The 137,353-nt window shown below is 33.2% G+C and overlaps 5 protein-coding genes, 1 long non-coding RNA gene and 1 other non-coding gene across 13 annotated transcripts; 2 read left to right on the top strand and 5 right to left on the bottom strand.

The window, feature by feature from the left end:
- The first annotated feature begins 2,825 nt into the window (after nt 1-2,825).
- Nucleotides 2,826-36,652, top strand: LOC132696636 (uncharacterized). Of its 5 annotated transcripts, none has more exons than XM_060661581.1 (13): nt 2,826-3,072; nt 17,057-17,370; nt 20,318-20,682; nt 23,408-23,580; nt 26,301-26,427; nt 26,510-26,695; nt 29,302-29,500; nt 29,554-29,718; nt 29,778-29,983; nt 30,034-30,229; nt 30,286-30,539; nt 33,880-34,099; nt 36,032-36,176. In XM_060661581.1, the coding sequence occupies exons 1-13, from the start codon at nt 3,050-3,052 to the stop codon at nt 36,166-36,168; spliced, it is 2,565 nt and encodes an 854-aa protein (XP_060517564.1). In that variant the 5' UTR covers nt 2,826-3,049; the 3' UTR covers nt 36,169-36,176. The 5 variants fall into 5 exon arrangements, with proteins under 5 accessions (XP_060517564.1, XP_060517565.1, XP_060517567.1 ...); XM_060661582.1 differs by having other exon boundaries at nt 29,560-29,718; XM_060661584.1 differs by having other exon boundaries at nt 26,510-26,650.
- Nucleotides 26,545-35,136, bottom strand: LOC132696639 (uncharacterized). Of its 2 annotated transcripts, none has more exons than XR_009618056.1 (3): nt 34,837-35,136; nt 26,760-27,013; nt 26,545-26,682 (listed from the first exon to the last, which is right to left on the bottom strand). It is a non-coding gene; the product is annotated as an uncharacterized LOC132696639 (long non-coding RNA). The 2 variants fall into 2 exon arrangements; XR_009618055.1 differs by having other exon boundaries at nt 26,562-26,689.
- Nucleotides 33,724-33,797, bottom strand: Trnat-agu (transfer RNA threonine (anticodon AGU)). Its single transcript has one exon. It is a non-coding gene; the product is annotated as a tRNA-Thr (tRNA).
- A 134-nt stretch (nt 36,653-36,786) lies between the features above and the next one.
- On the bottom strand, nt 36,787-39,117 carry LOC132696638 (solute carrier family 35 member E2A-like). 2 transcript variants are annotated; one of them, XM_060661587.1, is made up of 6 exons: nt 38,979-39,117; nt 38,668-38,925; nt 38,367-38,618; nt 38,127-38,313; nt 37,724-37,921; nt 36,787-37,654 (listed from the first exon to the last, which is right to left on the bottom strand). In XM_060661587.1, exons 2-6 carry the CDS (start codon nt 38,885-38,887, stop codon nt 37,462-37,464), a joined length of 1,050 nt encoding a protein of 349 aa, XP_060517570.1. In that variant the 5' UTR covers nt 38,888-38,925; nt 38,979-39,117; the 3' UTR covers nt 36,787-37,461. The 2 variants fall into 2 exon arrangements, with proteins under 2 accessions (XP_060517570.1, XP_060517569.1); XM_060661586.1 differs by having other exon boundaries at nt 36,788-37,654; nt 38,668-39,037.
- A 584-nt stretch (nt 39,118-39,701) lies between these two features.
- LOC132696635 (sodium bicarbonate cotransporter 3) lies at nt 39,702-82,904 on the bottom strand. Its single transcript, XM_060661580.1, has 19 exons — nt 82,738-82,904; nt 70,778-70,879; nt 67,774-67,902; nt 57,817-57,987; nt 54,669-54,968; nt 52,449-52,514; nt 51,862-51,936; nt 51,215-51,517; nt 51,039-51,160; nt 50,547-50,985; nt 50,278-50,486; nt 50,068-50,226; nt 49,861-50,010; nt 49,465-49,800; nt 47,135-47,464; nt 45,209-45,439; nt 42,053-42,258; nt 41,883-42,000; nt 39,702-40,323 (listed from the first exon to the last, which is right to left on the bottom strand). Exons 2-19 carry the CDS (start codon nt 70,857-70,859, stop codon nt 40,246-40,248), a joined length of 3,504 nt encoding a protein of 1,167 aa, XP_060517563.1. The 5' UTR covers nt 70,860-70,879; nt 82,738-82,904; the 3' UTR covers nt 39,702-40,245.
- Nucleotides 82,905-83,578: 674 nt separating this feature from the next.
- On the top strand, nt 83,579-85,651 carry LOC132697165 (uncharacterized). Its single transcript, XM_060662459.1, has 3 exons — nt 83,579-83,958; nt 84,299-84,491; nt 85,430-85,651. The coding sequence occupies exons 1-3, from the start codon at nt 83,579-83,581 to the stop codon at nt 85,649-85,651; spliced, it is 795 nt and encodes a 264-aa protein (XP_060518442.1).
- An 8,748-nt stretch (nt 85,652-94,399) lies between these two features.
- LOC132697167 (protein Wnt-4) lies at nt 94,400-104,120 on the bottom strand. Its single transcript, XM_060662460.1, has 5 exons — nt 104,032-104,120; nt 103,517-103,741; nt 100,017-100,216; nt 99,784-99,954; nt 94,400-95,006 (listed from the first exon to the last, which is right to left on the bottom strand). Exons 1-5 carry the CDS (start codon nt 104,118-104,120, stop codon nt 94,639-94,641), a joined length of 1,053 nt encoding a protein of 350 aa, XP_060518443.1. The 3' UTR covers nt 94,400-94,638.
- Between the last annotated feature and the right edge of the window lie 33,233 nt (nt 104,121-137,353).

Consider the following 137,353-nt stretch of genomic DNA (forward strand, 5'->3'; position numbering starts at 1 on the left):
CAATATTTGACGCTGCAATTCCTACAATTAAATATTTATCGACTAAGTAACCGTTGTTTGCATAAAGCGATAACTAAAATGGCCGATATGGCGACGCGTAAGTCTTGCGTCATCTTGGTGGCGCTTAAGATTTATTCAAAAATTTCAGTTGGCTCTTGTCGTCGCGAAATTTAAATTAAAGTTGCATTGTTGTAGAGAAAGTGCATCGAAACGCCCGATACCGAGAAGCAGAATTAATTCGCTAAATGTGTAAATGTTATTTCGCCGACGGCATAGTGACAAATTGTAGTTTAAAATATCACATCGAAGACTAACCTTGAGCGTTATACCGCGTGCATAACAATATGCACATAATACCCGCGCGTAAAAAGATCACAGGCGTCGACGTACGTTTGGAGACTCCGATAGTCGATCAGCAAACGAACCTGCAAGCGACCGATGCTTGTGGTTTTGGCATCTACCAATTCGTTTAAATATTATTTTCATTAAGCTTCTCGTCTCCATACGGATTTACGTTGTATGAGTGAAGGAATGCGGTTGACACTCCCTTATCTTTAAGCATTTATCGTATATAACGCGTTACCAATTCAAATCGCTGCTCATTTCTGCGTCGTTATTGTTCGCAAAAAGACCTTCGACAAGCGCTGACTTTTGTTTCAGTTCCTGATTTGTCCAAGTTGATATCAGTTTTTTCAATTATGCTGTTATAAATGGGCGTGTTCGACCTTGTTCATCCGCCATCTACGGGCGAAAAAAGAATTGTCATGTCAAATCAAATGCGAATGCAAAAAACCTTCAGTCTCCTGAAATTAAAATTATACTTCAAAATTTTTGAAGAATTCCTTGCAATTTTTCCAGTTACGTCTCAAAACTAACAAAAAAGGTGCTGGCAAATTACATTTGACGTCTTGTCAAATTTAAAATGAACATAAATCTACAAGAGTTTGGGGAACCAACTGATATAGTTGGAACTTTCGAGTTACATACACCGAATGACACAGCTGTCCTTCAACAGTCTTGTAATTCATCAACTACTGAACCTGAATGGGAATCATCAGATGATGAAACCCTGAAATTCAAAAGAAGACGCATGCAAGGTCTGATTGATTACACTCACACACCTATATCCGATGAATTTAGATCATGTGAGGAACTAAAATATAGGTTTTCCGGAAAAACTCCGCTTGAAATATTTTTTACGTGTTTTGATAACGAAGTGATTGATTTGAGTGTAAGTCTTACATGCCTTTGCGACTTTTAAAAACGGATGAAACAAATACTCAAAGAAATATTGCACCTGCCATAGATGAAGTGCGTTATGATAATCAAGGTCACCTCATGATTGTTCATGATAATAAAGCCCGAAGGAGATGTAGAATCTGCCACAGTCACACAATATACGTTGAAAGCGGGTGTTACCAGTGGTGCGCTCACGCACCATAAAATATTATGCGTTTTTCAGGTTCTATTTGGAAAACAATCTATTTTTAGTTGTTTTCTGTCGAATTTGAACATTCTTTTGTATATTTATATATAAGTTATATGTTACGTCTTATGTCCCAAAGCATTATTTAATGTTTTTTCCCAGTGGTTCGTTTACGCTCCAGTATTTTTTTGTATGTTTCGAGTTTTTTTTTTTTGACAGATTTAATGTATTCTTAAGTGGAACAAAATAAATAATTTCAGAGCAAAAAAGCATTTTTCTTAATTTTTTTTTATAATTGGGATAATATGGTGTAATAGATTTCTCGTTGAAAAAATATATTATTCCTTTAAGCTCTATTTCTAAATTTTGAAGTATTGATATTGCACTAAATGTGTCTACCATATTTACTTAAATGTTACTTGTAGCTGATTTATTTAACCACATAGTTCACTGACAATGGTTACATAATTAAGCATTCTCCGCAGACCTTCTTAGGTGCTTGGTACCAGAATCGTATCATCTGTATACCTAATATTGCTTACAGGTCTCCTAATGACCATAATTCTTGCTGCATCATCTAACAGCGATTCTCGAAAAATGTGTTGTGAATAAATATTGAACAGTGGTGAGAGGACTCCAGTAAAGGCTGAAAATAATGCTTATATCGTCCAATACCCTGTTAGATTTCGAGTAACTTATCATGTTGTACATATAATAAAACAGCCAAGTATACACATGTACGTTGAATGCAAATAGATCTTCCCTGGTTCCTACGCCGTTACGACAACCACACCGAATGTCCGAAGTTTCATGTTTACATTTTTTTAAATTCGTATTTGAATTATTCATAGGGAGATTTTCAGTACTTTTTGACATTTGACAATAACCTGTAAAACTAGACATTGTAACTGAGTGTAACTGAGACCTTAGTAAATACCGGCCGGATAGTTAAATTTGGAAAATTGAAATCAAACTTCTCGATGGTCCTTCCTTTTTACTAGAATGCCCTTCCAGCGTTACTGTCGATAGACTCCTAGCAGTTGACTAGTCATGATATCAAAATTTTCGCAAAATCTTAGACCATCTCAATGATCATTCTTTTCTTCTCAGATGCCCTTGCAGCGTTACTGGCGGTAGTAACCTATAACCTTCAAAACTAGCCCTTGAACAAATCCTCAGTTTAACTGCCGCCTCAGCAAATATCCGAAGGTATAAAAACGGCCTTTAAATTTGAAAAAAAATGGAATGAAAATTTTCGCAAATCCTAGACCATCTCGATAGTCGTTCCTTTCTACTCGCATGCCCTTCCAGCGTTATTGTCGGTCGACTCGTACCGCGGCGAAAGTAAACCCCGTGTCGAGCCGACGTTCGCCGAATTCTCTTCTCTTCGGGCCGCTTCTGGCTTCGGTCTGTCGCTCGCAGTTTCTTCTGCTGAGCGCCCGACGACTCTGCACAAATCTCCTTTCTTTGTTCTCGCGTAGCGGCCGCGCGACGATAGTTGTGATCGAAAGCTCGTGTGCTTCGAAGCGCGAACAAGGGTTCTGTCGCGAGCCCCCCTTCAGAAAAGTTCCGGTGAAGTACCGACTGGAAGTACTCGTATCTTAGCGGAAAACTATAGGAAACATGGCCGGCACGGGGATTTTGTTGTAAGTTTTAAGGTTGATTTTTTTTGCGGATGGTTTCGACCTCTCTACGTCGACTCGAATTGCGAAAAGTGAATGTGTGTATCCGCGTAATTGAAAACGGGAGAGTGACAGGCGACCGAACGTTGCGAATAAAAATGTCGATCGGTGTTTTTGTTGGTATATCTACTGGGCGTCCCATAAATACGAAGCAGGTGACCCTAAAAGTCAAATTAGATTCAAAAATTAGAAATAACCACTATTGAAATTGAAAGTTATAATAATTTAAAAACGGGTAAAGAAATTAAATTCTAAATTAGTGATTTTAAAACATATGGTAACAAATGGTAATTTTTAAAAAGAACCAGGAAAATGAAAGTTATAGTAATTTAAAAACGGGTAAAGAAATTACATTTCAAAATTAGCGATTCTAAAAGATGAGAAATAATGACTGAGTATGAGAAACGTTTCTGAGATTGAGATTGCACCTTTTCGATTTGATTATTTATACCTGGATAGCCAATACTCATCCTTTATCACCTATTCATCACAAATGCGACTAGAAATCAAGAGAATGCATTATTGTGACAAATGGTAATTTTTAAGAAGAAGGAGGGTATTGAAATTGTAAGTTATAGTAATTTTATAGTAATCAGCACTGGGTATTAGATACGTCTGTACTAATACTCGAACTTTATCACCTATACGTCACAGGTGAGACTAGAAATGAAAAGAAAACATTACAATAATTAAAAAAAATTAATTAAAATTAGAGATGAAATAAAGACTGGGCATTAATTCGAATCTTAAACGAATCTAAGCAGAGTCTGTTTTGACTTCGTATTAGAAACTAGCAAATATTTGTTTAAATTGGTATATAATATATGTAACACTAAAATCACAAATATTTTAATTTAATGTGAAGTTTTTCAAAAGCTAGTTTAAATTCGAACACCCTATATAAATTTCACTACTAACATTCAGTGACCGATAAGTTATATTGACACTCTGTATATGCGAACAAAACTAATTAACAAATCGCATACGTTGGTCAATAACAAAAATGCGCGTCTATACAGATGATTGTAAATTTAGTGTAAATGTTTTGTACGATAAAATGGACGACAATTTTGAATTTTACTACACATGGATTGGGTATTGACTTTATTGTACAATATTGGTTCTGAGCTTAACGACTTAAAGAAAATCACAGTGCTGTATTGGAATTGCAAAAAATATTTGTGATGACTTTTTTATAGCCCTGTTTCATTGGTAACGTTCAAACTGAATCAATAATTGCAGAATTCGGTTTCACTGTAAAAGTTAAAGAAAAATGAATTATCGTAATTAGGCTTAAAAACAAAGCTTGTGTGATTTTAAAATATTGATTTTTATAGTGAAGTAATTCCTTCTTTGTTGCGAAAAATACTTGTTGGTGCGATTACTTGTCATGTGGGACCTGAGAATCAATTGTTCATCAATCAATTATCTATCAATTTTCGACTCTTTTCTATTTGATTGATTATAGTGATTTCGTCTTAAAAAGGGATATTCGGAATGTAAGGCCCTGTTTTACATATTTATTAGCCTGAGTCGAGCTATAGTGATACTAATATTTTGAACTTGACGAATGCAGCAAACGAAGCGTAACATAGACACACCATAATATTTTATTTGAGAGTAAATAATTATGATGTGGTGATAAATCGCTTTAAGTACGCAACTACTTGTGTTTTAAATATTTCTTAAATTTTCTTGTAAAACGGTGGTAATAGAACTTGATACTTTCGGCAACTGCAAAATACGTGCCTTATTCCGAAAAACAAAACGCGTACGGTTAGTTAATGACACATCTATACTATAAGCTCACCTTAAAAGAGGTTGAATTGTAGGAAAAATATCAAATAAATAGACCGAGCAAGTTCATACAAAACAAAACGGAGCTTATGGCTTCGCGAAAGTATACGATGGAGTGGAAAACGGATACGAGGAGATACACAGGCATCTAATTATTACATTAGCACTTAATAGAAATACTTCGGCTAGTAAATTTATCATTGGTTGCATTTTATTTATTGGCGTGTGCAAGTGTTTTGCAAGCACTCGCGGCTAGTCGGTTAATGTTTCAAGTAATATTTGCCGTTAAATCAATAAAAGTTTTTTTGACTTGATAACTGCAGAGTTGTCGACGAACGAAAGGATCTTACTATGGAATTATCATAATGGTAATGAATTAACAAATGGGAGGCAAATACGAGACCCAAAAGTGGTACACAAGCACTAACTGGTTGAGGTAACTTCCGATGGTACTAAAGTGATCCAACAAAATGTTGTATTTCAACAAATCAATATAAAAAAATAAAGAGGGTGGGTATAACTTAAAAGGGTATAGGGTATAGGATATAAAACAAAAAGAAAATGTCTACCGCTAAGGGAGTAAAACTGTACGATCTCATTACAGTCTACTTGACTGTTTAGGCATTGATATTCAAAACACAGGTCAAAATGTACACGTCTCTCTGATAACAGCTGCACAGTATAAAACTGTAACTTGGCTTGGTAAGCCCGGTAGAAACAAGTAACGTTTTCAGGCGAGGATTGATGAAATCTAAGACCAGCAGTAACTGACAAAAAATCTTTAGTCATATTGCACACCATACCAACCATCCCCATGGCATTCGCAACTATTTTAATGATGTATAAAAGAAACACATTTATCCCCAACCAAAAGATCGTTTCATGAAGACCATAGTTTATAAAATTGGTTATAGTTCAGCTTTCAAATCGTTTAATACTTACACAAAATAAATAAAAAAAAGCAAAATAAACAACAAGGTGATAAACACAAGACAAAGTTTGCGCAAAATCAGGTCCACTTTCAACTGGCACGCAAATGATCGTAACAGTTGCTGATATTTGCACATTCAATCTATAGAATCTCGATTAAAATGGCGAGGATCGTCACTATTCAGATGTTCGTTAGACGCGAAAGTAAAAGTCAAACAATCACGTTTCATTATTATTATTTGGCTTCTGTTTAAACTTTGCCATTATGCGCCTGTACGAAACCCTCTTGGCAAATAAATTGCTGGGTAGAACGCGCGCGCGTATTAGTGTCACGTGCTTAAAAATCTTAAGGTTATTATTAAATTGTCAATTGTTTTGTAATGCACCTACGTCTGTTTTGCTTAACGCCGCTCAACAACGAACGCACAATTGAAATTCGGAATGTCAAATGCGTTCGGTTGTTTCAGGACAGGCGTCAGACATTTTGCATATGAATTTTATAGCCATTATTATTAATTTTTTCCATAATAAAACCATAACGTAACAGACAATTACTTCAACTCAGAACAAAATAATCTATTTTGCTTGTTTTTCTTTCTCCCAGAGAACCATTTGATAATTCAAGGTGTAGGTTTTTTATTCTTCCTGCTTTCTATATTGCTATACTCGCTACCTTTACGTTTTAATTTTTACGATTGCTATCAGACCTTTTTGATTATTTCACATTGCATAATTTTTAATTGTTTTGGTGTTGCGACCGCACAATTATGAATTTTAATAACATTTAAGAATGAAACAAGAAAATAAAAAAAATAAAAGTCAAGCAATAAAAGAGCAGAGAAGAAAAGAAGAAGGACTTTGTTCTATTTGGTGTTCTTTATATCGCAAATGAAGCAAGATGCTACAAAAAATCGAAAAAAATATTTTTAGTTTTACCTAATCCGAATTTAAAAGTTGAAAATGTTTGATACCCTGTATATTTAGATAAACGGAGCATTTCCTTATGTATGTTTATCTATACTTAAAACAACTTACAAAATCACCCGATGTAGTCACGTACTTAAGAAATTATATGCAATACAAATTAAAAAAAAAAATAATGCAGAAATAATTACTACAAGGACTAAGCAGAAAGGAGTTGAAAATACTTTTGAAAAGGTATGAATTAACTTCTACCACTAAGTTCTTCCAGTTCATCACAAAGTCAATGGTAATTTTTTAAGTCTGTTTGAAAGAGCAAATGTTTAGACTTTTAAAACATGGCGAAATAATTTGTCATTTCTAAATTTAATTTCCTTGTAAGGTATAAGAATTCTAATTTTTAGAGGAATAGATAAAGTGGCGATAACGCTACAATATCTCAGCATCCTTGGTATAGATAGTAATACAGAGCTTTTCAAATTGGTGTCTCCATTATCTAGAATAACTAGGACAATAATTTTTACTCAGTTTTTCCCAATAACGCATACGGCACTTAAGTATAAATACGCGTGTTTTCCACGTGAAAGCAGTTTATAATTAAATGCTCTTTTGTATAGGAATTTGCAATCGACACGACGGTAAAAGTAAAAATCCTTGAGCGACGCTAAAGTTCACCGTCAGTTTTTCCACGAAGAGTCGGCAAAAAAATTTATTTCAAATAACCGATGGCAAGTTGGATAGTTAATTCTAACAGAAACACCTCCTAGTAAAAAAAAAAGAACATAAAACGTTTATCCCAAAATTGATAAGAATATAAAAGAACAGAGAAAACAGATTCCATTAAGGAGGATGCACATCATCAAACAGTATGGTTGAGTTTATTGAACAAACCTTTGTAAAATACTCCATTATAAATGTTAATAAGGTTCAATGTGTAGATATAATATTACATACTTACAAGAAGTGTGAAAAAAGCATAGCAATATTAATAATTTACATCCGGACCATATAATATGAAATAAACATCAATGCCTGTCGGCAGTTTATCAGCCTCTCCAAAACTACGAGACCAAGGACAAAAATTACCATAGTTTGTTCGATGGTTGGTTAGTTTTGGTTAGTTGATGGATCACTAATCACCAAATCACCAAATGACATTCACAGTCACTAATACTTTTTTATATCATCAGCATGAGCAAGTATCACAAAATCATCAACATCGTTTATTTAACTATTAAAGGATAAATGATAAATATAACCACACGCTATGGCACTCGGCAGTCCCAAACGCAGTTACATTGCTGGAAATAACATTTTTTACTTACATACATCTGTGTTCTTACTTTGTATTATCTACATATGTTTATGCAATATATTTTCTGCTTCTATTTTGTCATTTTTTATATACAACGATAACATTTCGAATTATTAATCAATTGAAAACATTATTCTTTCATCCATTCTGCCCTAATTAAACAAAATCCATGATCCAATGACCATTCTTTTTAAGAAAGCAATCAATTTAAAAAAATATTACTTCGATATACAGTAAACGTTGTGTAAAACGATCATTTGCCAATTTTAGCACAGCTTGTTTGTGAAAAAGGTTACCCTACAACTTCTCTAATAAACTTTTTTTACAAAAATAAATAATGAGAAAGTTAGATGATGTAACGTTTATGATGGGTCACTAAGGACGTAAATTTTGGATGTCGATTCCGTAGGTCGATTTTGTGTCGAGTAAAAAGGTTCTCGCTATCGATGCCACCGACGTATGGCGTGTCAGTAGAGTTTCTCCGATTAGAATCTCGTCTACTGACATTATCTTGATCGAATCTCGATTGCGTAACCGTAGAAAGTAATGATGCGTTTACGACTTTGAGGAATGTGTACGGGACGGGTCACAAATTACAATCGCCGCTTGGATATTGGTGTTGACTTTCGATCGAAACTCATTAAAATAAATATAAAAATGGTTTGTTATTTGGGCATGGGAAAAGTTCAAGGCGTCATGTCGAATTCAGTCGCATTGCCTAACAAATCGGTCCCATCCTATCCTTGGCAAAATATCGAAATTATGAATGTATATTTTTTGATTCGATATGTTGAAACGTCTGGACAATTTAATATTGAAATTACAATATTACATAAAATTTGAAAACGTCGCGATGTTTCACATTATTCAAATTTTTGGTAAACCGTCTGCAATAGCTTAGAACCAGTAAAAAATATTTTTAAAAAACAACTTTCTTATTTTAAATAGAACACTTCATATATTAAGGCATCTTAGAATTCCAATTAACATTCTAGAGATATTTCATATATAATGTTCTACACCAATTATTACATTTTGATTTTCTTTATTGTTAAGTCCCAATGATATATTTGGCGTTGATTTCCTAATAGAAGTGTTGAGATTTCAAATGGAAACACCTCATATTTAAAATTTTATGGAATTTAGTATTTACTTTAGTTATTTTGTACAATTAATATTTGATAAATAAGAATAAATAAATGAACACTACAGAAAAGTGACTTTTCCGGCTTGCTGTGAGTATTAAAATCAATGCTTCAGAGTTTTATGCCAATTAACTTAGTCATTTTTTATTGTTATTGGGCGCGAAGAAAATTTTTTTAGTAAACAAAACAATTTAAAAAGAGAATTTATTGTATGTATTTATAACTTTAAATTTTTCAAATTTTTGCCGGTATAAATATTTTTCAGCAAATATCAAAATGTTTTCGGTAAAATAGATGGCATTTTTGTGACTGAAACTTTTTTGAGGATCAATAAAATCCGTCAATCCATTTCAAACGGTATTTGACAGCGAGTTTGGTACGTCACGATAACTAAGCCTAATTTTCATTTACATTTTAATTATCCCGCTATTCTTTTGTATACGCTCAAGTTTAGCTCATATTTTTTTATACCAGATGTCTTAAAAAATAGGAAATTAAAACATTCCAGAAAAACCTATTAGTTGTGCTAATCAGTTAGATGAGGCAGTTGCATACTGTCAATGATATCGTCAAACTACTTAACTTTTTTTTATTTCACAGCCCAAAATTGACTCAAACATCCGGCTCTATCTAAATTAAGTGTTCATCAATGGTAACTTTTTAAATGAAACAACCTCTAACGTTCTAAATCACCAACAGAAGAAAAAAGGTCATATGCAATCATCAGCACAATTATCTTTTGGACTAGAAGGCCCGTAACTTACGTTCCGTTTCGTAAATTGTGTAGATAAATTAGAAAATTAGAATATAATTAGCGAACAGTAATTTTTAATTTTGACAACCCAAATGTCAAAGTGAGGAAAGTATAAGTTACCAAACAAGTGCACTTGACCAATATTCTTCGCGCAATTACTGTTGAACGTTACTGACATTTACTTATAATATTGTTACGAAATTGGAAGAATATTATGAGGAAAAGGGTAAGAATTTCGAAAAGCAAAATGGCGTTTAACAACGATCAATTCTTTAAAATATATAAGAACTTTGATTTGTAAGAATCTTTATTTAATTCGATCTTCTGGTGATCGATTATTCTATAGAATAATAAACAGTCTAGTGTGTAGAAGTGCGTAAACAATTCCATTTGTTATATGCCCCGATTCGCTAGATTTTTTGCGTATCAGAAAAAATAATTCACGTGATTTTTGCTTTCGGTCGATATAAATCAGAGCATGGCGTAGCATGGGAGCAAATTATCATCGGCAATGGTGTTGTAACACCGCTACTGGGTTACGGATCTGGACCAGTCTCCCGTCTAATGTTTCCGAAAGTGAAACTGCAGACCTCGTGCAGCATTGTCTTAATTTTACATTTGCGGTGTTTTAAGTCTATTCGCGTCATTTGTTCAAGTTAATGAGCGATTTGAGGCGCATTTTTAATAACATTTTGATAATTTAGAAAAAATGTGAACGTCTTTTTAAAATCCGCTTAGAAAATAAGTGAAAGGACAGTTTATTGTCGCCGAAATGGGAATATTTTAATTGTCTGCAAAAAATATACAGTGTGTCCCACTGAACAATTGTACCCCCTTGTAAAATCTATACCAATTTTTATAACGTTTTAATACAGGATGTTTGAAATATCGTTTGCACCCCGGTTAAGGCTGTAAATCGTTGTAAAATCTTTGATTAGGGTTTAATTTTGATTTTTTTTGTTGGATAGTTCTCTCAAAAACGCAGTAAAACCTTACGTTTCTTATTATGTCAACAAACATCATGGCTAACTGGTATTAATTTCTGATGTCAAATATTGAGAAAGACTAAGGGATTTCTTTAAGAATAAAGTGTGAACGAATTCTTATTCAGGACTAGACAAAACCCAACTATACTAATTTACATGAAGCCTCGCTATAGAACGTTTCTTTATGGCTTAATTTTGATAATCCTTTTTTGTTGGATAGATTTCACCGAAAGTCACTAACGATTTTCTTAAAATTAGATATGAAATAAACAGAGTTTACCATACCGTATTTTTTTAATAAAAAAAGATTTTCAATTCTCATCTAATAATTAAAATGACAGAAATATCAAATTGGTCAGCATACTGTATCGTCTGTAAAATCTAGTTTGCCATGGAGCAGCGAATCCTCGTCTGTCAAATTCACTCGCCAATTTATATTTTAATTTTGTTTACATTATACCTTTCGAACACTAAGATTTATTAATGCTGTTGTTTTAGGATGATACTAAAAAATAAATGTCCCTTAAAAAGTCCTTTTTATCATTATTTTTGAAATTTGTATAATTAAAATTTATAAGTGTAAATCACATACAAAATAATCCTTCTTTACAAGGTTTACAACCTTTATTTGTTTAAAACATTAGAAACTTTGGTCATTGGTCTAATTAGGTTTAATAGGAATCTATAAAAGTACTTCTCGATTTTCCGCTTCAAAAAACTTTGTCAGTTAGTCAATGCTATATAAAAAAAAACTAAAAGAACCGTTTCATTTCTCTTTAGTAAGGTCTATCCAGCAAAAAAGAATTATCAAAATTGAACCATAAACAAACAGCAGTAATGCTTAAGCGAACTTCATAGAAATTAGTATAGTTAGGTTTTGTATAGTCCTGAATATGATTTATTAAATAAATCCTTAATAGCAATTCTCGATATTTGACATCAAAAATTATTCCCAGTTGGCCATGACTAGGTAAAAGAAAACACAAGGTTTTAATTTTTGAGAGATCTGTCTAACAAAAAAAATATCAAAATCAAAACGTAATCAATGATTTGACAATGATCTACAGCCTGAAGCATAATGTAAATAATATTTCAAGTGTATTGAAAGATTAAAGAAATGGATATAGTTGGGTTCTAAGTACTCCTGATTAAAAATTCCCTAATAGTACTTCTCTCTTCTTTCTCTTATGTTAAACAATTCCAGCTGCCCGTGACTTTAAGGAGAAGCAATAAGCAAAGCAAGGTTTTAGTGCATTTTTCAGTGATCTATCCAACAAAAAAATTATCAAAATCGATCCATAAACAAAGATTTCACAAGGGTGTACAATTCTTAAGTGGGACACACTCTATATAATAATGCTTGAGTCGTTCTTGGGCTTAAGTCAATGTCAAAATTCAATAAATTTTCTTTAAATACCGTGACTATAATGAAAAAACAATATAAACATCAAAGTGGACGAGTAAATTGAAAATTACACTAAGATTCTTGATAAAGAACCACATTGTGATCAAAACGATGGATAAAGCATAAAAATGACAATAATTTTTATAATATAGAACCACTTAATTAGTACAAAAAGTAAATATGACGGCTCATAATTTGAAAATTTCAAAACTTCATATCGGTATATGGCATAAAAAAATATTTTTGAAGTCTTTTTGGTTACTATATGATACAATGACAATAGGCTACTTACAACAATATATTTTTTTATTTACTAGAAATATGTATTAGAATTTTACACCCGTTTAATGTTTGAATCGACCTGGAAAATCGGCTGTGACGTTGCGATGAGCAGGAAAAATATTAAACACATAATCCATAACTTATTTAATGTAACGTATTATATAGTGTAAACTCAACCCATGAATATTTATTAAAATACTAAATTACTAAAAATAAGAACAAAGCAAAGTTGATTTTTGAGCCCCCCCTCTGTTCTGCCCAATCAAGAAATTCTTGGGCCTTGGGCCTCTGAAAATCATTTTTTAGTTATAGTCGTTGTTATTAAAATTGCTTAAAAGAATCAAAAGATTGCTCGAAAATTATGGGCTACCGCAGCAATAATGACAACAATTTCATATAATCCATACATAAAGAAATGGAGGTTTACTTAATAATTTTCACCGTCTGACATTTAGTTCACTAGTTAGCCAATCACACGGAGTTTTCGTATTAAGCCCCTAATTTTAATAACAAATAATTAACGTTTTTCCAAGGAAAATAATAATTCAGAATAGTATATTATGCAACAAGTGCGGTAAACGGCATTTGACTCACCAGTTTATTTGACACGAGCGGAGCGCAGCGGAGCGACTTTTTTTAATAAACGAGCGAGTTAAAAAGTTTATCAAACGTGTTGCATACTATACTTTTTCTAAGACCTTCAGTTTTTGGGTACATTTTCGCGAAACAACATTCACCGACATGACCGTCAGGATTGACAAACGTCAAAATTCAAAGCGTGGGAAATATGTCCGAAAACATCCGATTGCTCCCAAATCCGTGCGGTAAAATCCCGGATATATATCCGAAGTGGCTCGGATTCATGGGAAACGAAACTGACGTGGTAAAATGACGCTTCCCGCACGCTAGATGGTAATTCGGTATTTTACAGGCGGGAGTAGAAAAGAGGATTTATGATGCTTTGCCTTAAATGTTAAATTCAATCAAAGGACATATTTTTCTAAAAAACACAAAGCTGTCAATAGTTAAGTCGACTACATTATTTTCGAAAGTCTCAATGTTCGAAGAAGGCGCATTATTTCATGATCAGTAGACGTCTATTTCATTGTTAATTACAACACCATGTGTATGCAGGATTTTGATTGTTACGAGAAACTTTTTGAAATTGTATTTTCCGGTCGGCTGCTTGCGGGATCACAAAAACCTCTTTTAAAGAACCACCTTGCTGCCGTGGCTTCGGAGACCAGATATTTTGATATTTTTTCGGCCGACTTAAGTATGGTTTAAATTTCAAAACATATTTACTGCGCAATATACATAACCAACGCATTCGCAGCGGTATTCCATATGCAATATTGAAATTTAGATGTTTATCGAGCAAAAGAATTCTTTATGCTCGGGTTTGAAAGGTTGAGGATACCGTTCTGAATAAGAATAAGTTTGCGTAGTTTCCCAAAGCCTTGTAGTTTATATGATATTGCCGACTTATTAACATTTTATTCCAAAGGCATTGCTAAAAATTGAGAAATATTTGTTTACCAGAGAATACGGAAAACATTATTAATGCAGTTAGGTCAGCACCTCAGTAATTAGTAATAAAATGTTTACTGTTATCATCTTGTATTATTTATTATTATATTATTATTATTCTTAAAATTATTAACAGCTTGACAAACTTTTTAGTATTTAGGATAGACAGTACTCCGAGAAAATACTTGTTTAAGTACCTCAAATAAATGACAAAACAATTTTTCGAAATATTATCTTATATGGCCAATAAGTAAAAAAATAAGAACGGTCGAATTGGATTATATAAGAATATAAAAGAAAATAGGAACTGTAGAAAAATGGCAACAAAGAGGAGTACTCAATAACAAGGAAACTAGAAAATAGAGCACTGCATTGGTACGGCTGGAATGCAAGAGAGCCGTGAAAAATAAGGGGAAAGACGAAGATATTCCAAATGGTTTCTAAAGTTTATCAGTTTTCAATTAAATTTCAATATAAAACATTTCGCTTTATCTGTCGATGGTTTTTCTTTTGGATCTCATTGGTATTGTGTATTGAGCACAATGACCCTTTGTTTAGATTTGGCATGGGGGCTGAACACGAATCTTTTTTAATTGTTTTTCAACCTCATTGTTTTGCTCAACTCTGCATTTATCAAATTATCTAAAATATTTCAGATATGATCATTTTAATTAGATTCAAACGTGAAAGCAGGAATTCTGTGTCTGTGACATCATAGACATATTTTTTGAATTAAGTTTTCTTCGGTCCTTAGCGAATAGAACAACAAACTAAGAAAAAGTGTAAATGAAACTATTTTTTATGAGATACAGCCAAATAGAAATTATATTCGGACCATGGTACGAAAAATATTAATATTCTCGTGAAGGATGTGTTATTGTTCGCTTATAATATGCATCTCGCCTAATATGGGCGAGGCATCTCGTCGCAGAGAGTGAAAGATGGAGAAATTTTCGCCCGACCAAGGTCAATTAATGACCTTCCCTACGAAAAAGAAAGTGATCTTCGTACGATTTTTTTTTGTTTTTGCATCCTGTTTGTATCAACGTTCGAATTATTTGTTATCTCATTCCGTTTATGACTTTCATAAATTTTCAGCATGGATTTGTTGTATATAACCGAAGCGTTTTTAACTAAAAATGTAGGCTTGAGAAACAACTTTTTTATTTTTAGATTAATTTTCATAAGTTTGTAAGAAAACTTTAGACAAAATGACCAATTTTAATGCACGTATTTGGTCGCTTATAGAGTACTCATTTTCTGGTCCCTAGAGGGTACTTTCTAACCAAAGTTCGCTCTATTCGATAAGAACCATTCATTTTGCACAGTTTAACTTCAACTTAACTAACCCAAAGAAACATTTTTTGGGCAGCAAGCTTAACCCAATATTTCGTATTGCCACCTCTGGCTCCCAATTTATTCTGACCATTACTGACCCTCCGTCCATCTGGAGACTGTAAGCAGAGTCTATTAAAAGTGGATATTTCTTAACTAATATTGACATTAAAAAAAATTGGTAATGTAATTATTGCACAGGATATTTTAAAAGTAAGTTTAGGAAGCAACCATTCAATTAACCCTGTATAATTTGTCATTTTTTCTAAAGTTTCCTAAAGATTTATGAAAATTAGATTAAAAATAAAATTAAAAATTAAAAATAACATATAAAATAAAATAAAAATTGCAGCTCAGTATGATGCTATGTATATTGAATGAAAAACAATTAAAAATAATTATTAATCTATATTGGAACCAGTTCTAAGAATTGATAAATCATCAGGTAAACATACAGACAGGAGTGAGACAGGGATGCATTCTGTCAGCGATGCTGGTTAATATGGACATAGTTTGAGAAGCTTAGTAGCTACATTTTGTATCGGTTTTGGATTGGAAATGAACTTAAAGAAAAATAAATTACTGAGAGTAAGTAGAGAGAATATTCGTGAGGCAACGAATGACACGAGTGAAGAACAATTATTTGGAAAAAAGGCGAGATAGGCGTTTGTCTAAATCCCAAAATTTATCTTTGGAAATAAAAATCAGAGAGAAACTACTAGAATATTGGAAGTATATACTTTCGCTATATAGAGGAATAGGGCAAGGCAAAGAAGTGCTACGAGGAATGAGTAAAGAGCCAGAATTGATATACCCCACAAAATGTCGAAAATTCCAGTCATATAGTAAGGAACTCAGAACGGTAGCGACTACTACAAGAAATCCTCCAGGCAAAATCAACAGCAAGAGAAGACCCGACCAAATGTTGGCAAATTTAAGAACGTTGCTCAGCTAGACATCAGCAGAACTCTTTCGAATCGTAACCAATAAAATAAGAATAGTCATGTTGATGATATCCAACATCCGAAAATTATTTAATGTTGATCATTAATTGCAATTGAACAAAGTTCAAAACCACCAGTATCTACGTGGATAATATTTATTGCTATGCTAGTCGTAACATTCGTGTCATTAAAAATAACGGTAATTTAAGTGTCTGTGTTATATAGGCAATTAAATAACTGTCTACTCACTGGATTATTCGGTCAATGATGATAGCCCATTCTGGATGTGGATTTGCCCAAGATTATTTAAGCAGACAGTGTAATAGAGAAAAACTTGAAACTGGTGGCAAATGTTTACTTAAGCGAATTTAATTAAATCTAGACATTTATAAAAAAAACAGATAAAAAAACGTCAAGGAAAGTTAATTCTTTTTAAATTCCCTATGCCTAAAACAATGAAAGATCAAAAATTGTGAAAACATTGGGTAATAATATTAAGGACTGTAATTATTGTCAAAGTGCCTTTTTAAAAATTTTATTCGTCGTAATAGTTGTGCCAGCAGACAAAAATCTCTTTCTATTCATAATTTTTTATTTGTTACAGACTTTTTTGTGTAACGGTCACAAACTCTATCGCTTTTCCGACCCAGGATTCCAAAATCGTTAGCCAATCCAAACTTGGACAAGAATTCGTCTACGTCCAATCGTCTGGTTCAGGCGCGAGGCCCATAGCTAGGAAAGACAAGGTGGAAACCGAGAGAAATTTCGAAACCGCACACAAGTTGCCGCCATCATTGACATTTAGCATAAGCCAAGACGATGAAGAGCCTATTGAGGAGAAAAAGCCGCTGAAAGGCGGCAAAAAGGTCCATAAAAGGGAAGCGCGCCCTCAACAGGGTCCCGCCCCTGCGCCCCCCGGTTGGTATTACCGCAACCGCACTACGTTTTCTCTTTTTCATATATTTTCCTTGGAACTTTTTCCTTACTTTGAATTTAGTCCTGTACCGTGCGTTCAATTTATCTTTACATTTTAATTGGCTGTAACTTTTTGTTTTTCGAAATATCATGGTAAGCAAAAAAACAAACTGTAGAGTTAGTAGCCAAGTGTGACGTATAAAACAAAACACTATCAATTTTCTGACATATAAGCCTACATCATATATTTTTTAATGGAACACACATTTGCAGAAAACGGCGTATTAACGTTCTAAAAAGGTATGTCTGTCTTAAATGAAGAAAATAAGGCAAACATATAATGCAATTAAATTAAATTCAAAAACTAAGTGTAGAACAATGTGAAAGGTGGATGCAGTTTCGTTTGCATTTTTTAAATAGACATAATGGGAATAACAATTTTTTAAAAAAAAAAATATGGACTGATGAAAGTTCGTTCGCTACAAGAAAGAGTTGCAGAAGACAAAATGCACGATATTTTTCTTTAAATAATCCTAGACAAATGCACGAACCAATCATTTAATGTATGATGTGGTGTTATAGATATTTTGAGTCTGATATTTATAGATCAAAAGTTAACTGGAGATCATTATACTCTTAGAGCACAGCATCTAACAATATATAGAAGATTTATCCCTAAATATCAGCGCTGATGATATGACAGCAAGACAGTGGCCGTCCTCAAAATCTTGTGCAAGTTAGAAATTTTTGGGGTCGGATAGGGAACGTGCACAAAACTCCTTATAATCGTGAAACTTCGGCAAAGCATTTCAAAGGCAATCAATCAGTTAAGAGACATGTTAATAAATGCAAAGACATCATACAATTAGAGTGTATGAGCAATGTGTTCAGGAAAATGGTGGTCACATGGTCAATGGTGGTATTTAGATTAGTTAAAGAATTTTTTAGTTTAGTGTGTCTTGTCATTTTTAGTCACAGTCAGTCACGAGTGGATACAATACAAAATGTGTTACATCATTGTAATCGGAATAAAACATTCTTTTAACTACATATAATATATAGGGTGTTCCATTTAAAAAAATCTGAGGTAGGATTATATGTGAGAAAATTGATAGTGTTTTGTTTTATACGCCACCTAGAAAAAAACTTGGCTACTAACCCTACATTTTGATTTTTGGTTTACCTTGATATCTCTAAAACCAAAAAAGTTATAGCCAATTAAAATGTTAATCAAGATAAATTGAACGCACGGTACATAACAGCTGGATTTTACGAACTTTATATGGAAGTTCTCGCAGATTGCTATTGAAATGTGTAGCTGGCTATTTGTGGTCCTTAATCACTAAAACTTACTTACGTTCTAGTAATGAAAATCATCATAGATTGAGTCGATGAACATAATTTTCATTAGTTAATGAACATAATTCTTAAAGAAGATTTTCATCAATTTAATGAAACTGATTTTCTGTTTCAACGATTTCAAATTCATCAATTCAGGGAATCGTTATTCTATCTATCTATAGTATTCCAACTATAAATACACTGACTTTCATTCAGACAATGAAGGCGGTTAATTCCCATCATCCACTTATTTCATTGTCTCGATGTAGAAAAATTCCCAAGTCTAATTTTTCTATTTAGTTCAATCGCCGAAGCTCTAAAGCTTTTGTTGGGTTATCGATAGTAGCGATTCGTTAGAAGTTTTTGGAAAAATTTCGAATTTGAAATTCTGGGACAAAGGGTTATTCAAGATTTCCTTCCATTTAAAAATATTTTTGATTTTGCATCAAAAGTCGCCATTGACATTCTTATTTCAAACGGAACACCCTTTATATTTTTTTTGTCTTACTGAGGAAGTGTTAATGATGAATTTTGTTAGATTTCCTACCTATTTTTAACTCTCCCAAAACAACAAAATCTGGAATAATAACATACTCGTTGAAAATAGATATACGGAAATCGACGTAGAACTGAATTCTGCACCCTAATTTACAAAAATAATTCTTTGACTTTGACAAAAATAACCTAATCGGTTATCAAAAGTAATATTATTCTTCCCCTGTTTTAGTTTATTGCAGAAACACTTATCGCCAGTCAATTATTACTTGTTTACATTCCTCTACGGAACACAGACACTGTTCCATGAAAAATGAATTTATTTTGTCTTTCATCAATTCTGCAATATAGTCTTTCTTAACTTAACTTGCTTTCTTAACTCCCCTACTGAAACATTTATATTCGTTGAAAACATTAACGAGTGAGTTTTATCCTCGTTTAAATTTAGACGATTTAGGCATTTTCTTTTGCCGACTGTGTTTCCCAAAAGGTGAAATTCAACACAAAATTTTCTCCGAAATCCAAAAATAAAATAATACACAGGGTGCAACAGGAAATGTGCGCGCCCTTCAAAATATTTTGAAATGAAAGGAAATCTTGAATAACCCTAAGACCCAGTTTTTCCTAACCCCAAAAAATTCCAACGAACAGGTAAGGTGTAGGAGGTGTACGGAGGTAAATAAACTCAAAATTAACCTTACTCATTACTATTTCTTCGGCTTAGAACCTTTTGAGGTCTTTTCAATCGCCTCTAAGACCTATATTTAATTATTTTTCTACATTAATAGAAAGAATATTAGTTCTCATTTGATTAAATTTCCTTGTATTGATTTTCTTAGACAACATCATCATTAAATTAAAGAATTTCTATGTGCGGTTTTTGCAACACGAACAACTTATTTTCAGTGTTTCTATACTTACTTCTCTTGTCGCACCCTAATCGTGTTGGGGAAGGTGGTGGAAATAACTGATCATTCCTTTCAGGTTATAGAAAGTGTGGATAGGAAGGCGTTTATGAAATCACACAGTCCCTAAGTGAAACGATAACACTCAGTTCAAACACCTACTAACTTTCCAGCGCGTCTATAATCTTGAAGGAACTACCATTTTTCAGGTGCGATTAAATTGAACGTTGCGAAACTTCTAGAGAAATACAAGGAGGATATCAAAACGTCCACCACCGAGAGGACGTCGTCGACGACTACCACCAAATCGAGTCGAAGGAGGGGCACGAACAAAAGGGCCAAGAAAGAAACGAAACCCGAGGATGGTGGTCCCGCAACTAGTCCCACGCCTGTGCTAACTACCCCAAAAATTGCCCCAAAGAAAATCGACGTGGACGATATCCCGCTAGTTGCTGCCGGCAGCGAGAAGCAAAGGTCGAGGATACAGATTAAGAAAGGTCCCAACGGTCAGGAGTACGAATACGAATACGTTTACTATTACTACGATGAAGACGAAGATCCAAAAGACAAAAAGGTAACAACTATATTAAAACTTTGTGGAGATTTACAAAGAAGGCACGTCTCATCCTCAATAGTTACCAAATCAATAGTATTATTCTAAAGCGACCTGGATTTGTTACATGTTTGGGTATTTTAATTAATGGAAAATTAAGCTTCAACCACCATGGAAATGGCCCCATAAAATCTTGGGTTAAAAGTGAGAAGAAAATTCCTCATATTTATAATTTTCCTTCAGGTGCATTCTGGCGACAATTTTAGCAAAGTCTTCTCTATTCCTTGCTCCAACGTGAGTCATCCTGACCACTTTCTTAAATTTTTAAACTTTAAATTGATATTTTCTCCCCAGCATGACTGAACATATTAGGAATTATGCATAATTATTGGAAACCATTTGCGATTTTGCATAGTCACCTAATCATTAATATTGATAACTAAAAATTTTACGGGAATTATACGCTCTTAGAGGTAGAAAACACAAGAATTTGCTTTTGTTCTACCAAATCGACTAAAATCATTAATCAGTAATCACCGACACATATCTTTAGCAGGTATATCCAAACCAAATGTAACTGAAACTAACCAAAGTTAACCAACACTGACTAAAAAAATTGTCAATATATAATCTCCCTACGAAGGCACCCTCCGTAAAAACTAGCGGGCCAGACGCTTCTAAACACCCATGCTAGAGAGAATTTGAAATTTTTGAAATGTTTCAGGTTGGAGGCTTAAGGTATTACGGTAATGCCTGTAAAATTTTTAGACGTATTATAATTTCTAATGTTCTCAGTTAATACGCAAATTCACTAACAGTTCTAGCAATTACTCGTAATTTTTAAAATACTTAGTTGTTATGCATACTAACGGTTTACAATGTGTACCAAATTCGCTTCTCTACGCAGGGATCGCTAATCCGATTATACTTACAGCAAAGTTTAAACGGGAAAAGTTTTGGAGGAAACTACCGTCTTTTGTTATCTCGTAACTGGCTTTAACTATTTCGATTTATGGGAAGAGCGTAAAATTTCCAGTTCCAGTGAAGTCTCAACGGTATTTGAGCCACAAGTTTATTTGGCACGAGCGGAGCGCGTGTATAATAAACGGGTGTCTAATTATTCACTGACATGACAGACGTCAAAATTCAAGCCGTGCGGTAAAATCTCCGAAAACATCCGAAAAAAATTTTTGTTAAGTTTGTTAAGTGCCACTTTACCACTTTAGTTTCGTTCCCCATGGATCCGAGCCACTTCGGACATTTCCGGGATTTTACCGCACGAGTTTGAGAGCAATCGGATGTTTTCGGAGATATTTCCCGCGCCATGAATTTTGACGTTTGTTAGTCAAAGACAAAGTTAGTCATGTTAGTGAATGTATTCGTGTTTTGGGAAAATATATCCAAAAACTAACGGTCGTAGAAAAAGTATAGTATGCAACGCGTTCGGTAAACTTTTTAACTCACTCGTTGCATAATATACTTTTATCAAACTTCGTAAAGTTGGGTCCTAATTATTTTATAAGAAGGCCACCATTTGTCTGTGTCTGAATAATGACACATTTTGACAGGTGTCAATTTAGCAGTTTCGGTTAGTTTGGTTTGGTTTAGTGTGAAGCCGGTGGTCAAATGCACTAAGTTTCCTCCACTTTCCCGTTTAACCTTTGCTTTAAGTATCTTACAAGCGGATATTCGTGTATAGATAAGAGAATGTGGGACACATTGCATGTCTTAGACAACTAGTTTTGCGCCGTTTCAAATGTAAAAAATCGCTTTTTTTTTCATTCATAACGCCCACGGTCGTCGTATTATTCTCTTTCATTTGATGTGCTCAAATTGTAACTATCTGCTCTGACATTTGAAATCATGGAAGCGTGCTGGTTTAAAATACGTCAAAGATGGACACATTTCACTTTTGTATTTTGTTACTATTAATGTTGAAAAGATCTCCACTAACAAAGAAAATACCTAAGGAGACTTTGCTTCAGTGTATACAGACAAATGAACATAAAAGTAAAACTCATTGAGAAAAGCTTAGTTCTAAAAAGTTAAACAAATAGTCAATACAACTCACGTATTTCACAAAGGATGTTCCGGAACAGGGCACTTTCTTCATACTTCAGACTGGCTTAATTTATTTGGTTTAATTAAATTCGAAAAGTCCATGTCCATCTCTCAATTTTGTAATATTAGCGTATCTTTTTTCTTGGTTTTATACGTTTGACATTGCAAAAAAAAATGGAAAAAAGAGATGTTCAGCTAATAATGACCGAAACAAACTCTAGTATTCTCCGCATGTAGCGCATTTCAGTCCCCTTCATCATTGAGTTGTTTTATTGCAACAACACCTGAACTACTGCTACAGTTGGCAAAGTTGATTGTAGTATAGAGATTTCTCGATATTTCAGATTTTTGATACTCGTAAGAACGCATCATTAAAAATTAAAAACACCTTTTTTAACTTTTAAAAGGACTCTAATATGTACTTATTAAGAGGACTGGAAAGGGAGCGGTGTGATAAGAAAAAATCCAATTAAAACTTAGGTGCGCAGTTGGTCGAGATTTCGCTTCGAACATGTTCCTAAATCCAGTTTAGCATCTTGTTAGCGAAATTACGTAACCTGTTTATAACAACGGTTATTCGCCCGTAATTAAATATACATCATACTCTCGTCAAGAGACAATCTAATAGTGAAGTGAAAATATGTATTTCGCAATCTTTAATTGGAATATTTGTAATTCATTTAAGGTTACAAACTCTCACGACGGTCCAGCGAGGAATACCATCGCGAGCAGAAACGACAAAAGCCGCGAAAAATCCGAACCGGAAGCTAACGAGATCGTACCGACCAGATCGAAATCGAGAAGCAGACAGCTAGGCGAAGATGAAGTTGATGAAGAAAGGTTGCCGGCAGCCACAAGGTTTGCGCCATTTATATATTTTTATAAAATTTGCCATGGATTAGGTTGGTGGTTAAGTTGATTTGTTTATCTATAGATGATTTGAAGAGGTCATCAACAGATGAACTGTCTAGATGTTACGTATAATGTCTTAGACATTATTTATATACTCCAATTAACAATTTATTTCGAATATAGGGTAACGAAGCAGGTACTTGAATAAAGCTACTCAAGCTTTTTCACCTCGATGGTGGTCGACAACAACAACAATAAATGAGTTACTCAGCGTCAAACTTTAGGGAATCTAAAATTAATTTCGTCGGAAAAACAACAAAGTCACTAATATTTTGCACGCCATACAAGCAACTAAAAGTATATGTAACGTTTCTGTTCAAATCCGCCAATTATTTATATTAGCGCTTTCCGGATTATTTTCTCGACTGACTCATTACCGAGCGCGTCCCAGAGAAGCGGCGTCTGTGATTTCTATGACTTGCGAAAATATTTTTACAACTTGTAATTAAAATTATAGCAAAACTAAATGGAACTAACCAAAACTAATCATAAATAACTAAAACTAAACAGAACTAACCAAAACTGACTAGAAATAACCAAATATATTACTATTGTAACGTGAATTCTCTCTAATTCGCTAATTCACATTGAATTTCAACATATTAAGCAATATATCACGGCATGGTGTATATTTTATACAACTGGTAATTATAATTATAGCAGAACTAACCAAAACTAATTATAAATACCTAAAACTAAACAGAACTAACCAAAACTAACCAGAACTAACCAATACAAACCAGATCTAACCAAAACTGACCAGAACTAACCAAATCAATTACTATCATAACGTGAATTCTCTCTAATTCGCTAATTGTCATTGTATTTCAACATATTAAGCAATATACTGCATCCTCGAATTAGAAAGTTTTCTGCGTTTGCAAATACGTATGGATTTTCCATTTTCTGAATTAAATTTACTGAAATTAAAAAAAAATGTTAAATAAAGTTAGCATCTATATAAAATACGCTATTTTAAAACCGCATTTCAGGAAAGAGTTGAGTCAATTTCAGTGTTAAAATAATTAATAAATAGATGAACTGATAAACAAATCCATAACTATTCAAAGCAGACATAAAAAATATAATTGTTGAATATTATTCCCATTTTTTTAATCTTTCTTTTCCGATTAAGTACAGTGATTTACTTTACAGTTAAGAAAAATGTAAATAGACAAAAATAATAGTTTATAAGTATAATGTGTATATTTCCTTATATTCACCACACTACAATTATTATCCTTGATATACGAGGTGTGTTCAAAAAGTAAGGTGACTTCTAATTGGGAGGGCTAGGCTATATCTTCAATATTTTTTTGTTACGTCGGTACACATGTCTCTAACATATGTTCGCAGTTTCAGACAGTTTGCACGTTCACTATTTTTGTGAGACAGAAACGTTAGACGTGTTTTGTGTGCTCGGCGGTTTTCTTCTGTCAAAAAGAATGGAACAAAGAATTTGCATAAAATTTTGTGTAAAAAATGGAACACAGTGCTGCAACACACTTGAAATGTTGAAAACCTGTAATGGTGAATCTACTTTGACTAAAATGACGAGCTTCGCTCTGGACGCCGCAGCACGTCAATAACGTTGAAGAGAAGTTGCTGCAAAGTATCGTCTAAGGTGTATCGCTCAAGAGCTGTCAATGCTGATATGCTCAAAAAGTCATAATTGGTGACGAATCATAGGTACATGGTTATGACGTCGAAACCAAAGCCCAGTCTTGCCAATGGAAGGACTCAGAATCATCAAGACTGGAAAAAGCATGTCAAGTTCTATCAAATGTTTTTGGTACTTATTTTCTTTAATTAGTTTTGGTTAGTTCTTATCACATCGATTTGTCGTACGATCAATAAAGTTTAAGTTATGCGCCATTTGCGAAAACCAATATGAAGAAAACTCAGAAATTGTGAGAAAACAATTCACGCATTTTGCATCACGATAATGCACCTGCTCACTCATCGTTGCTTGTGTCTAACATTTTGGTCAAAGAAAAACGACAATCATGCGTGATATGGCCCCTCGTGACTTTTTCCTAAATGGAAGGAGGTTCGGAACGATTGAGAAGATAAAGAAAAAATTGCTGGAGAACCCAAGGCTATGATAGAAAGTGCTTCCAGGATTGGAAAAAACGTTGCTACAAAAAATAAATACTTTTTGATAAAACTTAAAAGTCCCCTACTTTTTGAACACACCTCGTATATAAACTTAAAAAAACTATAACTATATAACTGTAAATTTGTAGATGATAATTTCCAGTTATACCAGCAGTATTTTCAGGGAATAATTTTGAATCATAAAAATTAAAGATGCCCCCAATAAAGTTCGCTATTTCTCAAAATTAGCTATGATTTAACCAAACCAATTTGTTTATTATTTAAAGAAGCTTTAATTAATGGAAAGTGCCTAAAACTAAGACAAAATTCTCAGGTAAATGCTCCATATTGTCCACCATTTATCGATTTATTAACGAACTATATTGGAAAAAAAAATTATGACATATGGTATGCGATTTTTCCACTCACTACTCAAATAATATTTGATGTTGAAATGCGAATTTGTGGTTGGTTCAAATCGATAGGAATCTAAAATTTAGTACTGTGTATACCGGGCTTACAAGCGATGTTCATGCACGTCAAAAAGGGCAAAATGTTAAATGTTACAGATTCCCTCCAAGAAGTCGCAACTTGAACAGCACACCAAATCCGGACGACGTTCCAGCGGCGAAAACCAGAACTCGGGGAAAGCCAGCGGACGCGGTAGTCGAGGACAGCGTATCCGACGAGACTCAGGTAAGCGTCACCTCCACACCACAACCATCACCAGCACCGGAGCTTTTTGGTGATCGTTTGCATTGACGTTACCCACTAATAGGGTTCCAGAGGCAGAACGCGGGCGAACGTGCGGCGGCCATCTTTGGAGTTGGTTGACAGCGAAACATTTAACACTCACGCAGGTTCATCACCCGCCACACAAAGTAGCCCATCATTCCCTACTGATTTGCCCGCTGGACCGGTACGTTTTTTGGGAGCCACACCCAACGAGTTCTACGACCTCCCAGTAAATAAACAATATCAGTCGCAGAGTTTAAAACGCACTAAAACGACATTAACTATATACGCACCGATGAATCGGCTTCTGCTTCGATAGTACGGCCTATTGTTTTGCTTTTGTACCAGGCACCAGGAGCCGATCCGCTCTATATGGGTCTTTCCTTAATGTCTTCTACACCTTCAGGGTGATCCACACTCGATGATCTATAGAAGTTTACTGAGAATAGATAAAGGTCTATAACCTTCAAACATTGGGTTGCTGCCATAGAAGACTTTGTAACATTTTCTGGATTTCTCCTGCGTCAACAACCAATGCAGGAGGAATCTAAAAGATTTGTATATAATAATAATAATAATAATACAATTAATAATAATAATAATAATAATAACATCAGTTTATTATGGATTTAGTGAAGTAGGTCAAAATTAGGTACACAATATATCACGTAAATGAGGCAGAAAATTACATTAAAAATTTATATAATAAAAATATATGACAGAGCACAATACAGTGATGACAAGCATTAAAAAAATTTAGTTTTGATTTAAAAATATAGCTCTATATGCTCTTTAGCTTTGGGGAGAGTTTCTTGTAGACCCTAATACCGGTGATCGTAAAATATTTTTTTTACAATTCTAGTCCTTTTTTTTATAGAGAAACAGTCTTCATTACATGTATTATAGTGGTGGGTGTTTTTGTAAGTGAAAGAAATTTGAATTGTTAAAATATATGGTTAAACTACTGAAAACGCATTCTAGCGTTTTGTTTTGAACATCAAAACGATTTCAAAATAGGTACGGTATGTATTAATACTAAATGAAGTCCTTTTTATTACCGTAATAAAGTTCAGAGTTTTACCTATGATTGATAAACTCAAAACGAAAACATATTTTGCTTAACCAATGATATTTCCTTTCAATTTAAATGTTATTTTAACAACGATCTCATGGAAGTTTCAAATTTTAAAAAGTTATCAATATGCCAATAAAAAACGTTACAAATCAAAGAGCAGTACAAAAATTTTTATTGTTTTCCATTAAGTACTGTCACCTAGTTGTTGATTGAAAAGGATACGTATGACCTTTAAAAGCTGCCAAATAATTTTATTTTGGACCTGCTTCACATCCAAAAAGCTTTATTACATAACATTTTTATTTTCATTTAGTTGTTTACTGGAGAGGACCTTTAAAAGCTATTAAATGACGTATTGTAGCTGTCAGCTATCATTTGTTAATATGGGATAGATAACCATTATCAAATGTCATTTCTTAAAGTCGTTTTTATTAAATTGTTTAGTTTAAACCGAAACTATTAAGTTTTTACTTGCATATTAATCAAATGTTTAACAAATTTAATAATAATACTTGGTTCGCGGAAATGACTGAATAACATTTAAAATTCATGTTAGTAAAAAACCATACATATATGGCGGATAGCTCTTACGGCCGGTACTGTTTTTAACTCACATGTTACTTACCGGTAATAATTAATTTAACCGTTGGGTGGTCAGTTGTGCGTAAAAACGCGGCTTGTGATATTGATTCCCTCTATTCGTACGGAATTACGGAATTAAACTGGCTGAAGGTGTACTAACACTTGATCTAATTGTTTACCGAGTTTTTTCGCCAAAACATCTTTATTTTCTTAACTACATTGTCAAAATTGTGCTTCGTTAATTTCAGATGTTATTTTTGCCCGCTTGTTTCTTCGATCATTTGTTATCGATATTATATTAAAATTTTATTTCATTTTTGAATCCTGCTAATTTCACATTATAAATAAACTTGCTGAAGTTTTAAATTATTAGCAAAAAGACGATACTTACTGGTATTTTTTTTTGTTTTTTACACGTATACCTATTTTTGGTAGTTGATGGTAATACTAATATTAATAAAAAGCGGTGATGTTTTATAGTCGGTACGATTTGGCATGCTGGACAGTATAAAACAGATTGACTGAATTTTAAATATGTGTAATAATTTTTTCCAATGAACTTCTGCCATACTTTTTCCGAATCTTCTGGATTACTCTTTGTTGATGAATCGATAATCGTCCTGTTGGCTTGTTTAGGCAGGTGAGACGAGATTTAATCCCCTCCTTTAGCGCCGCCCCCTCACACAGTATGTAAGCCGGTACAGAGTAGAATGCGGCCCAGTTTCAGTTTAGCTCTGAAGAAGCCAACAGGAAGATTGGTGAAACAAGTTCGGTTTATCAACAAGCGACACAGGAGGAATCCCGTCGATTTGTAATTGTAATAAGTGCAAAAAGAAATCCAGGACGAAAAAATTTAGCTATTCTACGGCATCTTTTTTTGACTGTCAATAGCAATTTTTCGGAAATTTACTCCTGTTTAACCAATATTGCAAAGTTTAAATTTTGAGTGACATGATCCGCTATATTCCAAGATATACTTTATACTGAAGTGAAGTAATATCACTAAAACATTTCGCTTACCACGCTTCTAATTCATTATTTTTTGAAATACACTTTGCCTTAATTGAGAGCGTTCGCGAAAAATGAAGAAAACCTAGCGGCTGCACACTGCAATCAAGGCCAAGTGTCAAGCGCGTATTTCAAACTCGCTAAACACGAATCTGTCCGTGAAATATTAGGAGGAGGCCAAAAAGAAAAGCAAAGAACCGGTTTTCGATGACACCATAAAATCATCGGCCGACGGTCCCGAAACTACACCCGCTACCGGCATGGAAAAAGTGGCCTTGGATCTGTACGCCATCTCCCAAGGCACTCAGAAGCTTTTCGGCGATACGAACGAGGAATTGAGCACCGAAGACGGGAAACTTGATACAGACGGTATAAGTCGAGGACACATGAAAGCGTCGCTGTTAATTTCCCAGCTTATATAGTTACAGCTACCACAGCGGAATCATCTTCGACGGACTTGTCCGAAGTAGAGTCTACCACTACCACAACTACAACTACCACAACCACCACGACAACAACGCCAGCCCCTACAACTACCACTAAAACCACCACTACCACCACAACGACCACCGAAGCGCCTACGAAAGGTACACTCTTGGGTGGTGGCCGATTTATTAAAAAAAAAAGATCGAATTTGTAATTGTAGCCAGCCGATTTGGAGGTCGGCAAAGAATTGGAGGCCGCAAAACCACTACTTCCACCACCGAAGCTGCACCGGCTTCTGATTCCAAGCCCAAGAAGTTCGGAGGACGTCCGAGCTTCGGCGGCAGATCTAGGAGCAAAACGACTGCCTCTCCGGCCGTCGAAGAAGACGTTCACAAGGAAGAATCTAAGGCCGTAAGCCAATCTAAGGTATGCCGACTTTAGCTTGCACTAGTTGGAAATTGACTGTTTTCGTTCAGCCATCTTCTGGAAGACGTTTCGGTGCTTCGAGACCCCGTGGTCGTACCACCACGGCCCCAGAGGAGCGCAAGGAGGAAACCAGCACCTCGGCCTCCACGAGCGGAAGCAGACCTTCACTGCCTAGAACAAGGCCGGCGTTTAATAGCCTGAGAGGCAGAGGACGTAGTACCACCGCAGCGCCATCTACCGCGGAAGGTAGCATTCCCTTATCGAATTCCGTATTCATTGATTTAGTCATTATAAATCCTTAGGTGAAGAAAGCAGCCCTCCGGAAGACTCATCGGCGTCATCGTCGGAAATTTCCAGCACCACAGCGAGGTCGAGAAGGGTCCTGCCTGGCAATAATAGCAACGTGAAACCGCTTAGACCGGGACCAAGGATTAATTTGGCCGGGAGAAGGGGTGGTAGTACAACCACAACTACCACAACCACCGAAACACCATCAGAAGATGACAACGTGGCCGGAGATGAAGAAGAAACTCACGCCGAAGCTGCAAGCGAAAAGGTTTTTTTATTATACAATCCTTTTTAAATAATTTTCTCGGGTCCGCAGGTCTTCTTAACAATTTTTCTGTTGAGTATAATTGTAACAGGCTTATTGGAATAAAAAAAACATCTAACTAAACATATCTCGACAAAGTAACAGAAACTTGAATTTTGGCATTGAATTGCAACTAAAATACCTCCTAAGTACAATTTCTTTTGTGTGCCTTTAGTATATATAACACTATAGCGGCTAATCTAAATTAAGTGTTCATCATTGGCAACGTTGTTATGAGTAGAGATACAAAGTCCGTTAATTTAACTGATTACGATGGTGACAAGAGAAAAATAATATATAGGGGTTTAGGACGAAACGAGGAAACTTTAGTATTCTTAAATGAAACACCCTGTATTTTTTTTACTCTAACGTTCGTAAATCACCAACAGAACAAAGAGCAGTATTTGCCTAAAATTGAAAATAACCGTACATTTCTCTTTTAGATTAGATGGCTATAAAAGTGTTCAAAACCAGCACCTCTATTGTGCGAATTGCCTTTAGCATTGTTCAATCATCTATCTGATTTACTTTTTCTCTTATTGCAGCCTTTAAAATATCAACGTGTTGGCTCGGTCCTTATAAATTTCGTCCTTTAAATAACCCCACAAGTAGAAATTAAGTAGAAATTATCTGGTGACCTAAGAGGCCAAAAAATAAGCCTATTTGTCGCAACCCGTTTATTGTTGAAAATGGTTCTCAAAAATTGATATGGGTATGGTGCACCATCTTGCTGGAAATGGAGATTCTGCCAACTTATGAGGTTAAGCTCATCTAAAAAAAAATCGAGATAATTGCAATGTACTGCTCACCGGTCAGCTTGTCGCCGTAAAAATATGAACCAACAATGCGAGAACCAATTATACCGCACCAAACGTTAAACCTTTCACTTGTTTATCTGTTTTAACCATCGTATTCAGTGAAAAAAATGCTACTAGTTTGCTAACTGGAAGCACTTTGTATCTACTCTATCTACTCATAACAAAGTAACCAATGATGAACACTTAGTTTTGGTTAGTTAGTGTTTATGGTTTCTTCTCTGATATTATTAGAAATATTTTTTTACATTTGTATGAAAAATCGTGCCTTTAATATATATAACACTATAAAACTATATATTTTTAATTGTTGAAATTGAAATATAAATAAATAAATTCAAAATTAACACAAAGTGAATAAAAAAAAACGGTTTAAAATTTTTCCAAAAACAATAGAATATTATTCGTAGGATTTAGCATATAGCAACAAATTTGTGCGTAATTTTCTTTTCAGTTTTCAAAATTTGGTTTGCCTTTCGGCTTTCCTCTCCTTCTTTCTCTTTCGCTGTTTTTCCGAAATATTGCAAGTTTTTTGCGTTGACTATATGCAATTGCACTATAAGTTTAAAATTTTAATGCATGGAAAATTCCGAAATGTGAGAACTGAAGACCCACCTAATGAGACATGCTTGTAGTCTTTTATATATTATTATGGTAAAAGTGTGGTTTTAAACTTATTTAAAAAAAGAATTATTATTTAATTTTCAATAAATAAAATTTTGTAAAATCGGTTTCATATAAAATATATAAAATTTCCCGCTAAATTTTAATGACCCACCACTCGATCGAGAATTAAAAAAATGAAAAAAAAAAACTATATTTGGCCACTACTTATTAATTAAATAAGAAAAATTGAATGACATGCAATAGTTAAATACAGCCAACAATTAGCCCACTTCTAAACGCAAAGGACGATCAAGATTAAAAGAAATTTTAACTAAATTTTGAAGCCTAATTTTGAAGATGTCGGGTTGTTGGTGAACTAGTTCATATGTAAACTTAAAATAAACTAAAATAATATAAGGTTGTTCGGAAAGTCATTTCGTTTTTTCCCGTCAGACGACTTAATTACGTTTTTTCGAAACCAACTTCACACTTAAGCCGCATAACCATTATATGTCTTGAGAGCTGATATTGCAAGGCTTGTGTGTGAAAAAGTTCTATTAATTCTACGCAGTAGTTTTTGGTTGGTGGCCTTTTAAATATGGAGAGCAATAAGCAGCATTTTCGTCATATTTTACTTTTTTACTTCAGAAAAAGTAAAAATGCTGTCCAAGCGAGAAAAAAATTGACGGTTGTGTATGGAGAAGGCGTGTTAACAGTACGCCAGTGCCAGAACTGGTTTGCAAAATTTCGATCCGGCAATTTTGATGTCGAAGATGCACCACGGTCTGGAAGGCCGGTCGAAGCTGACAAAGATGCGATAAAGGCATTAGTTGATGCAAATCGGCGAATAACCACACGAGAGATCGGTGAGAGATTAAATTTGTCGAATTCGACTGTTTATGAAAGGCATGGGCTTAACCTCGAAGCTCGATGTGTGGGTGCCCCATGTCCTTACGGAGCGAAATTTGTGTCGTCGCGTTGACGTGTGTGATTCGCTCCTCAAACGTCAAGAAAATGATCCATTTTTGAAGCGGATTATTACTGGGGACGAAAAATGGGTTGTATACAACAATGTTAAACGCAAGAGGTCATGGAGCCGAAAAGATGAACCGGCTCAAAGCGTGTCAAAAGCCAACATTCACCAAAAAAAGGTGATGCTCTCCGTTTGGTGGGATGTCAAAGGAATCGTTTTTTTTGAGTTTTTGCCGGACAATACAACGATTAATTCAGAAGTCTATTGTCATCAACTGGACAAATTGAATGATTCACTTAAAGAGAAGAGGCCCGAATTAATCAACAGGAAGGTTGTAGTGTTCCACCAGGATAATGCGAGACCTCACACAAGTTTGGTCACTCGCCAAAAACTTTTACAGCTTGAATGGGACGTACTGCAACATCCACCATATTCTCCAGATCTGACGCCTTCCGACTACAATTTGTTCCGGTCCCTGCAAAATTTTTTGGATGGCAAAACCTTTACCTCAAATGAAGATGTCAAAAACCACCCGAACCAGTTTTTTGCCAGCAAGGACCAAAACTTTTATGAGAGGGGAATTATGTTACTGCCAGAAAAATGGCAAAAGGTGTTGGACCAGAATGGCCAATATATAATTTAATAAAATATTTATTCATTATACGAAAACTGTCTTTCATGTTCCCCAAAAAAAACGAAATGACTTTCCGAACAACCCAATATATTTGGTTTCGTAAAAAAAAAAAAAATACAAAGGCCCCGGCGAGATTCGAACTCGCGATCTCCTGTTTACTAGACAGGCGCTTTAACCAACTAAGCCACGGCGCCTCAAGTTAATTTGATCGATTCTCTCCTCTGCCCAGTACGTACTTCTTATAAAGTGATAAATATGAAGGCTGACAAATTTTAGGACGAAGCCCCAGCCCCCCCGCCGGTTGATAATAGTCCTCTAGGACGTTTGCGCAATCGCAATAAGATAAACGTTCAAGCAAAACCTAAAGCAGCAGCTAGTACACCCGTTCAAGTGCAAGTACGTCGAGTGAATCCTCTGTTAGGTAGAAGGCGGCCTGGACAGTCTACGGAATCGCCTTCAAGCGAGGCGCCTATCGAAGTATCCTCAACGGAAGGTGGTATGTATGCACATCATATCTTAATTTTAGGTTTTGGTAGTTTGAAGGCCTATAAACCATCTTAATGACTTTCTTCAAGACATCCATGTGTTCTAATTTGGCATCTATAACTGTCTTGTCGTCAAGTATATATTCATGTTTTATTTTAGTTTCTTTCCTTAGCCTAGGTTGTTAATAGATTAATAAAGCGTAGTCAAATTTCATTTGTGTAGGTTGACTCTAGATAAAGGATTTACCTCGAAATTTGTGGACTTTTAAGTTGGTAAGGTTGGTTAAGGTATCCTTAAAGAATTCATAAAGTGTCAATAGACGTTGGGTTTTGTAATGCATATTATATAACCTTTTTAGGCTAATAACAATTAACCTCCTGCATTCTTAATTTACCTTATTTGCAATTTGAAATTGGCAATGGTGGAAAAAAAAGTTATATCTTATATCCTGAAATGTAGAGTATTTCATATTTCTAATACTACATTATGTGGCTTGTGACCGTTTCTCCCTACACTTACTATACACAATTGCCAAACATCTCTCTTCTTGTATGGTGTAATTTATTAATGATCCTTAATTATTTATCCGAATTATAATTATTTCTGTCTGTTGCGATTATTGACGTGAGCAAAAAAGGCGCAATGAAACCCTTTTTGATCGGCAATAGAGGGACTATCCAGAGTATTATTCTAGTGGCACATATAATCTAACAATTACTACTAATAACTGCACATTTTACAACTCACCCTTTAATTTTCTAATGCATCGATTCCAAATATCGCTCAGTTTTCCGTAATTTCTCACTCCACACTTATAACATATTGCACCATAAACATTCTAACAAATGAACAGCGATGGTTTATGAAATATCAAAAAAAGTATCACATAACAGAATGGTAGACAAAATACAAGAATAAGAAATAGTAAAATAGAATGCAGGTTTGTGACGCTTGGCCTAATTACATAGCTCTCGGAACAGTTAGTTCTGGTTAGTTTAAATCTGTCAAACGAATACGATGGTACTATCCTTGGTTGCTTTGAATTTTATAAAAATATACAATTTAATTATTCTCAGTTAATAACAACAGAGCATTAATACGTGTAATTAGGTTTAAAACTGCTGTTGATGTTAGTCAGGAAGTACATTTTATTATTTTATTTTTGGATAGCCAAATAAAATTTTTTGACAGAATCGGGTAGGGATATTCCAATACCATTAAAGTATCGATACCTACTCATTTCCATAGTACTCAAATCTTTTTTCGATACTACTCAAATAAATACTCCTAAAGTATCGATATGAGTTAGCACTTTATTATTTTTGTATTTATTTTAAGGAAACTAACAATGAACTTTGAAGGACAATAATTAAAACAAAATTAAGAAGGAAAAGAATAAAGGTTTGCGTCACGTTAACCACGTACTTTAAACAAAAAACTCCATGATAACATTGGAATAATAAGCCGATGATTACAATAAATACAATTATTCGTAAGCAATCTCTTGTATGTTTGACAGTTTATGTTGGTTGTCAATGGAAAAAAATGGAGGGCGGACGTCTTTCTCGCGTTTGGCTCGGGCTCGGTCGAGTGAAGTCGGACGAGTTCGGCTTGGCTGGCGCGAGACAACGCGTCACCATAGATCAGATAGAGATTATGTTTGTCTGTTGCGCTCGGTTTTTTTTTTATTGGTGAGGCTGATTCGATTTGATACCAAGTACTTTTGTTTCGATATCGCGTAAGTATCGCAAGATTGATTCGATGCTATAAATACTTGGTATCGAGTACCTACTGTTATTTACTAGTATCGGAATATCCCTAGAATCGGGAACCCTTATGAGTATTTTTGCCATTTGTCCGTCGACCATTATAATGTCATTTCTATAACACACTATATATATGTATTATTGATCACAACGCATTCAATCAAATTTTGTCGCAGCTGAAGAGCAGCCTCCGGCAGAGACAGAAGCTGCTTCTAGTTCAACAACAACCACTGAAGAGCCAAGAGGTTTAAGCAAACTTTTAGCTGGAAGGAGGAGGGCTCTGCCTAGGACCCCGGGCACTAAATCGCAGTAACAGGAAAAGGCTGAATTTCGATGTCAAACAAAAGCAGAAAACGGAGAACGCCGCCGCTGCATTTGACAGATGCGTACACCATTACAAAATTGTTACAGAATTTTTTTTTTGAATAAGGACAGAGCTTCCTTGTCCGTTTGGCCACGTACATTACCCTGACGAGTGCTGTGAGAAAATTGTTTGCATAAACTTTAGTGAGTTTCGTAACTTTTAGTTGACTATACCACTTCCTTGTTTCCAGAAAAATGTTTTTTGTTTCATGTAAATACCAATTATTGTTGTTTTCATTAAGATACGCAAGACAAGAGTTTTTCGCTTTCATTTAGTTTTAGAAAAAATAGTTATGGTTTAATTAGCGAAATGTAGCTGATAAGTCTACGCAGGCCTGACTTGTGCCAATATTTTTAATTAAGTACCCACTTGTACTGTAATTTATTTTTGTAATCTATCCCTAATTTCTGTACATATCTAAAGTTTAAAAATAAAGCTATAAATATATCATCAGCGTCTAATTGGGTATTGTATAGGGATGAGACAAAAGGCACATCATTTCTAGAACCTTATATTTATACAATTCTATGTACAACTTTTTTATCTGATATGTTAAAAATTTGACAATTAAGTAAGCGCCAGATAACTAACCAAAGAAATTGTACTGTGATTAAATAACTCAAATTGTATCATAATTATAATAGTATTACTAGAAAGTTTTGTTTGGCATAAGATACTACAAAAACAGGAAATTATAAATATGAGCAAGGGCAAAAACTGGCAATATTTCAACCATAATAGAATAACAGTTTCCCGATAACAAAAACTATCTGATACAATGTTGCAACTAAAATAATAATTTAACTACCAACAGGCTTACCACCCAAATGACTAGATTCGGAAGAAAATCAAATATTGGAGACTGTAATAGCCAACATCAATAAGTAATTGTGGTTTGTAAGTAAAACTCAAGACCCGAGAAAATTATTTTGTTTTTATACAGGAATTATTCTCAAAATCAATCTTGAAAAGGAGCTCCAAAAACTGACAAAATTAGACTTGAGTAATTCAAAAATATTCTACTCCAACCATTGATATTTGACATAAAAATATGTCAACATAATATAGGTACTATGTCATTGGTTTTCAAAATACAAGCAAATTATCATCCACTAACCTTTGCAAATAATACTGTTACAAAAAATTGCATGATTGCATCACCAAAGAAATATCACATTACATGTTTATTTTGAATTGGTTTATACAAAATAATACAAAAATTAATTATAAATAAACGCATGTTTAAATAGCCCTGACTTTCCGCTGAATTAAATTGGCAGATTCTAATCTGTCATCATATTCTTGGGCCTTAATATAGAGTAGAACTCCAGCTATCACAGTTATAGTCCCTAGTCCACTTAATGCCGTTATTGGATTTCCAAACATCAATATGGATAACCATATCAAGAATGCTCTCTTGGCAGTATTGACAACACTAAAACAAAATGTAAATAGATGTCATAAATTTGACCTTGTATACAGTACTAATGGCATATATGCTTACCTATGAGTCACGGGGCTAATGTAATCCATGAGAACATAGGCAGTAATACTTTGGAAATGGAAGAATATGCCATTGAAAATAAAACAAATGATTAGCTTAAAGCTTAAATGAGTTGAGCTTAGATCAGCTACAAGTAAGGTGGCAGGAATCTGTACAACTATGCTTGCTACACTTGTGTAAAACTGCAACTCTGCTGGGCTGTAAAAAGTAAATAAAATTAAATGTCGCTATATGTTAAAAATCATTAACATATAGCGAGTTGCCCAAAGCACAAAATTTAGTAATGGCATATTATGCAACAAGTTTGATGAAAGTTGGATTTTGTTTTGCAAAATGTGACTATCGCACTTAAAAATTGATACTTTTGAGTACAGAGCAAAAAAAGTATATATTTTAAACTTACGTATATTTGAATTTGTCGCCAGAGATTAACATTTTTGAATAAACATTTTGTATACACTCTGTAACATTTGTTGCCATTGCCGCAAGAAATCCAATCACATCAAAACTAATTTCATTGATTGAACAGAGCGCCAATCCGGACATTACAGGTAAAAGACTTAAATTGACATAGAGACCTGTTTGTTCACCTAAAAGAAGTAACCATGCAGTGTTTTATATTTTGGATTTTTATTCGATTTACCTAACAGGAACCTAGAGATAAGCACCGTGAATAAAGGGGCGGAACTCTTAATGGTTTCTGTAAAACTTACGGCTACATAATTTAACGCTACTAAACCCAAAACAACTGTTAAAAATCTAGTACAACCAACCAACAACATGTGCCTATAAAAACCAGGAGGTTTATTTAACCTTTGGGATGGTTTGTACATCCCACAAGGAAAAAACAATTGCACGAACCCGCATGTCGCAGTCATTAACATCTGACAGGCACCTTAAAACTTATTTCATCAATTTACTGCATTTCACCAACACCAACTTACCTAACACCGTAGGATTTCCATTTAAATACGTTAAAATATACTTGTTTAAAAACAATGTGCAACCGCTGAAAAAATACCACAGCAACAAAAAGGAGACCGCTCTCAAATTGGTTAAGCCCTTTTTAGGACCTTCCACAATCGTTATGTCTTTCTTGGTTCCGTTAATTTCTGTGTCTCGTCCATTGGAAATATGTTTTTCCATGACTGCTTCACCTAACATTCAGCAATTTTCGCGCCGCAAAACCATTTTGTGATATTCTAAAAGCAGTTATACTTTATAACACCATTTACGTGTATTTACTTTCACTGACATTGAGAAATTATAGGTTAGAGCAGTGCTGGTAACAGAAGAAAGAGTTAAGCAACCACCACAGAAAACTAAAGTAATTTTGTGGTAAACTATTTTTTGTGGAAAATTATTTTGATGACTTCCACCTACTTAAAAATTCTCAAATATAACTTTTGCTACAGATAGGCAATAAGTTTAATTTTGATTACCGCCTTAATTAGGATATTTGTTAATAAAAAATAGACTCTGTCTTAATAAAAAGAAGTTAACATTTCAGTATTCATAATATGTACATCAAAATATGTAAATATACAGTCAGTCAGTCAGTCAGTCTATGTAAAAGTGTCGGAGTCTCGACTACAGTAAGTAAATAATTAAATTGTTAAACTATGATTTTTATTGGCCTTGAAGGATTATTGGTAGGAAGCAAAATTACTATTTTGGTTGACTGTTTATTAATTCATGTTTAATACCTATACGTGAAAATAGGCCTATTATTGATGGTGTCCCAAAAGTCAATACATTAAAAATATACCAAAAATGCAATGATTTAAAAACGGCAGGGATTTACAGACATGCATTTTTTTATTGGACATAGCTTTTAAATTTGATCTATTAATTTTGGGACACCAGTATATAATTAATATAACAATATACCGACGGATGTGCTTAAAGCTATAGATACATAATATAGTGTAAAACCTAAGACATTTATTTTGGTGTTTACATTGTTTCATTTTAGCACTTCGAATTTCGATTTTGTATAAAAATATTGGTTAAGACAATTTAAATTTTATTTCAAAATTTAATTGTTAAGTTATTACGTTAAAAATATAGCTAAACAAATAGTTTCAGATATTATTTTCTTGACGTATTATTTTCTTAAACTGACAAACATTGTTGACATAAGAATCGATACCTAAATTGTGAACGCATTGTGCGCGAATTATATTTATTTAGTATAGGCAATAGGTTTGTTCCTACGAGGAAATCTCGAATCCAGTTTAGTTTTTCAATTAAAAGCGAAACATAAACTCTAAGAATATGAATCATTCTTATCGAATACTTTGTTTAACACTTGCTTAGTTACAAAGAAAAAAAAGCGGATATGACAAGTTAAAACCGCCAGCTTTACTGTAAAATTCTGACCACTGTTTTCGATTAAGAACAAACCTAATTAATTGATATTTCGGAGGGCGACAAGAAAAAATTGGCGTTTCAGTACACAACGCTTTTTTACAAAGTTTTTTTGACATTTAGGCTTGTAATTATTAATAAAATACAACGTTTTAAACGCGGGTTTCATCACCAAGGTGAGTGAGATGCTCGTTACCTTTCCAATATATCCTCTCCTTGATTCTTTCACACTGCAAAGAAATATATTGTTTAGATTTGTAGACTTTTCTCAATATAATTTAAAAGTAAATAGTACTCACATCGCTTTTTCATGCAATAAAGAAACTTCCGAACCCATAGTACAGGGTGACTCACATTGAGCGTGGGTTAATATCAAAGCAAACGTAATAGTTAGTTAGTTCTCCAGCTTTTTTAATAGGACACCCTGTATAAGGTTCACTTAAAGCGATTGAAACGGTAATTTTTGCGAATCTCTCGCGAGAGGCTTATTTTAAACATCGCTAGGCAATGGAAATGGATGTTGCACAAGCACTGACGTAACAATATGAAACATGCTAATATATTAAAATATGTACCCTTATCCTGTAGATTCGAATGCTGAAAAATTATTAAATAATTTTTTATTCTGATTCAAGCAAATATAGTAATGTCTAAATTAAAAGCAAATAACTGTAATCTGGCTAATCTAGTGCCAGTATTATATTTTTTCATTATTTGTCTATGGGTACAAAAAATTTACTCTCCTGAGATTCTCTCTTGAACTTTGAGATTCATGATCAATTATTAAATGAAATTTTTAGCATTTTTTATTACTGGACAATAATATGTAAAATGATGATCACAATATAAGTAATTAAGTGCAACCAGCTTCGATACTCTGAAGAACCACTGTACAAAATGAATTATGACTCATTTATGCTTAACGTTTTTCAACTGAAGGGGAAATTTGAACTTTTTAATTTCCAGAATCCTTTTAATACGGAATGCCACAGGGTTAGCCATTATCTCATTGGTCTCAAAATTATGATAAAATAGTAGATATAGCTTATAATGCACATTTCAAAATTATTTTAAAATATACAGCGTGACGAATAAAACCTACATTTTTTAAATGCAACACCATATTTGTAAATTGTAAATATTTCAAAAAGTCTTAATTTTTTATTTAAAAATACATACCTAAACCTAATAGTTTTTCCAATATTTTAATTTTACTTATACAAAAAATTAAAATTTCGTCTGTTGTTTTATTTACGGCTCCAGCAAAGTTCTTTATTATGTTCATTTTTTCATCTGGACAAAGCCCTGTTAGTTAATAGTTGTGTCATAGCCAACTAATATTATAGCAATAGTCTTAGACAAAAAGAAGGGTAAATATTGGAAAACGTAATCATATATATCACATACCATTTAAGGTTAATTAATATTTTTCTATTTTTCACTTTAAAAGGATCCAAATATATTCGTTTATTTTGAATGATTTACCTTGCAGCGTAAAAACTAGTATTTAAAAAAAAATATTGCGAAAATTATTGTGCTTTCGCCAGTATGTTCAACTGGATTACAAAAGAGCTTGGTTGTTGCATGCAACATTCTAGCGTATTTTCCTAGTTTTCAATTTTTATTTGGGGATAAACTATTTTTAAATCAAATTACGACTAAGGCAGGTGCATACTAAAATACTCACAGTTGCGTGCACTCTATAGTTATAAAAAAGTGATTGTGGTGGAGGTAGACCGTGTGTTTGTGTGGTGTGGTGTCCCTAGAGGTGTAAGGCAGCATCGTTCACCTTAATGAGAATGCCTTCCTCTTCCTCCTCTTCCCTCATCGTTGACAATCTCTTTTCCAATTTTTGTTTCTGTTCATTTTTGTCCTCTTTCTTATTGTTCGGTTTTTTCTTTTTGAATCTACCACCGAAAAATCATTGCTTTCGCGCCAACTGGACGATCTTCCTCTTACCTGCTTTTGGGGCTCTTCTTTTTCTCCTCCTTATTGCTCGTTTTTTTGGGGTTGTTATTTTCGTTCACTTGTTTCCATATACCGGTTTTGTCCACTTCTTCGGATATGTTGATGGCTGAGATCGGTATGTTCATGACGTTACCGTTTATCAGTGGGATTTTTAGGCTCTTTTCCAAATTGCCAAGTTCCATCTGCGGCTGGTCAACCTAAAATGACACACTACCAAATTTAACAATCAATTGAAGCATTAAATCTACAATGAAACCAACCTTCTGAAAGAAAGTATGAAGATAAAATTAATTATAAAAAGCGTTTTACTTAACTGAAAATGTAAGCAATGAAACACTACTGCGATGGCTGAAACTGAATATAAGGAAAGGAAAACGGAATAAGCTATCAACAATTACCAATAGGCAATTGTTTCTTTAGTAAATTTTTGCTTCACATTTGCTTACTTTGGTTTAGTAGTACTTGTTTTTATCAAAAATTTGTTGATAATTGATAATTGAGTAAAAGATTTTACTATTTTTGGCACTATGTCCTTCACACTATTTATATAAACAGGTTTAACAACCATTGCCAATTTCAAATGGAACATAATTTATAATCTGTTTCGTCACCGTCAGACATTGTCATTCTATAAAAAATCAAAAAGTATGTTTATCATTTTACTACTACAACAAAAAAAAAGATGTGCAAATTGAAAACGCAAAAATGCAGATGGGTGGAAAGAAAAGAAAATAAAACGGAAAACTTCTAAATGTTTTTATTAAAAATAACAATACTATGTCGTCGAATAAAATAACAAGCAAATGGCGACGAAATAACTTGATATCCATTCCTGCAAAATCATTTCGATACTTTCCATTTTAAATACGACTTATTTCTACTTATATTCTAGGTTAATTAATTAGAACATTTATTGCCAACTGCTCTCAAATCCTTGTAAAATTTAAGTTTTTCGCATCACAGGGTATCAAACCGCACGAATTGACATTACTTTGACTTGGCTTTAGGCTTTGTTACCGCACGCCAATGCACCATAGCTGCCCAAACTTATAAACTTGTCAAATAAACGTCGAACATGCCGTAACTTTTTTATTATGAAAAATTTAATGCAGAAATTAGTTGACACACAATAATTGTTTAAAGGCTTATAAAAATTACGAAAATATGTAATGATATTACAATTTGGAAAGTTACGTCCTTTTGCCCAAAATGTGATTTTATCTTTATCTTTATCTTTAAATATCTGATGCATAAGCCATAGCCAAAATTAGGAGCGACGTTAAATTTTTAATATGCGTGTCATGGTTTTGCAAAAATCGAACTCATTAACGTTCATTAACGCACACTCGTAACAGAAATTTTAACAACTTATCATTTACCGGAAATTTTCCTAAGTGCTACCGAACTGCGCAAATTATTTACAAGCTTGTTGCGCGCTTTAAGGTATATAAATGAGGTAATTCACAAGTTATATCACATGATCGGTTTCTAACGACACTTAGCAGATATCAAGTTTCGTGCTTTTAAATTTACCTATATTTTCGGAAGGGAAAAAAATTTGCATAATGTATTGTGCAAAGTACGTACCGTGCTTCCAGTTTGATAACATTTTGATTGACTGATATCAAGTTAAAAACTAAAAACAGTAAAAATTGAAGAAGGTCCAATTTTGTTTGGAATTTTGAATAATTAATTAATAATTATATATTTTAAAATAAAACGCCAAGGGTATTAGTCGGTTAATGTTGATGCGATGTACTGCAGATCCTTATTTGCGTCCTTTAGAAAACAATACAACGTAATATGTGGAAGATCTATAATAAATAATATGGCATTAACAGAAAAATATTTAAAAATGTGATGCTAGTGATGAATAGAATAGATACTAAAAACGTTTCATAAACAAACATGTCGAACGTAGTTTTTTTGATCAGAAATATAGTCGACAAATTAAATTAACTGATTTTCTTATTTGCACATGCGTAAAGTATGTTATTTATATATTATATATATCTTTTTAATGGAATTGGACAGTAGGTTTTTGAAAATATTATTTTGATATTGGTTACATTTTTAAAAAAAATATTAAAATTAATATTTTTCTTTTATGAAGTGGCGACAAAAACTCTTATGAGGTTTTATTATTAAATAAAGTTATGTGAATAGATGTATTGCGAATGTTAAAGAAGACTTTTAAAAATGAAACAGAATTCACCAGTAGTTATTTTGTCATACTTTACCCTTTGTTTTTTATGCCAGCTTCTTTTGTCAATCGGGAGAGGCAAGAGGCAAGGCACAAAAAATATCCAGGTTAAAGAACTGTTAAGTATTTGAAAGCTTCCATCTAAAAACGCTAGTGTGTTATCCCGCGGAATCCTTAGACTGCTAGAAGAAGCATATGTACAAGGGATTTTAAAAAGAAGCCTTGATATTTATATTATTATTATAATTCTTTTGAATATCCGTGAAGTTGGATAATCTAATAAAATTTAAACACATCTTTGGGGCATAGAAATCAGGTGCAAGTTTACAAAAAAATGTGTTGAAAGAAACGAAATGAAAAAATACAGCAATATTTGCAATAGTAAAGCAAATTAATTAATTTGTAATGTAATAACACCTATAATCGTTATTTCGTAAGGTTTAATAAATTAAGAATCACTAATTGTTGTCCTATTTTTGCCAACATCTTGATAACAAGCATAAAGAAAAGTGTTTCGCTGCTAACCCCACATTTTGTTTTTTTTTTATTTATCTTTATGTCTTCAAAAACAAAAAAGCTACAGCCGATCAAAATTTTATCTAGATAAATTTGAACGCAAGGTACTTATAATCTTAATGATGATCATAATTATGTAACATCGACTGCCTAATAATACTTGGATAGATATAAATCTACTTCATTGCCTAAAGGAGTATTCCAATTTTTTCCCGTTTCTATCGAAACCCCGCTAGCGACCAAATATAAATACCCTAAATACGAGACTAGGTTGGTGTCACTAAATTTGTTCGCTTTGCAAAGGTAAAATTACGGCCGATTCAAGCGAAAGTTTCTTTTTCGCTAACCGCGCAAGGCCGGTATGCTTTTTTGTCTCTAACCAACTTAGGACCTAGAAAGAATTTCGCTATTTTGGCACAACATCCCACCTCGGTCTCCTTCAGCATCTCGTGGCGATTCGACATTTCCGGCATGACGTCGTCTAATATTTTCATCTCCCGTCTCGTGAAAATGAGATCTAAGGCTTTCCTGATGCCGATCATCACCACCAACATCAGCGGAAACAGGATGGAGGTTTGACTGAACGATTTGATCGACCACAGGCAGATTAGGCAAGCGAGTTGGATGAGCGTGAAGATGTGAACCTTCTTTATGGGAACCTAAGGAGAAAATAATTCATTAAGTGTTTTGGGTAGTGATGACAATATAATTAAGTTTTTTGCGAGATTGAAATAAGACGGGGGACCATTATTTGATGAATAAACGCAGAAATTCTTGAATATGTATTGTTTTGGATAATAAAAAAATAAATTTGAACATTATTTAGTGAAATTGAAAGAGCACTATACCCATTAGGCTCAACAATGTTATGATATTTTATTTTCAGATGAAAAAAAAAACACTTGGCACTTAAAATATTTTCACGTTTATACAGCATTAAAATTTGTTTTGTAAAAATTAGAAAGGGAGAGGGAAAGAAAAAACAAAAAAAATATATATGTGTCTTTAGCTAAGTATGTACATTGTCACCACTGAAATTGCCGTTTTTATTAATGAGTTTTGACAAATTTTTGATTTTGAGAATAGTTTGTTTTAGAAAAATAATGAGTCAATTCTCGAAACTTGTTTTTATTTATTTTATTGTGATAATAAGACATCTAAAAATTTTACTGGAGAAAGTTGTTTTCTTTTGGGTTTTTTAAAAATACGTGAATTTCCAAAAAAAATCGGACACACTTGATTTTCTCACGTTTTATCAACCCAACACCATAATTTAAAAAAATGGTATATAGATTAACTAGACTGAATACTTAAATAAAGTGTTTTTCAAGGAAAATCTTCAAATGCACCTATAGAAATCATTTTAAAAGTAAATAAAGTTTAATTTTAATTAATTTTTTTTAATAAATTAATCAATTGTATTACAGTTAAGGGGGGTAACCAACTTAAAATATAGTTAATAAAAAAGAGGGAAAAAAAGGGAAAATAGTTATTCTTACTTACTTGAAAAATAAGTTTGGCAATGTCTGACGTTTGTGTTTTTTGTACAGGATACGAAAAAAATACCGAAATATAAACTTTAAAGTGTGTGTGTGTTTGTTAAGTGTTTTTTTACAGCTTAAACACAAAGCATTAAATACAAATGTTGTTTTAAAAATAAAAATACATTAAAGATTTTCGAAGCAAAAATTCGAAATTTCAAAATTTCCTTTTAAAACCAAAATATTGTTCCTACTTTCTTTGATTACAATCTTCATAATTATGAGGTATTTTTCAAAATAACTTTAGAACAGAAAATATTAAATATATGTGATAACGAAATTTTGGTTTTATTATCAAATTATTAAATTCATTTTCTCTCCATATTTTCTTGTACAGCTTCATTTATAAGCTGGAGTTATTAATTAAATTTTGTAATTTTGTACTTCATTATGATGAAACTGTTTGTTTCCGAATAATAACATTTCTATCTTACAATATTTTACTTTTTCCCTGAAGAGAACTATTTTTGTGTACTTTTAATAACAATGAAGAATGTGTGAATAAAAACTGAAATCTTTTTCGTTAAAACTTTGTTTAGTTTAGATATCGACGCTTTTTTAAAAACTGCATTTCACAAAAAAATGCTCAGAAAAGCTGTTTAAGAAAATTAAGTTCATTACAAAGTTCGAATATGTCATATTTTGTCTTTGATAAAGGCACAGTGTTGCCGAAACGGCTGAACATTTATTGTTCTAATTTCATTTGTGTTAAATGGATTTTCATCAAGTAAAAGCCACTTAAGTACGATAAAAATATAACTAATAAATTTATTAGCAAACATATTTCCATACTTCTTATTGATAGGTACTTGCCTGCCTCAAAAACATATAGTCCGGTTGATACTTGTTCGGCATGAACATGATGAGTATCCTGTCAAAAAACTGCAGTCCTTTCAGCGAAGCGACACCCATGTACAAAAACACGCCGAATAATACCGGCATTGGTATGTGGCCCAACATCGGTGTTAAGAACACCGACAAGCCGATGGTTAAGAATATCAAAATGTGGGTGACCCTTTGTTCACGCACCCCTAAGAATTGGGGCTTCTCCCCCGGAGCTGCGCATTCCGATTCTAATTTTAACGAATTGACGTGGTTGATTGATAGAACCGTAGCTGCTACGAACCACGGAAGGCCCATTACCTAAGCAAAAATGAGCCATAATTTATTTATTTTATTTTGTACATGCGTGGGTATCTAGAATCGCGTGAAATAATAAGTGTCTAAATGGGTTTGATTGCTATTGTGGCATTAAATTTATAGTGGTAAGGCGGCAATCTTAAACTTGGAGCCATTTCAGCAATTAATTCATCTGTAGCATATGGCAAATGATAATTTCCTTTTTTTTTGTCGATGCATTTGGTACAATTTTATTAAATCTAAAATGATATCGTGCATTATCCATGAGACCCTGTTTTGTAATGGAAACTACTGTAATTATCCGGTAACCAGGGGTACATCTTTAAGAGTGGCTCTTTGAAGTCGTAACGCGTTGCTTTTGTTTTGTTTATCTGCATCTCATTAAAATGTAGTCAATTGGAAATGGATGCCTATCTATGTATTTATGAAATACTTTACTTTATTTATTGAATTTGGGATGCGAACAGGTATAAAAATACAGTAGACTATGCTTTTGATATAAAACTAGAATCTGTGTATACAAAAAAATATGCTAAATATTCTAATGTGGTACTAAAAACACAATCACTTTATTCCAGTTGCACTAATTAGGATTAATTTACTAAAATTCGAAACAGGGCTATTTTAAATCCATTTCGTGAAATACGGAATATATCAATGCGCCATGAATAAATAACGGCGTTTCATTGGTCGTCCCAGATTTGAATCAATCAATACCATTGCTATTTTTTACTACTGTAAATTGGATATACATTTTTAACATAATAAAAAATTTCACCACTAAAATTTCTTTGGTCACAATAGGTAACCTGTAAGCTACAATCTGTAAGGTAAGGAATGCACTTTTCAAGTTAATTATGGTTAGGTATAGACTTAATATTAGGCATAGGTAGTAGTAGTAGGTGTGACTCTATCCACATTATCGTATGTACCGTGCGTTCAATTGATATTGATAACATTTTAATGGCTCGTACCTTTTTTGTTTCCAGAGATATCAAGGTAAACCAAAAAAAGCAAAATATAGGGTTAGTAGCCAAGTTTTTTCAAGTGACGTATAAAACAAATCACCATCAAGTTTCGGACATATAAGACAAATCATTTTTTTTTAAAGGGAACACCTTGTATATTATATATGTGCTTTTAGTCTACTCGTTTTTGACAAACCGGAAAAAATATATTAACAAAATTGTAACGGCAGCTCATCGTCAGTATATTTGACTTTATCTAGAGCGACAAGGCAATTAAGTTTGCAGAAAACAGTAACGTATTAAATGCTAAAAAGGATTTTATGAAGCACATCGAGTTTCCTCTATTACTGGAATATATGAGGAGACAGGTATTTCTCGGGGATCAATCTACTCAGTTTTGAAAGAGTATAAATATAGTGCATTTAAATTTCGTAAAACTCAAACACTAAGTGCAAAACCATGTCAAAGGAGGATCCAAATACGCGATATTTTCTTTAATAATTAATTATAAATTAATTAATTCTAGAGAAATACGCGAAATAAAAACCCAGGGGTGATCAATTAATGTGTATGGTGTGGAGTCATAGATCGCCATATTTTGTTAAATTAAAAGAAAAAAATTTTTTTAACATAGAATATCCCAGGGGTTCGATAGGGAACGGCGGAACTATGGATTGGCCAGGCCATAGCCCCGACTTAACTTTAAGGATTTCGGAGGCAATCAGTCAGTTAACAGACATCATACAATTAGAGTCTATGAGAAATGTGTTCAGGAAAATGGTGGTCACATACGTATTTAGAATAGTTATAGAATTTTTTACTTTAGTGTACCTTGTCATTTTTAGTGTTTTTGTTCTACTTTAATTTAATTTAATAGGGTATCCTATAGTAGTAAGCAAAATTATAAAATATCATCTCAAAATTTTAAGTAAGCTGCAAGAGATGGAAACTCATGTTTTTATATTCATTATTTTTGATACTTTTAGACGTAAAATCTGCCTCTAAGATTCACAATGTTGATACGTGGGTACTCACCGAACAAATCTGAATTAAAATCGACAGCACGAAGAGATCCAAATGATACCCGCATCCCTTCTTCAGCTTGTACTCTTTCCGATTGATTATAACGCTGGTGATTTGCTGATCCATGAAAATCAATATGGTGCCCAACAGAGCAGGAGGAAACGCAACCAACACCGAGTACAGCGGATTGTGCTTGAAGGGCGGGATCAGCCACCCCCTGTCCGGAAGTGTCGGCTTGAATTCGTGGGGCACTTCCAACTTGGGGGTGGGAATGTTCATATAAAAATCTAACATCGTCATCGACATGATCGCGATGATCACGGCGAAGTCGCTAACAAATTGACGAACCTTTAATTGCAAAACAAACGTAAGTTGCTTAGAGTAGAGATCTAAGATGGCGATATTTACCTTGGAGGGGAAGAACAACGCGTTCTTGAAGTCTTTTAGCTCGATAGATATCAGGAACGTGCCGAGAAATAGAACAATTGACATTAGAAAGACGTCAGGTGCGTAGGGAGGATTGTAACAACCGTAACCTTGAAGATCCCCTCCGAACTCCTGGCAATATCAAAAGTATTTTAGAGAATGTTTTATTGCAAGGGGTATGTTAATTACCAGGCAAGTGGTTTTGTTAAGCGAAGACCATCCAATAACTTCCGGGTGTTCTATTTGAATGGAATCGTTCACCAAACATGAACATTCGTACGTAACATTCAGCGAACCGGTGGTGTTGATCGGGTACTTCTTTCCTATTGCCATCACGTTTTCCACTGCCTAAAAATTAACACAATTTTCTGATTGGCTCAGGAAACAGCTGTGGTTTACCTTATAAATAAATATAAATGCTATAAGCGTAGCGAAATTCTCTTCGGTAAACCTAGTGATGTAGCAAACCAGAGCGCTTGCATCTATGGCAACCAGAATTAGCAATATCACAGCTATCCACGTTCCAATCCAGAAGCGGAATGACATATAGTCCCAACCCATATTGTTGCAGAAATCGTAGACTATCGTTTCAAACACCAACACCGGTCCTGTCAACAAACACATTTTTGTCCATCTTGTCCATATTGTCAACTGCTAAATGTGCTTACCAGTTGACCCAAGAATTGTTAGTGGCTGGCCCGAGAAAAATCCATAGCCCATTCCGCAAACAAACCCAGAAACCAGCGACTCCATTGCCGCCATATTTCTGCCCGTGGCTTCGGCTAATAAACCTCCGAAAGTAATGATAGGCGATAAGCAGGCGAAGTATAGAAAAATCCACGAAGCAATGCATTGCATGGCCAAAGCGTCCTTGAAGTCGCTCCAGTACCAAGGGGCTTTCCTTTTGAGGTCGTTCTTTAGTCCTCCGAAGAGAACGCCAGTTCTGGCCAAGCCAGATTCTTCCCTCAGTCTTTGCTCTTCCTCTTCTTCGTCTACTTCTTCGGGTACTTTCTCCGGTGGCCTCTTCCTAGTGTCTTGCGATGGTATGGCGGCAGGCGGTTCTATCCGAATCGCCGGGTCCCATTCGCCAGGTGGTAATACGGTCACCTTAAATGTGGTAGGGAAAATCGAAATGTGTCTTGATTACTAAAACCACTTACAGCATCTAAAAATTCATCCACTCCAGCCAACAAGTGACTTCTGTTCTTAGCCCTGTATGCGACTTCGTGGAATACTTCATCCGACATTAGGGTAGCCATTGCTCTTCCGATTTCGTGATACCCTATACCGATTATAAATATGTCAACAAATTTTCAGTTTACGTAACGAAGCTTACCCAGAGTTGATGAGGAGGGGCCTAGCAGTAAAAACAAAAACCGCGTGGGTACTGGGACCTCCGTTAAGTCACCGAGGACTACGGCCGTGTTCAATCTGATAAAGGCGGATAGCGTTTTCTCCAAGAAGTCGACTTCTCCCACCAGTATGTTGCTGGCTTCCGCTCCTGGCGGGATCTTCTTCATAAACGAGATGTTGTGCTGAGGAATTTCGTTTCCGAAACTTCCGAGGTCATTGTGGCTCTGGTTGCGATTTATCGATATATTGCTCGCGCTTTTAAGTAACCTCTGCGGTTTTTCCGTACCTACAGATCGCTTTGTTTTTCGTTTTGTTTTATGAATGTTGCAACGGCGAAAGCTGCGGTCTTTTCAGGTGAAACGCCGTTTAAGTACCCTTAACAGGATACTCAAAAGAGATTTCTCCTTGTAAAGCAAATCAGTAAAGCAGGCGGACGACACTAGCATGCCACGAAAAAGTTTATCTCGTGAGATAATTAGCCAAATCATACGGCAAAATCATAAACGGTGCACATCTCAACGGGGTAGTCTAATGCATTCATTCTAATATTAAAATAAAAGATAATTAAGTATAATTTATAAATTTAAGCGAAAAATTAACGGAATTACGTATGGGGGTTGAATATTTTACCCTGTCCGGGTACTGCGAGAAATTTTCCAAAATCAGATTTTGCAGTGGCGTGTTCACCGAATGAATGTTCGTCGACTGAAACGATAAAACATAACGGGGATCAGAACATTTGATAAGGCAGGACTAGAGAAAATCCATAAGAGACGAATTAATGATTTTTATTTAACTACTATTTTTGCGATATGTCAACTGTAATTATACTTAAATATATTAAGCAACCGAGAAAATAAATCGCGTGCGTCCGAGATAAACAATATTCTCTCAGCTACTTAGATTGAAGTCAGTAGATGCATAAACAGAGTTCAGACGAACATAAACTTCGGGGGAGGAGAGATTGTAAGGTTTGAGGTTATGTACGTCTGAACTCTCTTTATGCATCTACTGAAGTCGATGTATATACAGGGCATGCCTTCTACAATGTGATATTCATCGGAAGGTTGCGTAATAGCATGCGTGCAAATAAACCTCGTCCCCTAGAATAATAGGTCATTTCGTGAAATTCTGCAACGTTGGAAGGAAAGACGATTGAGTATGCTTAATAGAAAGAAAATAACATTGAGAGAATATCCCCAAGCTACCGTATCTACCTTCTTTAGAATGGTGTTGCAAAGTGACCCACGTGGTAAATCCTTGAACGTGCGCTGTATATTCCGCTGCGAACGATCATTCAGTGAGATTTTTTCCGACATTCATCCAAAGAGTTTTATACACTCCTTGGCACGAAAACCCGAAGCACTTGTCATTTTATACATGACATAAGAAATTTAATGTTTGGTAATAATATTGCAAAAACTTAAGCACAAACAAAACATGCTTTAGGTAATTTTCAACAACAACCAACAATAGATTTGAAAGGAAAAAGTCTTTGGTTACAACAATACGAAAAAACGAAAATTTAAATTGTCATTGTGGCCTTCAAATTAATGAAAATTGGAGCACATAGCTAAAAAACTGAAACTGCACATTTCTTATATCGACTTTTGTGGCCACGTCCTAGAACAATTGTCTACATTTTTCTTGGTATGCCTGAAATCAGTAGGAGGATATCTTCCTGAGGGATAAGCTCTCATTCCTCTAGTAGGACTTTAATTCAATAAAAGTTAAGTAAAGACTTAACGCTGACAACGTTTATTTTCCACACAGACAATTTTTTACAATTACAAAAAAATTACAATTATTTACCTCATAATCAAAATGTTATGTGGATCAACTATTTGCAATGTTCAGGAGATATTGCTTTAATTTTATTTAAAAGTTGTCAAAGAGTCATAGTTTTCTCATCAGGAAGGCGATTAAAAAACTACATACACATTTGAGCTCAATCGAGAAATCAGGAACTGGCAGTGATTTTTACAGCTCGTCGATCAAAATCCCTCAAAATTTGCATTAAGATAAAAGCATCATAAGGGACACCAGTCGAAGGGTGACTGAAGGTATATTCAGCAGAACGTTCATCTTTCAGTCTTCGCTATACCCTCTTACGACAATTTGGAGATGACAGGCTAAATCTCGACCCATCGGTAAACAAAAAACCCATCGTCTAAGTAACTTCTCTAAAGTCGATTTCTGATTCCTAAGTTTTCGTAGACTTTGTAAGATGGCAAAGCAATCATTATGAGCAACATTTGCTGCTGTTATTTCAGAACTTACAGCAGGCATTTTTGGCTGAGAAATCTTTAAACTACGTGTTAAGCAGCAAGACCTTAACAGTCAAATTTGTAATAACTAAATAAGGTTACGGACAATCGTGCAGTTTCAAGTAACAAATTTAAGCAATTTTTTACTTTAGTACATATTTATTGAAACCCAGCTTTCCCTTTCAAATAAGCTGTTGATTAATTTTTCAAAGAACCTTCACAGACTACTGTAATACTTTTTACAAAACTTTGATGTTGATTGTTGACAGAAATTACTTAAAACCTATTGTTTTTTTGTTGCTTAAGTTATTAGAATAATAAAATACCAGAAAGCCATAACTTTTTTTCAATTTATCAAATAGGCATGTGTTCCGTTTTTCGTGCCTGTGGAAATATCACAAAACTATATACGAATACATAAATAGGGTTCTTGAATGTTTATTCTTGTTGTTAAATTAAAGCATTAGCGGAGATTACTGCTTCCATTATGCTTCCATTTTGGGCTTGTCGTAGACCTTTGGTTAGTAATCCACAAGGCTCATTTCACCAAGCAATCCGTATACCAAGCATGCGTCCATCGAATTTCTTTTGCTGTTCATTTTAAATAAGAAGCTAGAAATTAAAATGGAGGTACCAACCAAAATTTTGCCTTCCGACTTGTGCCAGAACCCATTAACCCTGATTTTAGAGTCCGTTTGCTTTTAATGGGTTCTTATGCGAATTGAAATGAAAGAATGCAACTATATCGATTAAATTGAAGAAAAATTCAACTACTGACGTCGTTATTTGATGATAATCTTATCATCTTTATCAACATTTTTGTTCCGTCTTGATTGGGAACCCTCCCAACTGAATTCAGCAAAAGAAAAAAGGCGGGCGCATTTCCAGTTAGTTGCGTTAGACGGTATATCCCGAGTTCGTAGCTAACCTGAATCGGACCTAATCGAACCGTTTTTCCCGATCTCTGCACCCTTAACGATCACAGGTTTCTTTTTCTTCGGCGGTTTCGCTATACAAAACAAAGACGCGCATCTATCTGAAATTTTAGAAATCTTTTCCTGACTAAAGCTTATTCTATCCGTTGACGACGCTGTAAAATTACACCCGATCGACTGATAACGCAAAAAAATGATTTGAGAAGTATTTCTATCATCAAAAAAGGGAACTTACTTTTGGAAGTAGACTGGTTCTTTCCGATTTCCTGCAGCGACCTTATAAAAGGCAGTCCGTGGTTCTTTCTTTGGTACTGATGTCTGTGTCTCTTTAACAGGGCGTCTTTAACTTTGTCCCTTTTACTGAATGGCAGTCTATTGTTGTTGATCATGTTATCCAACACTAGGTCAGCTATTTGGTCGATTGTTGTCGCCTCCATGTCCAGTATGACCGATCCGTTTAGTAGTAGGCTTCTCAGTTCAAATAAAGAGTGCAGTGAAAGAGTTGCCACGTGAGGTTTCGACCATCGATTACCACCTAAACAATAGAGCCCGTATCTTAAAAGTGAATCTTTGAATAGTTCTATGTTGGAAACTGCAGAACACAATCTAATGAGTGTTCTAATTAAATATACACTTAACATATTGTCCACTGACTATATATGCAATATAATATTAAGCAAGCTTTCATTGGCACCCAAATAACACCGAAAATACTAGTCAAGAAGTACACTTTATTTCAAAGTCAGTCAAGGACAACAATTTTTACAGTCTTAGTTTTGATAAAATTTTGGTAATTAAATGGAGTAGAATTTAAAAAAATAGTATGTACACAACTATTCATCAGAAATAGAGGACCAATACTTTCTTTCAAAGAAGTTCGCAGAATAAAGTTGTTTAAAGTTTCCGTAAAATGCTCTCCACAGAAGGGCGACAAACTCCAAGTTTAAATAGATTTCAACGAGCAGTCAAGGGCCACAACAAAAGAGAATTTTTGCGGTTTTAGGTTTGATAAACTCATGATAATTAAATGTTGGAATATAGATTATTAAAAATATTTTTTCCAATGTAATTTTTAAATATCTTTCAAATATTTCAAACCGTTGACTTATTATATTATATCTTTCATTGTACTGAATGACTCATTTAATAAGTACCTTAATAATCATTATTAGGGCATATTTTTAAGGCAAATGCAGTGCTTACTTAGTTTTTTCTACAGTTCACGCATTGTTTTTTAATGAATACAACATTTTTATTTTATATGGCTATCATCTGGTCTTAAAAAAATGACCGTATCAAGCCTTTTTCCACCATATAGATTTGTTCGTATCTGTGACGAAAAAAGGGCAAAATATAGATCCTTTCTTGTTTAGTAAACCGTGCATATAGCTGTGAACGTCAGTTTGGATCATAACTTTTATTCTTTACTGAATTTTGTGTTCCGTCACGTATTTTGGTGGACAAAGTTAAGCTTTAAGTTCATTTAGCAATTTAAGATCAAAATTTTGTAAAGGGTTTTGTTAACCGAAATTACAAATTTTATTTCAATACATAACCAGACCAGCGCTAATCAGACAAGCGAATATTTCGGACGTTAAAAAATAATTAAACCAATTTCAGAAGTTGAAAAAGCCAAGACAAGCCACTTAACCACTTAAATGAAGAACCGGAAATCCGGAAATCGAATATAATTGGACTAATATTGAAAAATCCAAGAATATCCCCACGGACACTAGCTGACGTAATAAATGCTATAAAAACTAAAATTTTGACTACTTTTAAAAAACATAAATTCAAGCCATATCATACCAGAAAAGTCCACCAACTATATGAGGGAGGTGCCGTTAGAAGAATGGAATTTTGCAATTGGTTTATCGGAAAATGCGATGAGAACATGTTCAATTCTCTATTGTTTTGAGTAATGAAGCGAGAATTGGCTGTTCCTGAATATTTAACATATACAATTCTTATTGTTGGAGCACAGGAAATCCTCAAACTGTAGTGCATCGCAATCGGCAAGGTCTCTTCGGATTCAATATATGCGAGGTAAATTTGTGGGATCTTATTTTTTTAATGAATATCTGACATCTGATGGTTATATAAATATTCTGCGAACATGTGTTGTTCTATTCTTGACAGACTTATCAGCTCTTACTGCACTTATTGTAAGTGAACTTTTAAATAAAGAGTTTGCACAATGTTGGATTGGAACTAGAGGCCCCATTATGTGGGCTGCGAGATCGTGTAATCTAACTCCTCTAGATTTTATTATGGGGAAGATTAAAAGATCTTATATAAAAAACTAGAGCTTCTCAAACCACAGTAGAGTTAGAGGAAGCCAAATGAAATGCGTTTGCTTCGGTCAAACCTATATAATTCCAACAGTTACGTTAAAACATTTCATTAAAATTAATGGAAAAGGTTAAATTTTTATAGGTTGTACGATAATATGTATTGCATTTTGTTTATTAGGTTAAATATATAATCAAAAATATTAAAATTTAATATTAAAAATTATATATAAAATTAAAATTAAAATATTAAATGGTTACCACAAAAAATTGTTTTCTAAATGATTAAAAATAATTAAATTAAATAACAAAATTATATCTAAAATAAAAGTAAAATATTTAATGGTTTTTACATTTCGTGTTTTTCACATAAGTTAATTCAAATTGTAATTATCGTAGTGTTTATTAAACTATTTTAAAGGTTTCTGTGTGACGTCTCTTTGAACATATTTTACACAAGGCCTACTAATACATACACAAAAACGCCCTATATTTCAGCCTATTTTCATCAAATACACAAACAAATTTAAGTTGTATTCATTTATGAGAAAACGGAGAATTGCAGAAAAAATCTTTGTTCGCCGTTGCATTTGCCTTAAAAATATACCCTAATGAGCCCAAAATCTTCAAAAATAAAAAAGTTAAGGGCAATTTTCAAAAGGACCGAAAATTGAAAAACTCCCTATCTAATCCAGCCTTTGACATGTAAGTCGATTTTGCTCTATCTAGTTCAGAAATAGGTTCTTCTTGTTAAAACATTCCAATTACCACCCAATATTCATATTTATGGATGGACGGTGTCATTGAGAAAAAGTAAATAATAATCCCACTACGATATTGGCAAAGGTAAATTAATAACTTTGTGAATTGCGCCTCGAGACTCCTTTAAGCTGTTTTATGACCTTACAGGGGTAATTGATTAGTAGAAAATCCATTTAACCCTCGGACTCGTGTTTGCCGCGCCAGGTTTGATGCTAATTTTAACCCCGTCCGTTTTATTTAAACGACCCGACTGTTAGTCAGAAAACCTCTCTACAATGTCAACGCGTGAATTGGAAAACGATTAACGTGACACGCAAAAAAAAAACATACCCTCTTCAACATCTTCTTCGAATTTTATCCATCTGGCTGTTTCCTTCCATTCCATTTCGTCGCCATCGACGACGAGTTCTTCCATTTCCGAAAACAGAGGGTGCGATTCGTATTTTTCGTCTGTGACGTCCTCTCCCAAGATGAATTGCACTCTTTGAGATGGAGGGGTGCCTACAACGTAAGCGACGCTTCAAACTGGCTCTCACGTACATTAATGCGGAAGAAAGACAGATCAATGAATGAATGAATCGAGTAGCAGCCGAACAAGAGACCAGCAACGTCGTAAACGTCCAAAATTGTTCATGCAAATAGCACAACTTGCAAAATGAACGTGAATGATATTCTAGTTGTTCAGTAAATTACACACTACAAAATCTCTAGAAGAAATCGTCCATGTGGTTGTACGAACATTTCTGAGTAATCCATTGTTTTGTCATTATTAAGAAGATTAAAGTATTTTATTGCATTTCTAAAGAAGTGTCATAACTAAATTATTTGGCAGCTTATAGAAATTTTAATATCGATCTGAGACAGATAATAACCCATACTCAAGGGAATCACAGTCATTGAAGTGTATTGATTTTCTCTTATCAGTTTCCACAGTGGTTAACAAGCGTGGCTTATTTGTGATCTGTCCGAACTGTTTTAACTTGATTGTGGCCTTTAGAAAACTTTCTCATAAGAGGCAACATTTAGACTATCAACTTGCAAATCCTTATGTTAAGCAGCTACGGATCAATCCACCGTTGAAAACAAACAACAAATTGAATATTAAAATAAATAAATAAGGAGGGAGAAAGCAAAAAAATATTACATATTTATAACGTACAGAGTCGAAGTCCAGTACTGCACTATTCATAAATAACTAATTAAATTCGTTATTCCACCTACATTTTTCGCATAATCAACTATCACAGAAAGCTGTTTAATTATTTCATGGTCATCATTAGCATGCGGCCATACCTGATGCTACATATTTACTGGAAATTGATAGCATATTTGAAAATATATTCCGATATCCGATGTATAGATAATGAAAAACAGAGAACCCAAAATTGAACCCCGTCGTGTAACACAAAGACACTAGCCTGTATCATATCATCTACTATATCACTCAGAACGGTTGCCAATACCATCGCGGTATTATATCATTTTCTAAAGCCCCATATATTAGTCACATGGGTTTCCTATTGGTACTATAAGCTTCAATGACTCGTGAATCACTTGCGTAAATGAGATTATTTTTGCAATTTGACGTAGGAAATATATTTGGGTTAGTGTCATATTTATTTTTCGTTTGTTTGTTTGCATGAATTTGTATGTTTACCTTTGTTATTTCTTTTGTACTGACTTTGACTGAGCATAACAAAAACTGAGGTAAAGTCTTAATAGTCATGTGCTAATTAAAAAGGTCGAAGATGATTGTGAATTAAGCAAAAGCTTAAATGTGCTAAAACATTTTTAGCGCATTTAATTAAAAGTTATACAAACAGTTTAAAAAGTGGTGCACATTTCAACAAAATGTGCGAAATTATCTGAAGAATGGTGGCTATTCGATGGTATACCTAGATCAGAAATATAGTGCTTTTACAACCGACCAAGTGATTAACTTTGCCTACTCTTTATTACTGCAAAGCCGCGTCCCCTGGCAGGCAGACCCTTACCCGTAACCATTTCAGGATTGTCCTAGGAATTTATCTACCTACAGTAACAAGCGGGACATAAGTATGTTTTCAATCTTTTTCTCCTAGCAATTCTTGAAACATGAACATAAGACATTTAGTAACAATTTAATACATTCTATTTCATTTCATTACACATTGCCCAATTACGGCTATGGTACTATCACTAAATCGTGGAGCAGTGTTATTTCTTTCTATATACGCTTTCAACTTAGACCAAATCATCTCAATCGTGATAAATATACAATGATATAATCTCAAGATTTCGAATACCTCCGTGATATATACGAACATATTGCAATTTAGATTAAATTGTTAAGAACGATACACATCACCTGATGTTAAAATAAAAGCTTCTACATATTCGAAAATACCCCACAGAATCAATGCTTAATCAAATTTTCGTTTCAAATAAAAATTTCAAGTTTGTACAAATATTCGTTACGGTCCATCTCAGGCAAGACCTACTTAATGCAGAATAACCATCTGTTGGAGTGGGTTTTACTACGGTCCTGCGAAGGTCTGCGGTTAAGGTACTGTAAAATCCTTAAAACGTCGAAGCAATAAATGCACTATATTTTTGGTCGTATTATAACAAACATTTGCTTCCGATCGTTTCAATGCATTTTTGAAATGAGTGTATAACTAGTAGACAATCTGTAATGTCTGTTCACGGGTTTTAGATTAATAAAAACTGTTGAAATGCATTGCCCTAAAATCAAGATCATTCAGAAAAGGTCATGCAAAATCTCGATTAATGTATTCTTTCCATAAAAAACATTGCGCGTAGTTTTTGCCATACACCAATGCAACATCAAACTCCCCAGTATGTTTATTTGTCCTATCGAAAACTTCTGTAATTCTTCTATGATTATTAAAGAGAGAAATTGATATTAAGAAATCACACTCGTCCATAATTTGTGTCCACTTATTAGATATTTCGACTTAATCTATGATATTTATTGTGTGAATTAATATCTCAATGAAGGACGAAATATTTTAAAGTGGAACAATCTAAAATTGAGATAGGATGAAAATGATTAGCATGTTGATTCCAATTTGATTCGACTTTGGATATCTTACAAATTTTTACAAAAGTGGCAATAATTGTCAGCCCATAAATAACTAGCAAATAAGGAACCGCCATATTGACCTATTTACAGTGTGACTTATTCTCTTTTTTACATCAAAATTTATAACAACCCCCGCCCATTCTAACGAATAATTTTAACGAAACCAATACAAAAATATGTCCAATTCATTCAACCCACCAGGCTTACATATTTCACCGTCTTCAGAAATACTAAGTCCTCTTCTTCTGGACATTACGATTCCTGCAAATTCGCAAAGGTTTTGTCGCTATGTTAAACGTATATACGCAAATTACACATAAACGATACTAAATAGTAAAAGAAGCTGATAACAATTATACATGAACGAAAGAAAGTTAGATATTTTCTTATAATAAAATCTTATTGATTGATTGATTTTACTCAGTTTTTTTTTGTAAGTTATTTCCCTATCTTGCTAAAGTTATATATATATATATATATATATATATATATATATATATATATATATATATGATGACACTATACTCTCCGGGATATCATCCGTTCGTTTGGTGAACTCCGACTGGAATCCTGCAGATGTTTCGCCAAGATCTCACTTGTCATCTTCAATGATCGCGCTCCAAAAAAAAACAAAATACTTGTAGGGTCTTCTTTGGATATGATATCACTGTTTTATTTTTATTATTATTTTATTACACGTTACTATTACAATTCATTGTAATAGTAACGTAATGTGCGGTTCAGCAAAAAACCTAGGTAATCATAATTAAACCTTCGCTAACAATAATATTAATTGGTTTCATTGTTCACAAATAAATAAATATACAATTACAAAATGGAATAGATCCACACGGCATTAAAACCGTAAATAAAAAAATGCAAGAAGAACAATAACATAAACAAATGAAAAATTTTCCATCAATTGCTATTCTTATATTTAACCCGAAGAAATGTAAGGTAAACTACAAAAAAAAACATTTTACTAGTGAGGAAAGCTAAACGTGCTGAAAAATGATAAAATGTTACTTTATACGATAAAAACTGTGTGAATTTTAACAATTTATAAAAAAAAGACATTAAATATATCAAAAGTTTTTTGCCCTACTCCTTATAACCGATAATGTATCCTACATCATCCAAGGAAGCAAGTAGAGGTCTGAGCCGAAACCTGCCTCTTCTTTGATCCCATAAATTGGGTTAAGGTCTTGGCTGTACTTTTCATGCCTAATGTAATCTGGCATTATAAAACCTGTTTCGTACTCCAACAAACTTATTCGTTTGATATTAAACTTCGTAATTCATTAAATTCCAAAGATAAAGACATGCATTCCCGTTAACGGAAACATCAACGCTTGATAATTTAATGGGGAAAATCAGTGGTGTGGAAAAATTTCATTTTATGGATTTTAAAATAAAGATTGTAAGCAAATTGTAAGCTTTAAAAGCAAGGAAAAACATTTCTGAAATAAAGCAGATTTATGTTTAGCAATTTTAAATGATAATTTCTGTGCCAATCCAGTATTCTAACATAATTTTTAATATAATTTTGTGATTAAAATACCAAAGTAAAAGTGAGTGTAAGTTCAGTCATATTTGCCCAATCCACAAATGAATCGAAACATACCATTTTGTACTCTTCCAGGGCAGTTAAAAAGGTTATGTACACTGTGGCACAGTAAAGAAAATATGAAACACTACGGATTCACATACTATTTTTTTAATATTTTTATTAATAAAATGTGTGCTTGCAACTATTTTATCGATGAAACTCGGGGGTCCAAGTACACTTTCAAGTTTCTAATACAAGTTTGTTGGATTATTGGTATATTTTTAATTTTTAAATCATTGAGGAATCCAGAACATTACTAAATAGAAAACCAAACAAATTTTGACGTATAAATTGAAAACAACAAAGGCGATAGGCGATTTTCTTGCAGAGATTTAAATAGAAGCATTTTAGTTATAATGAAAAAGCTATCCGTCAGGAAGAAGTAGCTAGATCTCTAGGCGTCTATTTCGATTCCCATTTAACTTGGACTAATCCAATAGACCATATTTAAAAAAAAACTTTCTTCCTATTGCTAGGAAGCATGGCTATTAAGAAATTTGGTTTCTATGGATTTCTTGCGGTTATGTTATTGTGCCTAAATTATAGCATAGTATGTTTGGGAGAGAAGCGAATCATAAGAACAATATTATTCAAACCTAGGTTTTTCTTTTGCCACCAACTATTTCGTGATGTAGCAATGCCAACTCTTTCCCGTATTCTTATTTATAATTGTGTGTTTAATTGTTAAAACTAATCCTAGTCGCTATAAGCGAATTCAAAATTCTGATTTGCATCAACGGTTAAGGAGCAATTTTAATAAAAAAAAAATCGCAGGCATAAATTGTCTGTGGGCAATAGTCCGGTTGTTTTTTCCACTGAAACAGAACTTAAACGAATTTTTTGACTGTGATAACACATTGTTGTAATCGTTTTTATACTTGTATATTATTTTAATGTTTGTATTTTTGGCAATAAGAGTTCATCAAAATTGAAAGAAGACGAAAAAGAAAATAAATGCAAAGTGTAGTTGTTTAAGTGGATAATCTTTTGTGCAATTACGTCCTTACCATTTTTTTTCCATAATCGTCGAAATTTGAATGATAATTATCGGTAGGATAGTAATAATTGAATGATGAATCCGGTAATCGCTAGTTGTATAATTTCCTCATTATCGTTCGGTTGATGCGCGTGCTAATTGGGATAATTGCGGCGTAGTCAGTTAAACGTTCCACGTGACATCTGCGGTTCCTTTGCCGGTAATTTGATTTACTCGAAAGAAATATTTTACGCGTACTTCAGTCGCGTATTGATGGTAATGATTGAACTTGTCACTTAATAACGGTCATCAATTCCAAACAATAGGTTTTCGCTCTGGCGTAATTAATTCAAAGCGACATCGCATGCTTTAGGTATACGTGTTTCATTAACTCGTAATGAATAATGCGTTGCTACATTAACTGTGTGATGAAAGAACGAATTCCCACAGCTATTAAAAATGGCCACGATAGCGATCAAAATTTTAAACCTCTTTAAATAATGTTTTGAACGTAAGTTATTTAAAAAATACTACTTGAGACCTTATATTAATGATATTTAAATAACGTACGCTATGAACTCGTAATAGGCTAAAAGAAACCGAATAAATGTAGCCTAAATCTGCAGAATTGTTTTTTTATTGAAATTTATTTTTGGGCATATACAGAGTGTTTAAAGAAATACCCAATGTTTTTCCATGACTAATGACCTTGCGTCATTCAAAAATATATATGGAAGCTGAAAGATCGTCAATAAGTTTGGGTGCGGCATTTTTACGGCCATAGTTTCTCAAAATATGCCCATTAAATCCCTATGCAAAAAGGCGTTAAGTGCGTGGATATTGGTGTTCAGAAAGAAAATGGCCCAAAGTGCCTATTAGTGGGTAACATTGAACACCTGTACGAAAGATCATTCCTATCTCTACGAAAATATTTCAGCAGTAGGTTCACTTTATTATCCAATAGCTATATGGTCTAAGTTTTATTACAATAAAAAAGAAACAAAACGGTACGTATTAACCGTTATAACCCATAATGTTTTCGACATCGTCCAAGGAAGCAGGTGGTGGGGTTGGTGATCTGTAAGCCACCCGTTTGATGCCATTATTATTCTATCGGGTGAAGGTCTGCACTGCGTGGAGGCTAGTCCAAGGTCTAATTTAAATAAGTTTGTACTACTCTTACACAATGTGGTCTGGCATTAGAACACTCTTGACTCAGAAAACACTTTATATTATTGACGGAAATTCCCACAGAATGTGACAAACGTTGAATATAAAACCTACTTTTCTATACACACTCTGTACACGCTTAGAACTAAAATTTAAATAAAAATGTTTTTTATAACATGGTATGTTAAGATTTATGTTACACTTATAAAAATATATTACCAAATCAAGTCAGTAGTTCGCCAGGAAATTAGATTGGATTAGTTAATTTTGAGCTGTGTTAATAAAGGAAAGAAAACTTACTCAGTAATAAAATTTTACAAGAACCCATAAACGCACATTAATTATATATATATTTTTAAATTTTGGCTGTAGTTTGCTACTAATGAAGAGTCCCCTGCGCTCGGGTAAAACTATAGGTTCACGCTATGTTAACCACAAAAATTAAAAATGAAAGACATCTAAGTTGTACAGATAAAAAACAAACTCTTAGAAAAATTGGTTTCCAACTATTAAATAAATATAAATAATGTTTTATAATAATTTTCGGATAGTTCACAGGGCAATTCCTAAATCATCGATCCGCAGATATTGATATAAAAAAAAAGGTTTTTATCATAATTTCATTATTTCTTTAAATTTCTGTCATCAGATTTGGCACATATATTTTAGGTATTACAGGGCATTTCTTAGTTGAAAATATTTTTGAAATTTTATGCCATCCGCGTCAATAAGCGATTCCAACTGACATTTTTCGAAAAATAGAAAGCGTACCTTTCTACTTTTGTTTTTCCTGTAAAAAAAATTGCCATCCAGTTTGGAGTAAATTTGCTCCTTTGTTTTTCTTTCTCACAACTCACAGTGTTCCTATAAATAAAATAAAAACGTATATATGTGTATAAAAACTATCTGCTTCCGATAATCGGTCTAACAGAAAGCGCCCTGCAGATGCCTTTAGTTTATTTGATCTTTTGTCACAGGATACACCGTGTTATAAATTTCATATGATTAACCATGAAAATTGCTTTCAGGTAAAATTACATTCTACCCATTGTTACAACCCGAACGTCACTGAATCCAAAACCACAGACACATATTAAATTATATTAAAACTTAAAACGACGGAATAATCGAATTCGCTTCGTGCCAAATTACCGCTTGTACAAATTTAATAATTTGAATCTCCCGAAGTTCATAAATCAGTACACCGCATGGCGTCGTCAGCACATAAAATTAGAAATCGTAAGTATCAGAAATATCATCGATTAAAATCAATCACTTTCGACGGGCTTTTCCGAAAGCTGTTCTTAATGAAAAGGAGTGGGAGTATACGTTCTTGTTTTTAAGTTTGCTGTTAGTAATAATTAGTAGTAAGTGTGCGAAATAAATCAAGGGAAATAGATGAATGCCAAAGCAAATATCTGATCTTAATTTACAAGAAAGATCCTATAAAAAAAGCTAGTCCTCTTTTCCCCAAAGCCCACGTTGTGATTAAGTTGATTGCACGAACTTTCCCTAACAATTCGACCTCATTAATGTATCCACAGTTGGGATGAGACATCCAACTGCCTAGTAAGAGGGTAAACAAGCCAGTCGAACATCTCGTAATGGAACTGGGTCAAGCACCACAACAAAGCACCTACTTGAATTTTGTGGATCAAGGATTAGACTATGATAAAAATTGTCGGTTGAAATATAAAGCGGGTTTAAATTTGCAGTGGAAAGTTTTTAGGTATACTTGGAAAACAGTTGGGACTTCTAAAATAGCCCTGGCATTCAAAATTCAGAGAAAATATTGCTCAGTTCTGAAGGTTTTAGTTTAAGTTTAGTTAAATTCAGTGTAAGTACAGGATATCCAAGCAAAAGCAAGTGATGAAAAAACGTATAATTGAAGCGAGAAAGTTAATTTTGAATAACGTTTTTTGAGAAATAGTCTTATATTTTATATATTTATATAAATTTAATTTTTGTTCGATAAATGGATTTTGCCAACCTTTTCATGAATAAATATTAATCGCTTCAGAATGGCAGAACGTATTTTGTCAAATTTTGAGTTGTTGCTTTTTTCTGACTATCCGCTACACTTAAATGCAATCATATCGCTTTTATTACAATGAAACCCGCATTACGATATATTTTTCCTAACCTATAATATCGGTATAAGATATAAATACTATAAATAATGTCGTATCTTTGGGAATATTTTCATTATTAAATCTAAATATTCGTTTTTTCTGCAAAATGTATAACTTACCTTAAAAAAACAAAAATTTTATTTGAAATGTCAATAATAATTAATACTCATTCAATTTGACTGAATATTGCCCATCTGTCCAATCGAAGTGTGCTTTGAAAATCAAACTAGCAAAAATGGTAATCAAGTGTCAATAAGTCAATCATATTAAGGTTGCATCTATTTGTAGTGTTTTTTGGCGGCCTTATTTAGAAAAACATTGAAAACGCAACTATTCTGTGAGAATCTAGACGAGTACCTTGCATTAAAACTCAAAGATGTTAGTGTTTTATCTGTGGGAATGAGTATTAATTACTACTGACATTTTAAATATAATGTTGGTGTTTGAGCAGAAAATATATAACTTTTTTCTAAAGGAACGAATGTATTTTGCATTTTATTTATTTTACTGTTATTATAGGCTAAATGTCAAAATGCGGTTTAAACTAGCGTTTTATACCTTTATTGGTTGCAATAAAAGTGATATGGTTCCATTTCATTTTTTTGAAAAAGTGCCGTCAACCGCCCTCTAGCAATGGAAATTACTCAGCGTAGTTGACGACTTAATACGTTCAGCTATTTTGAAGTTATTGATATTTATTTCGGGAATCGTTTAAGCTCTTTCCCCTAGTTTAAACCTTTTAACAAAAAGGGATCGCATTTAAAATGCTGTTCATTTTAGTTAGCTGTGATATGAGATTATTTCTTTAAAAAATTGATTTTATATTCAAGAATGCGATTGCGCCCCCTTGTGGCCATTCCTGAAACTTAAAAATCGTTTTCAGCGCCCTCTTTTGGCTGCTTTAGTCATAAGTTTTTAATGTCTTAAATTTTAAAGAACTATTTTGCAAATTTTTAATGAAACGTATTATCCATTGTTTTTAGAAGTAATATACAAATATAATTGCTAATTATCGTATTTCTGAAAGAAATGATTATATAGCAACTTTTACTTCTCCCTTCACTTTTATTCAACTCAATTATTTTGAATTAGCTATTATTTATTTTTTTTGTTTTTTTTTTATTAAATTAGCAACGGCATCGGTCTTTTCAATCATGCATCTCATTTATATCTGCCTGAAATGGACGAAAATTATATTCGTAATTGAATTAACAATTAACGTAGTCTCCCGTACTAATTTATAACTAATTTTTAAAGTCGAAAAAAAATCTAACTTTCTTTCGAGCAACATTAAAGTGTAAGAAAAAACTCTTACTTGGCCTCTCATCCTCTGAGCCAGCTTGGTCTCCTTCGGAATTCCTATGGTGATGTTTGTGTCTTCTGTGAGAGTGTCTTCTCTCTGTCGGAACATGAACTCCCACGAATACGCTGTGAGCCCGATGCCCTAAAATTTCAAATTTCAACCAGGATGAGTTAAGTTACTTTAATATTTATTGGTCATTCCTGGACTTTATTTCCTATTCTGTGACTTGGATTATGCTTAAATTTTGGTTGGATATATAACCAAAACTAATCAACCAAAACATGTTACCTATTGAAATTTAAGCAGAATCCAGGAATGATCATTAATGGTTTAAATAAGTATGAGATGATATAGTGTGATATATAGTATCAAAATGGGGTGACACGTATTTTATTGCAAATTACGAAATCAGATTGAAGTTTAAATACTTTCTACGCCACCTTAAAGTGCGCACACAGAAAATTATTTTTTATTCATAGTGCACCACAGAAATTGTTAGATTAGATTAAATTGTTAATTTTGTTGGAAATAAAATTATAAAAATAAAATATAAATTGTGTAATTACGATTGTATTTTTATCGAGTTCTCGAATATTCGCTTCATGAGATAATAGAAAATACGAAAATATCTTTCTAATTAGACATCAAAATCCACTTTAGCATATATGGATCGAATTCATTTTTACGTCAACCTTAACAACTACGGAAAATTTTTAACGGTCTCCATCTTAAAGTTACGTTTATCGGCAAAACTCATTCTATTTGTATCTTATAGTTTACACTCTTTAATTGCTTAAATATTTAAAAAATGATATATTGTAATATAGGCACTGGGTTAGTAAAAAGTACCGAAATGCTTAATGTTTCAAAAACGGCCAAAACGAACGACAACATTCAATACGGGGCTTCCCGAATATGCTGAATTCAAAAATAATGACGGCAGTGTGGTCAGACTTCAGCGATGATATTTATAATTCCGGTAACCTTTCACTGACACTTCTAAAATGTCCTATGTACAAAATAGCAAATCTGACAACATTGATCTTAGTATTGTTAAATTTTGCAAGTTCAAAAACCACCAGCCATTGAATTTTATCATTCGAGAGTGGCCGTTTTGGAAATATTTTAACGTAAATAAATAAATAAAAATTGTGCAATGACAATTGTATTTTTATATTGTATTATTCTGTGCATTTGATATGGTGTTCTCAAATATTCGCCTTTATTAGATAATAGTAAATACTATAATATCATTTAATTTAACATCAAAACCCACTTAGTATATTTGGATAGATTTTTTCACGTAAATCTTATCGACGACGGAATCTTTTTAACGATTTCAGTACGTACTTGAGTTTGTTGATGTGATTATAAAAAGTAACATCTGACGTCATTAGTTTGTATCGTTGTTGCGAGAGATTTAAAAGTGGAATCCCGGATTTGTTTATTAATCTATCAATTAAAATTGGATACCTAACGGAACATTTTTATGAAGGTATAATGGAGTGTTTTGCACAATAATCGGTATGCTGTCGAAATTTAATTCGTTTTATCATAACGTTATGTTGCTTCCTAATCTGTTATAATAAATCCCTTTGTAATTTTGCCGCGGAAGCAAGAGATCAGGCACTGAAGTTTAAATCTGTCTAAATTTTAGTGTTCGGTTTTTTGTTTTCAATTACCAGTAATTTTAAGAAATCTGCGTCTGTGGTCGGCACCTGACAATTTTTAGAAATATCACAAAAATAGTTTTTTTTGGTTGAACATACAAATGCGACTTAGAATTTTCGGCAGAATTCAAAAATGTCATAACATGGATGTTTCATTTAAAATAATGGTGTCAGTTGGAGAATTTTTAAAAATAATTTTTCTCTTCCCCACATCATTACCCACCGTTTTCATGGGCCTGTGACTAAAATGGCGTTTATGCAACTCGTTGCGTAACTATATTTAAATTTGAGAGATTTTTATTTAATGAGGTTTTTTATCACCGTATTTCTCACCCTAATGGATTTCTAAAATTTCTGAAATTCTGCACCGTCGAGTAAATCTTTACTAATTCCATCATAACCATAATTTGCTAGAAAACATAAAAAATAATTGATTGTTTTTAAATAAACCAATTCTTTTCAGAGTGCCATACAAATTCTTGTGTCGGCGTTCGTCATATGTTTCTGTTAATTGCAGCATTTTTTCCAGCTACTCCCCTTTTTCCTCCTTGAATCTTACCTTGAAGGGGATAAGATAATATGTCCCAAGTAGGTTATTATTCTCCGCTATTTAACTTCACTATATATTCAGCATTCTTGGCAGACACCACATCTTGAATGCTTGTAATTTACTTATGGAATTTGCTTTTAATGTGCGCAACTGACCAAATATAACATTTACAGGTTCTTAGTTTAAAGTTTAGATTGCTCTGTTGTACACCTAATCAGGTCTCAATTTCTATTTAACATACACCCAGATATTTAAATCGCGTCACTTGTTCTAATACGTGGATTATCAGTTTTACTCACGACCATATACTTAGTTTTTTTTTATATTAATTTTCAGGCCTAGTCTTGTGATTCAATAGTTCCTGTGGATGGTTTGTATTATCCGCAGTGTCGTCTGCGTATCTGATGTTGTAAATGGGTTTCCCGTTGGCTTTAATTCCCATAGAGTTATTTGTTGTGTTGGGACTGGGCAATTGACCATTTTATAATTGACCGGTCAATTGACAAAAAAAATTGACCGGTCAATTGCACAACCCTAGTTATTCGATACCGATTTACGAAGTAAACCAATACGCGGCTGAATAATAAATGGATAATTGGCATTTTAGATAATCAAAAACGATTTTCCAATGTGAATAATCGAATTATTCCTATGACGCATTTTAAGCTCGAAATTTCGGTCATTGTCGAATTTTTGCCGTCAATTAGTGATTCAAATCTTTCCGTTATCATTTTTGGCGGATATTAAACATTTTCTTGCGTCAATTATCGTTGAGTAATTTATCTACAAAACTCACCTTCGAAATCTGTCTCGTCGAACGGGTGCTTTTGTTTTTCCGCCCGAGGGTCTTTTGGAGCTTCGTCATCATGCACATCCATAATAATTTAGATATTACCACCTAAAAATAAAAAATAAATTAGATATGGAAATTTTTAAATGATGGACGCATCCGGTTCCGTAAATATTCAAATTTTCGTAAAAGCAATTAGTCGATTGAAAAACACGTTTTTCCAATCTAAACGTCAAGTGTTTTGGTGGTGAAAACGCGCTTGATATATGCAATAGCAGTAGTATTGTGAATTTCGTTCGTTTGGAGGAGAATTAAAACTTATAAATGATAAAAAACGTACAAATTTCCTTTTAAAAAGGAATTTATTATGCTATTTATGCTATAAAAACAATTATAAACAGTAAAACTCTTTGGTTAAATTTTTCGTCACACATAACATAAGACTTACAATGAGGAAGGAATAATGAGCAGAAGAAGGGTGTACCAAATTAAAATAATATTATTTGCTATCTCACCTATTTTTCCAAAACTTATTTTTTGGACATTTACGAACCAGCTTCGATGGAGCTGAAGTCTTAAAAAAACTTTTAAATTCTATTCAAATTTCAGGAGAGTTTTTGGGACATGCTGTACATTTGAAACTGCTTTGTTGCATGTTTGTTGTCATCGGAAAGCCTTGAAAAATCTGAGTGTATAAAATATGCGTAATTTAACACTCGCATTGTAACGCCTTATAAAATCAGATTTATTTATTGACAATATGAGAATTGATAATTTATTTTATAACTGTTTTTTTTTAAGCCGCTTTCCTTATTTACTCAGACATTTACAGCGGTGGAAATAAAATTGGAAATTCAATGGCTCGTTGATTTCAGAAAAATAAAAAAAAACAACGTCCAGCTATATGCAAGACGTTGTTTCCAGACGTAACACAAATTAAAACAATTAAAATGCTGACAGATAGATATGGGTATGGTATTTAAATTTAGAAAAGGTCTATACGTTAACTCCAGGCATTTTTCTATACAACATTAATCTCATTAATATTAAAGAACTTTATAATCATGTACAATATTTCAATTTAATTCCTAAAAGTTACCTAGTTATTGTACATTCAATTATAGTTTCTGATGTTATCGTAGTATTTTCTTTGTTCTTGATGGCGTGCGCTTGAAAACAATTAATTTCAAAATCATTCTAACGACCTTTACTACGAGAAAATAAGACAAAAATTATTATTCAGTTTTATCCAATTCCAGGCAGCGGTGGAAATAAAATTGGAAATTCAATGGCTCGTTGATTTCAGAAAAATAAAAAAAAACAACGTCCAGCTATATGCAAGACGTTGTTTCCAGACGTAACACAAATTAAAACAATTAAAATGCTGCTTCCTTTAGGTTATGAGACTACATGAATAGTGCTTGGATTTGTATTGTTGATCTTTCTGAGAAAATTATTTGTATAAAATTAATGTGAGAAATTATTGTAAAAGCTTACATCGGCTCAACATTAAGTGTTCTATTAAAGAAAACGTACCTTTCAATAATTAGGATTATAAAAATCCAAGAAAAAGGAACTCGATCAAAGTTATGCAACCCTCTCTTGATTATATACGCGGCTTGCACACGTCAAACGAAATCAAGCTTGCTGAGGTTACTAGGTAAATCTCAGATTGCGAATAATCATTCTTATATAAATAAATAATCGCGAACAGCCTACACCAGCACAAACCGCTTCTGTCCAGAACGATTTAGATAAGCCCAAGCTACTGCGGTAATACCTGTCAGGTACAAGATAAGTTCCCTATATACGAGAACAACCTCGATAAGGAACTGAAATATGTTGCCTTTTCCCTCAAACAAATCTAAAAAAGGTTTTAGTTTTAGCAGTTTTAGTTAAGGTATTTTTATACTGTTTGAAAAATTTTATTTATTTTTACAAAATTAAATAAGAAAACTGCATTATGATGTGGTTTCCAGCTAGAAAGCTATTGGGTAGTCTAGTCTTAAATATGTCACTTAAGCAAATAATCTATTTAGCTATAGAATAAAACTTAGTCCACCAAAGTATGTCCTCTTTAGTAGTGAGGTCGGGATATTTCATCTGTCTCCGTTCCATGTAAAACAAATCGAAGGATGGTCAATCAAATTAAAATTTAATAAAAAAAGTCATTCTTATACATTGCAAAACAAACTTAACCAAATTTATCCTCATCTTTATTATATCGATTAATACTATTGAATTGAAATAGCACGTTGTTGTGCTAAGAAGACCCGGTGTGCACCAGTGGCTAACCCCGATAGATTATAGCGTAACTTATCACTGATTGGAACAGCCCATAGTACACCAGCTTTAAAACGTCAATGGATACCGTATCTCGAATATTTTGGATTAAGTATGAGCAGGAGCTTAATTTGGGCAATATGTTGTCGATGTAATGATTCCATGTAAGTTTGTTGTCAATGTGCAGACCTAGAAACTTAGTAGCGTTTTCTATAGAACGTCCTTCTAATTGTAGAAGAATACTGGAATCAACGCGAGTATTTCTTGTGACTATTTCCATAGCTATTGACTTAGATTTATTTAATTGTAGTCCGTTATCGCGACACCATTCATTCACCCTCGTGACGCTTGGTTTTGCGGGCCCTTTTAAATTAGGTCTGCTTTTAACTGTAACTAAAATGCTTGTGTCATCTGCATACAGTACAAATAATGCATCTATATTATCCTGAGGAAGATCGTTAATAAAACAATTAAAGAGGAGCGATGATAGGCAGGATCCTTGCGGGGTACCTCTGCCTACATATTGGGAGTAAACTCAAAAAATAAATGAAGACTCATGATTTAAATTTTCGGATTTTTTACAGGTTATACGCTGCTTCGAATGACGTAAACGGAAACACATGTTTGCACAAAGTAAGTCATAAGAATAACTATCAACAAAAGTTTATTTTCCAAGCGCCACTTGGCGATACATGTAAGGAAATGCCTTTTCAGATCGTCCGTCAGTCAGGCTGCAGCTTCATAATAGGGTATTGACTATTTCAAGCTCTTCGGTATTTCGTATTGTCACGTGGGAGATTCGTTCGATCAATGCAACAACAAACACTACTTATTTGCCGCCTTTAAAGTGTATTTAAATGGCGATTAATATTTATGACCTAGCATTTTTAGTAAACTATAAAAAGTTTATCCGCGTGGGTTTAAAAATACACATTCAGGATATTAGAGGTGTTAAAATAATAAATTCATCATTTACATCATATTTTTTAAATCTGACTTTTTTTTATAAAAAAATTACTTTGCAGAAATTCGCAGCATCGCCATTATAAGCCGTAGTCATCTTACATTCTGCTAGGCTCACTCAGGAACGCAGGTATTTGATTTTATTTGGGGTGCCGTTCTATAAAAATAGAAACCATGACAGATAGATATGGGTATGGTAGTTAAATTTAGAAAAGGTCTATACGTTAACTCCAGGCATTTTTCTATACAACATTAATCTCATTAATATTAAAGAACTTTATAATCATGTACAATATTTCAATTTAATTCCTAAAAGTTACCTAGTTATTGTACATTCAATTATAGTTTCTGATGTTATCGTAGTATTTTCTTTGCTCTTGATGGCGTGCGCTTGAAAACAATTAATTTCAAAATCATTCTAACGACCTTTACTACGAGAAAATAAGACAAAAATTATTATTCAGTTTTATCCAATTCCAGGCATCGGTAATTTTTCTTGGCTGTAGTAGCGAAAGAGTGTTGGATATTTAAACATTTATTTTAATGATCGTGTGGTTGCGAGATTATCAGACGGAGAGAAAATGGGAGAATTCCTTTTCCTATATGAAATGCGTCTTAACGGGAAAAACCTACACACGAAATTGCGATAATTGCAAAAAATTGTTATAAAGAATTTGGTCGAAACGGTTTGAATGTAAAATGTCTCAACTGGGTGTTTGAAATGGTGTATAAAAAATGGTGATTTTGAAAAATCTGTTTTACGCAATAATTATTTTTTATTTTTAATGGAGTAAAGGTGCAACTACCAAATGACACACAAATTCTATTTTTTCAAATGAGAATAAATGAAACTTTTGATACTTTGCAAATGACACAGAAATGCTTCTAACTGAAGATACCCGAGAAAAGTATCGCGAAACGATACCTTATCGCACAAACTATAGGGAATGGAGGCAAAACTTAATTGGGGTATTACAAACCTTCAATTTTTTTTAATGTTTTGTTTCATTTTTCGGCGAGTACCAATTTTCTTATTTTAATTACACTACCTGATCTTAAAACCTGAAATTTTTTAAAGGAAATATTACAGAAAGTAAAATCATTAGGCATATACAACCTTTTATAAAATGGCCTTAATTTTTAATGCTTAATATGACAAGATTATAAAAATGGCTAGTCTCCGTTATTCCCGTCCTCGTCGACAACAAAACTTCCTCAATTGAAACAATAAACGCTTCCGAATGAAGAAATTGGCAGATATTTTGCGCCTTGCAAACGTCATTTTTCACATAAAAAATTAAAAATGTCAAAAACGGTTAGACTTAGGTATAGGACATAATGCACAAAATATGCCTAGAATTTTGGATCGTATTAAGAAATAAAATAGTATACCAGGTGTTCCGTTTAAAATGAGAAAGTTGAGTTTCGCCCACGACAAATGAAACGCCCTGTATATACAAAATTAAAACAAATTATGGGTCTGTAATACCCTAATTAACTTTTCCATTTAACTTTTGAGATAAGGTAGTATACCAAAATAAACGGCCCACCTTATACAATGGGTTGCATATCTTCGTATGTACCTAAATTAATCCTAAGTAACTGAGGGGGATTCTGGAATTATAATTGATCATACAGCCCAAATTGTGCTTTATTGTAACAGAAACGGTAAATCCACACAAGCAGCTATTCATTTCGTTTTATATTTTTATAGAACGCGATTGTGTTCTTAGCAGTCATTCCTAACAAGGCAGTATGTTGAAATAGGGCAGAAAAAAGGCAATGTGGGTCAAATTAAATAAATCAAGCCCAATCTGCCGATAGAAGAGTACCGCTAAATACAGTGCTTGGCTTTGTTTTATTAACCCATTTTATCCCATTTCTTGTCATCTACCTAGTCTGAATTTATCACAGTTTGCTGATGAGTTAAATCTTTTTGAATGTGCAAAAATGTGGTGAAACTCAATACCAATTATTTTTTTCAAAGCTGAATTTACAATAATGCCTTTAACTTGTATCTTAGAAGTTTGTTTGTGGGTGTATTAACATAAAAATAACTTAAAAAAAGGAGATTTCCACGACCATGATGCAAGTAATAAAAATTATTTATTGATTTAAAAAAAATACGCCAGAATTTTCAAAAAGTATATTTTACCACACCGTTGTCAATGAACCTATATTAAACTAAGTCTAAACTAAAATATTTCCTTATAGAAAACAGTTTATATACTTAAATAAATATTTTACCTAATCAGACTATTGTTATGTTTTGTCGTTGTGTACTTGTTTTATAAAATTTTAATGCAATTTATAATCTTATTTGCATGTGTACCTGACTTGAACTATGGTCCGTAACATCTCAAAACAGCTTTAATAATCCCGATATACAAGAAAGGGCATAACTTCTTCTGTGATGATTGCAGACGACTTAATCTTTTATGTATAGCAAATATATGAAGAAACCCTGGATATAAAGATAGGACCGGTAATAGAAAATACACCACAAGAATCTCAAAGTGGATTCAGAAAAATATTCACCATTACACAGATACTTGAAAAAACAATATTTCAAGATAAAATGTTCAACGTTTAAGACAGCGTTTGATAATCTTCCAAGAGATAAACCATGGGAAATTCTTCCCCAAAAAGAAAATAATTATGGTGTCGAAAAATATATCCAAAAGGAATACTAACTATGTAATATAAAAGAAATTTTCAGTTCAATGTGGGCTATAGATACATGTTAAAAATAGATCCAAATACAAATAGATACAAATGTTAAGGTATGCGAAAAATTATTTGCAGACGATAGAGTCATAATCATAGAAGATATTTATTTAAAAGATTTTGAAACCGAAATAAATAAAAATAAGGGAAAAGTAATAATGACAGGAAATGGACAAGGAAAAATACATACAAAATTGCATATCAGCAGGTCATAAGTTTCAGCTACTTAGGAGTGATTAGTAGTAAGGAACAACGGAAAACATAAAAGAACAGATGAATAAAATAGAACAAGATAAAATAAAATAAGTGGAATTGAAACGTTACTATGCAATACATAAGAACTAGAAAAGTAAAAAATAAGTATCAACATTTGAATCGTGGATACTGACTAATCGGCAATAAAGAAAAATTGAAGCCTTGGAGAAGAGAAAAATTAATCATAAGAATGGACACAATGACACACACGAAAATATGAAAAAACCTAGAAGTAGAATGGACACTGGAGTTTATGAGAACAGAAAGTTAAGCGGCTTGGGACATCTACAAAGATTGCCAAATACAAGACAAATAAAACAGGTTATGGGAAGCAAGAAGAATGAAAAGAGGGAAAGAACAAGCTAAACATGGGGCAAGAACAAAAAGAATGCGCAAAATTTTTGTTTAAAGGTTAAACCAGGACATTGGAAATATTATTAACAGTAATAATCTTATACCATTATATAATGCTAACAAAATTGTTTTCGAAAAATCGTCGCTGGGCGGGGAAATAGCAAATAGCGCGAATCAGCTTTTTATTTTAAAAAGAAGATTCTTCGCGGATTCTTGTCCTTTTCAAATATCTTGCGCGAAAAAGCAGATTCTGACTGGGATCTTATCGAAATCGGCAACTATTTGACTTAGAAAGGGGGTTTTACGTCGATATCTAATGGTTTATAAAGGTTTGCGTTACTCTAATGTCCGAAGACGCCAATTTTGATAGTATTTGAAACATATTGACAAACTGTTGGAAACAAAAAATGATAGTTTAAGCTGATATTTGCAGTTTTGATGCGGTTTTAGATATGATATGAAAGTGGGTTTTTAAGTAGTTATCTGCAGTTTTAATGTATATTTCAGTCTGTTAAGTTATGAAAATGCAGGTTTTGACTATAATCTACTCGAAAGCAAGAGCGAAAACCATTTATTTGTCGCAAAAAGAGGGGTTTTAAGTACATATCTGCTTTTCTAAGGTAGATTTGGGTGCATTAAGAATCGAAAAAGCAAATTCTGGCAGGGATCTTATCGAAATCGGCAACTATTTGACTCAGAAAAGGGATTTTACACCGATATTTAATGGTTTATAAAGATTTTCTCTACTATAATGCTAAGAGACGCCAATTTTGGTTAGTATTTGAAAAGTGATCGTTTAATCTGATATTTGCAGTTTTGATGCGGTTTTAGGTACGGTATAAGTCGGAGAAGCCGATTTTGACAGGAATCTGTTTAAAACGAGAAGGAAAAACCTGGTATCAATCCAAGAAAGTGGTTTTAGAGGAAACCTTAAACTCTATCGAGACACAGTTCACGATACTGTTCATATCAAATTATCACATCTTTGAAAGTTTTTCATTTATCGCAAAGAATTCAAACACCAAAACGGAAATTTCCAGGATCTATTAGAATTTTTTGCCCACAAACGACGTACCCTGTATATAATTCCAACAAGGTTCGAAATAGAGGCTATAGCCCTGGATCTCCTTAGTATCCTGCAATCCGAATTATTCCAATGGAGTAAATGGTTTTCAAAAAACTACTTGTTTTCTGAAACCGTGCAGTACGTGGTAATTGTAAATGACGTCACCGCGGGAAATGGTGATTTTCATTTGGATTTTTTCAAATATCCCGAACAGCGTATGTGATAGACGAAAACCGTAAATACAAAAATTGGAGCCCTTGATACGGCCTATAACACTGAACGGATTAGCTATTGTTTTCAGGGTCTTTTAAATTTTTGTCCATAATTAAAACACCTTGTACATAATCGAAAAAATGCATCAAACAAAAGTTATAGCGCCGGGACTCCCACGTATTACGGATGTAAAGTTTTTGCGATCGGATGAATAGCTTTAGAGGAAAAGATGTTTTTCTGGATAAAAAAAATAACCACAAAAAAATATTCAAAAATTAAAAAAAAAATACTTCGCGTTATTTTATTGCTCTCAATTTAAAGAGTCTAAATGCGGGTCCAGACTTCTATTTCTCTCCCAAGTCTGACGTCGGTAGCTGCTTATCATGTTTTTAAATATTGCACGGAATATCGCGAATACCCTGTACAATACTTAAAAACCGTAAATACAAAAGTTTTAGCTGTCTATATCGTCATGTAAAAGAAACTAACATCCAAAACGGATTTGAAATTTTCAATAATAGGGGGACCCATTTTTCAGTTTTTTTTTAATTTGCAGCGCACCCTGTATATTTTTGAAAAATTGTCAAGAATAAAAGTTTATGGAGCCGTATCTTCTCCGTCTTCTGGTTTAAGAATCTTTTCGGTTTCGGAAACGGTTTTCGAAAAATGATCTTTTTTGTAGACCCTTGCCCAGGCGATTTTTAATTTTTTAAAATACTTTCCGTAAACCGCTATTTTTTTTATCCTCTGCGTCTTGCGTCTTCTGGTTTAAGAATTTTTTAGGTCTTGTAAACGATAAAACGGTCTTTTTTCTGGACCGTTGCACACGCGATTTTTAATTTTTTTCATAGCAATGTTCAAAAAACAGTCGAAAATCGCGAATAAAAGATGGATGCCTGCTTCGGATCGAGGCTATTTCTTACAAGCTTATGTATCTCGCGGAGGCAAATTACAATTTTGGAGCTCCAATGGTTCGAGTATTATTCAGGAAAAACCAAAAGACGAGAACGGAGAACGGAGAACGGACAGACAAAAAAAATGTAAACCGTAAATGCCAATTGCTCCCAATCGAAGTTTCCAACTGATGGGAAAACAAACCTATTTTGGAGGTTTTTGTAGTTTGCTCGGTTCGAATAGTCTATGAATTCTTAACGACAAATCGCGAACGCGAAAAGATTTGATTTCTGTTTCCATATTCGATGGAAGTAACTCGTCTGGATTCTCAGAAATAATAACGAAAACCTCGACAACGTCGTGGACAATAAAATCGAATCAGCTATTCTTGTCGTTATTTTTATAAGGCTTCCAACTTTATCTCGCAGCTAGCAGTAAAGGCGTAAACTTTTCGGACTTCAAGTAAAACTCGGGTTAATAAAACTATCCCGCGGCAGGGCTCCAATTTAAATGCAAATTTTCCAGAAATGAAGCCAACCTGAAAATTAATAATTCGAAATTATCGCGAACTATTTGCGTGGACGCCTGTACGTGTTGAAAATAAATATTGCGCTATCGATTTCAATACACCTTTTAACGATATGTTTGGTGGTTATTACGTAGGTGCCAATGAAATTAGATACACCGACGGGCGATATTGTTACAGTGTAAACGCAAAAATCGTCTCCGCTACCGACAGCAAAATATATTCTAATTAGATGTTCCAATGCTCGTAAAACTGTCCAAGGAAACCAATAAAATAACGTTCATTATCGCCTAACGAATAATACGTTTGTCGGTGGCTGAACCTAGGCTGAACCTAACTAACTAAGTTATAGAACTCGGTTGTGTTGAAACAAATTCAAATTTCATTGCACGATAATTGCGGAATTATATAGGGTGGAATTTATTGCTAGGTCAAGGGAGAATATAACATTATCAAAAATTTGGCAATCCATGATTATAACTCTAGATGACCTCATCGAAACTAATCTGAGCATGGGTATTAATCAACAAACGAGGGTTCTTACCGCTTTTTCATTATTATATCTATTGATAACATCTACGGCATGGAGATTTAGAAAAACATAAAAGCTTTAATTTATAGAAAAAACAAATAAAATCTACGAAACAACTCGAAATTTCGGATTTTTTTTTCGAATTTATTTGAAAGCGAATTTGGAAACAAATTGCACATTCCACTTGGTATTATTTTTCGTGCAATTTAACGACCGAGGTACTAATGATTTTTATTTTTATATTTTTCTTACTAAGTAGGAAAGCTGCATTGAATTGAAGAAAAGTGGTGCATTTTATTGCCCAAAATAATAATGAAAATGAGGTCTTAGGAAAAAATCGAAATTTTTAAAGGTCACATTCACGCATTCACTTGGAATTATTTTTTACAAGTTAAACATTTATTAATTATTGTTACACATTTTCTAGGCCTCGATACAAAAATTAAAAAGAAAAAATGTACGAAACGGCAGCAAATTTAGTTGGTCTTTTCATTAACAAAGTGGGGATTTTCCAAAATTCCGGTTTTTTCCGGATATGACCAGGTATGACCGGATTTGCTTTTAAAATTGTATGTTGGTGTTGACATTAGGTATGTGCGTTAATATAGTTGAAAATAGATTAGCCCGGGTCAAACTCAATTTTCGATTTTAGAATATTTGTCGATCAACAGTTTCCGGAATATGCGGGTAAATATTTATCTTGCTCTCGGGATAAAAGGGCGGATTATTATCCGCGCAGTTATTTACCTTGTTTATTTAATTTCGACTGACCGAATATGAGATGCATTCAATAAAAACGCATGGATTGCTTTAAAATTGCAAATTTTTAATATTTCTGTTTTTGAAAATTACAAAAATATATACAGTTTGTTACGGGCTTATATTAACAAATGCGGAGATGAAATTGACAACTATAAAGGTCTTCGTTAACCGAGATGAAACGCGCCACATCTAAAATCAAAAAATTAATAATGTGATTCTTACTTCGGAACCGTAATAAATAAATAAACAGTAGGCGAAATATTGATTGTAGAGAATACAGACTCAAAATCGCCAATGGCGTGATATTTTTGTCTCTAATGAAACATATATCCTAAAATTGGTGTCAATAAAAAATAAAAATATATATAGTCCTGTGTTAAGTAAGTCACTTTCAAATTGAAACCCTGCAATACGCCTGTTTTTGTATTTTGATTTAAATTGTAAACTATAATATTGAAATTTTGGCTGTCTCGTACCAGTACACAAAACAATAATAGATAGATATAATAAATTAATATATTTTATCACTTGTTTGTATTCCTCTACACAATAAAAAATGATTTTATTTTGGCTTTATATTTTTTAAATTGGAATTTTGTGACCTGATTTGGAAATACATTATATAAGCTTAGGTCAAGAGAATTTGTCACGTTTTTGGAGCATTTAAACGTCCTAGTTCGAAGCAGATTTGAGGATAATGTTGGCTATCTGAGTGGAGTTGTGACAGATGAGTACCGAAGGCATAATCCTAAATTTCAGAAGTTGACAATATAATTCTCACTGCCTCTTCTTGCACAGGATTTTTTTTTAAGAATCCTTTGAGATTGCCAACAAGATAACAGCATATGCCAAAATGAATGAAAAAAACTATAGTAGCTCGAGACTTTTTTTATTAAATTAGTTTCCCTGTAAGACTTGTTAAAACCGGGAGAATAAAAAAACGTTTTTCAAATATTTGTTAAACAATTTCAGTTTTTATAGATTTTTTTATCCTTGAAAATCATAACTTATGAAATTCAAATTCTTTGTTAGTTCCGAGCACTACTATACAGGAATAGGACATTAAAAACAGACAATAAATATTTTTGCGATACACACACAGAACAAGATTATTCCTTAAGGAATTTACCCTACAAAATTTGATTAACCCAGGTTAGCTTACAGTCTAAAGTTTTTGCTAGGAAATTGATATATTTTATTGTTTTGATCTGTTGAACTTTTATTTTATTTTTTTGTTATTACAAATATTATGGTTTGATTAAAAAAATTATAACATTTTCCCTGCTTATGGACGAGCTAGAACTAAGTTTTGAATTATCTAGTGATTCACACAATAAATATATATAAATATAAATTTTGCAAATTTATTGTCATGTGCATCAAAACTTTACCTTTTGTGTTCTCTATCGATGGTCAAAATTTTAAAGTCGACACTTCACAGCCCAAAGTAAGCGAATCGTCCGAAACAATCTGAACGTGTACCGCGAGTGTTACTATAGGGAACGCGCGTGGATCTTTGACAACAACCAGACGAGACTGTTGATAAGAAGTGGAAATACAAAATGAATGATAACAAGCAACTTATTTCGAATTAAAATGCTTTTGTTTACTTCGGAAAAATCACAATAGCGGGAGACGGCCGCAAACAGGAGTAGGGAGGACGTGGATGCTTGTTATTTTATCTGCTTACCTCGTTAGTGCAGACAATGAGCTGTTTTCGTTTGGTTTTCGTGGATTAGCGTTATATAATATTCATCTCTGTCTGTTTCGTCTGGTGAATAGCCGACGAAAAAAATTTTGATGATTTCCGAATATTATGCAGGTTATTTAAAAATAAATTCGAAAAACTTAAGCGGGTGATTCCTTGTTTAAAATATAAAGTAGTTTGTTATATAAACATTGGACACGGAACATGAATGTTAAGGGTTGTTTAAAACAAGGTAAATTACAAATATAGTGCAAGATTAATGATGGAGCAATAAAATATTACTAAAGTATTCTCTTGCCGGTCCCAGGCCCGGATAAGGAATTGGTTGGGGCGATAGGCCAGCTCCCTATCCCCCGAAAAAAAAACTATAGCTAAAAATTTCGACAACTTGCTTCGGAACCAAGATAGGATTAAACGACGACAAAAATTGCAAAGAAAAAGTACATTACGATTCGGTACATGGAACATACAAGGCCTAAGAACTAAATACACAGAAGTCTCTCCAAGAACTACGAAGGAAAAGAATGGATGTCTGCACCTTAACAGAAACAAAGAAAAAGGGTCAAGGAAACGAAATAGTAGGAGATCATATTCACTTCTACATTGGAGTGGAAAAACATGCTAGAGCTAAAAGAGGAGTATCTATCGTAGTACACAAAAAACTCAAGAAAAATATTAAGGCATGGGAAGAACAAATACTAAAGTTAGAATTACAAATATATGGACATTACATTATCTGCCTCGCAGTATATGCCCCTAGTGAAGACGCTGGCACCCAAAATAAAGATGAATTTTATGGAAAATTTAACGATACATTAATGAGCATCAAGGAAGATAATGAAACAGTTATTATGGGAGATCTAAATGCACGTACAGGCAGCAAGCAGGCAGATATGGTGAACAAGTAACTAATTCCGATGGACAACGCTTAAGTGACCTTTGCCAGGGAATGTCGTTGAAGATTATGAATGGCTTTTTTCCTCACCAAAACATCCTCCACAGGTTCACATGGACACAACCTACTAGAGGGCTTTCCTCACTAGTTGATTACATAATTATGAAACAAAAATCTAAAATAAATAACCCGGACGTAAGGGTATATCGGGGTTTGGAATGCGGCTCAGATCATCACTTATTAGTAACAAGACTAGTAGTAAATTACAGAAGAAAAATCAACATAAAAAGAGAGGATGAAGGAAAAAATAATAACACACAAGTCGAACGAAGATAGAAGGCCGCAATAGGAAAAAGCAGAACAACCCAGAATGGTGGGCAAAACAAGCGGAGGATGTAATTAAAGAGAAGAAGAAGGCATATCACCACTGGCTAAATACTAAAAGGGATAAAGATAGAGAAATATATGCAGAACTAAATAAAGTAGCAAAAAGACTAGTTGAAAGAAGTAAAAATGAACGCTGGGAGAAGACATTCGAAGAAGTAGGTAGATTCATGGGGATTTCATTGGGGTAAAAACATCGCGAAAGTATTATAAAACGCTACTAACTGAAAATAGGCCAGAATTTCAAATGGACGATATAGACATAAACATAGACGATGTACATAAAATTACAATAACTGAAATTAAAAGAGCCCTAAAGGAATCGAAAAGTAAAAAAGCCGCTGGACCCGGAGACATGTCCATAGAGCTAATAAAGAATGCACCAGATATATTACTAGAACTATTAGAAGAACTATTCAATAAATATATACACGAAGATTAAATACCGGAGGACTGGAATTTAGGATATTATATATATTAGGATTCTATATATAAAAAAGGCGATAAAAAACTGTGTAATAATTACAGACGCATAACGGTTATTAGCTCAATGGGGAGGTTGTACGGTCGAATACTTAAATGAAGAAAGACAACTTCCAAGAAATAGAAGAACAAAGCGGTTTTCGAACGGGAATTTAGTATTTATAGATCATGACAACCGGAATCAACAATCTATATGTGAGAGCCATCTGGAACCTAGGGAAAGATGCGACGGGTGTAATCAAGACGGGAGGACATAGATCGAACCGTTTTTCAGTAAACAAAGGATTAAAACAAGGGTGTAGCATGTCCCCTACTCTATCAAAATATATATTCAGGAAGCCCTAAGAGAATGGAGTGAAAAAATAGCAAATATGGGGGTAGATTTTTAGTAGGAGGAAAACACGAAGATGAAGGTCCTGAACTATATATTAGAAAAATAAAAAGAGCTACAAATTATAAGTACTTGGGAAACGTCATAACGAAAGAAGGTAATTCAAAAAAGAGCTCAGCAGGGAAGAAGCGCAACTCGATCACTTAATTCCTTGTGGTCCAACAATATTAAAACATGTACGACAATTAGAATATATAAAGCAGTTGTGGAACCCATCTTAAGGTACGGCGCAGAATGCTGGCGAATGACGAAGAACGACAAGAAAGTTATCGACACAGTAGAAATGGATTTCTTGCCAAGTGTCAAGTGTCGAGAGTAGCACACGTCAGGAGTGAAGAAATACGAAGAAGAACAGGGAGAAAACATACCAGCACTGACCGAATAGAAACTATGCTTGCCAGGAAATTCTCTTTGCACAGCCGTACACATCCTATTTCGGCATAAGTAAGCATTAACCATTATTGAATTGAAACTCTTATTATTGAACAATTAAATAATTTTATCAAAATTTTTTCGTTAAATTAGTCGTATTTCCCATAAACTTAGAAATATCAAAGAAAACAATTATTAGAAAGGCCCTAAGAAACGACAGCATCCCTCTTATGTTTTGTTTCGTTATACATTGTATTAGATTGTATTTTTTTATTTCGATACTATAAGTATTATGAAAAAATTGGAAAAGAAAACAAAAAAGTTTCTACATGAAACGTAAAATCAAAATGACATTGCATACGTTCTTGCTTAAATTTATTTAAGAAGAATTATTGGGGTGGAGTAGTTTAATCCCTTCCACTTATTTCAAAAAAATAAAGAGTATGTGGAAAGTGCGTTTTTATAAAAATAATTCTTCCGTAATATTTCATTTTGACATAAAAAAAAAACATTATTTTTCCGCCACCTAACGCTTGTATAACAAACTACGCATTATTTTAAGTTTTTAACATTTCTTTTGAATCACCTGTATAACAAGTGTTCGAATTACTTTGTTTTACACAACCCCTGATGTTCAAATTGTTATAATGATTGTGGCATGGTTCCCAAAGCATGGGCAATTTGGTAATTGTCTGATATTAATTTAGCGTCTTTGGGTACAAATCCGCAACAACTTGATTGTTAAAGACAATCCATTCGTTATTATTTGTTTTGAGGTTTTTAAAATTTCAGAGTACAAGGTAAATCGGGATATTTCCCAGGTTCCATTTGCAAAATTTCATGAAAAACTATACAGAGCATTTCTATTTACTCAAAGTTATTAAAAACGGAAACTTCAAAATCATCACTGCACGATTAAAGTGTAAAATAAAATTGTGTCATATCAGTAAATATGTGTTCAAAAACTTTTGAAAGTTCAGTTAGTTATAAAGTCTGACGCCTTGTAAATTTTTGTTTTAAATCTTATATATTACTCAATAGCATTCTACCATGAACACCTTTCCAAGTATTCCACCGGTCCTGTACCTAATCCTGACGGTTTTTCACATGTATTACATCAAAAATGTGTGCCCTGATTTCCCTATAAGTTTGAGCGGCATAATGGCAATATTATATTTTTCTGTATCGGTGGTTAAGCTCTGTGTGTATATGTATATGTATTATATTTTAATTTGTTCTTAATTTTTATTAATTACTGGAAATACGTTTTCTTTAAAAAACAAGCACTACTAGAAACCTGACATAATGGTCGTATTTATTTATTTTTGATTCATAATATTTACCACAAGAAAAAAGGTTGGCATGTTAGAAATGCCATTAATCTTGTTATAAACCGCTTGTCTTGGGATAATGTCTTATCTCAGAAAACATAAATGCAGAAATTAAAGGCTTATTTCAATAGCAATAATTAAAACCATAAATTGTTTTTTGCGTAAAGGATTTTAAACATACCGTAATAAATAAATGTTCCGTGTAAACAAAATAACAAAATATACGCAAGGTCTTTACGAAACACTATGTAAAATTCCAATCATTTTAGTATTTAGCTTTTCTATTTCGCTCATATTCTCTCCCATATGTTTGATTTGGTAATTTTGAGACTTCTGGTGATATGAACTGTCAAATGTTCTATATAATATCGTTACCATTGGCCTTATTGTCTATTATCTTTTATTAGCTACTTATTGATAATATTTACCTCTGTTTTAAAAATTGCTTGTTATATTTTAAAACCCCCTTTCCTTACAATATTAAATAAGCCAATGACAAAAATAATAAAATAATTAAAACTAAAACTAACTCCAAAAACTTCCTTTACATCTTTACAAAAAAAAAAACTGACATTCCATACTCAAATCCGTCAACGACATTTGCGGTTAACTTAATTCCTGAGATTTCCAAAACAGTTTTTCCTGCCTGGCTCCTCTATTTGTTAATATATTTAACATTTTTGATTTTTGATTACCACATTTAGGGAAAGAATTAAAAGACCTCAGCAAAGCATGAATGTTTTAAGTGATTCAATTTTGCCTTTTTTTTTCAAAACAATGCGTCATGCGACAATAATTTTTTTTATTTAAATATATTTGTTTAAAATAAAGATGCTGACGGCTCGGCGCTTTATTTTTTAAATTCTTTTTTATGTATTATTCTTATTCTTTCTACTACTATTGTTATTATTAATCTTAGATTGGGTGACCAAGTATCTCAAAAAAAAACAAAAGTTTGATACCAAAGTGCGTGTTAAAATAGCCCGTCCATATAATAAAATCCCAAAATTTACGGTCTTGGTTTTGTTTTGATGGGGATTGAAAAACGTGTCAGTAAGTCAAGGATAATAACACCAGCGAACTGCAAATTTGTTTTTTATGCATTTTAATAAGAATAACAAATGAAGAAAATGCCTTGTGCAAGTCAATGATTCAGAACAAGCAGTTGATTTGAATAATTTATTCTAGACAAAAAACGGCGACGGCGATTGTGCGTCTATATCGATAATATAAGAGTTTTCTTTTTGATGTTGCAATTGTTTAGCGTTCCTTAATCACCTTGAAACTCTCGTTCTTAAATGCGATTAACGGGATCAGATCCTTAATAAAAATCGGACTCAGTGAAAGGACCATGCTAATTCTGATGTGAGACGACCATTGAACGAGATCTAAACTTGTAGGAATGTCGATACCAATTTATGAGGCATATTTTATTCAGAGAGCGACTGTCAGAAATGGGGATTCTTTTCTTTATCATATAAATTTATACTAATGGCAGGGAAATATAATGACATTTTTTTATATTATTTGGACGGTTTTGAGGGTAAACTGTTTACTAGACGATACTTTATTGCAAAATTGTCCTTCATTTTCTATCACGTCACATTTTACACATTGACGTTGAACTTCGAAATTTACTTGCCCCGCCCTTCATAAGGGGACTAAAACATCATAAACTAATGAACTTTCAGGAAGTGAAATTTGTTAGTCTGGCAACACCGTATTCCGTTTTAAATATGGCTTCCATGAAAGAAATAAGGAATATGAATCATTATAATTGAGAAAAGCGTTAAGAATATGAATATTTTAGAATTATTTAAAAAAATATATTTGTAGTTACACGATACGTTTTACAGTGATTTTTTTAATTTAAAGTGCAATGAAAAATGAGATCTCTACATGAAATATGTTGAATTACCACAGATAAATGGGCATCACCGCGTAAATTGATGTTTACCAACAATACATCTCTGATTCTGCTTACTGTAAACATTACGGGTCTCTCCTGGTTAAATTCGTCGCATCAATCAAGGTTACGAAAAACTGCGCAATATAATTTTGATGTTACAAACAAACGGGCTCCCCTGGGGCTATCGAAATACCCATTCGCGTCACACACTTACAGGGTGTTAATTATATAAAAAATAATGATCGCTTGCTTTATAAACTTAATGAGGTACCACCATTATGTCTTCAAAAACATCAAAACAAAATATTGGTTGGTAATACATTCCGATCAATGCCAAAACAACAACAATATCTTCTTGCATTTTATATGTGTCATTGCTGAGGAAATTATCTGAACTTAATTCTCTGGATAACGACCACCAATATAAATTACTAGGACTCGTTTATAGATTTTTCTAGACGAAAACTTTCTGTTTTCTTCTTTAGCATTTTCGGCTAAAATTTTTTTTATAACAAAGATTCTCGATGAGACACTTGCATGTCCGATGCAAGCTCTCCAATTGAGATCTGACCTTTATGTCTCAACCATATTTGTTTGCCTTCTACATCTTCTTCTAAAACTTCCGTCTCCATATATTAAGAGTGAAATTTGAACTTAACTTAAGGTACTTAAGGTATAATTCATTTCTAATTATGTTTTCCATATTTCTAGGAAGCATTGCCACTCACAGCTATCCACCAACTTTGTTGCACTTTCAATTTTAGTTTTTCATATATATTATGTTCAGTCCTCTGAAAAGCAGCGAACAAAAAAGCAGCGTTCGTCGATGCATAGAGTGATGCTTTATGTCTTCTCACGTAGAAGTAACTTCATTACACTTCCAGTCCTGTACGAGTGGTATGCCTTAGAACAACATTACATACGGTGGATAAAAATTGAATGGATCCATATTTGTCGAATGTCTCCAAAATTTACCTCTAGTTTTATAAACCAGTATCGCAAAGGAAAGTTTTGTCAGAAAAAATAGCAATCTACCTCAATGTTTAAAAAATACAGTAATATAATAGGCATAAAAATATATATTAATATATAAAACTAACAAAAGAAAGTCATGAGGAGATCGACAAACAAAGAGCCGGAGTGTGTTACAGAATATAATTTTTTTTATTTGGATTTATAATAATAATAATAATAATAGTCTTTGTACCTCTGAAACGGCGAAGATCTTGGTCTCAAGTACAGAACATTAACCAAATATTATAATAATAATGAAAGAACAAGCCTTAATAATAACAAGAGACTAAAAATTCATTATTGATAAATATTAATTTGTTTAGGACAGAGACTTTTGTAATTCCAGTAACTGAACTTTAAACTTTTTCCTAATTCAAAATATGTATCATAATTATTGTAAAGCTTAATGACAATATAGCTAAATAAATGAAATATCTTGTTTGAAGGTTTATTGTTTATTTATTTAATTATTAGCTTGATTTTGTTGTATATTATGCTGGTTACTGGTTATTGGTTAATATAGCAAAATATGGTCTATAAGGTTTTTTTGGGACATTCTATTTGATTGTGCCACTTTAATGGAGAGTGATGTTCCGTACTTGGAAATTCTGTATGGGAATTTTTAGTTATTTCATTTTGGTCTATTTTGACACTAAAAGGTGCTTAAAAGTACAACCGTAAATTACTGAGGGTTTTGAAAATTAAAAATCGGTTTTCTGTAGCACGGCAGTACATTTAAAACGAAATAAAAGATTAGAACACAGTGTAACTTTTAGATAAAAGTCTTTTACCTGAGCTTCGTAAGAGTTGACTTCAGCAACCGTTGCTGATATATCTAACAAAGCAAAACTAAGCAAATGTATCATTACCACTAGAGTCAATGCAGTTATTATCTTTTTCTTTTTAGAAACAGTCGTTGGAAAATAATTTTTTATTTAAAACAATGTGAGTACATAATTACAAAAGCTATTTACAGTATTGGACTTGGTTCAGTCTAACGCGACTGTCCGATTTTGCCTTCAGGAACTTGGGGCAGAACTATCTCTGCAACCTTTAGCGTGAATTGCATTAAAAATTTTACAAGAAGCAAACCAAAGGTTACCTCTATTTAATTACCCTTTTTCATACGTACACAAAGTTAAAGGTTTACATTTTTCTTCGCCTACAATATTATAGTTATTATTGCGCGTAGGTAACACCATGTAGGAAGTATACCTAACGTGAGTAATGAGATATTAAACTTGTTTGTAACGAAAAATAAACCATAAGATATTTTGTATGACGCGGCAATACGCCATGGTATTTTTTTAATGCTTTTTTATATATATATTAACCTTGACTTTAGTCGTACAAAAATATAAATTTTCATTTTGGGTATTCGACTAACCAAAACTAACACATTAATTTAACAGTCTAAAGCGATTAGCACTATAGAAGAAACTAAAAAAGAAACCGTTGAAAAGAGTGAGAACTTTGTTCACGTTGGTCCGCAAAACTCACCTAATTGTCCTACAGTATCAACAAATCACATCTAAGATGAACTATTTAATCAATTCACTACATTATGTGCGTATTTGTTCAGAATTAATTATTACTCTAAGTTTCCTACGATTAAGTTAAAAATTCCTATACTTTTCCTACAATTAATTTAAACTATATCGTTTATTAACAATTAAGTTTACATCACTGAAATGGAAATCGAACAATCGCATTTGGCCCGTGCCACGATTAAAATTCAGTTTTCTAGGCGAACGTAAAGGTATAAAACTTAATAGAGATCGACACAGAATGCAGAAGCGATAGAGCGATAGAGTTAGAGACAAACAGGATGCGAAGACATGATCGCGACGGATTTTGGCCGGCACGACTGAAGAAGCAAACGTCGGGTTGCTTTTCCGTAATCCTGGATGCCATGCGCCAGATATTGATTTACAAAGGTGAGACTCCTCGGCTAGTTTCGTGTCTCCACAGAGAGCGATTTCGAATTCATAGTCCCAACGTAACGTACCTTCTGAATTAATAAAAATAGATAATAAAACCCTGGTTAAATTTTTATTAAGCTTACCCAATTGTATAACGTGGGAAGTAAAAGGTTTTTGATCAGATATTTTTTAAAATTACATATTGACTACCCCCTGTAACTGTTCGTGTTGTAATTTCGTTGCACAGTCGATAAAAAAATCATTGTATTGTTAGATAAAAAATTTTGAAGGTGTAATTTCAATGTCCTTTTAGTTTTTAGTGTTAAAACAAGGATATTCGGGAGTTTTATTTTAAAAACTGTTTATTTGAGGATTAAATTCTTTAGAAGACGACACTTGTCTTTATTAAACTTTTTACAAAATGCCCAGTCTTAAAAGGAGTTAAAATCTTCCCGGGTTATTCGATAAAACCTACATACAAAATTTTCAATGCTAAACGGTCAAAATTTACGTTCCTATTTGTTTAGGTATTTAAACATAATGCCTCTTTAATAATTTAATTGGCTAAGCGGGGCAATTCACGAAATTGATTTCGTCTTTTATTTGGTCGAGTTTTTATACGAGAACTAATTCTGTACAACATCCGCTACCAGATGGCAAAACTAATCCGAAGCGACCGTTTTTTCTTTTGTAAATCGATAGGCAGATGAAAATTGGAACGGGGAAAATATTTTAGAGGTAACTTGATTTTTGAATTTCGCTTTGCCACGTTCGTTCGTCATTGATGTTGACTTTTCTACGATGGATGAAAATGAAAAAAAAAAAATAGGTATTTGCAATGATATGTTTTGAAATATCTTGCGCACCCTGTATGATCGACGAAATCTCTCGATTCAGCTTACGATGCTGTTTAAACCAAATTATCCCTTTTTTAATAGTTTTTCATTAACGGCTACTAATTTCCCTACCCTGTACATAGTTAAAAAAACGCCGGAAATAGAGGTTATAGCCCTGGATCTCCCATGGTTCCTGGTCCAAGAATTTTTCCAATGGAGTAAATGGTTTTCGAGAAAATAATTTCTCTCTGAAACTATGCGGTCCGCCGAAATAGTTCATGACGTCATCGCGTCTAAATTTGGCGCGAGAAACAGCGATTTTCATACGGATTTTTTCAAATAGCTCGAACAGCGTGTGCCATAGACGAAAACCGTAAATTTGAGGCGGCCTATAACAGTATTCGAACCGATTGGCCATATTTTTTACGAATTTTGATTTAAGGTTAATAATTTATTCCCGAAAAGTACAATTTGCACGGTCTTTTAGACTTTTGTCCATAATTGAAAAACCCTGTATATAATTGAAAAAATGCTTAAAGTAAAAGTCAAAGTGCAAAGTTTGTTGCAGCTATCACGTTTCCAAGTATTGAATAAAATACCGCGAACACCCTGTACAATAGGTAAAAACCTTAAATACAAAATAGTTAGCTGTCTACACGACCTATATCGTAATGTAAAAGAAAGTGACATGTTATAGCCAGTTTTCAATTAGAGGGGGACCCAATTTTCAGTTGTTCTGAATTTGCAGCGCACCCTGTATATTTTTGACAAATTGTCAAGAATAAAAGTTTATGGAGCCGTATCTTCTGCGTCTTCTGGTTTAAGAATTTCTTCGGTTTCGGAAACGGTTTTCGAAAAATGATCTTTTTTGTAGACCTTGCCCAGGCGATTTTGATTTTTTTTTAAATACTTAGCAACCCCTCAGCCCCCCCATTTCCAACAAGTTCCATACTCAGGTGATTTAGAAATTGTATAGTATAGGTCCTGATGATGTGCCAAGCAATACTTTTTTTGCATAAAATAAAAAAAAGAACGCTATAAAAAGGGGTATAGTTTATTTAATATCTATGCTTATTAAATCACAATAAATGTCTGAGGCATACGAGCTCAATTTTCGTTATGAAAAAACAAGTTAGATGCTCTATGCAGGTTAAAACGGACCAACAGCGTCTAATTTGTATACATCGATTGGAAAATCGCAATAGGTAAGCCGCTAGTTTTTCTTAACTAAAATGTGACTTTCGTGAAAATAAAATTGTCAAAAAAAAAAGATAAAACATTATTAAATATCAAATCCAGACAATCTGGACCACATTTTAAAAATCATTCCGGACTTGTAATTTTTAACCATTCAAAATGTGTTTTTCTGAAAGATTACCATACGAATGCATTTTGATTAGTTAAAAACTACTATGATTTTTTTTTGCCGAATACCACACGAGGTCAAATTAAATTCGGAAATTTATTAACCTCTAGTGGTCTTACTAGTAAAAATTATGTTTAATGATTGAGATCTATCGAGAAACCACAAAGTTATTGATTTCAAACAAAAAGATAATCTCTTTAATCAAAATGTTTTTTAGAGTGTCTCTGTTAATCGATTAATTTTTTTGGAATCTTGGCTGATGCTTCTCGTGCTTAAAACAAACTAAAAAAAATTAGAAATTTTTTGAATAAATCAAAAATAGTAAGTCTATGGCTATAATCTGCGACCAAGAGCATATCAATAAAAAAAACAAGGCCTAAGGCACGGAGTGCTTTAGTTTTACCTGTGGTATAATTTGCACGTTTGCCTAGAATAAAGTATTGCGTATTTTAAATGGGAAAACTAAAATTATAAATGAAAAAACATTAAAATTGAATGAAAACAGAAAATTCTTGTAAAAAGAATTACATTTTATTTACAATTAGCTTAACTCTTGTCCCAAATTCTTTGCTTCTAACCATCAACCTAATATTTTTCAAAAAAAACTCTATTGTGGCTTCGTAAAAAATTTTGCAAGCGGTTTAGCCTCCTTAAAATGATTAAAAAGCACCTTTCCTTTGATCAACGACAGTGGTATATCATCTCTTCGTGTTCGCAGATTTTACACTCGACTTGAAAAAGTGTCTCGTTCCGCCATCTACACTTGCAACGTTCCTTCACGATACGAAACGATGTGGTAAATCCTCTGGCGCAACACAAGCTCGCGCAGTTATCTTCATCTCGACAGCGCCGCCCAGTGGTTGTCGGACAAAAGTCCGGAGTGTAGTCTACGAAGAGTAGACTTCGTCTTCGTTTCCAGCCTTGGTGTATTTTGGGCGTGTTGTTGTCGGGTTCGACGTGTAGGGCGCGATGATATTCGTCTTTCAGGCTTTTGGCGATTTCTTGAAACGGTTTGAGTCTTTTCCAGCAAATCTTCATCGAACACGAACCTAAATTTTTCCAATGATATACGAGACGCAGTACAAATTTACAAAATATAAAAAGGCAATAAAAACACTTAAAATTGACGTTACCAAGTGTTCGCAGCAGTTTGATACAACCTGATTTTGGGACATCCTTACGCAGAAAATGCACACAACTACAATTTGCATTGAGCAATGTGGCAAATATTCTTTTTATCATTTAAAATTCGTTGCAACAAGTAGTGACACCATATAATCTAATTAACCCAACCCAACCCGATCAGAACGTGGTAAATACGCTGCAAAAACTCGTTAAGACCACTTATCTGGCTCATGGTATATGGTTATGGTATAAAACCAACTTGGTTATGTTTTTTTTTACAGATTTCACCGATCTTTAATCAGTAACAGAGAAAATTATTCGATGTCACTGTAAACAAGCTTCCCTAGCTGCACATTTTATAATTTACCCGATTTAATTAGCACCTAATCGCTAAAGTTGCCCGTCATTTTTCACTGCACACTTATAACAAATTGCATCATAAACACTATAACAAATAAACATTGACAGTTTTTGCATTAACAACAAAATTATGAAATAACAGTATGGGATGCACTAAATTTCAAGTAATAATAAACATATAGAAAATATTTCCTTCACTTGACCTAATTACATAGTTCTCGGAATAGTTCATTTTAAATTAACGATCTTTGGTGACGTTAAAATCAACGATACCTTCCGCGCCATCTACGTTCTCAAGGACGAACCATAGAAAAACCGGAAACCACCGCCATCTAAATGGATTCCGAGAAATTTATGCGCATGCCCGGATTGATACCGATCGAGAAATGCTTGCTTGAATGTCTATTGTTAATTATATTTTTTGGTTACAATTACAATATAATTTAAAGAATGTATTTCAAACATAGAATAAATTGAACGATTTCGTAGCGGATGTGCTAAAGAAAATCACCCACAAACACTAAAGTAAAGGTTTTTCAAAGAAACCTCCACAGGCTAATTATAAAACTTCTGGATTCCACCTGCATCGGTTTTTGTTGAGTCGCCAATCATCATCCTGTTGGCTAGTTCGACTTCAAAAAAACCGATGTAGGAGGAATCCAGAAGTTTTATAAAAACTACTAAATTAAAGTTAGTAGATAGAATCGCAAAATGATTTGTTTAATAATTTCTTTAGAACTTTTTGATGTACCCTATTTTGCTAATAGTGAATTTTCCAGAGGTCATTGATTTTGTTGGAACCAAGAAACTATTGCGGAGACAAAAGAAAAAGCAGTTGAACTGTAAATTGTTTAAACTATATATATAGTATAAAGAGTAATTTTTGAAAGACGTAGATAATCAAATCCAAACCGTATGCTGCGTAAATTCTTTTGACGCTACTTATCGTCAAAAAAATATCGTCAAAAGAATTTAAATTTAATGAATAAAAAACGAATTTGAAAAAGGAACTTTGACACCCCGAAGGTGCGCCAAATTGGAATTTTTTAAACGAAAACTCTTCTTTCTAAAGGAGAAACTAATGTAATTAGTAATCAAAATTACACATGGACAAATGTGCATTTTTTAAAAGTCACTGTAACTTCTGTTATCCATAGTTTTCGTTTCTTTGAAAATATTTACAGAGCATTTCTCTACACAAAATTTAATGGCTTATTTATAATATTTTTAATACATACATTTTGTATATGGGACACTCTGTATACTATTGGTAAGAACGTTTAAAATTGCTTTATTTATTTATTTGCGATATTGCTTTATTATGGTATTATGGTCCATTTGTCTGAAGCCTACTGGATAAAAACTCTCTAGTAAAATATATTTTATAAAAGATAAGTACTTTTTAATGATTTAAAAATATTCATGATGTCCAATATAAACAATCAATTTTTCTTTTGATAACGAACTAAACTATTGATTTTAAAAATGTTTTCATAGACAACACTTTCCAGATCAAAAAGGTGACAGCAATTTTTCAAAAACTCATTTTTTCCAAAAAAAACCGATAAATCTGAAAAATCTGAAATTAAGCTCTATATATAGAAAAGAGAGTTTCCTTTTAAAAGTGTCCAATTCGTCCGACCCTGTACATTAATAATACAGAATTTTTAGGTTGCATGAACTTTCGTGGTTAAAAATGATGAAAATGTGCAATGTGAAGAACTTCTAAAATTCGAATAGGTTTAGAAATGTCATCGTCATCGCACGAGAAAAATCGATTTAAAATGTTAATTGCACGCCCATTAAAAAGCAGCATAATGCAAAATTACTTTTTCAGTTTTACTGCGGAAGATTGACAAAATTCTACAGCGTTTAACTCGTAAAGGAGGTAGATCGTAAAATTTCGTAACGCCGTTGTAATAATTTTTAAAAAATAATAAAATTAAATTTTTCCCATCTGAAAGTGTGATGGCGGTTTTTTATGGCTTATTCGTTTCTTAAATCGATTATACTTTATACCAGCCTTTTTTTGTTTCTATCTCGGTGTCGACGTATCAGAATGTTCGTCGCGAGTATTTTTATAGCTTTTTAAACGACAAAGCCATTTAAATAAAGAGTGAAAAAAAATTAAATATTTTAACTAGTTATATCGGGTATCCCAGGACAAGCAACGAGGTACGGTATTAACCACTATTACCACTAGGGGGCGTAATTGCAGTCTAACCTAAACTAACCATGGAAGTTGAGATAAGCTTAAATCTTTCTTGTTTAATGTTGTTTTCTCTATCTCTACAAGGAAAGTGGTGACTTTTCCCACCCGGTGGCTTTTTTTGACAAAATTTTCAGCAAAAAAAGCAACAATATGACCCAGTGAAAACCGCATCTTAGTATTTTTATCCTAACCTAAAATATTGTTGAAAGGACTTAACGTTCAAAATTATGGAAGTAATTTCCACTTTTCGGGTTGTTTTTAATGTCTAATTTTTCACAACTCAGCAAAAAGAAACGCTGAATTATTATGCCAAATGATATTTAAAAACAAACTGAAATTTTGTTTTTATATTTTACTCTTTTTTACAATATCTTTGGTTCGATTTCTTCTGGATTAAGATGAGTTTGAATGGGACACTTTTAATAGAAACTTAAATCGGTAGGTGACCAAGAGATTTTGATAAAGATGCGCAGAGTTTGGTTAGATAAAAACCAAATTTGTTTTCATTGCAATCTGTATAATTAGAATGAATAATTTCTCTCAAAAGGGATATTTTATTAATTTTTTGAGTGGTTTTCCAAATTTTACTATTTATTAACGAGTCAGCTATTAACACTAAATTTTAATGAAAAAATAAGTTTTTCAAAGACAGTTTCACAGGCTACTGTACTACTATTAACAAATATTCTGCATTCCTCCTGCCTCCGTTGTTTAATAAACTGTTCTCAATTACCAAACACTGTGGTAAATGCATCATCGCACCAACTTTTCCCACTTCGTCCTTGCCTCACGAAAAATGATTGCCTGGAACATATTTTTCTTGTAATGGTCGTAATGGTTAAATTTATAAACAAACTTTTGGAATAGATATGGGTTTATGGAAGCCTTTACGAAGAACGCTGTCGACACCTTCCATCAAAAACTAAAATTATGGAAATGATGCGTTGATGATACTTTCCTTATTTTAACTCCATACACCGTAACATACGTTTTACCATTGAATTAGAATCTAATAATAATCTCCCATTCTTAGATATTCTATCAATAGAAAATCAGGTCTAACATTGGGTCAAACCTATGGACAAAGACAGATAGATACCTTATGCGCATGGACAGCTGCCCAAGACAATGAACCCGAAAGCAACTCTACACTTGCCTTTTCTTACATTCAAAATATGACTCACCACATATCAAAAGTTGTTAAGAAATATAACTGCAAAACCAGATTTGCGACTTGTCTAAAAATCTATCAATATCTTCGATCCATTTGAGATACCACGGATTAACAGGATTTCATGGATATGCGGCAAAGAATACGAGATATAGGACCAAAAATACCAACTTGGCTCAAAGAAAAGAGTCTTAGGACTACGACAAATAAACTCATCAGCCATTTCCGAGCAACATCAAATCTGATTCGATAAAAATGAAATTCTTGCAATCAATTATTCTACCAATGAAAAATCCGAGAATAAATAGAAATCTAACCAAACAATCTTAACCGCGACTCAAAAATATGAGAATCCGCCCTCAAACAATATATACCTTGAAGTTTTTATTGTTTAGTAGTGGCTTCAATGGGAGTTCTTCACAAACCATGTGCCCTAAATTATTCAGAAGTATCAATAAATCAAAAAGCGGGCATAAAAGTAAAAGCAACCAATAAATTGCAAATTTTCTAAAAAATACTATTATTTACAAATAATACAACTTATGAGTCTTCATAAAACTCAACAATATACCTCTGAAGAAGGAGTTAGGATGCTGTTTTCACTGGGTTGTTTGGATCTTTATTTTAATATCTCATAAATTTTGTATGAGTATATTAGTATCTAACGACATAAAAATACATATTATTGTGTTTATTTTTTTTCTGATGAAAGACTCCAAGTATATTAAAATGCGCTAAGCCTTTTTGGAGATATGGACATTTATTTAAGAAAAATTTCGAACACCTTGCAGCGATAGAGCAAACATTATTGAATTTGTTACAGCTTTGTTACCTTTTTCTAGAATCCGATTTTTAAATTCCAAGACAGCAATTACGCCCTCCGGTGGCGATTTCGTTACTTAATATATTTTTTTAATTTTTAGGGCCGTCCGTTTATCTAATGATAAGTGGTACTTACCTGAAATACCATGACATTTGCAGTATTTTTCTTCGTGTTCCATCGCTACCCTTATACCTACTTCGCTATTATATCTAAGTGCCGTATTTAAGTTCGAATTGTCACCCTTTTTTCTCAACTGGAAAAAGTTTTTGGTCAACGCCCTCGCGTGTATACTGTTATCCCCACAGCCTGAATCACCAAAAACCTAATGCAAAAATCATATCAAATGTTAACTATGGTTTCAAATTTACCTCCCCATTGCCACTCGGACACGTTAGTAGATTTTCCATGACTAGCACATTTGCAATTCGCCAAACTGCCTTCTGCGCAGGCCTTGGCGACTGAATATAGAAAAGCCGACGTCGTCAGAGAGTAAATGAAAGCCGTTTCCCTGTAGAGTTTCTTGAATATTTTCTTCGTGTTGCCTGAAGAACAGTTCCATTGCTCGAATCTATCGTAATGATCACATTTAAATCGACTCGATCGAAGAAACAGAAGGAAAAGAAGGAGAACAATAGTATACTGAGGTATCCAAAAGAGATATAAAATATTTAAAAAAATCATATTCATCATATTCAAGTCTGTATTGTTTTGTAAAATCCGTTTGATTTTGATTCTGTACTATACGCAAATTTGTGGGCAAAGTACAAACTTTTCAACAAGTTTTACTTTTGTGAAGTTCTATGAAGGTTACTTTTTGAAATTACTTTCATATCATACAGGTTGTCCCAAAATGGATATACGTATTTCGATGGATATGCATATCTCGATTCTACTATCAAAATAAGGTTGAGTTTCAACAAGGTTTTTGATACCTCAATCTGAATTTTTTCTTAAATATTTTGTGTTGTGTCAAAATTCAATCTAATTTTAATTTTTTAAATACGTAAATAGTATTTAAAGGATATTCTATATCCAATTATCAATAACCTCATGTGTTACACAGAAAGGCAAAAAATTACCCCTAAACTGACTACTTTAAGCTCGCTTAATTTACATGGAAAACAAATTTTTTTAACTTGGTTTTTCGCTCTCTTTGGTGTTTTGTATCTTGTTATTGTATCTTGTTGCTAATGGAATTTGGATATTTCAGATAATTTATTGATTGCGATTTTTTCCTGTATTGTTAGAAGTCCCTTTATTTGTAAATTTTGTTTTCTGAAAACGGCACATTCCCAGACTTAATACCACTAGCTGCCAACTACACCAGATAATATGAAAAAGTGTAACCTTGTAAATGTTGCCTAGATTAAGAAATAGTGTCAAGAAAATGGAGGTGGCTGGAAATTCGGATTTCGAAAATTCATTGTAAATACACGGTTTTCTTCATTTTCATGTTACCTTTAGTTAATTTTCATTAGTCAGGACTATGGGCTGATTAATAAGTTATCTTTCAAGTTTAATAAAAATTGTTGCCAGAAGTTGTACTCTTAATAATAGAGTTTGTACCATTTACTAATCGTGATAAAATGTCCAAATTTTCTGTATTTTATAAATACCATAGGCAACTAGATGTAATTAAAAAATATTTAGATAATAACAAAAACTTGTTCTGCGGAAACGTGAAGAGTTAGCTAGAGGATGCCTTAAACCATTTGATGTACATTCTTTGGCAAGTTAAAAAAATATGGCATTCCGTCTGAATTAATCAATTTATAGCTCTTTAAAATTGTTTTTAGAGTAGAATTAAGATAAAAAAATTGATCTATGCTTACACATTATTGTAGAGTTCGCTTATGTAGGGGAGGGTGGGGCAAGCGGACACACTTAAGTTTTTTATTATTTTAACCATCAAGTCGATTTATTTTTGACTAACTTTAAGTAAATTTACCCAAATTTTGGCGACGCTTCTGGCCGTCGTGCCCCACTCTTCCCTATTTATAATGGTTTATATAATAATTATAATTATTTATTAAAAAAAAAAAATAAAATAAAAAAAAAATTACTGAATAAAAAATTTGTTATTGGTATTTATAAGATTTTCGAAAGCTCTGGCTTTAGGCAAAATCCATAGAATTATCCAAAAAATAACACTTTTAGTGAATTAATTATGATTCTGTTATAATGATATGGACTACCTTTTTTTTTAGACTTTTTAAGTGTTCAATTTTACTCTGATATTACGCAAAGGGCTGAAAATATGCTAATAATCAGAATTTATAATTATAATAACGCAAAAAAAAACTAACCTAACTAACCCAATCTTTCGGTCTTATAAATGTTATTAAAGCATACTTATTTTAGTGGTAAAAAATCCTGTAGAATAGGTATAAAAATTTTCATTTAAAAAAAATATATCTTTGGCCATTTTAATACTTTTGCGACAATCTGTATATTATGAAAACAATTTGAAAAAGTAACCATAGGAATCCTTTATATATCTTGATTTTTGGTTATGTTCTATTTCTTAAGAAGAGACAGTTATAAATCATAACTGAATTGTAAAACCGAGTGCATTTGCATATGTGTATATGTGCCTTAGTGTTTAAAATTAGAATGTGTAGTCGATTCCTGAAAATGTTTGTTTCTAAATTTGTTGAGGAGAAAGGAATTAGTAAAACTACTTCTTCTAAAAAAAGAAAATTGTGATGCTCAATCTATACTCAAAATTGAAGGTTGCAAAAATATTTGAAAGGTGTTCTAATATGACTAATATGAAATGGACAATCAACATGGCTTGCATATCAGGTCACCAAAGAGGAAAAGAAACTGGGACCCTGGACAAAATGACGTCTGAAATAAAAATAAAAATCACTAGGCAAGCTCTCATGAAGGGATTTATTAGATTCATTCCTATTATAAAAGGAAATGCATCTAACATGTGAATGAAATAGAAGAAAGCCTGTGGGAAGCTGATAAAATGCACTAGAAAACACTCTAGACCCCCTTATTATTTCTCTGGATTCTAACGATTATAGTTCATCTGATTACTCGGAATATGATGACTCAAATTTACAAATAAATAAATGGTAAATTTTTGAAAATGATAATATTTTTCCCACTTTACGATTTTGAAAAATACTTTTTAGGTTATGTGGAATATTTTTTTTTATTCCGCCGTAATTAAAAAACTTTTAAGTAAAAATAATATATAAAAAATAAACTTAAAACTTTTTCTTAAGTGGGAAAGAGTATTGTCATTATAAATTTTGTTTCTTATTTTTTTTCGGGTTTAATTTATTTTTCTTTTTCATTTCATTGTTCCATTTGGACAATAATTCTTAATTTTCTGTATATAAAAAAGATAACATTTAAAGCGAAATAGAAAAAAAATCAGAGAAAAAATTTTTTATGACCTTTTTTTATGCCTTATATCTAACTATATCTATATCTATCTACCATATCTATATCTGAACACTTCGAAAAAAGTTTCGCAAATAGTTATTTAATCATTTATTGGATTGTTTGCAGAACTTAAAAGTTTACAAACAATTTTCACAATTTCACAATGATTTCACCGATTTCACCGATAAAAAAGATTTCACAGATTCCACATAGCTGCTACAGTAGTTATCACACGTGATTCACCCCCGGTTTTTAATTACTTGGTATTAGAGTAATGTAAGTAAGTAATGTCTATAATTATAATAATGTATAATGTAACTAGTCTTTCTCATTTATTCAAATTACCCTGAATCTGTTTACCTATCAGCGTTATTGCAGATTTACATTTAACGCTCTTTCATTGAGAAACAGACCATAGCTTCCAAAATCTACTAGCGATAGTATAAAACAGTTTCTTCGCACTCACTCGAATTGCGTTTGACACGAACTTCTGGCGAGTTTCTTCGTTTTCTGTAGAATTTCGGCGAGTCCGCTGCGATTTCTGCAGAGTTTCGCTTGGTATTTCATCCCCCTCAACCATCTGCAGTTTTCCTTCTTCGAGGTCGTTTGTGCCTCAAACGCGCTCACGTTACTCGTATAGAACAGAGCAACTAAAGATCTTCTCTTCAGCGATTTTTGTTTGGCCGTAATCCTAAAAGAAAATGGATAATGGAAAATTGTTCGTGTTATAAAAAATTTGAAGCCAAGTTTTTTAGATTTGCTCTAATAAGCTTCAAAGCATACTTTTTATAGTAACAATTTTCTTGTAGAAAAGACCTTTTGCTAAGAAATCCAATCACGGTGATCCAATGAGTCCAGAAAATGATTTGATTTTTATGAATAAATTAATTATGGGACGATCTAGATTTCCTTTTTTTTATTTCAACTAAATAATTTTGATGTTATCATCACTGTACGAGAAACATAATACAACGCACTTACTTGTCAGCAAACCCATCGCTGTTAATTGAACTGTAGAAATACAACCACACGAAAATAGGCATAAGTTTTCTGCCATTCAAAAATCTCATCGCAGATCCACATCGTTGATACGGCCCCCGAATGTTCCTCCGAAGACTGCGGGCAAAGGTAATCGACTAAACCGTAAAATCGGCATGTACAAAGTAAATAATTCGTTAAAACAAACCAAGGATTGGGTAAAGACGGTGTTTAAACAGGGGGTCAATTTATTTGCATTCGGGTTGCGAGACCATACGAAAATCTTTTAAAAATGATCGAATACCATTTTGCTGTAAATATTGAAATACGTTTTTGCTACACGTTCGTCAAGGTATTTGAGTTACACATGTTCGAATTAATAAGCGGTAGGATAAAATAAGAGGAAAGTGATGGATAAATGTACCCAAAGAGTTAATATATTATTTTTTTCTAGTCTAACCAGACCTGGACATGAAAGATCCACAACTAGTAACTATAATCATAAAAATAAGTAAATGTATATATAATATATAACTAGATTCACAAATTCCAGCTTGAACTACATCGGGAAACGCATAGAAAGGGTAGCAAATATTAACGCACGGCTACATGAAGAAATGTCCTCTGATAATAAAATTACTTTCCCGAAATTTAAAAGATTATTCATCGGTACATCGACATTGATCGACATTGGTCTCTAATTGAGATTATGAGGATGTTACATTTGGTTAGTTTATATTACATTATATTATTATATTACATTATATATGTAAAAAGTTTTTATATTATAAGAAAAACATTAGAAAATTTTATTGTTTTTCACTACAAAAAATGGTCTGGTCATATTTATTGTGTTAGTAAGAGTTAAGCAAAAGAAAGACATAACTTACTATGGTTCATTACCACACAAATAATAATTAGGAACCAGTGAAGCAATTTTAATTTTTCCAAGAAAAAAGAATTGAAACTGTTAAGCTCTGATTACATTCTTGGCGGTGTAAATAAGAAAAGTTTGTTGATCTAGCGAAATATGTGACGCAGAAGTGTTTTTTAAAATTATAATGGTAGCTGAGCTTTCTATAGTCCAAGAAATCAAAACCGTAGTTTTCGCTGTCCAGTTAATCTCCAGAAATTATTTCTATACTTTATTAGTTATGTTCTGAAAATCCACATGTTTTATCAAGAGTTATACAAAGAAAAATGTATCTAGAGTGGCCATGGATTGTTCATGAATCGCCCACGTGTATCCCTGTCAAATTGAACAAATGAAATTTTAAAATAAATTTTAAATTTAATCACAAATTTCTGTAAAATATTCAAATTGAGCACAAAGAAAGTAATACAGTAATAATATCACTACTCTGCTGTTTATCTTTTAACACTAAGGCTTTTTTATGTTGCTGATATTGTTCAAGGGCTGTACTTTTTCTTACGAAGTTATTATAGTCAAATTCATAGTGATTGTCTTCAGTTGATGAATAGCGCTTATCAAACTGGTGCAATTTTTCAATTTTTGATTGTTATTATTAATGGAGAAGTCAATTTGTATAATATGCATTATTGGCCCAGAGTGAATTCTCATTGGATGCGTGAAGTGAATTATCAAAATCGTTGAAGTGTAAACGCCAAATTTATTTAAAGAAGCCACTTACCGATTTTATGTCCAGCAAACATTTCTCACGACGTTAGAAAAAATGTCTCCAAAATAGTTTTCTCTAAATTGCGTTTGTATAGGGACCCTTCGGATTCCCAATTCGTCTTAAAAAAATATTTTTCGTATTTGGTAGAGTTTCTTGCAACTTTGTTGTGATTTATTTTGACATTTGGTGATGCATTTAACTTCTTTCGGAATGGAATTGTAATGGAGATGGATAATTTGATGGAATATTTGTGTATTTTTTGAATAGTGTGCTGAATTTCAGCGTATTTCATGGAATTTCGGGAGAATTTCAATAAAGTTTGAAAAACCAGCGGTATTTATGAGTTTTTGAAAGATATCTATGTAATTAAATCCAATTACTTCTTACTTCTTTTACAAAGGACCTGAATGGAGCTTGAAAGGAATATTTTATTATTTTTTAAACACTGCGATGAGTTTCTGGGTATTTCATGGAATTTCTTAATTCATTGAAGTAGAGTTGGAAATTTTGAAAGAATATTTGTGCATTTTTTGTGACACTACGGGAACTTACAGGAAATTTCGATGGCATTTCGGGGAAGTTCGAAGAATTAGATGTATTTCACTTTTCTTTGGAAATGGAATTGAACTGGAGCAAGAAATTTTTAAAGTGTATTGTAGCATTTTTTTAATACGGCGGCGAGTTTCGGGATATTTCAGGAAAGTTCTTGGGAAATTCGGGGAAGTTTGAAAAACTGGGAGTATTTCACTGATATTTGTGTATTTTTTGCAACACTTCTGGGAATTACAGCAAATTTCGGGGGAATTTCAGGGAAGTTTGAAAAATTATTTTATAGGTATCTATGCATTTAATGCATTCAGTTTTATTTTGAAATGTAACTGAAATGGAGCTGAAAAATTTTAAAGAATATTTGAGAATTTTTTGGAACACTGCGGTGAATTTGAAGGTATTTCAAGAAATGTCGAGGGAATTTCGGATAAGTTTGTGATGGTGAACTGTAGCGAAGAATGGCCATCTTGAGATTATCAAACAATATCCGAACAAATCCGCCAAAGCAGATAAACATCGAACCATCGAATAACTTTATCGCGCTTTAAGCGAGAGCTGCCCCCCTCCCCCCCATCTTTTGGGCACGAAATGGTACATCAAAAAAATTACACCTAATCGCCGGCTCGGTTCATTCAGGCGAATAAAAAAAGTATCGTAAAGGTACATACAACAAGAATTAACAAATACAAACAAGTTTAATGGAAGTGAATGGGCGAACAGAAAGAATTTTTCAACAAAGGAAGCGGCCGAGATATAGAGGAGATATAGAGAGGCGCACCACCGACTTATCTCGTTCCCAAAGTGCTGTTATTATTATGTGAAACGGGCATGGGCGTAGGTGGATATCAATGTTTATTTGTTCGAGTTAAAACGACTCGATTTGGATTTATTTATTTTCGCCCCGTTTAATTCGCTTTCACGCAAGATCCGCTTTTTACACCTTAGTAAAGTATTCTTTGGGTAAACTGGGAATGGAGGTTGCATAAAATGTATACTGGCAATAAATATCAGCACACAAAATAGCTAGAGTTATTCTAGGGTTCCTTGTTCTCTAAATCTTTTTCAGTATGGATTGTATCCAACGCATCTCCATTATTCATCACAGGATTTTCACATTCCAGTCCTTGCTTGTCTTAAAAACTTCCTTTGCTAGTCACCAGTCACTCAGCAAAAGATCATTTGCATCGGCACCAATATTTGTAATCATGTTGACCCGTTGCTGAGGAATGTTGGAAAACTGTTCAGAGACGAATTGGAAACTTATCTGCGTATTATTATTATTATCTGGAATTTTCTTTAATTTTCAAAATAGAACTTTACGTGAAAATCTGCGTTTTTCTTTTTCGAGATTACATCAGAAGCGGGATAAGTTCTCTAAAAGTACCGCGAAATTGTAGTAAAGTTTTCAAATTGGAATTCTATATCGGGAAAGTTTCCATAAATTATTTCCATAGGATTAAACCGAATTAGTTGATTCCAAAATTTTTGATTCATTATTCACGATGAAGTAGGTGCATTTAGGCTGCAAGTAAACCAGCAAATTTTAGTTTATATTGAGGCATTTATACTCAACTTGTTTTTTGCCTTTCTATGCCACAGTAGTAAATATATGGAAATTTAATTGATTTGATTCTAAATGGATTTTAATAATATTATGCATATATGAGGTCAGGATTTTTGATGTTTTGGTGTGGGATTTAAGTAATTTTTTTGATTAGGAGTGCTAGGTGTGTTTAATTGGCATAATACTCAATTTTATGATGTCGTACACTTGGTTGAATACGTTGAATAATGAATATATTTAATTAAGTCAATTAAACTTTCTAGTTATTGACATAAGTGCAAATAGATTCTCTAAATCGTTTTATCTCAAAGGACGAAATATCCCGTTCCTCCGGCACTGTGAGGCAGAAGTGCCGATGTATCAGTTTCCCAAAGAGCCGTATTATGTGTAGATATCATGCCATCTTAATCTTTTGACTGAGGCCTGGAGAAATTTAAAGAGACGGAACTCTCAGTTTGGATACCTCGCGATGTGAGTGTGAATGGAAAAACTACATAATGATTTATATCAACAAATGATTAACAATTATAAATTTTTATTCAAAAGATTTCAAAAACGACAGTGTGTACTTATGTACACCAGCTGATTGCGCTGACAGGCCGGTAAGCATTTAACATCAGGATGGTGCTTTTCAAAGTGTGCGCACCAAATATCCGTAAATTAAAAAGGCAAAAAAAAGCTAAAACCCGAACCAATGGGAATACCACTTCGGGTTGATTTTCGAATTTGTTTGATTGTTTAACCGGATTAAGTGACATCGTGCAAACAGAATAAAACACAAAGTATCCGTAAAATACATATTTGTTCAGGATATTGACAATTCGGTCAGATTGGAGTGCCTGTGTACCTTTCGACAACTCACAAGATTTCTTGTGACAACATTTAAGACAATAAGTGAAAAGCTGCAGGTAGTGTCAACCTTCACGGATTACGGAAATGTTGGTTTTAAATCGTTATCAATTCGGCGTATTCCTCAGGTGTGGGAATGATAGTATTTCCGAGGTTTAAAATTTACGACAGCGTTACTTCCAACCGTGATCACATTAATAACAATAGTTGGAATGATTTGGACTCCAGCAAATAAAAGTTTAAAAATCGATAAACAGTCGAATTTCAAACTGGTTATGTGAATGTTTAGTAACTGATTTCAACCTTTTCAATCTATATAGGTAAACTTGTGTAGTCTTCTTTAGTTCATTCTCAACTTCAACATGCAACGTTGTATTGGTACTGATTATGACAATAAATTATTCTCAAACTCTCACTCTCAATTTCAATAAAAAATTATATACCACCTGTACACAAAAATGATAAATGTTCTCGCTTATATATTTATCGCAGTAAAGCGTTTGCTCATTTAGATTTTGATTAAGCAGTTGTTTTTTATAGTTTAAGGCGTAAAGTTTCAGATATGACCAAATCGTACCATTCTGGATGGAAATTGAAGAAGAAAATACTACTTTAGGTGTTCCGCATGGGTCTGTGGATACTTTTCAGCTTGTGCCGGTGATAATTCCTATATTCCTATATGTTACTACTTGGGGGGTTAACAAAAGACTTAACGTAATAGAGTCAAAACTGTTCCTTAAATTTTACTCCAAGTCCTGTTCAATTTCGTAAAAGCTACCTTGTGTGTGGTAAATCTATACATACGTTTCTGGTATAAAAGTGCTTGGGCTACATACCGATAATAGTATATTATGCAATAACTGGGGAAAACGGCACGAGCGGAGCGCAGCGGACTGACTTAAAAAGTTTACGGAACGTGTTGCAAAATATACTTCACTGACAGGACAAACGTCAAAATTCAAAGCGCGGAAAATATCTCCGAAAATATCCGATTGCTCCCAACCCGTGCGGTAAAATCGGAAATGTCCGAAGTGGCTCATACTTTTGTACAAACTTATCTCGCAGTGATTTACACTCTACTATTTAACAATGTTTATACCAGATATGGCAATAGTTTTACTTATTTATCTTGCACATAAAGCATTACAAAAATTCCTAGGGACCATTCTAATAGGAATTTGGTTCCTTGTACATAAGAATTTTTCTTAGTACCTAACGAAATCATTTTTTAATTTTTGAAAAGTGTCGACTTATTCTATCACAACTGCAATTTGGTATTTGGAATAAAAATATTTGATTTGATTTAATTTCGTATACAACAAACAAACAAAATTTGATTGATGATGATGTGGCAACCGTGAGTTGCCGGCTTAAAGGTTTTGAATATGCGATAAAATAGTGAACTCCATCTTTAGAGTGGCATGTAAGTATTTAATTTCATATCATCATCATCATTTATTAGTGTATTGTTTGACTATTAAGTACATAACTTCTAAAGTTCTAAAGTGTTTTGGTATTCCTTTGAAGAAACAAAAAAATGTAACATTTAACATTTTGAAAAAATTCTAAAATTTATCGGGTTCCTTAAATTTAATAACATTTTTTAAAAAAATTATCCCTTATTTAATTCTAATAGATAGATATTCTTTAGCTTAGAGTGAATAATTAGCTTCTGCTGCAATTTTCCATTAAAAAAAAACGAACGAAATGGCGGCCTAAGCGTAACCCACCGTTCCAATTAATTATATACCGAAAACCACTAAAAATTATGCCGCCGTAAAGATAGGGCGAGGCCTCCGAATCACATAAATTCAAATAACAGCGCGCCTATCAATTTTACTACTCAATTTCTTCGATAATGGCGGATCCCACTTATAAATGTTTGAGTTTTATTAGTCGGATATCTAATCCGTCCTTCATTTACTAACAAGGTGTCATGACGTTATCAATAATTAACAGCCGAGATAACGGGTAACAGGAAAGGTTGTTTTAAATTAAAAGATAAGCGATCGCTTACAATGAGACCACCCTCCGTTCGGGGGATGATGTTTAAGCTACTTAGGCAGCTAGAATCTTTCGTCGCTTTGTTGGCGATAGCAGTGTAACAATAAATTTTTCATTTTGTCGTCGCCTGTTTCGTTCCCGGTTGCCTATTAACCTTCGGTCGCAAAAATGAGCGCATCAACTAATATTCTTTGGTCTTAACTACGAGGGCTGCCTTTTATATTTCGGAATTTTCTTAAACTAGTCCTGCCATCTGGCGAGTAACATTTATATAGGGAAGTTTGACATTTTGAGGTTAGGTTTACTCAGTTAGGTTTTGGCGAAACAGTGTTTTTTTGTCATAAATTTAAAAAATTGTGACGGTTCAAAATCTGGAGCATTTAATTCGACTTTTGGACTTAAAGCACAATCTAGGACTAGTGGTTTTGGGACTTTCGTCGTGGTCGTAGTTTTCTTCAGGATGAAGTTAGTGAAGGTCATCCAAAATCGGTAGTTATCCAAAAAAAAATATTTGGCAGCTCAAAAAAGGCTCATGTTGATTAGTTGAAGGAAATGCTAAAAAAATAGGATGCATATGAACCTGAAAATAAGCAGCAGTCGACTGTGTGGGTCTTTCAGAAAGAGACAAAGCCCATAAAAGTTGTTGGTGCGCGAAGCACCTCGATACAAATAGTAGCCTGGTTTTTCAGGAAAACTAGCCACGTTGCCATTGTTTCTTTGGTGAAAGGTAAAAATGTCAATTCTGAATGATATACAAACATTTGTTTGTCGAAAGTCTTCGAAGAAATTACGAAAACCAACCGCCGAAGACGAATTACTCTCCACGACGACAATGCTAGCTCTCTCCGATCAACGCAAACAAAAAACTTTTTGAGCATTAAAAACGTTGATTTGATCAGCCATACACCATACAATCCTGATTTTGCACCTAATAACTTCTTTTTATTCCCATACATTAAGAATAAATTACGTGGGCAACGATTTTGGACACCAGAAGAAGCGATTGATGCGTTTAACAAGCATGTTTTGGAGGTGCCCGAATCGATGTGGGAACAGAACTTTTAGAGGATGCGGGTTATTCGTTGTTTGAGGGCTCCCAGACTACTTTTTGAAAAAAAAAAAGAAAGATTCTGGATGACCTGGAAGCCCTTCAGACGAATGGAAAATCCCATCTTGAGATTTAGAAACTACTATTCCAGCAACTAGTGACATAATGAGAAAGCTATTAAAAGCCAGGGATAGAAAAAATACTGTCTTACTTGACTAAACCTACAGCTTGCCATATCAAACGTGACTGAAAAAAATTTTCTAGTTACTTATTTTAGGTAGCATATTAGGATTCATACTGAATCTATCCACTCTGAAAACCTATAGGTACACATAAACAAAATAAAATTCAATATCTTATTAACATAAATATACTACATGGATTGATTGATTATAAAGATTTATTATTAAGATTTTTCTCTCTTTTTGTTAAAATTTTGAAAATATATAAAATTGAAAGAATTGAAAATATAGTTACATAATAAATGGAGTACTTGTAACATAGTAGCAGTACAGTATAGTATACAGTAGTACTAGATTTAAATATGCAACTGGTTTCAAAACTTAATACGGTCTAAAATGAGTTGTTTTTGTGTTCTGTTTTAAATTACGTAATTACGTTTTTGCGAAAAATTTTCAATACTTTATTGTTCACTTTAAGCGCTGTTGTCGCTCTTGTAAATATGATTTCACGGAATTGGATAAGGGCAACTTAGCAAAAGCAGTGTTTATAGCTCTTCAAAAAGCTTTTGATGTGAATAAATAATATTGTTTGTCTGATAGATAGGTTGTAATTCGGGGTTCCACAGGGCTCAGTTTTTGGTCCGGCCCTGTTACTCCTTTTATATGCTTACTCTGTAAAACGGTGGCTTGGTCCAAAGATATTATGCAATTGCTGACGATATATTGCTTGTGTATAGTTTTGATCTGAAGCTATATACGGATTGGTTATTGTTTAATAAGTTAAAAATCAATATGTTACTTAAACAGAAAATCAAGATTGTACAGATAACGAATATAAAACCAAACAACAAACGTAGTAAGTACGTATCAAAAATAATATAACTAGGATTTTTAATTGACAATAAGCTGAATTGAATTGAAGACATTAGACATATTTTTAGTAAAATTGCCCCAATGATCAGTGCACTGTACAGAAAATAGAGGCCACCTATCTTATAATACTAAGATCGGGGCTGTTCACTTAAATTCAATTCAAGTGTTGCAATATGTTGAAATATTAAAGATTTTATTCAATAATAACCGATTAACTCACACAAATTGTATTATTTTTAAATAAAGACATTGGACATCATTAGAACTCATTTGTAAACCTGTCTTATATAAATGAAGAAATTATAAAAAAAATCTAAATTGCACTGCATTGTATAATCTCAAGAATATTTCGACATGTGGAAATTTATGAGTAAATTTTATTCCCGGTTAATACGCAAAAAAATCAATCTGACTGCAAAATCTACGCCTATTCGATTTGTTGCCCGGATTCATGCCTGTACTTTTCAATGGCCGATCCGCCTCACAAGAAGATACTAACCGTTACCGCATCGCACGATTAGGAACAATTGCTGGCATTGTAATCGATTAAAATGAAAAATGCCAATCACTTTGTTCATCTCGATCTTATTTATCCGGAAATGGTTGCCTACTAAAAAATGAACGAACCCATTTGCTAGGCGGACTGAGCCTTTGCGTGGTAGATACTTTATAATTCTTCCAGATTATTCTGGTTTTGTTCTGGTTGGACTAGAAATGTGCAAGAAATAACGCTACATGAAAAAAAAATCGAGGTTAGGAAGTTAATTATATCCGAAAGGGAGTGACAGAAAATCCAGAAAAGATTATCATGTACAAAGTCTTCATATCTTAAAAAAAAAATAATGATGTATCCCTCTACGTATATGCGCATACTCCATGAATTTGCTATTTTGAAGATAATAAAAATTTCTTGGGATGATACAAATTATCCTGGATAATTAAAGAGTTTTATTTAAGTGCAATACACAAATAAATTGCAACATTCTTTTTTTTATGAAAAAATAACTAAATAAAATAAAATGCTCTGCTATCAAACTGGTTTTTTCATCGGCAAAGGAACTGATTTGTTTTTTATAAAAAAATGAAATGTTTGTCTTGTTCGATTGTTTACTATTTAGTTTTTAATATTTATTATGTATTTTTTTTACTAATGGTTTTTTGTATGTTGCGCTGGTAAAAAAAAAACAATACGTTTTTATATTTTATATTGATATTATTTTATACTTGCTCTGAAGAACGCGACAAGATGATTGGCGAAACTTTAGCGAATTCGATCCATCAGGAACCCACGCAGGAGGAATCCAGAATATTTGTAAATAGTACGGGAAGAAGTATATGAAATATAAAACGAAGATACCCAAGCTACATTCCGTGAAATCCATATTTTCTCAATTATTCAATTTTATAATAATTCCATAGTTTACATTCTACAAAGTGTTTTCTTTAAAGAATCATCATCTATCAAGAAAATTAATAAAACGATCGCAGTAAAGTTAGTCCTACAAAATTAGCACTAAAGAAAATGATAAAAATAACCACCAGCAGTTTAATACTTGTAGTGTATGCCGTAATGATTTTCCCATAGGCCGTTTTCTTTTTTTAAATATGGAATAATCCGTATTTACTAAGCATTTCCTGGCCTACGTTTATATGAACTTTTTTCAATTTTTTGAATATAAAACCTCCACTCGATGTTTTTTGAAACACCCTATATATAGTTGACTCCAATATTCGATAAATTTTGGTAGTCATTATAATAGTAAGAAGGAGAGTTGAGAGAATGTTGGAATAGATGGAGATAATCATGTACCCTGGCCCACGTCACTAAATATGACATCATTCGAGAGCTTTTTTTATGTTAAATAAATTAATAAAATCGTTTCGGAACATGCTCGCGTGTGTAACCCAAAAATTCCAAAAATAGCACGCCTTGGTCTCTGTTTCACCTAACAGGAGCGTCGAAAGGCGATGGAGGATCGAAGATAATAGAGGCGAGGTGAGTGCGAATTGGGTCGGTGGGATCAAAGAACCAGTTTCCGGCGCCGAAAGACTCTTAACGCGGAGGTGCCGCTAGATTCGAGTTGGGTGGCGTCCCTAATATCCGTACCATTAGTACGCATACCTTAGATCAGTTAAAATGCTATTGTTAAAATTCAAAAATCACTTGAACCAAATACTATAAATGAAAAAGTATATATACTAGTCAACAGCAGAAAAAAAAATATCGATAAATATATATTAATTGCATTGTTAATGATTTTGGAAAAATTTTGTTGTCCTATATTATTCCATATAGATTTTTTATTATTGAAACTTTCCCTTCATCATCTATAAATATTTGTAATTTTGTTGCTCGAAAATTCCAATCGATATTAAAAAAGTGGTCAAATTATTTTTTTTAAATAGCGTCCTTACTTCGCATTACTAAAAGTATTGTTATTGTTAAGTGCTAAGTGTTTTTGTGCTCCTACTAGTTTTTGAAATATTGACTGTAAAAATTATTTTTGAAAGTTTACCTTAGGGTACGATCGTGGGACCGATATTATTTATTTAGTAATTTGCCACTAGATGGTTCTAGAAAGTGATTTAAAAAATTAATAGTTGGTTCTGTGATCACTTTCATTACCTAAACACATCTGAAACACTATACTCCGGGATATCATCCGTTCGCTCGTTGAACTCCGACTGGAATCTTGCATCCGACTGGAATCCTGCAAATCCTGCATCCGACTGGAATCCTGCAGACGTTTCGCCAAAATCTCACTTGGCATCTTCAATGCTCGCGCTCCGAAAACGCAGTGTTCGAAGTGTTCGCAATGTTCCCGGAGGCGTGAAATAAGAACCAAAATCCAACCAGGATATTTAAGATCACTGTTGTTATAATAAATGAAATCTGTAGGTAAAACTTGACAGCGTAATACAGGAATATGACACACATTACAGATAGATCTGTTTTAATGTCCGTCGGAGTCATAAGACCGTGGGACACTAATAATATATAGTATCCTCCCTGAAGAGTTAAATTGAATTAAAAATATGGACGCTAGTAACGAGGAGAAATACATTTCAAGACACAGTCTTCAAAAATGTTAAGTGATTAAATATTTACAAATAAATTTTCAAGTAGATCACAAACAAGTAGCATTTTACTACTTCGATGATAATTCGTTTATAAACTGTAAAAGTAGTTAGTTAGTTAGTTAGTTAGTTGTTTGTTAGTCTATGTTCCAAATGTGAATAGACTTAATCGTTATTATTATTAGTCGACAAGGAAAAACAAGTTAGTAATAAATGTCCGACTCACCAAACGCTAATTGCTTCATTGCCTAGAAGAAAGTAAAATTATCCTGGTTTTGTTTACATAACAGTAGTTTATAGGTTCGATAAACTACCAGTAAAATTCGGGTTTGTTTTATTGGGCAATAAAACCTTTGCCGAAGGTGGTCCGGAGGTATCACAATGCGGGCAACCAAAATACAAAAAACATTGCTTATTGGTGTTATTTGCTCAAAAACATTTATAACCGCTAACAGAGACGACAATATTTTATATTTTATTACTTGTAGTTTTATTTTTACAACGTAATTAAGTTGCTAGAAATTGACAAACCATCGCACCAGTCAGCAGCCGAGGTGATTGATTTTTCCATGTCGAACGTCTAAATCAAAATATCACAGAAAACGTCGGCGTTATGGGCGAGCGCCTTTTTTTGGATAAAAGCCGCACCGGACTGCTGGCTTTATACCTTTACCTTACCATTCTTTTCTTCTTCTGTGCATTCCCGATTAGACACGGCTTGCTGTGTGGCAACCTCTTAATTTGATTATTGCCCGCAACGTATAAAACAATTCGGGACTGGCAGCTTGAAAAGGGTAACACATACCATAGACGTGGTACGTGGGACCACAACTTGGTTCATAAATTTTTATCTCTTCAAAGTACACAAAAAAATTTAGGAAGTGTTTTTTATTATAGAGAATCAACACGCGTGAAATAAAAAAGATGGCAACAGCTTAAAAACAAAAAGCATTTTAAAATAATTTTGAGTTTGAACAGTTTGAGTAATAAGTTTCTTAGACTAAGCATCCATTTTTTTAAATGTATTGCCCAAGTCTATGAGATAAATTCCTCTTTCTTTTAAGAGGATATAAAGTATCCTAATATATTAATATATAATATATAATTTCGGTTGTTCTTATTTGTCGCTGTAATGTCATAGTTTCAGTAATCTAAAATCCAAAGTATACTATTTAAACAACTATATTTTTTAAATTTATTACACTAGAAAATGCTAATACTTCCGTAATATTCCGATATATTTTAGTTTTTTAAATAAAAATTGAAAACATTGTTTTTGCGCCATGTTTGTTGCCTAATGCTTTTAACCCATAATTTATATAAGAAACTACAATTTATGTTTCGTTTATATTTCGTAGAAATATAAAAAAAGTGTTTCTATATTATATATATACTTGGATTTTGAATTTTATATGGCGTTTTTTTCTTTTTTCCTATTTGCATCGTTCCTTTGGTATTTCTTTTTAATCAACGCGCTTCTTCTCATTAAAGCGCCGTGCAGATTTCTGCGTAGGTCTTCTCCTTTTCCTAATGGTGACTGAGAGACTGGAAGTGATGGATTCTCGCCCAATGGCAAAAGTTGCGAAGTTTAGACAATTTTGCGGTAGAGAAAGGAAATTTTCCAGTTTCTGACATGTTCGAAGAATTCTTGGTCTCGCAGATGAGCCCTTCGAAGCACATCTTCGTTTCTTACGTGTTTCGTCTAAGATATTAAATCATTCCTCTCAACGCTCACATTGCAAATGCAATTTTATTGATTGTGCTGATTGCTCTTCCATAGAACTTAACCATTCTATATCTAAGTTTAAAATTAAGAATCTGGTGTGTCAAGATTAGAGCAAGAGAAAAGTTGTTCTTGCTTGCTATAACCTACATTGACAAGGCAACCCAAATATTTAAACTTTTCCACTAGTTGATATAGAGAAAATCGTCTCAAGTGATAATCATAAAGTTTATATAAGCCATATTGATTTTTAGACGCATTTTTGGGATTGTCTCGCTAACTGTATTTGGTAGTGTTTCCATATATATTGCTTAGGAAGAATAATAAAATATGTAACCCAAAATATGAAGACGTTTTCTTTGCGGTCCTTAAAGAATTTTCATTAAAGACGACCATCACTACGTTCTACTTTTAAATAACTAATAGTTCGCACCCACTCAGATCCTACTGAAGTTTTCCATGCTATTTCCTTCCAGCCATTTCGCCATTTCTATGGCGTTGTTTTACTCTCTTTGATTAGATTCCTTGGTGTAGCTGAGTGAGGTCCAGATATCATTCTTGAGTATTTAGTGTATTTGTTTCGATTTGCTATCCGGTCAAAACTAACTAAAGCTATTATTTTGCTTGATTGCTTTTTCTGGGACTTGGTGGCAGTTGCTTCATCAATAATCTTTTTCCCCTTTTGCGCAGTATTCTACTGAGGTAATTTCCTACACTATTGCTTGTCCAGTGTAATTGAAATTGGTACTTTTATCCTTTTAATAAAAATGAAAATAGTATAGTATGATATTTAACTGATCGTTGGTAGAGCGCGCGCCCATGGGAAGCCAGATTTCGTGCGTATCCGTCTCGTCAGGTCTATCAATTTTTGATTAATTCTTTTACAATGCATTTTATCGTTTCCATCGGGCAGGAACCCGATGAAGATACACCATGTCGAGCCCGACAGGTTGCGTGAAAAATTATACTGCACCGGGTGTAGCATAATTCCCTGCCAGTTACATGGGGAGAATTAGATGCTTATTAAGTAATGATTTGGTTTTGAGTATATTTAACTTGTATAGTCGAAGACCGTGTGATATTGATGGTTTACGGAGCTGTCGATGTGTTTAAGCCTGTGAGTTTTTAAAGTATAATATGGGAGTCCAGAGTACAGGACAGCATGGTACGAGAGGAGTACTCTAATGTTTAAAACCTGGATAAAATGAAAAAAACGGAAATGTCCAATGATATTCAGGTAGATAATGATGTCTGCGTGGAGTTTTGATTTATAATAAGGAGAACTACCTCAAAGTAAATACTATGCTGACCCAAGTCAAGGTTTTTGCTTTCAGCTATTAATTCTTGCAAAATTTTGGTGTGTTGCTGAATAGTACTCTAAGATTCATCGATCATATTTTTAATTTATGTAGAAAAACATGCTACTTAAAACCTTTTATGCTAATAAACACATACTAATCTTTAATGTTAGGAAAACGCTCTGCGAATCATATGTAGTATAAAAAAAATGTAATTTGTAGTGGCTGAGGCTAGATAGTGTATATTTCCAAACTATTACGCTTTCACTACACTATATCTACGAAAAAATAGTTTTCTGGGGCAACAGATTAACTGTGCCTCAACACAGAACCGCTTTTTATGAGCAAGGCTTTACTGTCATATAGGGCGTTTAAAAAAAATGCCAACCTTAAAAGAGTTATTTTTGGTGTAAATAATGGTCAGTTTGATATATAAACGTTGAATCAAAAATCAACCAGTAGGGAGATATCGCGCTACAAATAAGGCGGAAAAATAAGGTTTTCATTTTTTATCTTAAAAGTATTACTATTATAAGAACAATTTGGAATGAGTGCAGACATCGACAAGTTGAATTTTTTCTTTGTTTGCTCAAAGCTTCAATTCAAAAGGCCTGCTCTTCTGCATTATTTGAGTTATAAGGGGTGTTTTTTTTCGATGTATAGAACTTTAAGTTGCAATAAAACAACGATGGATTATTCGATTGACATGAATTTTATTTATCTGAAAGATAATCTTGTGGCATTAAATTTTAAATATGATTTCTACCATGTGACCGCTACGGCTGGCGCGGATGTAGTCCAATTTTCGATGACTTTTTCAAATATTTGTGGCCGTATATCGGCAATAACACGGCGAATGTGCCTTCCAAATGGTCAAGCGTCTGTGACTTATCCGCCTAGACCAATGACTTTACATAGCCCCACAGAAAGTAGTCTAGCGGTGTTAAATCATAAGATCTTGGAGGCCAATTCACAGGTCCAAAACGTGAAATTAGGCGGTCACCAAACGTGTCTTTCAATAAATCGATTGTGGCACGAGCTGTGTGACATGTTGCGCCGTCTTGTTGAAACCACATCTCCTTTACATCATGGTTATTCAATTCAGGAATGAAAGAGTTAGTAATCATAGCTCCATACCGATCACCATTGACCGTAACGTTCTGGCCATCATCGTTTTTGAACAAGCACGGATCAATGATTCCACCAGCCCATAAAGCGCAGCAAACAGTCAGTTTTTCTGGATGTAACGGTCTTTCGACATGCACTTGAGGATTAGCTTCGCTCCAAATGCGGCAGTTTTGTTTGTTGACGTAGCCATTCAACCAGAAGTGCGCTTCATCGCTAAACAAAATTCGCTTATGAAAATCGGGAACAACGGCAATCTCGTTTTGGGCCCATTCGACGAATCTACGCCTTACTTGATGATCGTTTGGCTTCAATTCTTGCACGAGTTGGATTTTGTAAGCACGTAAACCAAGATCCTTCCGCAAAATCTTCCATAAAGTGGATGGACACAGATCCATTTCCTGTGCTCGATGGCGGATAGACTCATTCGGGTCTTCCTCAATGCTACGCTCTACAGCAGCAATAACTTCTTCTGTACGCACCGTACGGCGTCTCTGGGGATGCGAGTTATCAATAAGAGTAAACGTGCTGCGAAAACGTTCCATGGTTAATCGAATTAACTGTTTTGATGGACGATTTCTTCGACGATAAAATGGACGTAGTGCGCGATACGTATTCCGCACAAAACCATTATTTTCGAAATAAAGTTGCACTATTTGCAAACGTTGTTCAGGCGTCGGTCTATTCATGATGAATTGCCAAACCAAACTGAGAATAAATCACTTGACAGCTGTTAAATCGGTAGCCATCTTGGACAGTAATGCCAACTTAAAGTTCTATACATCGAAAAAAAAACGCCCATTATTTAAATATACTGTAATATTTTGTTGAGTAATTGAGTAATTGGACGGATAGCATTTTCATCCGGTACGAACACTGACTTAATAAATTTCACGAATCGACCAGGAAAATGTTCATAATTTAACTGTAACGCAAATATCCGCTTCCTTCGTATTTAAAAGTGTTTCGGATTCCCCGCGTACCATTGGTAAACGCAAAGTGCATTCACTGATCGGACCGAGATGGTCAGTAATGGTAATCTCATGCCGCTAATAAAACCATAAATCTTATCTCGGACTCACACACGCACAATCTCGAAGTTAATTAATAATAACATCTGAGGTAGGTTTTGTGTGTACGCGCTCTCACAGTGATATCGACTGTTTAGAAACCATGGGAACGGATTAGGACTCGCGTTTGATGGGACCCGCAGACGGGGATGGTAATCATAAACTAAATAATCAAATTAAGTAGATCTTTCGCATCCAAATTATTTTTTTACCCCTGCTTTAAAATACACACACGGAAAGTGTCACTTAAGATTAGTCACGCGTTTGCAAGCGATCGGATGTTTTCGGTGAAGTTAAAAGAATGTTCGTCAATCCTGACGATTACATCAGACTGAGTAACAGTGAAAGCATTCGTGCTGTTTACAAAAATCACTGTAATAATTATAATAATAAATAGCTTAATAACAAAAATTTAATTTGGTAGCAAAGCGCTAGGAAATCAGACATCTGTTACAGTCCACAATTTTGCATAAAACTAAGTGGGAAGAAATTAAGGACAAATAAGTTTCTAAGTACTGGTTTAATTAGGTAGAATCGAAAATTAAATCTTGGGAGCGTGCATTTTGCTTACCCAAAAGGCAATCTTTAAACTTATTTTTCAGAGGAAAGTGTATCAAGGAGTTTCTTTCAAAATTGGAAGTCTTGCAGTGATTTTCATATACATAAATCATAAATCCCTTTCCGAACTTTAATTTTCCTATCTACCCTCTTTGGCGTTCTTCGTTTACACCTATTAGTCTTCGTCGGTGTTAACTGTGTTTTCTTTTTCATTCTCAATCATTAAAGTGATTCACAATTTTACTTTCATTTTCAAAATTTAGCAAATTTAAAACTACCTCTTTTTCTTGGGGATGCAAAAAACAAGAAAATTGTTTTTGTCATATTGTCTCTTAAAATTGTCAAAGTGCTAAACGGACAGCTGCAAATCAAAGTCTTAAAAACCGCTTAAAATTATAAGTTTGTCCTTTTTTTTCATCGAATGTCGATTTTTTTTATTTTCTTATTACAAAAATGTACAGTTGCTTTTATTAAACTTGCGTAATATACTAAGTATTGCTAATTATGTTGGGTGCTAATTTTACTAATTTATTAGCACCCTGCTTATCTGATCTATTTTCTTTATGGTGAATTTATTTTTTATAAAGAATGTCTTTGGGTCTTAAAATGATTAATACAGATATTTTGCCCTTTGGGAACCCCATCCTCGGACACACTATATATTCTTTTGTATTTCTTATTTCAAACGACAATATACGACTCTTGCACCCAAGGTTGAAAAGAAATAATTAATATTGAATGTTATTGTATAGCTTTTGGGTGACATCGCAAGACATGGTTACAACTACAACTGATAAGAATATGTGCAAAAGTTCTGTAGTCTGCAGATTTATTTCTCCTTTCTTTGTTCACGTGGTTTAAACGTACTGTGAATTTATAATACATCACTCTTTGCGCCTAATAATCAATCCACTCAGATTTCGACTGTGAGTCCCTGTAAAATCGAATCACGCTTAATATGTTATCATGTAATGTTTTTATTGTTGGTTATCAAGCAAAATGTATTAAAATGAAGTATAAATTGTTTCTCTTCTAAAAATATAGCATTAAAATATGTTTCAGCTCTTGAAGGATTTGATAGCTGTTGCTTTTGTTCCAGGCTTTTATATATTCTGGAACGGTTTACATGTTTTCTAGTCCTCGCGGTTGAACAAGCAAGACGCTATACATTTCAAAGTATCGTCGGTTGCATAGTTCACGTTTCGAATAGGGTTTCGCTTGGCAAACAGCGTTCATCTGCAAGAATTAATATCCCAACGTCACGCCCGGGTGGAATTCCTCGTACCTATTGTGGTTCGCGCGTGTGAAGCCGCCTTTAAACAACAAAAACGCCGAGGAATCTATTTATTTCACGGTGTTTGTGGCATCGTTTCGAATTAGCAGCATTATCTGCCAACCGAATTAGGAAAAAATTTATTTATTAATGACCTTGCGATGGCGTGGTTGTCAGCCCACCCAGGTGAAAATGGTAATGGTGGAAACAATAACTGACCTTCGCAGCGTGATATTTCTCACTTCAGTTTTGCTAATTATAGAGCGTAACCTGTCATTTAACTTCTTGAGCGACCGTAATGGTTGCGCGTATGGAAGGGCGCATTTCTTAAATTGCTGTATTTGAGCAGCATCCCCTCTTATTTTCTCTATCGCCGATTTATAACTTTATTTCACTATGGTCATCATAAAACATATACAGGGTGGTTTTAAGTACCCGGGTAAACTTCGGAAGATATATTAATAATCATATCGCCGGTTTTGTTGATATTTGACAGTTGTCTTTACGTTGATTAGCAGAAAATTGAGTTCCATAACCAATAATACTCCATTCGTATTTTCATTCGGATGAAGCAATTTTTTTTTTAATCTAATATCTATAAAACCGAAAACTTTTGTTTTTGGTTTTTTGATCCGAAAAACACATAGCTTTTTGCATTAAAATCTCTTTTTTAACATGTCGCCTCAAATCTGGCCAAATAAAAGTACTCAATATTTTCAACCATGAACTTGTCTGATCAAAATAACTCCTGAAGAACAACAAAAATAACGTTTCAAGCGTTGATATTGCTATTCAATTTTAAAACACATTTAAATAATGAGTTGCCAACAAAGGAGTCAATATGCCTAAATTCACGAGTTAGGTGTGGATTTACATTTGCCCAAAATACAGTGTTCTTGCGATTAAATAGTTCAAAATTAGTAAATCGGCAACTCATCCGGCCAAAGGACTTTATTTCTTAATTATCTCATTTTTCTAAAAATATCGCCATCCTGAAGCCCGTGGTAAGGACGTTCACGATAAGAATGATATCTACGACGCTCTAAAATACTAGATGGTGAATATTTATCTAAATACAATTATTCGGATTTTGCCTCGTTTCTATGGCAGAGAATAAAACACTTCATCATATCGCTGGGATAAGCCGGCACGGCCAACTTGATGAATAATAAACGTAACGATATCAAAGCCTGCTATCCTGAAATTTTATTTTTGTTATTTTTCTGGATTCATCTTTACCAAACCTAAATGTGTTCACATGGTTAAAAAGCATTTTTAAAGAGGATTTTTAAAATGTTGAAATTCAATATGGCGCCGATAAGACTTGACATATTGGGCCTAAATTTTATTTGACGCCATTTTTAGCATCGCCGTATCCTGGAAAGTTGAACATTTCCCCTCCTAGGATAACGAAAATATTTTATTTTTCAAAAATATACTTTTCCACCCAGTATCTATCTATGTAAGGGTAAGGATTTAGAATAAAACAAAGATAGATTATTCTTTGGCACGTTACTCTTTTTCCATTTCAAATTCCTTAGACAAGTTTGCAAGTACTAATTTACTTTAGACATCATCATCCGTAGGTTTCCGAACATTGACATTGGACATCCTTTCTGAAAAATAACCCCGTATTATATACCCCAATAAAAACGGCACATTCCTTATCGGAGCGGATATTGCCGCACTTACAATCGACAAACATCAACGCCCTCTTAGAGTATTCGGAATAGTTGCAGCTGCAACACTTAATGAAGATATTCCACCATTATGAAAAATATCTTCCTGTTTCGTTGCCGTATAGCAGTACCGGGCTAAGAAATGCTCGGCCATTTTTCTTGAATTTCTAAACTCGACGTTAATTATGGGCGTTTCCTTATGTCTTTTTCATCGCGAAAAGTTCCGCTTGCTTTGTGATTATCGAGGCAACCTCATTAAACTAGTTTGGTTGAGAAATAAAAATATTTAAAGCGTCCTCCTAGAGGCGCATCCAGCCCGGTCCTGAGCTTTTACGTTGGTCTTACAAGATACATAGGAGCGTCTTTTCTGTTTCCCGTACTTTAGACATTGGGGTGGCCCGGTATACCACTCGTTGTCACCTTTTGTTGGGTAGCGTGTTTAGAGGGATTTACACAAAACATTCCCGACAATAAGGTAAAAGGAACTACACTGATTTGTGGTCTTTTATGGTAAGCGATTCCCTATTTGTCGCATTGTTCGCGGTGACATCTTTAAAGAAAAATGAGTATAATTATTACTACCGTACCGTTGAGATATTGCCGAAAGGTGATGACTGTGTGTGTCCACTCTCGGAGCTTTGTCATCCACTACCTTCGTGGTGGGTAAAGAGGGGAGTATTAAGATGTTATTTTGGCTTCAATAGGTCCAGTGCTATTTATAGAATTTTGGAGTTATTTCGGATGCAATACCGTCCCTAAAGGTAATTTTATACATAAATGGTATATTATACTTAGTTTCAGTTCAATAATATACAGCACTACTTCTTATTTTCAAATTGAAATTATCACACAAAATTAACAGCTGCAGATACATTTTGTACTACTAAAACGGTGATTTATAACCTCAGTTTTATTTTACAGATGGATAACTTTTGGTCTCATTGGAACCTATTGAAACTATGATGGGATCACAAGGGTAAAGGCTGCGCCAGTTTTTGGAGAAAACTGAAACATGTGTTCCAGGTAAAACTTTTGGTATTAAGGTTTTCCCATATATCGAAACTGTAAAAGTTGAGTGGAATCGAACTTCGTGAAGTATTAAAAAAAATGGATTTTTCTGGTTTATTTGTCTTCAAGAAAAAAAATGTTAAAAAGATTTACCCGATCGGTAGGATTCTTGAACAAGCATTTTTTTTTTCAATTATATACCGTGTGTTGGTCTAAACAGTACTTTAGGCATCGAAACCTAAAATTTTCGTCTAATGGCTTGTGTTTATATGCTAGAGATGTTTAAAAAAAATCTATATGACGTGTTTGAAAAATCTTTTAAAATGGAAATTATCAATGTCAACTTTTTCCTAATTACATTGATTACATTACATTAAATGATTGACAATTCCAACAAGGTGTGAACAATTATTTTTATAAATTTTGATTCTCTATGGTTTGAAGACTTCCTTTCTTTAACTCCTGACAATTCAATTTAAATTTAAATTTAATATGAGCCATGGTTATAGCACAAGTTTCACTCTATAAGATAAGTTGACCGTGAGTTCGGAATCAATTTGACAAAAAAATTTTCTTCCTCCAAAAGTGAAAAAAATAAATGTTTGGATTGATATCGGCCACCAATTTTTATTGTTTTGCAAAAATGTAGACTGTTTGTCCCTCTTTTGATGAAAATTCACCATAACTAATAGATATAACCTGTAATTACAGCATAAACATTTGTTTTTCACATATTTTATAGGGTGTTCGGGATATTCCGTGACATTTTAAGAAATTTTAGAAGTAATAATCACTACCACATCTTCACTGTAAAAATTGGGCGTAAACAAATTTCGTAAAGTATTTTTTAAAAATTTGGAAATTTTTGGGCTTATTTTGGCTTTCAGAAAAAAAAAATTCTCTGAAACTACCAGAAGAACCAGATTCGCACTATAACTTTAACTCCAATCATTTTTTGCAATTATATATAGGGTGTTTGGAAATTGTTCTTTTTTGGAGTAAATTATTAGCAGTAAATTAAAATTCTCGAAATGTTTTCGGAGCATGAGCATTGAAGATGCCAAGCGAGATCTTGGCGAAACGTCTGCAGGATTCCAAAATTCTTGAATAAATTTTCTGAATAAAATTTTCCATAAGATTAAAGGAGCTATTTTTGAGACATCACTAATAGATAAACCTGAGCCGATTGGTTACGCAATCAGTCAATATTAGACTCTCAGTGTGAACGTTTTAATACGGAAAAAATAACAAATGCAAATAGACAGAAACTTTACCTAAAATATTTACCTGCATAAACATTTCATTCGGGGTGACTTTTTTAGATCCCCGGAACGGAACTCGGGATGAAGATAAAACCATAAATTTTTGGGTAGTCGATAATGCGAAAGACAAATAAATTTTACAGCTTGAGGAAATAAGGACGCGAGCCTTTCTTCGACTGAAAAGTTATATTTGTCGAAAGAATTAACTCCTAGAATTGGCAGGTACGAGCTGGATTTTTCACGTGATCATATAAAATCCGAGTAAAATAGGCCGAGCAAACGCTATAAACCGACTCCGGTGGAAACTTTTCTGGGAAACAAGCTTATCTTGCTTCGGATAGTACTGTAAGTAAATTGAGGACTTGGTTTCGCAGGGTCAAGTTTTAATCATTCATATTTTTGTTTATTTGCAAAATATTATTTTACACGTTCTTTTTTACGTATTGAAACCCGAATCGGAAAATGTATATATAAGTTTGTCAGTATATTATCCTTCGGGATGATATATATCATCATATTATATCAAATAAAATTAATTCAAAATTTAATCCCCTGATAATTTTTATATTACCTTCTGCATGTATTTTTTTTTTTAATATTACAATGGCATAATAAAATCTCTTTCTTTTTCTTTATTTTATGTAAAAACTTTGGTCTCCTGTAGTTGTTCAAAAACACGGGTCAGCATAAAATTTGATTTTGGCTTTAAAGCATGCAATACTGATATTTTAGATGAAAAAAAAAAGACAAAAAGTTTGCTTTTTTATTTGGAAGCCCGATTGAACGATATTTTTCAAAATCTGTGGTTCCATTTTTTAATTAAAAATAAAACCATCCAAATAGAATACAGAATAGAGAATACTCCAAGAGCAAAAGTTCATCAACCTCTTTTACTTTTCGAACTGATAATGTCTGCCCTAAACGTTTGGTTAAGAATCATTTAATTGGGTGACATTTTAGGATTATCTGGCGGGTCGTATTTTCGTATTCTACAAGAAGAATTATTATGTTTTTTTGCGACAAACTATGCCGCTATAACTATTTAAATCCACCTAAGAAATCGGATAATTAACATTAACAAATAATCCAGACATATTATATCTCAATGCTCTAAAAATTCATTTTTGTTTTGCCTTATGTGTCTTGTACATTTGTTGTGTTTTTATTTGAGTTCATTGCTTAAATAAAAGAAATTTATAGAGGGTATTAAATCATCAATAGATCAATTAGTTTCAAAAATGTTTATTAATAGATTTATTAATAGATATTTTTATACATTTATTTTTTTTATTTATTGCCTAAGTTTTCCTTTAGCCAAGGGAAATGTGTAGTTTAATTTACTCCCATTCACTCATTTAAAAAACATGTTTCCGTAATATTTTATTGTTCCTTCTACTTTTGTTTCTAAGATAAAAATAAAAACTTTATCTTTCCACTATATTGATAGTGCGATATCTCTCCGATGGTTGGTTAGTTGGCTATTAGCCCAACATTTATATAATATACAACCGTCTCAATTTAAAAAAGAAATCATACCCGCAAACACTCGGTATATCCCCGAACCCTCAACCTCAGGGCTTTTATTTCCTACTCTCTCTTTAGTGCTATCCTAAGCTTATTTTTATTCCTCTCTTTTTTTACAAATCTTTATATATATGGTGTCCAGTTCCAGCTCAAAACAAGAGTTTTAAATTTCTGCAAATGTCCTGACAGGAAGTGCGACAAGACGTAAGCATTATACACCTGCATATTTGCTTACTTGAGAAGAACTACCTAGACTGTAACCTCTTTGTTAAATATCGATAATATAGTATTCATTTCTAATGCTTCAAGAAAAGTGTGTCTATTATGTCTTTACCCAGAAAGTAACAAATGATACCATTTAATGGCAAATTCAAAAAAATAGTATAATAGGGGAAGGATCAGTCAAAGGTGGCCTTTAAACTTTACCTTTTTAATATGAAAAAGCATAACTTCTAAAAATACAACCACCTACCAGCAAACATCAAATATCGATAGTTTAACAAAAAAGAAACACACACACACACAGAGTCATGGACACCAATCAAAACAATTAAGACAAATTCACAACCCAAGTTCGCGCTTTTATCATTTAACTTTTTTTTATAATTTAGTAAACATAAGTCGTTTAAAAGATCTACTGGGAATTCGTCGATCAATCAATGAATAAGATCTTCGAAACAATGCCGTGTTATGTAGAGGTAAAAGGCTGTTCAGCTATGGCACTCTTCAGAAATCAATATTCAAAAATTTTACTAAAAATAAATGAATAGGTCTCAGCATTTTTTCAAAAAGATGGATTGACTGAAAAACTATATTCGCAATTTATTATATTACATTTCTGTAAAGTTAATGAACCTTGGTCTGTGATGTTGGGTACCTATTACATCAAAATCACCCACTGATATCATTGACATGTGCCATTTTACTATTTACAAAAATCGAATTATTGATATTAATATTATTCTGTGTTTAGTATCCAAAAAGTAAGAAACGATACAATTTAATAGTAAATTCAAGGCAAAATTGAGTAAAGGTGGTCTTTATATAAAAAAAATCTTTGAAATAAGAGATACTAAGTAAGCTTCACTAGGTGTAAGTATCTTAAAGATTTCAGCTTCTGATGATTCTGTTTAAATCTGAAGCAAGTGTTCTGAATTGTCTGAATCTGCCAGTATTCTTCGCCATTAAAATTTTTTGACCTATTATTTTCACGAGTTTCCCAAGCCATCCATAGGAGAATTGAGAGAGCCAATTGAACTAGCGCAGGTTAGTGTCAACAGCCATAGATTTTTTGCTTCAGTTTTCATCTCTATTGTTAATTTTAGATAATTTCTTATATAGTCCACCCGTTTCTCTGGTCCAAATAATGTGACCGCTGACTTATTTGCATTAACTTTCATGTCTTTGTTCATCTTTGTAGTTGCTTCAAATGCATTTACTCGAAAAGACTTCGGGAATCGCCAGCGTCATTACGAAGTGATACATATTCCAAAACGGAAAGAAACTTGTGCAGAGAAGGACAGAACAAAAGATCAAAATAAGAATATTATAAAAATATTCAGGGTTTCAATGAAAACTAATCAACTTATAGAAAAAACTGATGTAAAGAGATGTGGAAAATATAAACATTTTACTTTCTGAAAAGTGGACAAGAACAGAATTTAAAAAAGCATTTTATTTAAGCGCCATATGTTTTTTGCCATCTTAAGTTTAACTTAAGCGTCGAGAGGTCGAACTGAGAGGGATGATTTTAAAACGTCAAATCCGGACTTTAATCCGGGTATCGTTTTTAGCACCGCTTTAATTATTTAATTAACTATTTTGTTCCCTTAACAACGGAACAACGGTCTGGAGGTGGTCTGTTGAACGCCTACGAAACCAAAGATAAGCCGCCTCCCGTGAGTCGCGGTACCCAAATATGATAACAAATTCTTGGTAGTAATTCTATTAGACGGATTAGTGTCCGATTAAAGCTCCCCTAAGTAATTTCTCGAGGATTTGGCCAACGAGCGAATGGGATTTGAGGTGCAAGTATTTGGCTTTGTTTAAGTCTTTCAGAAAGTCGTGGGACTGGTCGTAATTGATCTCTTTGTATGTTTAGGGATTAAAAGATTGTTTTGGTAGGTAAGAAAATTGATTCGTGCGATTTGTGTGCGTTGGGTTCTGTCTATTTATCCCTATTATGCCAATCCGCATAAAAATATGTTTGTCAAGTTATCAATATACATATAAGATTAATTAAATATATTGCCCAATTTCGATGGCATATTGGAAGTATATGGAGAATGGGAAAAGCTATTTAAAAATTAAGTTGCGGCCATAGTTAGGGATGCCAACTTTTCATATTTTTAAAAAATATGTTTTTTGAAGTTTTTAACAATTATGTTTATTTTTATATAAGGTTCTCCGCGCGTTCAAGTCAAAATTAAAATAAGGGAGCTGTTTTTTTTATCAAATTATTTGAAGCTGACTAGCTAACTCAATCATTGTTACTTCACTAGAAATGAAAGAGGATACATATAAAAAATAAAAAAATGAACAAAAAAAGCTTCCAAATCCTCTTATAATCCCACACCAACCACAGATATTCTTTCAAAGATCATTACTGGTGACGAGTCATGGTGCTATGGTTACGATCCAGAAACGAAACAACAGTCCAGCCAATGGAAGACGTCACTGTCTCCCCGTCCAAAAAAATGTCGTCAGGTCAAATCAAACATCAAAACGATGCTGATTTGCTTTTTCGACATCCACGGCGTAGTTCATGCAGAGTTCGTTCCACCAGGTAAGACCGTGAATCAAGATATTTATCTGGGAGTTTTAAGAATATTGCGCAACAGTATTCGACAGAAAAGACCCGATTTGTGGCGGACAGGGGACCGGTTCTTTCACCACGATAATGCATCTGCATCTGTTAAGCAGTTTTTAGCTAAAAATGATTCCCCTGCCCCATGCAACGCTGGGACAAATGTATTAGTTGTAATGGAGAGTATTTTGAAGGGAAAAATGTCGTTCTGTGATTTTCAAACCGGTTTCTTTTGGATACCCCTCTTAAGCTGAAAATGTATACATACAATTATTTATTTATTAAAGATTGGCAAGTTTTTGGCAATAAGATATATTTAAAAGTACTTATAAAATAGAAATTGTAAAATATTTTTACCCAAAATTGTTAACATTTCTCACTAATAATTTTTGGTTTCAATATAAATTTGCAGAGGGGATTTTTTTTCGCCATGCATGAAAATGATTTTTATTTTTTCACGCGAAACCAAGATGTAAAATGCTCCAAAACTAATTTTATCCGCTCGGAAATATTCTCGTGCGTTGGGAAGGCACTGATAAATTTTTTGAAAATAGTTAGCACCAAAAAACGCCTTTTTAGGCATAAAAAGTGTGCACTAAATTGATTTTTTTTCTTAAAAATACTTCTAGACACCCTGTATGGTATTTAACAGATTTTGTTAGGATTAGGATAAGTTTTGCATATCCATAAATAAATGTTTTTGGTCATCAAATAAAGTGAGTTTGAAGAAAGTTTTATTTTCGATTAAGTGAATTTATATTAATATTTACATATCAATTTATTAATTCACTTTTGTAGGTGTCTCGTGTATAGTTTAAATACTTTGCCAGTCAAATGTGTTATCAAGAATTAACCGAAAATATTTGTTAAACCGTGGGAACCGTTTTTTCGAGCCATAAGCCCTTTCATGCCCCCAGTTAGGCATTGTGCAGGTCATCATCAGATACTCATCGACTGTCTACTCTTTTATTTGCAGATTTTCTCCGTCATCTCTTTTTCATATTCCTTTCTAACTAATTGTTTCGTCAGCGCAGTCACTTAGATCCCGAGATCCCTATCTCGATTGTAATTGATAGCAACTATATTTATCTTGCCTATTAACCGTCAAGCGCTAATTTAATAATGATAACTTGCATTGTTGTTCCGATATTTTTTTATCGGAGTTTCGCATCTTGATAATTGGACTATTTTTTTTAAGTTCCTTTATCTTTGTGAGGCGAAATATTCGAAATGGAAGGCCGCATTAGGCGTTACGTTTTAATTGCGGGCTGTTTGAGAGTTCTTTTCGAACTTCTCACGGTTTGTCGCTCGCCAACAATATCGGCCCTTATATTTAAAACGAAAATTTGCCAGATCTGCACACCCGTCATATTTCATTCCGCACTTTCATCTTCATTTTTAAACTTAAATAGTGGTAAGAAAGAGCAGGTATATCTCTCGTTTGAGCCAGTCAAGCGTCTTTTTTAGGAATCAATAAAACATAATCAATAAACATCACCAATCAACATCAATAAAACATACATCGGCAATAAGACAATTGCGTTGCTCTTTGGGAAAATGATGAGCATCTTCTACCCTAAAATTTATATACTCACACTGGAACTATTTGAAATCCTATTTCTGGACCGAATAGAGTAGAAGAGAGTAAAAATCGGGTTAGATGTCAAGGGCTCGATTTTTGCGAGACATTTGTTAATACCGCATGACGTTATGTTTGCTACCAACCGAGATATAGGGCGTTTTTCAATTTTCGGCTCTTTTCGTATTTTTTTTAAAGGCGAATGCAATGATGTACTCTGATTTGAACTACAGTTGTCCGTTTTCTCATAAGTGAATAAAACAATCGAAATATGATGATATATTGATAAATTAACATAAACTATTCTTATTTTATATGGCATAGTTGCTTAGTCATTTTTTGTTTTTGCATTAGTGGGCCGTGCATATTCAATGTCAATGTCAATGTCATACTTTTAGAGGCCATACTCACTTTTAGTTCGTTTAGCAATTTAAAATATACCAAAATTACGAAAAGTATGATATGATAAACTGTTACGATTTGTCAAACCAGAGGTTGCCAATGAACTTTATTTATAATTGGAGAAGTATTGGAAAATGCAAACATGTGCTCACGGGCACTTGCTGACGCAACAAAATCAAGCCATATTTTATCAGGAAATTCGACCAATTACATGAAGGGGTAGAAGAATAAAATTTTGCAAATGGTTTATCAGTAAATGCAATGAGAACATTAATCTTTCATTGTCTATTGCTTGGAGTGATGAAGCGAGAATTGACTGATCCAAAATATTTAACAGATACAATTCTTATAGCTGAAGCCCAGGAAATCCTCACGCTGGAGTGTATCAAAATCGGCAACGTCGCTTTGGGCCGTATGTGCGGAAATTGTCCGAGATAGATTTGTCGGACTTTATTTTTTTAATTAAAATCGGGCTGCTGATGGTTATATAAATACTTTGCAAGCATGTGTTGTTCTATTTTTGGAAGACATAGAATTATTTCTTGGAAGGAGTATTTATTATAAGCAAGATGGTTACCAAGCTCACAACGAAAGTGACCTTTTAAATGAACAATTTGGACAACGTTGAATTGAAACTAAACACTCCATTCTGTGGCCTGCGGGATCATGTGAACTAACTCATCTATTCATCATCATTCATATATCATCATTAAAAGATCTTTTCTTTAAAGACAGAGTTAGATTTAGTCAGCTTTTGATTTTGGATTAATAAATTCATATCATTATTATTATTATTATATCATTTTGATTAATACGTTTTGCAATTTCCTTTTGGGTTTCATTACAATAATTTATCAATAAGTTTATATAAATTACAATTCAGTTTGCGCGAAATGTTCGGTTATATAACCAGCTGATCGAAATTCCCATGAATCATTATAAATCACTGCAAATCATACTAAATCCTCCTACACTATCAAAAATTCATTTTTCGTGCTTTTATAAATTTAGGAACTTTAATAGCATATTATGCAACAAGTGCGGTAAACGTCATTTGACTCACGAGTTTATTTGACACGAGTGAAGCGAGTATTTAGTAAACGAGAGAGTTAATTAAGTTATTTTCTATTTATTAGTTTTGTTTAATTTTTAGAAGCTTCTATATCATTTCCATTTTTAAAAAATGGTTTTCAAATGCTTGTCAAAATTAAATGTACATTTAAAAAAACTCAAATGAGTGATAGGTAAGAAGAAAAACTAAATTAGGTTTTAGTCGTTTGTTTTGTCTTTTTGTTAGGAAAAGTGGTGAAAGAACAAGAAGAAAAAAGTATTATTTCTATTTGGTACGTTTATCCGTCTTTATTTTTTACAAATCAAATAAACTCTTGCTTAAAGTAAAAAAACACCTGTTTTGGGGTTATTTGAGGTGTGAGTACAATAAATAATTCTCACTTTCCTCCAAAATTTTTATAGAAACCCATTTAAAAAAATAACCAAGGCAATCAAGCACTCCATGCTGAAAAGAAGCGGAAGCTGAAGCAAATTATTGCTAATTTGGAAAATGTCGAACAATTTAGGTTTACCGAGAATGATAACATAAAAAAAAGAACGTTTTGAAAGACCATTTCCGCGTGTAAATAACTGAACATTGTCGTGACGTTTCGGTTCATGGTTCGCAGTTGGCTAAGTAGAGATGCGTGTAGCAATCCAGCTGTCAAAGCGTTCAAGTGTTTTGCACCGACCCAAACAAACACTTGGAGAGATATTAAATAAGCTCAAGTGGATTTTTCAAGCGACGCTTGCCGGTTGTCGACATAACACACCTAATAAGGTAACGTGCGTTTGACAGTGGAAACTGCTATTTCCTTACAACTCACAGACGCCATTTCCAAGGTTGTTAAGGTAGACTTTATAACTAACTTGCTTTCTTGGAGGAATAATTAGTTGCAAATCAAAAGAGTGTTTTTACATTTACTCACTAACATATTTTGTGTGCTAGGAAAGAGCTATCTACTAATTGGGATCTGGGACTAGGATAACTAAAAGACTAAAATTTAATTAAAAACGTGTCCCCTTAGAAAAGAAGTTTTATAAAAATTTAAAAAAATTGTTGTTACAAATCGGTTTAAAATATGTTATTAAGGTAATAGGTGGTAGTGCGGATACCATAGAAGTGCTTTAAATTTTCACGTTTGTTATTTTTACTATTTTGTTAAATTGTGTGATTAAGATCAGTCGATAATATTAATATTAATGTTTATTTTAGGAAATTGTTTATCGTTATCTGCAATTACATGTTTCTCTTCATTGGTAAATTTTTGTAATAATAATTATTTCCAATAAAAAAATTGCAAGTTAACAATTAGTAATGCTTTGTTACTTATTTTTTTATCTTGGTATATCTGTTTTGCTAATTTTTTTAATTACACTTGTGCTAAATTGTACTTTTGAATACAATTTTGAAATGAGTATGCAATATTTATATTTTTTATCCTTCCCTGTATATAATGTAAATATTTTCATATTTTAAATGTACCTAAATTTTGGTATTATTTTTCTCATTTTTTTTGTGATTCCTTTATGCTTAATAAAACCAAAAAGAATATAAAAGAATATTTCAAAAACGCTCTTTTAAGATTTCAATTCGGATTTATCACACTGTATTTGGTTCTAGACACAAAACTTTAGTACAGAACGCCACCATGCACATTAATAAGTCAGTTTTAAAGTATTCTTGTACCCATTGCAGTCGCAAACAAAATCAAGCCATGTTTTGAAATTTTTGTTTTATTAATGGTCACCCGAAGAAAGTGATTTTTTAAGTTACAATCTTAATTTTCACGTTATATTAAAAATTTTTATTGCAAATATAAAATACAAGGGAAAGGGGTCTCGTCGATGAGTCCGTTGGGTAATTCTGGTTCTTAGAAGTAATCATAAGAGTTGTAACCATGAAGAAAAACATAAATTAAATCGACAAACGTAATAAACAAAACATAAACATTTTTACGATCGCTACGATTCGATCCGGAATCCAGGTGTTAAGAAAAGGAAAGCGTTATTGTGAGTGACCGTCTGGGACATGGACGGACATTTTCAGAGTAACCGAGTCTACTCGCCTTTGGCAACTTTGCGATACGTGGGAGCGTATGTAAGGTGTCTAGCGAAATAATTATATTCGGCTGTTTAATTTGTATAGTCCAAAAGCTCTAAGAAATCGCTACTTTTAATTTAATTATGTAACAATCTTTGAGCATGTATTATGTTTTTCTTTCTAAGATAAATCGTTTTCCGATAAAACCAATCTTTCTACTAAAATATTGCGAAAAATTGCGCGATGAAATTATATAAAATAGTGAATAATAATATAATTAAATAATTTGAACAATTTGACATTATAATATTAATTTATTTGTCAAACTATATAGTATTATTACAATTAGTGAATAATAACGGTGACAAATAGGATGGCAACTCGATTATGAATAAAAACGGTGGTACAAGCTTCAAGTACGTGTGGCACAACCCTACATCTATATAGAAGCAAAAAATAAACAAAAACAAAAGATACATGCAATAAAGTTATCTAGTTATGCCATGAACATAATAACATTAAATATTTTTAACGCTAATTTTAAAACACACATATTTACGACAGTATTTGTTTCCCATATGGCACGGCATCAGGACTCTTTATCCTTTTGAACTTTTAGAAGTGGATTTGTCAATAATACCATTTCTTTCCAACGGTCCTTTTTTCTTAGCGATGTTATTTCTAGACGCTATTTCAAACGCTAGTTTTCGAACGTCTCCTTCATAGCTAAAATATACTACTACTCTTAGCTCTTGCTCCACATTTTCAGCGAAAACGGTCCATCTACCTTTTTTGTTATATTATATATATTGTATATATATATATATATATATATATATATATATATATATATATATATATATATATATATATATATATATCACCGTGTTGTCGAATTTACTGTTACTGTACCAAGTTTCTATCAGTGAAAATTAACGATCGAACATGAAAAATATACACTGCGCGAATCAAAAGATGAAGAAGAGCAGGAAGCTCCGCAATTCGCAAAGAGTCCTGTCGATTCTCGACGTTTCGTTGCCTTAGAGGTCATCCCGGCGGCATTTTTGAAGGCAATGGCGAGCAGACGCAGACGATGTTCGAGCCGAGCGAAAGGCGTGCCATCCATTTCCCATTGGT

This window comes from Cylas formicarius, unplaced genomic scaffold, assembly GCF_029955315.1.
Source record: "Cylas formicarius isolate icCylForm1 unplaced genomic scaffold, icCylForm1.1 PGA_scaffold_1__22_contigs__length_36826433, whole genome shotgun sequence".
NCBI classification, from domain to species: domain Eukaryota; kingdom Metazoa; phylum Arthropoda; class Insecta; order Coleoptera; family Brentidae; genus Cylas; species Cylas formicarius.

Coding starts and splice junctions, on each gene's coding strand:
- LOC132696636 (XM_060661581.1), top strand. CDS start 3,050: ATGGCCGGCACGGGGATTTTGTT. Junction 3,073..17,056: donor GCCGGCACGGGGATTTTGTT/GTAAGTTTTAAG, acceptor TATTTGTTACAG/ACTTTTTTGTGTAACGGTCA. Junction 30,230..30,285: donor AGCGCCATCTACCGCGGAAG/GTAGCATTCCCT, acceptor ATAAATCCTTAG/GTGAAGAAAGCAGCCCTCCG.
- LOC132696638 (XM_060661587.1), bottom strand. CDS start 38,887: ATGTTAGGTGAAGCAGTCATGGAAAAACATATTTCCAATGGACGAGAC. Junction 38,619..38,667: donor TGGAAATCCTACGGTGTTAG/GTAAGTTGGTGT, acceptor ATAAGTTTTAAG/GTGCCTGTCAGATGTTAATG. Junction 38,314..38,366: donor TATCTCTAGGTTCCTGTTAG/GTAAATCGAATA, acceptor TACTTCTTTTAG/GTGAACAAACAGGTCTCTAT.
- LOC132696635 (XM_060661580.1), bottom strand. CDS start 70,859: ATGGATGTGCATGATGACGAAGCTCCAAAAGACCCTCGGGCGGAAAAA. Junction 51,937..52,448: donor GCAACACCATTCTAAAGAAG/GTAGATACGGTA, acceptor TTATCGTTTCAG/TCGACGAACATTCATTCGGT. Junction 45,440..47,134: donor ACTATATGTTTTTGAGGCAG/GCAAGTACCTAT, acceptor TTTTCTCCTTAG/GTTCCCATAAAGAAGGTTCA.
- LOC132697165 (XM_060662459.1), top strand. CDS start 83,579: ATGGATGTCTGCACCTTAACAGAAACAAAGAAAAAGGGTCAAGGAAAC. Junction 83,959..84,298: donor CAGGCAGATATGGTGAACAA/GTAACTAATTCC, acceptor AGGCCGCAATAG/GAAAAAGCAGAACAACCCAG. Junction 84,492..85,429: donor GGGAGAAGACATTCGAAGAA/GTAGGTAGATTC, acceptor ACCCATCTTAAG/GTACGGCGCAGAATGCTGGC.
- LOC132697167 (XM_060662460.1), bottom strand. CDS start 104,120: ATGAGATTTTTGAATGGCAGAAAACTTATGCCTATTTTCGTGTGGTTG. Junction 103,742..104,031: donor AGCGATGGGTTTGCTGACAA/GTAAGTGCGTTG, acceptor ATTTTCTTTTAG/GATTACGGCCAAACAAAAAT. Junction 100,217..103,516: donor TCGTGTCAAACGCAATTCGA/GTGAGTGCGAAG, acceptor TCATTACGATAG/ATTCGAGCAATGGAACTGTT.